The 115104-nt window shown below is 40.9% G+C and overlaps 1 protein-coding gene across 1 annotated transcript; it reads right to left on the bottom strand.

Annotated features, from left to right (window-relative positions):
- Positions 1–15613: 15613 nt before the first annotated feature.
- On the bottom strand, positions 15614–94726 carry SLCO5A1 (solute carrier organic anion transporter family member 5A1). The gene is made up of 5 exons (XM_032869240.1): positions 94529–94726; positions 91449–92850; positions 39351–39483; positions 34049–34266; positions 15614–15831 (listed from the first exon to the last, which is right to left on the bottom strand). Exons 2-5 carry the CDS (start codon positions 92362–92364, stop codon positions 15614–15616), a joined length of 1485 nt encoding a protein of 494 aa, XP_032725131.1. The 5' UTR covers positions 92365–92850; positions 94529–94726.
- Between the last annotated feature and the right edge of the window lie 20378 nt (positions 94727–115104).

The following is a 115104-nucleotide window of genomic DNA, read 5'->3' as shown; positions in this document are numbered from 1 at the left end:
GATATATATTTTGCATATATTTCCCCCATTTTGTGGATCATTTTTTACTTTTTTGATAGTGTCCTTTGATGTACAGAAGTTTTAAATTTTGATGAAATCCAGTTTACCTATTTTTTCCTTTGGTTGTATTGTCTAATCCAAGGTTACAAAGATTTATGCCTATGTTTATTTCTAAGAGTATTATAATTTTATCTTCTACCTTAAGGCCTTTGATCCATTTTGAGTTTATTTTTTATATATGGTTTGAGGTAGGGGTCAAACCTCATTCTTCTGCATGTGACCAGTTATCCCAGCATCATTTTTTGAAAAGACTCTTCTTTCCTCATTGAATGGTCTTGGCATCATTGTCAAAAAATCAGTTGATCATAGATGTATGGGTTTGCTTCTGGACTCTCAAATCTATTCAACTGATATTTATGTTTGCTTTAACTCAGTACCATACTGTCTTGGTTATTACTGCTTTTTATTGAGTTTTGGAATCAAGAAGTCTAGGTACTCCAACCTGTCTTTATCAAAATTGTTTTGGCTATTCTGTGTTGTTTGCATTTCAGGGGTGCCTGGATAGCTCAGAGGGTTAAGCCTCTGCCTTCAGCTCGGGTCATGATCTCAGGGTCCTGGGATTGAGCCCCGCATCGGGCTCTCTGCTCAGCAGGGAGCCTGTTTCCCCCCTCTCTCTCTGCCTGCCTCTCTGCCTACTTGTGATCTCTCTCTCTGTGTCAAATAAATAAATAAAATCTTTAAAAAAAAAAAAGAGGGAAGAAAAACAATCAGTATAATATATTCTGTACTTTTCACCTAAAGATGTTTTGTTTCAAAAGACATGCATAATTCCACCAGGTAATAACACCCACAAAATAAGTTTTATAAATAGAAACATACTCTCATAATCTAATGGTCTGAGCAGCTTTGGAGGACACAAAACCTACTGTCTATTAGAACTCAGCCTCCAGAAATCCATAAATTAATCAACTTTTTTAAAGGAGGCATTGGGTAGAAAGCACCAGAAAACAAACAGATGACATGGTTCTCATGTGCCTTCCTAATGTAACGACAAGCACCACCAACCGATCCATCTTTAAATCTCTCAGCAAAACACCAATAGTCTCTTTCCCTTATTGTCCAGACCTTATCTACTCTTAGTTTTGAATAATAAAATCACACACTTGCAAATAAAATTTCTTTTAGGCAGACACTAATGTATCTTGAAAAGCTAAAAGAGGGGTCCCTGGGTAGCTCCATTGGTTAAGCGTCCAACTCTTGGTTCCGACTCGGGTCATGATCTCAAGGTCATGAGATCAAGCCCTGATACCAGTTCCAGGCTCACTCAGTACAGAGTCTGCCTGAGATTCTTGCCCTCTCCTTCTCCCTCTGCCCCTCCCTCCACTCACACTCTCTCTCTCAAATAAATAAAATAAATAAACTCTTCTAAAAGAAAAAAGAAAAAAAGCTAAAAGAATAAGAAAATGCAATAAATATTTTAAGTTTCACCCCAAATGACATGTGAACCAACAAAAGAAAAAATGACAGTGTAGCAACAGTCAATGCAACATACCTCCCACCTAATTGCTATGGACCCCTCTTACAGTGATGGTCACTCGTTCATTATCAGATCCAGATATTACACTGGGGGGTGGGGGGTTTTCAACAGGATCAAAAGTAGCCCTTTATCTTTTCATATTTTTATTTTCACCAAGATGAAGGCTATGCAAGGTGCCTGCCTAATAAAGTAAATGTTTACTCAAAGCTGGAGAGGAGTAGCCAACATCTTAGACAACTGGGCTGGAAATGAAAGCAACCACTATAAGATGTGGAAGTGAACAGAATAAAAAAGAATACAATTTAACAGGTTTAACTCAAGTTTCAACCTGTTATAGCAAGAAAGAACTTTGTGTTTCAATATTTACTTATATGTTTTAGCAACTAATGTGTTTATTAACATTTTCAAAATTATTCCTATATTATATGAAATTAATTGTTTGGGTTTCCTATTTGTTTATCATAGAATCACAGAATTTGTGAGCTATGACAGAGATTCCTACTTATTCCTCCATGACTACCTTTTCTTCTTCTAGAAACACTAGTAGTCCCCTATTGGTGGCAAGTTTTATTTATTTATCTATTTGTATAAAAGACCAGATCATAAATATTTTCCACTCTATGGGTCAGACAGTGCCTGGGACAATTAATGTTGAGGTGCTAAAGTAGTCACAGTCTTGTGTAAACAAATAAGCACTGCTATGTTTCAATAAAATGTTATTCACAAGCAAACAAACAAAAAAACAGCAGGCTGAATGTGACCCAAGACTCTTATTCTAAAGTAATAGCATGGGTTATGGCTTCTGGAATACAGACTACATTTCCCAGACTCCCTTGCCACTGGATATGGCCATGTGATAAGTTCTGGCCACTGTGAGGAAAACAAAAGTAGTACCTTTCTTCCCCTCTCCTACCACCCCGCTGTTATGAATGTAGAGTTGATAGCTAGAGCTCTCCTTTGGACCAGGAGGACAAGAGTCCAGATGGAGCAGAAATTGGAAATGGTCTCAGTGACTGCAGTCACTACACCAACCCTGAGCTGCCTATGTCCAGATTTTTATGTGAGAGTGAAATAAAAATCTATTTTGCTTAAACTTCTGTTATTTTGAGTCTCTGATATTCTCTGAAAAGTTTAATCCTAACTTAATACAGGAGCTCAGAGATCATCTCTTTCTTCAACTCCCTCATTTTATGGATGACAAAAGAGAGAGAAAGAGAGAAAGAAGAGAAGATACATGACTTGGGTCAATGGCTTGTTAATGCCGAAGCAACGCCTAAGCTTATTTGATTCTAAATCCAATGCCTTTTCGAAATTTATATGAGGCTAACACTCCCATAAATACACATTTAAATTACAGAGGCTTGGGCACCTGGGTGGCTCTGTCAGTTAAGCATCTGCCTTCAGCTCAGGTCATGATCCCAGGGTCCTGGGATCAAATCCCACAATGGGCTCCTTGCTTGGCAGAGAACCTGCTTCTCCCTCTGCCTGCCACTCCCGGGCTTGTGCTCTCTCTCTCTCTCTCTCTGACAAATAATTTATTTTTAAAAAAGTAGTTCCCATATTTTCTAATTACCCGTTGCTCGAAAAATTCCTCTACCAGAGACTCAAAGTTCTCTATAATATGAAACCATTGCATACTATTTCTTCTATTTTATTTCCACTATTAATTATCTTATTTCCTTTTATTCATCTTCATATGCATCATAAAGCCCATCAGAGTAGTTTGCTAAATGGTAGGCACTCAGAACTACTCAGTGACTTCACAGTGACTACTCTCCCCAGGTCATGATCCTAAGACAGGCTGGGAGCATATACCATGAAGCAAAATCCTCCCCAGGCAGATATTTTATCTGAACACAAAATTTCCACTGGCACCTTTTTCTGAGATTCTTGGAAATCCGATCTAAAGACAAACAAGATTTATCTTTTTTACTAGTTGTCAGCACTAAAAATGCACTTGATGCTTCTGTGGTACTTGGGAAAACTTGTAAAGTTGTCTTTCTTTAATATTTTAAACATTCTCCCAAATATTCTTCAATTAACATGCAGAATGTTTTGCTTAGCAAAGTTAAGGCTGATGACTCTGTTCAATATATACACTGAATGCCAATTTGTGTGTGTGTGTGTGTGTGTGTGTGTGGTGTGTGAGTGTCTGTGTGTGTGTAAAATCTTGTAACTATAACCACCAACACATTGATTACATGAGTAACTATATCGGAGAGCAAGGCTGCAGCAGGAACAAAGAAGAACTTGTAATGTCATACAGATGTTCTATTGGAAAATCTATGGATATTTATTTATATAGCTGTCCTACTCTACCTACTTCATTACTGGATAATTCCACCAAGCTCAATTGCATTTCCACAAGAGGTTTATTTATATAGAATATATTTCAAACAAATTGAAGGAAGATGTTACAAAACAATACTGAACAACTCAATATAAAATGATAATACATAAATTATTCCTTGCATAGGTAAGAGAAACATGCACCTATAATGTTTCTAAATATCCACTTTAGTCAAAACACCAACACAAATTACACTCATCTTTATTGTAAATAGAGATATAAAAAAATGTTCAATACAATGACTTGAAAACATTAATTCTTGGTAACAAACCCAAATAACCCCATGTTTTACCTTCTAACCAATGAACAGATGCCACAAGGGGAAGCTGAGCCTGAGAGTGAAGTAAATTTTCTATGGAACATCATGAGATGGTTCAGATTACTAAAGGAAATTACTTCAACTTCTAATAATGTTAAGCTCCTGTTTTGCTGTTTAGTTGAAAAAGGTAAGGTATTTCCTTGTCTGTGTGGTAATAACCATATCCTGGCCATCCTCAAGGGCTAAGATCTTCTTTGACTCTGGATGTGATTTTTATGACAGACAGCATCTCTGAGGAAATGAGAAATGGTGGCATGAGCTGGGAGTCAGAATGGTTCATCTCTAGCCCCAGGATGTCACTACCTGTGGGCCAAGAATCCTTCAGTTAGAGCTCTACCTCTACTTATCTATCTATAAAACTGGGATAATATTATACTCTGTGCCCTCTCTTCCTCATCTCCTTCCATAATAGTCCTGATTCTTCTGTCCTATTATAGAGGATGGAATATTTGATGAGGAGAAAGAGAGAAGCCAAGGTCATTCCATTAATATTGATGTTGTTCTTTACACTTAAGTATTTTTTAAAATTTTTACTTAAGCAGAGTTGACACACAATGAGACATTAGTTTTAAGTGTACAACTTAGTGTTTTGGAAAGTTTATACACTCTGCTATGTTTACCACAAGTGTGGCTACCATCTGTCCCGTTACAATGCTATTACAATATCATTAACTGAATTCCTTAGGCTGTGCCTTTTATATAATAAGTATTTTTTAAACTTTTTAAAACTTCAACAGCCTTACAAAATGGATATGATTATATCATTTCACAACTAGTAAAACCGAGGCCAAAGAAAGTACTTAACTCACTCAAAGTTACACAGCTAATAAGTGGCAGAGGCAGATCTTGAACCCAGACCCTCTGACTCCAAAATCCATATCCTTTCCCTTATAACAATTGGCCCACTACAAAGCATTTGGGGATGATCTCACTTTAGCAAGGTATGGACCTGCCAAAATGGGATCATGCCTGGTAAAAAGTTCCTGAGTTCTCAAAAGGAGAATAATTAATCTTCAAGCTACCTTACTCCTTGATAGTCCTCCCCCAAAAAAGCAAAAAGTGTATCAATTCAACCTCAGTTCCATCACACACAACAAAGGAGAAAAAGAAAAATATAATATTATATGATTTTAACTTTAACTGCTAGGAAATACATCTTACAACACCTTACATATACCAAAGCAAAACAGTAAAACATTGACGAACTTGAATGTCTAGAAAAAGAAGTTGTTTACAAAAATCAGAGGATTTTGCAGGGTTTGCTAGGGGGGTGGATGCGGAGAGATGGTGGGATGTTTTCTAGTTGATCTTTGAAGAAAGGTTGTCTAATTCAATCCTTCACTCAAGGAAAGGACTGAGGGCCAGAGAAATTAATATTTACAGTCATTCATTCATCAAATCTATTGGGTGTAGCAGCAGAAAGGCACTTACATCTGCTCCAGACATTTCACTCTCTCCCATGGGTTTTCAGTCCTTTTCAAAAGCTCCCTAATCTTTCTCTACTTTTGTACATAAATAAATCCTGCTCTGTGAACGAAATATATTATTTTTGATGGCTAAGGCTCTCAAGGGGCTTCTGAGCCATTCTGAACATCAGTGATCATCAAGGGGCAATGAATGTAGACACAAAAATGTGGAGAAAACTGGCCTGAATGTCCTCTGAGCCTAGAAAAGCCCTTGTAAGTGATGTCTGTCTTCATTTTTCTCCGTATATAAACACACAGGTGGGTATGCATGGGAAACAAATCCCAGACATAAGGACCAGTAATCATCAAAAATAAGTGAAATAAACAGTTCATTTAATTGAGAGATTTGGTCATCTGACATTTCCCTGCACTGTGTTCAAATATGACATTAAAACACTTAAAATGTCTTTTCCCTCAGTAAGAGTTGTGAAAAATAGACATATTTGAGGTTGAACAATAAGTGGAGACTAAATCACAGATATCAAGATTTACTGCTAGCTCAACACTGACTCAGCTGAAATCAGTTTCCTGTTCCATGTGTTATACTTGGAAAGCAATTGTACTTTAAGAATTACATTGTGTCTCTAAACTTCCGTCCGTTCAGATGAAATAATCCCTTAGCCGATCACTTTAGTATCAAATCTCTTGCCTTCTCTTTCATCTTCCAGCTATCTGTTATTTTTTGTTAAGATTTTATTTATTTATTTGTCAGAGAAAGAGAGAAGTTGAGAGAGAGAGAGAGACACAAGCTGGGGGAGCAGCAGGCAGAGGGAGAAGCAGGCTTCCTGTGAGCAAGGAGCTGATGTGGGACTCAATCCCAGAAGCGTGGGATCATGACCTGAGCTGGAGGCAGACACTTAACCGACTGAGCCACCCAGGCGTCTCTTCCAGTTACCTGTTAGTCACACTTCGTACCTCTCTTTTTACTCTTTGAATCCATTGCCCCCAGATAACCTCTGCTATTAATGTTTCCTCCTGCCCTAAGTCCTGCCTTCACTCTTGTGCCTTAGATATCCCTCCTGAGAGTATGTCATAAATGGAGTATTCAGTTATCCCTACTGGCTAATTCCCAAACACTGCACCAAGCACACAATCTACATTTCTTCACTTAATCCTCACAATCTCTAACACTCACAGGACTTAATGAACTTGTCCGGGGACATGGGCAGCCTAATACGGTCACTACACTGCAAGATCCTTGAGGGCAGAATACCTCTGTGTTCTCCTCATGGTTTTTCTAGACCTTGCACAGTGCCAAGCCCATAGCAGAAGCTTTATAAATATTTGTGGATGGATGGATAGATGGATGGATGGATGGATGAAAAGGATAAGCAAGAATTTCAACAAGATCTGTCTCCCTCTAAAACTGATCCTCTTAATCACCATACTATATGTCTTACCCAATGCATAAAAAGTTGGAAGAGGGGGACGCCTTGGTGGCTCAGTGGGTTAAGCCTCTGCCTTCGGCTCAGGTCATGATCTCAGGGTCCTGGGATCAGGTCCCGCATCGGGCTCTCTGCTCAGCAAGGGGCCTGCTTCCTCCTCTCTCCCTGCCTCTCTGACTACTTGTAATCTCTATCAAATGAATAAATAAAATCTTTTTTTAAAGAAGTTGGAAGAGAGAGAATTTGTACAATAAAAATTCTAAAATGTGAGCAGCTTCTCTGAGGACCAGCTCAGTCTCTGTATTATGGACCTGTATTATGGCCTGCTGGGTGTACAGCTTACAAAAACTTTTCGATCCACCTGTTTTATCCACTGCAAACTGCACAAAGTAGTATTGCAGCAAGAGCAGCCAACAATGCACCAAAGGGCCCCTTTGTATCGCTGTATCCAGCGAAGAGGGGAAACCCGACAAAAGTCCTGCTTTCACCCTCATAGCAAAGACGCACACTGAAGGAAAGACTCCAATTTCATTTGGAGTCCCAAAAGCTACATGGATTTTTCAAAGAACTTTCAGCAAAATTCTCTCTTTAGATCATTGTAGCAACCCGAGGGAAAATTCTAAGCCTTTTGGGGGGAAGCGGGGATGGGGGGGCGGGGGGTGTGGTGATGAAGACTGACAAATTCACTAGCTCTCTGTTTCCCTCTCCTGTCTAGAATCGGCTTCTCCGCCGGGATAAAGGCTAACTGAAAGATGGACAATTACATTAAATCGTCAAAAAGAAAATAAGTATATGGGACAAATGGGTTATTAGTATGATATTACTTATATAGATCATGATACGTGTCATTATAGCAAAAGAATGGGAAAAAAAACCAATGTCCTCAAATAAGGGACCAAATAGACTATGATACTTCCATACAGTGGGACTCATGCTGCTACACTACAGGATACCTATGCCGGAGGAAGAAAGGGGAGATACTCATACAAAATACTGATGTATGTATTGTGTATATTGCATTATTTAATTATTTAATTTTATTTATTTATTTATTTATTTTCAAAGATTTTATTTATTTATCTGAAAGAGAGAGAGAGAGACAGCACAAGGTTGGGGGGGAGGGGCAGACGGAGAGGGAGAGGGACAAGCAGACTTCTGCCGAGCGTGGAGCCAGACACAGGGCTGGATTCTACAATCCAGAGATCACAACCTCACAGCTGGAGCCAACATCAGACACTTAACCGACTGAGCCACCCTCGCGCCTCCACATACTTACCTACCTATTCAAAAAGAAGCAAGAAGGATGAACTAAGAAAATGTTGCCTATGGAGGGAGAGAGGGAACCGGATGGAAGCAGGGCCTCTTTGAATGTTCTTTGTTTTAGGATTCTGACTTTCAAATCATATAAATGCATTACATGATTTTTTTAATTAACTGAAAAATATAAAAACAAAATAATCCCTAAAAACTGAAAACAAATTAAAGCAAATAAATTCCACTGCTTGTCTGGTGGCTGGCATAACCAGAGAAGAATCATTTCAAATAACTTTAGGTCACAGGATTTTGCATAGCCATAAGAGAAAGCCTGCAGACAAAAGAACCGCTTAGTCTAAAAGTGCATTTCATATTTCATGGTTGGTAATAATACTGATACTTGGTTTGAAACTCTAATACACATACTCATACATACACACTTGGATAAATTATTTTATAGTCATTAGGAAAAAAAATTTACAGAATTAGAACAAAGAGATACAGTATAATATCAAAGAAGTTAATTAATAACCTGCAATCTTAAATTTGAAGCAAAAATATCAGTATAACCTCATAATCTGTTTTTCTCTTTTTATTAAAAGAAAAAAAAAAAGGTCTAGCATCCATGACAACATTGTAGCCATGAAAGACCCTACTATCTGGATGGTGATCTCCAAACACCATTTTCCTCTGAAAGGAAACACAGTTGCTTGCAGAAATGACTAATCCCAAGTCTAGGGCAGGAAACATAAGATAAGTGAGTCATCTTTTGTCCTGTGGGAAACCAAAGACTCCCAAGGTGGGTGCCAAAGGACACAGGTGCTGACTTGAAGGGGCTCCCAGTGACCAGACAGTGGACAACTGCAGCATCAAACAGAATAATGACCGCAAATGACATCAAACATAAGTAGCCATGAGTTCGTGGTAATATATCTTTAAATTTATTGGTGACTCTATAGATTTCATAGAATATAAATTTTTATTCTGAAAATTAGTAAACAAAGGCAAAGAATTAAAAGAAATAATGGGCATTTGGAGAACTGGCCAAACAGGAGGCTGATCACTTGGTGAGTTGATTTAGAGCAACTGAGAGAGAGATTCAGCAAGAGAGACAGAGGTCCATGATGCCTTGTGATATGAACATCCTTTCCAGCACCTTCTGGCTTTCTCTAGCTCCAGAAAGTTTACGCTATTTTACTCTTATGATCAAGACTAAAAAAGTCCCTCCTTATAATTTCATTTGAACATGTTGCTTTTTTTAACAGGTGGAACGTAACAAAACGCCTTTGAGTTACCACTCTAAATTAGACTAATACAAAATTTGTTTTAAATCAGAAAACCTAACGAAACTATTTAACATGAATTTAAATTTAATACTGTTTCACAAAAGATAAATTTTTATTGAGCATCTACCAGATACCAAATTCTTTAAAATAGAATTTTCTCATTTCTTTTTTTTTTTTTTTTTTTCAGTAGCCCTGGGATATGATCACTTACACTTTACAGATGAGAAACAGAGTGGTGAAATGACTTGGCTAAAATCACACATTTAGTTAAATAACAGATCTGGGATTCAAAGAGAGGTCTGTCTGTGGATTACATCAGGACACGCACAGAAAGAAAAACAGATCATGCTGATGCTAGACATGTCCAAAGTTGGTGGTGATGCAACATTACCAAAAATATCATAGAAAATTAATTGGTTAATAACTAATCCTCTTCTAAGAAAATAATACAACTCTATGGGGAATGTAAAAATAAATTTATTTGGTGCATGTGGCTTTAGAAAAAAAAATGACATAATCTAAGATTTTAGAAAAGGAAGAAATCATAGAGTTCCTTCTAGTCCAAATTATTGTTTTCTAGGGAGCCTGGATGGCTCAGTCGGTTAAGTGTCTGCCTTCGGCTCAGATCATGACCCCAGGGTTCTGGAATCAAGTCCATATAGGGCTTCCTGCTCAGCAGGGAGTCTGCTTCTCCCTCTACCCCTCCCCTCTGCTTGTGATTTCTCTTTCCTCAGGGGCGGGAGGGATATATATATATATATATATATGTATATATGTTTGGGCTCTTTGCTCAGCAGGAAACTTGATTCTCCCTCTGCCTCTCCCCCTGCTCATGCTCTCACTCTCTTTCTCTCTCAGATAAATAAAATCTTTAAAAATATATTTTAAAATATAAAAAGTATTACAAAAGTACTTTGTAACACCCACTGAGACTCCACTTTGAGCTCTGCTTCCTGGGTATTCCCAATACCTGTCAGTGGTCCTGGATATAAGAGAGGACATGGGTCCTGCCATGCCCTTCAGAGATGGTCTGTGACTGGAAGTACATTTTCCCTTGAGTGCTGTTGTCATAGAGTACTCATGTGTCAGCATTGTCACTCTGGGGCCTCTGAGCCTTCTTAAGCAATTAAACCCCGTTTAACCATCACCATCAGTGCACTGGCTTAGAACCTGCCACAAGGTAGGCACTCAAACATGCCTTAAATTAGCTAGCTAATCAACAAATACAAAGAATCTGAGTATCTTGACTTAATGTCCACTATAACCTTCTACAAAAGTTCTAATTAGTACCAAAGGAAAACACATGTAATTTAGTGTAATAAATACCTTTCTGCCCAAAAGACAAAGAGCCTATAATTGTCACTCTTAGGTCCTAATAGCCTCTATTTATCTCAAGATTGTTTAAAAGTATAGAAGTGAGAAGATGCTAGCAGCTGCTGCAGGATGTTGGTTTGTAAGGACCTTCCTCTCCTCTACCGAAGCACATCGTGTTCAGTGCCCGCCCACGCCTTGTGGAGTCCAAGGTCACTGCCTGACCTTGGAAGTGGGCAGTGATGCCAAGTGTAGCCATACTTAATATGGTCTATTTGCACTTACAAGTTTAATGTTAATGTTTAAAAAAATCTATGTATACATTTATAAAATTAGTACAAAAATGTATTTTTAAAAACTATTCTTATAAAATTAAAGAATTGGTACAGAAAAGCAGAAGAATAGAGCAAATCAAAGCATGTGCATGTCTCTCTGGCTTCCAAGTATGCAGTGACTCCCAGAGGCTGCAGTCTGAGTTCAGGGGTACTGCTTTGAACCTCATCAAAAACAACCCCCAAATCAGCAGCTGAAGACAGATGGCAAATATTTGGTTAATTAGACAACATTAAAAATGATAGTCATTTTTTTAAAATCACACCCCAACCTAATCCCCTTACCAAAGAAATAAGTATTTTGATAATTCTCCAATGAAAAGCAAAATAGAATTCTCCAAGACAAACTCCAAAGACAAACTATTGTCCAACCCTTTATAATTCCGCACACACAAGGGCGGGACCCCAAGAAAGCAAAGGTGATGTTGAAAGATGCTGGTGCTCTGATAATGAGTGTTCTTGACCATGGTTCAGTGGTGTGTGTGTGTGTGTGTGTGTGTGTGCGCGCGCGCGCGTATGATGGAGGTTGAAACTTAGAATACTGTTTCTCCGAAATAGTAAAAAAAAAATTTAACTGCCTGGAAATGATAAAATAGTACAGACCTATAATAATATTTCAATAAAAATCACATATGGATTTTTATATACTCCAAGATACTAGCCTCCAGGCTCTAACTATTTGCATGTCCCTAGACTTTTGTTTCCTCATCTGGAAAATGGGCATAATCAAGAACATCTAATACATAGCCATTGGTTCATGGATTAAGTCATGTCCATATGAAAGAGCATGGGTAGGGTGTTCTACTTAGTAAACACTCAGTAAAGTCAGCAGCTATTTTATTATCACCATTATTATCATAGAGGTTTCATTCTCAGACCTGTTCAAGCACCATGACTTCAAATGTAAGAGGCTACCAGCAACATCTTCAATGATAATTCCCTTTCCTATAATATATGATCAAACTGTGTTTTTCAGTTTATATTGTTGTGCCCATTTGAAGTTAGGGAAGATTCAAAACAAATCACCACTCACTACTTCACTGGATCCTCACAACGACACTGACACATAAAGACAGGGGAGCTATTGTCCTCATGACACAGGTAAGCTTCAGTTTTAGCTGAAGTGTAAGACGTAAAAGGACTTGCCAAAAGTCACACAGCTAGTAATCAGCAGTGGCAGGATTCAAGGATGTTCAGCCTCCTCCTTCAGGGCTCTTGCGATCATTTCAGCCTTTTCCAAAACATCAACCTTCAAATAGTTCATTTAGGTCAACAAATGTGACCCTAAGTGGGTTAGCAGAAATACCACAAATGGGAAGGTGTAACGTGAACTTGGATTTATGGTTACATAGATACAAACTTGGGCAGATCTGTAAAACAACTTATGGTTCTGGTTTGAGTCTAACACTCACACACATGCACACCCACTCACACACACACAGGGCACAGCTCTGTGAGAGCTGGTGCTCAAGGGCTATGGGAGAGAAAGTGAGCAAAGGCCTGTGTTCTGATACATTTGGAGCTTCCTCCCTATCATATGACACAGTACAAGCAAATGGCTATGGAGGGTCAAAGTATTTATTCAAACAATCCTTTTAAATAAAAAAAAAAAGAACTTTAACTCAAAAATTTTGTCAGATGAGAAATTAAAACTATGTTAAAATTCTAGGGCACCTGGGTGGCTCAGTCGGCTAAGTGTCTGACTCTTGATTTCTTTTCGGCTCAGGTCATGATCTCAGGATCATGGGATCCTGGGATCCAACCAGCGTCAGCGGGAGTCTGCTTGTCTCCCTCTCCCTTTGCCCCTCCCCCTGCTTGTGCTCACTCTCTTAAATAAATAAATCTTTTTTAAAAAACTTTATTAAAATTCTTATTCAGATAAATTTAATTCTCCAAGTCACTTACATGCATAGAAAGAGAACCAAAGACTCAATCAAACTAAGTAAGTCCTTTAAAAATACAAATCTCTGCTCACGGGGTAAGAAGGATTCAATTAGAAAAAAACTTAAAAAATCAAGGCGAACTTTCAAAGAGATTATCATCCTTGTTCATTTTACTGTAATATGACAGGCAATCTTCTACTCTTAATCAATCTGAATATCTTTGACGATTATTATTTATCTATTTGGAAAGAAAGGAAAAGGTATGAGCTGGAAATAAAAAAGCATTTTATCAGAACACAGGAGACTATCAAACATAGTATAAAAATTGCACTGACAGGGTGCCTAGGTGGCTCAGTTGGTTAAGCCACTATCTTCAGCTCAGGTCATGATACTAGAGTCCTGGGATCGAGTCCCACATCAGGCTCCCTGCTCTGCAGGGAGCCTGCTTCTCTCTCTCCCTCTGCCTCTCCCCGTGCTTGTGCTCTCTCTCTCTCTCCATCAAATAAATAAATAAAATCTTTTTTTTTTAATTGCACTGATAATGTTAAAAAAAAAAAAAAAAAAAAAACTACAATGACAAAACCGGAATGGAATTGGCACTGTGTGATGCTGGTTTTTTTAATCCTGATGTTGGAACATAGAATGAACAAATTCCATGAGCTAGTTTTATTCAAACCTGTATCTCCCTTAGCCAAGGGGGCCATATTCAGTGACGACTGCCTTGACCACACCACTGTGGAACTTTGTGGCCAAACACCCCAGTCCAGCTGAACATTTTGCTCTATTTTTCCACAAGGAGTCTATGTATAGCTGCTGCCTCTACCATAATTAAATGATGGCCTTAGTCAATATGATTCAATATGCATCAAGTCCTACCTAGCTCAGTTCTGTACCACAGCCCCAGCAACTGTTGCTTAGTCCAAATGGCGCCTTTGGGGAGGCGGATGGGATGATCCAGACAGCTCTGCTCCCTAGTCTGGCTGGAACAGGGACACACAGGATGGAACAACAGTGTTTCTTGATGTGTGTCCTGAAGAAAATCTCTCCTGAAGAGAGATGCCATTCAAAAGCTGGATTTCACAGTCAAGTCAATTTGGGAAAGACAGTACCTTGAGCCTGTGTCTGGGAACAGCACAATGCACACTGGCATGGTAAGGGTTGTGAAGAGTCCTACAGCAAACACCTCTGTAACACTTCAACTCAGCAAGTCCCAGATTTATTTGACTATGACTCTTCTTGACAATAACACTTACTAATACTGAAACTTAGTTAGGGAAATGCTTGAGACTACATTTACCAGCTGTGTGTCTTCATATCTAGCTACATGACAAGTCTTGGTTTCCCTGACCAAGAATAGTTACTCAAACAAAGGGTTACTGTAAGAATTAAACTAGAAATGTGTCGTTCAGATTTTCTGGCAACAAAACTGTTAAGTAATTTGTAAATTTCACCTTAATATAAGGAAAATATATATTTTTGGAAAACAAATAGAGAAAAACATATATTTGGGTGACCATTACAATGATCCAAAGCAGTATACTCTTTATGAAAATATTTGCCATCATGGGCCCACAACCCCAATGTATGTCTTTTTATGTGCAAAGTGAATTGAGAGAACAAAGTAATTACCCAAATATTTCAACTCAACTTCTTTTTTTATAATAATAATATAACTTTGCCTGTTAATTTTCAGACAATTCAAGCTTCCTAAGTTTGAATGTGAATGTAGAAGATAAAGTAGGAGCCAGAGTCATCAGAAAAGTTATCATCAATCTCCACTTAACTATTTAAGTTATATTTTATTAATAAATTAAGCCTTGGGCAGATACAGGCATTTGACCATCTTTGAAACCACTAAGGATATATCCAAAATATAATGATATAATGCACTGGAAATTCCCCCAATATCTGAGAATTAAGGGTCCCGCATTTCAAAACAGCCAATTTACTATGAAAAAAGATTTGAGTACTACATACAATGGGTACCCGTATCATAGTCTCCAAAAATCATTTTCCCAGACATAAAACACTTTCTAAAACAAAATTCATAGATTTCCTTTATAAGGTCAAGCGTCTTCTCTAATTCAATCAAAATTCTGTTTACATTCATGAAGGGGAAATCCTGATACCATGCACCTGATCTATAGTTCAGATTATCCATTTAAAAATTTTTAATTCTTTTTTAACTTAACTCACGTCACCCATAAAAAGATGTATTCAGATCTAAATTTGAATGCCATTGCCTATTTCCTTCTTTTTAACTGAGTACCATAAAAACATAATTATGCAAAGTTCTTCCTTTCCAAAAGACAGTTGGTAAAAATGTCACACAGTAAAACAACCCAAGTCAACAAGAAAACATTCAAAGACCTTCTCCTCCTAAAATGGGGGCCGGGAGGGGGGTGGTGAGGGGAAGCAGGTAGCTGTTAATGAATTTATTTAACACTTTGATGTTAGAAGGAACTTTCTCTTCACTCATTGCATTTTAGTTTAGTGGTCAAAAATGATCATGTTTTCAAGGAGCTCTAATGGCAGTGCCTTACCAGTGTAGATGCTGGCATTGGAAGCTGGGATACCAAACTGTGACTCGATGAACTTGGGAATGAAGGTAATGAAAGCAGTTACAATGGCACTCTCAGCTGTGTATGACAAACTCACAAAAAGGAATGTCATGTTGCTTAAGATCCTGACAGCTGCTCTTGGTAGGTCTACAAAATGACAAAAATGACAAATGAATGTTATAAATAAGGGATGGAAAATAAAATAAAATTGAATTGTTTTTGAAATGAACTGGAAATAGCCATTCAGCAATATTCAAGACTATTGAACAGAGAATAAAACCAGAACAACCTGATGACTGATTAGAAATCATCCTTTTTATTAAACAGATTTGGGGTTGTTAAAAATTTTTTAACTAGGAGGAGGAAATTTTAAAAAGTAGTAAAAAACCATATCCATACACAAATAACCTTACAAAAATAATCCAATCTATGATTCCTGTTCTAAAAACTGCTTAAGATAAATTATTCACATTTTTTATTGATTAAAACAATGTTATTCTTTGTTAAAACCCAAGAGTCTACTAAATGGGCAAAGAACTTGCAGTACAGTCCTACATTATAGTTCCCACGTCGTTCAACTAGCATTTCTCTAGGAAAATGCACTTCTGAAGTGTCATATCCCTGACCCCACAATGAAGACAGCCACAGCAGGGGAACTGGTACATGATTCTGATCATTTGATCTTCCAGCCTCAGTACGAGACAGGAAATGATGCAGCTAAAAGGGTTTAAGGGTCAGGTCACCAGCTCAGATACTCCCAGGGACTTTGGACTGGGGAAGGAAGAGAAATGCTCTCCAAAAGGAGGAGACCCCAGAGGTGGGGGCTCAGGACTGTCCCAGCTGCCTCTCAAGGAACAGAGAAAAATGTCTCATCTTCAAGTCTTTGCATTTATTTTACAGAAGTTGCCATATAGATATGTTTCAAGATGTATGCCTAGGTATCTTCTTTTCAACATTATTTACAATGGCAAAAATTTAAGGAAAAAGACTAGATGTCCATCACTGGAAAATGTTTAAATAAATTATGGCACAGCCCCATAATGAAATACTATGCAGTAGCTAAAAACAATACAGAGCTCTATGTGCTGGCATAAAAGGAACTCTAAGAAATATTTTTATAAATGAACAAAGCAAGCTGCTGCAGAAATATACATATACATGAGTATGTAAATATATATACATATACATATATGTAATATCAAAGTAAAAATCAAACCAAAACAACATATTTATATGTGGTTGAATATATACTTCCCAATATATACAACACCAAGAAATTCTGTAAGTGGAAATAAGATTGGGAAAGAGGAATAAAAGGAGATTCTTATGCATTTTTGCATGTTTATAATGTGAATTAACTCACATTGATGAAGTTTTAGAATATGTGAGGTTCAGTGGGATGAAGTCCAGAGCCAATGACCAAGAAAGGATTCTTGAGATGTCTTTGGTGCAAAATGGTGGTTTATTAAAGCACGGGGACAGGACCTGTGGGCAGAAAGAGCTGCTGTCCCAGGATTGTGAGGTGTGGCTGATTATATACTATGGGGCTGGGGGAGATAAGGAAAAGGGAGAGTTTGAAAGAACTTTCATGTATTAAAGAAGACACACAGGATACCAGAGGCTTTGCTATTTCTCAAGTTAAGGTTGCTTTTCCTTTTAGTAAGGCATTCACAGTAAGACCGTTGGGAGCTCCCTGAAGGAATGTCACACTCCTCCTATCACATGTCCTTGCCAATGAGCTTTATGGGTTTAAAAGAAATTCAACTTTATTTACATTTCTCTCTGCCTCAGCCTCTCTCGGTTTTATTGAGGGGAAGGTGATGTTAGTTCTTCAGGAACAGAGTTGTATCTGGAAGTTAGGCTATTGGTAAGAAAGCTTCTTCCTTGTAAATCACTAGGACATTTATAAACTGAGGGAGTCTCGGGTCTTGCAGGATTGTGATCTCTACAAGTTAACTGTTTTTCCTTTAGGGCAGCCAGGAGTGCCTGAGGAATGTCACATATATCCCATGGTTGGGGGTGTGGTTCGCGGGGTATCGGCTTCCGCTTTACCCTCAGCTTGCCTTCTGTTCCCTCATCAACATTTATGTGATCTTTACATATCTTGGAATGTATCATGGAAAAAGATAAGCTGCATTATTTCTGTACAGTCATCGCAGTTATCAAAATGGTTATTCTCTAGGGTGTCTGCGTGGTTCAGTCAGTCAAGCATTCCCCTCTTGATTTTTGACTTAGGTCATGACCTCGGGATCGTGAGACTGAGCCCCACGTTGAGCTCCAGGCTCAGCGGGGACTCTGCTTAAGATTCTCCTTCTCCTAGGGCGCCTGGGTGGCTCAGTGGGTTAAAGCCTATGCCTTTGGCTCGGGTCACGATCTCAGGGTCCTGGGATCTGGCCCCATGTAGGGCTCTCTGCTTGGTGGGGAGCCTGCTTCCCCCTCTCTCTCTGCCTGCCTCTCTGCCTACTTGTGATTTCTGTCTGTAAAATAAATAAATAAAATCCTTTAAAAAATTTTTTAAAAAGATTCTCCTTCTCCCTCTCCCTTTGCCCCTCCCCCTGCTTGAGTGTGTACTCTTTCTCTCCCTCTCTAAAATAAATAAATCTTAAAAAAAGAGAACACCTATCACCTTATGCTACAACATAGTAAAGTCAATTCATAAAAATTAAAACTTGTTACTAAACTAGTAACAAGCAAAACTTGTTACTAAAGCTATAATTTATAGCCTATTCACCAGAATTTAAAACTTAGGAAGTCAAGACTATTTGCTAATCATTTTAAAATGTAAATTAACGTTAATGTTCTATATCTTAATTTAATCATTAAAGCTTAAATGAACATTTAAAATAAAAATTAAGATGCATACTTCATTTTTTAACATGGAAAAACACACCAGAAAAAAATATATAATTCAAGTACTTCATAAAATTACCCAATATTCTCTTGTAAATATGCAAATCAGAAGGTCATATCTAAGATTTAAAAATGAGAGCAGTGCCTGGCTGGCTCTGTTGATAGAGCATGGAACTCTTAATCTTGCGGTCAAGAGTTCAAGCTCCACAGTGTGGAGCCTACTTAAAAAAAATAAAATAAAATATTAAATAAATAAATAAATAAGATCTAAAAATTAGAAAATTAGAAGATTTTTTATCAACATTTGGAGACTCAAATTAAGTCTATTTGGTATATTAAATCTAAATATTGTTGAATCTAAAACATCTGGTGAAATTACACAACAAATTTTTTTAATCCAAGAAGATAACATATGTATCAAATAAACATTTTAAAAGATACTAGTTATAGGGGCACCTGGATAGCTCAGTCAGAAGAGTGGGTTATGAGTTCAGGGTTATGAGTTCCAGTCCCACATTGGGTGTAGAGATTACTTAAATAAATAAACTTAAAAAAAAAAAAAAAGATACTTGTTACAGAAAACTGATTTTTCTCTTATACCAATTTCATGTGCTAAAATAGGCCTCTAATTTCAATGCTAACTAAAAATATATGTCATATTTGTTCTTCTCTTTCATAAATAAATAAAACAAAACCCAAAAAAACCCCTGGTGTTATTTAAGAAGAATTTAGCAAAAGTTGAAATTCAACTTTAAGTTAGCTTCCTCCTTTCTTCCACCTCCCTCCTTCCCTTTGTTGGAGCTAAATCTTCAGCATACATGCCCTGCAGGAACAAAGGGCCAGATATACAGACTTGGGTCTTTAGTTGGTGGGGCTGGGAGTTTGTTTAAATACAAGAACAGTGGGATGCCTGGGTGGCTCTGTTGGTTAAGCCGCTGCCTTCGGCTCAGGTCATGATCCCAGGGTCCTGGGATCGAGTCCCGCATCGGGCTCCTTGCTCAGTGGGGAGCCTGCTTCTTTCTCTGCCTCTGCCTGCTTGTGTTCTCCCATGTGCTCACTCGCGCTCTCTCTCTCTGACAAATAAATAAATAAATAAAATCTTAAAAAAAAGACTTTATTTTAAAAATAAATAAATAAATAAATAAATACAAGAAGAGTGAGTAAGTAAGTCCATTAAGGTTAATGGCAGTCAGTCTTCTAATGGCCAGAGAAGGGAGTTTACAAATATGGACAAGGGATAGCTAGATATCAGATTGGAACTGACGGTAATGGTATATGAAGTCATGGGATAGATGGACAGATAGACCAATGGGTAGATAGAAGATGATTGATAGATATAATGATAGACAATAGATAGATAAAGATGACAGATGATAGATACATGTGTGTGAATATGTGTACACACACATATTTCCTTATTCTGTCTACTACATGGCTTAGAAGTTGTAACACCCTAGGAGCAAAGAGTACGCCTAACACCCAGTGTGTGGTTTCTAAGGGCCATTTTCCACTCAATGGATTGCTCCTTGGAGAAATGTCTAACTTCAGAGCTGAGACAGAAAATACAAGACGAGCCTGGAAAATCTTGTTTAACAAGAAAGTAAAGTGCTCAGAGAATGACAGGGACATGTCAGAAGGACACCAAAGAGAGTTCGAAGGATCCCAAATATGAAGCAATTTAAGGTCAATAGATGCTAAAAGTGGTAAGTGAAAGTTTAACAGAAACAAGATACAGTCAATCTTCATTATTTACAGATCTAGTATTTTCAAATTTGTCCACTCACTACAATTTATGTGTAACCCCCAAATCAAGATTCTCGGGGGTGGCCATTCAAGGACATGCACCAGGTGGCAAAAAAAAAAAATTTGAGTTGTAGGACACACACTTTCTTGGCAAAGACTGCGTGAGGCCTCTCCCTCTGTCTTCCTGGGTCAGCTCTCATGCTGCAAGCAAGTGTTCTTTTCATAAGATATTGTCAAATTTTTAGCATTTTTGTGTTTTTGGTGATTTCCCTGTTTCAAATGCCCCCAGACATAGTGCTGAAATGCTGTCTAGCATTCCTAAGAGGCTGTGATGTGCCATGTAGAGAAAATGCATGTGTTAGATACGCTCCCTTCAGGCATGAGTCATACTGCTGTTGGTGGTGGATTCAATGTTAATGAATCAGCAATATATGTTGAGTAAGGTATCTTTGAAGAGAAACATACATGAAACAAGGTTATGTATTGATTGGTTGATGATTATATTGTGACAGGAATCCAGCCCTGTGTTTCTCCTAGAGCAATGCCTCCGTGTTCCCCAACTCAATGTTCACATGACTTTATAGAACACAACTACCACGAATGAGAATCAATGGGATTTGGATAGCTTCAAAGTACTTCCCCACAGAATACCTACAAATTACTTATTGATTTAGAACTGCAAAATATTTATTAACTTTAGAGTACAGAAACCTGGTAGATACAATCTTCTTTAAGAGATAAAAGTTCACAGGGACAGTAGCGTTACATAGCTTCTGGTACAAGGCACTGGAGCAGAGCATGGCTTCAGTGGTATGCCCATCAAGGGCATCCATCAGGAGGTGACATTATCAAACCCAAACTGAGGGACATTCTATAATGTTATCAGCTTATACTTTTTAAAAAGATCAAGGTCATAAAAATAAGGAAATAATGAGAAACTAATTCGGATTGAAGAAGACTAAAATACACCCACAAAGAAACACAATATGTGATCTGTGAATTGAATTTGGACATAAAGGGCATTGTTGAAATCACTGATGAAGTTTGAATAGGGCTTGTGGTCTAGGTGGTAGCACTGGATCAATGTTAATTTCCGGGTTTTGATGGCTGCCCTGTGGTCACGTAGGACAATGTCCTTGTACTTATGAAACACACACTGAAGAAGACAGGGCAGTAGAGCACCACATCTGCAACTTCTCAGATGGGTCAGAAACGTTAACAACTGGAGAACTGAGTACAGGACACACATAGCTCTGTGTACTCTTTTTGTGGCCTTTATGTAAATTCAAAATAATTTCAAAAACACAAGAAAAATCACACACACAAAAAAATCTAAGCTGAATCCATACATTTGCAGTCCAATACCTAATGTTTATGCTGCAGAATATATTTTAGATAAATTTCTTCATGCCATTTATAACTGTCATTGTAAAATCAAAAATACAGGAAAAAGCCTCATGAAGGAGAGCTAAAATAATGGTAACTAACATCATTTTTTTCTCATTTAATGCTATGAAATCTTACAAATTCAATGATAAGGGCAAATTGACATTAAAACCAGAAATGCCTTAAACATTAGTAAAGTGGGAATAGAATTCAATGCAAAGTACCAAATTTCAATAGAATGTAATATAAGAGATAGGCTACACATAGAAATCACTTTTAAAAGAGGTATTACTTAAGGAGTGCACTTGTGATGAGCAAGTTGTGTGTTGTACATATGTGTTGTATGTAAGTGGTGTACATAAGTATTGTATGTAAGTGTTGCATCACTGGTTTGTACGCGTGAAACTAATAATGCACTGTATGTTGGCTAGCTGGAATGTAAAAGCTTTAAAAAAAAAAGTGTTGCTGTCACTGGCAGATCCCTTACTCTTTCCCACGTGCACAACTATGGCAGGGCTGGTGACCCAAGACAGCTAGCACTGCCACCAGACCAGATGGTGAGTTGCCCACCCATCATAACGGGGCTACGGTACAATAAATTTGATGTCATCCCCCTGCCTCCTCCACTTGGCCTTGCAAACCTTGAGTCAAAGTTTCAGAAAATCTGAGATGTGCGGTATGACTAGCTTCCCGTGGAAGCTGATTAAGGACAGTCTCAGCAAGGGCAGAGACCAGAGTTTCTCATTCTCCAAAGCCTTGTAGCTGACAGCCTAAGAGGAGGCAGCAGGTATGGGTATGGGGGTAAGTTTCTGCCCATCAGGTAAGCGTGCTCCAGTATATGTGAGTGTTTTATGCTCATTCTTAAAAAAACTCTACAACTTGAAGGATCTATTTAGAATAAAGTTTCTGTTTGGAAGAGTAAAGCTTTAAGTAAGCTTGGGTCTCATAGAACCTGAAAGGCGGCAGTCATCTTTGAGAATAGGGCAAAGGGAGAAGCACATTGGTAATACATTTAGTCTGGCATATAATGGATCCCCTTCTGAAGAAAGGTCTGCGTGGCCCTGCCACACTGAAAGTCCCCTTTTCAGTGGCTCCTTATACCGACGTAGTAAGGTTTAGACCATATGACCTAATACCTCGAAACGAGCTGATTATAGCAGGAAAGGAGGCTGGACTCAAAGGTGCTTCCAGAAGGCAGCCCTGCAGCCCTAAGAGGCCTGGGACACCATGCTGAACACAGACTGGCCAAGCCCTTTACTTCGTGCCCTATACCACTGGCACCTGCCACACAGTGAATTAGGCTGTGCGTATGAAGATCTGAGTGAGAACATAAGTAAGGAAAAGGAACTGAGCATCGGCCTGAAGTTGAATAGCCAGAGTGGCTGTGGGTCCAAAGCAAGGAACGCATTCCCAAAGCTGCTGGGGGCCCTGCAAGAGAGCCTTATGCTAGAACCCCAGTATCTCAGGGGGCTTCAACTTGCTTCTGTCCTTTACAAACTGAAAGCTCCTGTTATGCTTTTTTGTTGTCTTAAACTACTGAAACAGACTTTTTTACATAATGATATGCTTGAAAAAGATATGCCAGCAGAGTGAATGAGCAAGAAAATGGGAAAGCCCAGCTGCCCAGAACTTGGCCTCACTTGGAAGGCTTTCCGGGCAGGGTTGCTGTCCACCCTTTCAGTTCTGAAGTCCTGTGATTCCCACCAGAAGCTCCCTACATGGCCATGGTCTTTCTTCTCTCTACTATTTACTATATTCCCCTGCAAGTCTGCTCAGCAAATGTCAAGCTCATCCATTGGCTCTGTAAAAGACAGCTCCTTCAGACAGACAGGTGCTTCTCCTCTGTGCTCCCACAGCATGCTGTTCATACTGCTACTCATCAAGCCTTCAATAGCTGCATGTGTTTGTTTACCTGTTTGTTTCTTTCAAGAGAGTGTAAATGCTATGAAAGCAGGACTTGGTAAATCTGTATAACTTCAGCTCCCCGCATACATCTGGCATTTTGCAGGCACTCAAAAAGTATATCTGGGGGCACCCGGGTGGCTCAGTGGGTTAAGCCTCTGCCTTCGGGTCAGGTCATGATCTCAGGGTCCTGGGATTGAGCCCCACATTGGGCTTTCTGCTCAGTAGGGAGCCTGCTTCTCTCTCTCTCTCTCTCTCTCTCTCTGCCTGCCTCTCTGCCTACTTGTGATCTCTCTCTCTGTCAAATAAATAAAAATTTTTAAAAATCTTTAAAAAATCTTTAAATATATATATATATATCTGGAATGTGTTTATTAACATTCACTATAACATCAAAGCAACAATTCATACTAAAACAATATCCATGTACATGTGAGAAAATGAAATCTATTCCAAAGATGCCTAATTTCCTCCTGGGTAGTTAGTTATTTATTAAGAAAGTGTAAGTCATAAGATAAAGGGCAGTGCATATAGTGGTGGGCTTAACAAGACCACAGAAAAATGTGAAGGACCAAATAGATAATCCTTTTTAAAATATGGCTTTCTGGAGCTAAAGAATCCTAAAAAAATTTAGATCAGATTATAAACCAAAAATTCCATTAAAGAAATAATAAAATACTAACCAGAGAAGGAGGAAATATACAATATTTCCAGCATATCTGGGGAAAAGAGGTGTTTGGAATGCTTGAATTTTTCAGATAACTGGGCAATTGCCTCTTAAAGCAACAAAACTTCAAGCATTTTGTTTGTGTTAACTGGTATTACTAGAAAATCCATAGCATAATTTGACATTCTCTTCAAGATTCAAAGTCGCAATTATGAATGATAATATCTATCTATGGGTTTTTTTAGTATATTTTTAAGCCTTCTATTTATTTTCTGATTTTTTTTTAAAGATTTTACTTATTTATTTGACAGACAGAGAGAGATCACAAGTAGGCAGAGAGGCAGGCAGAGAGAGAGAGGGGGAAGCAGGCTCCCTGCTGAGCAGAGAGTCCAATGCAGGGCTCGATCCCAGGACCCTGAGATCATGACCTGACCCAAAGACAGAGGCTTAACCCACTGAGCCATCCAGGTGCCCCTATTTTCTGATCTTTTTTGGTTGCAGGGACATGCCTTCTCTGTGATGTGTTGTGGTGTTTGTTTTTGCCTGCTGACATTCTACTTCTACACCAGCTTTTTTCCGTTATGTTCTTTTAAAGGGCCTCTATGAAGTAGACATAGATTTCAATTTTGTTCTTTTGGACATCAATTTTTTAAATTTAAATTGGGGGTGGGATGAGGAGTGGTGGTTTTATTATTATAAAAAATAGATGAATTATTCTTACTATCGAGTTGTTGACTAAATTTTATTACCTGGAAACTAACATTATTTCCAGATATACATGATAAAAATTAAATGCCAAATAAGGGGGTGCCTGGGTGGCTCAGTGGATTAAAGCCTCTGCCTTCAGTTCAGGTCATGATCTCAGGGTCCTGGGATCAAGCCCCGCCTTGGGTTCTCTGCTCAGCAGGGAGCCTGCCTCCTCCTCTCTCTCTGCCTGCCTCTCTGCCTACTTGTGATCTCTGGCAAATAAATAAATAAAATCTTTAAAAAAAAAAAAAAGCCAAATAAACATACTGACCGCTCTTAATACCTTTCATAATTTTTCTGATGTAGAAATTTTTGAACATAATATTTCTTCTTGTGGAAAAAAAAGATTTATCTGAAGATTATAGCCTATTCATTTTATTTTCCTTATGTCTAAACTCAAGCAAAGTAGATATCTTTTCCCAAAAACAATTTGCTGAGGTCAAATTTACACAACATAAAATTATTTTAAGATGAACAATTCAGGGACATTCAGAACCTTCACAATGGTGTGCAACCACAATGGTGCACAACATCTATCTAGTTTCAAAACATACTTTCTGTTATAAAAATAATGTAAGCTTCTGTGTTCAGAAATGCTGTTGGAATGCACTTTTATTTTATTCTTTACATCCTTATGTACTTTCTAAATTTTCTACAACAAACATTTATTATTTTTATATTCTAAAAAAAACTGAGACACTCTGTAATTTTTAAAAGAATGCAACAATATGTCATCTTCCAAGATAAGTCTCCCTGACTCAGTCAGCTAACGTAGGAATTCCTTCCTCCTCTTCCTTCAATCTTCCTTAGAATGTACATACCTCCATTTAAAGACATATTTTATTATGTCAATTTTCCTTTCTACCTCCCAGTTCTCTGTCCCATAGGTGTTGCTCAATAAAGATATTTGTGAAAGAGAAAAACAAAGAAAGAGAGACATTTTCTTAAGATAGATACTGTCAGCCATCTATGAATAATTAGAAGGACTTGGGAGGGTAATTGAGAGGGGGGCACAGTCAGTTAAGCATCAGACTCTTGGTTTCTCTTCAGGTCATGATCTCAGGATCGTGAGATCGAGCTCACATCTGGCTCCACACTTAGCGTGGAGTCTGCTTAAGGACTTTCTGTCTCCCTTTCTCTCTACCCTCCTCCCTCTCTCATATAAATAAATAAATAAAGCTTTGAGGGTTAAAAAAAAAAAAAAAAAGGAAGGACTTGGGGAGAACAGTCTAATCCTTTCCCAAACATCTTAGATGACACAGATTTCCTAAATGAAAGTAAAATTTGAGGAAAGTATCAACTGAAGAAGCAGATCTAGACAGCTTAAACAGACTAAGTCAAACAAGACACAGAATTCACCCTAAGCACAAACAAAGTGATCAAGAGTAAAAATGGGAACTCCAGAGTGGGGGGTCATTGTTATATAAAAGGTTGGGATTATAAAATAATAAGATATGTGCCAAAATACAGAGTGCTTTTCAAAGTACATGGGCGGGACCCAAAGCCTCAGCCTCGAGAGCTCCAGAAAGGTCCCCGGAAGGTGGGGAGAAGGAACATGGCATAAAGAAAGGTGGAGAAAACACTATATGATAATAGTAGTGGAGTCAGGCCAGGTGAGTGTACACTTTGGCTGTAACATATAAGCTTTTATATTAATCATACTTTTTCATTTTTCAGTATTTTATAATGTTTTGACTCTTAAAAATCTTGCTGGCTGGGAAGAGACTAGACTACCAAGTTTTAGAGATAGCTTGGGTCAGCTGGGAGCTCATCTTTTACACATGGACTATATACCTATTGGTATATAGTCCCAACCCACCCACCAGTGTTGTCCCCATCCTACATCACCCAGGGCCAGGTACCACACAACCAGACCACCCCCACAGCCCACAGCCCACCGAAATGACACAGACAAGCCAGGTGTAAACTGTTGACTCTGCCTTTTCTTTCCTATGGAAACCCCCACAGGGGTCTGGCCTTGGCTTTACCCTCACTCTTGTCTTTTGTTTCCTGATCAAAACCTGGTGTTTCCCTTGCAGCCCTGTGTGCCCCCTTTTCTTGGGAAATGCAAGTAATAAATCCTCCTTTCATGTCATGATTCCATCATGATTCCATCACCCCCACAAATTAAAATGCTGTGGGTATAAATTACAGAGCCACTTCTTTTAACTCCTCTACATAAAACTCCTTGATTCCCTTCTTCTGGAACTACTTTCTAAAAGCATTTAATTTGTCCTTCCACCCCTAATATTTTTTATCTTATTTGTACACAGCCCAAGTGTCCCCATTATCTGCTCATTCCCTTTGAAACTAATGACCACCCCCTGTACTTCCTACTCACAATTCTCCATAAAAGTGTTGCAATTTTCCTCTCCCCTCCAGGACACACTGGCAAATGGCCTTCCCTGCTTGCCAATAAAAGAACAAAAGGAGCCAGATGGTCTTGCACACCACAGTCACCTCTGCCCCTGCACATGAAGCCCCTGAGCCACTTACCTACAGGCAGGGGACAGAAACAGCAGCTGTTGAGGCCCCAAATACATCATTTATAGTTGCTGGCCAAGTGCTATTCGCTTGCTGAAATCTAGCACGAGTGAATATTTTCATATATAACTTTCTAAGTAGATACTACTCTGATGAGTTGATGAGTAACCTCACAGTTTGCACTGAATATAAAGAAACTGCTTTCTTTTTCAGGAATTCTCTGCCAGGCATGGTGGCATTTCCCTCCTAAGCTGGAGGTCCAAATCTAAAGGTTCAGCTTCCCACAAGGTAACATATGCACAACAAAATCAGTGTAATAGGAGAATGAAACAAAGAACCAGAGCCAGAGAAGATGTAAACACAGCACAACGTCAAAACCAGAAAAAAAAGAATGAAGTACGTCTATAAGAATCCTTGCTGGGCTTCAGATTTGGCTCAGGTTCCTGGCCACCAAAGCAAAAAGTTGTATAATCATCATTAGCAGAAACAATCAAATTGTTTTTCCTCTCTATGTTACAGAGTAACGGTTCTCACAGTGTGGTCCCTGACTTACCAGCATCAGTATCACCTGAGAAGCTGTTAAAGGTGCAATTACCAAAAAATAAATAAATAAATAAATAAATAAATAAATAAATAAAAACAAAAATAAAAATAAATTAAATTAAATTAATTAATTTAAATTTAAATTTAAAAAGGACACCTGGGAACTCCTGGGTGACTCAGTGGGTTAAAGCCTCTGCCTTTGGCTCAGGTCATGATCCCAGGGTCCTGGGATCAAGCCCCACATCAGGCTCTCTGCTCAGTGGTGAGCCTGCTTCCTCCTCTCTCTCTCTGCCTGCCTCTCTGCCTACTTGTGATCTCTGTCCAAAAAAATAATTAATTAATTTAAAAAAAAAGGGGGGGTGCACCAGGGTGGCTCAGTCAGTTAAGCATCCAACTCTTGATTTCATCCTGGGCCTGGAGCCTGCTTAGGATTCTCTCTTGGCCTCTGTTCCTCCCCCTGTCCTCTCTAAAATTTAATTAATTAACTAATTTTTTTAAAAATGCAAATACTCAGGCCACTCAAGGCTTTCGGACTTGAACACTGTGGGCCAGGGCCCAGCACTCTGGGTTTTGAGAAGCCCTTGTGGTGCTTCCTAGGTAGCCGAAGTTTGAGAACCACTGTTCTCACAAAATAGGGTTTTATATAAAGGGCAGTGAGCATGCTCCTATGGCAAATACAGGGAGTTCAAGCAAGAGGTCAATAAAAGCTGCAAACATAAAACTAAACTGTAGTTCAGCAAGGGAGCAAAGGCAATGTGCAGTGGAACTAAGACAGCATGGACCAAGCACCTGGCCTTGGCGATCCCTCTTTGCTGAGTCAAGGATTGACCCCAACACATTCCACACTATACCAGTTTTAAAATACCCAACAAAGGGCCCCATGCAATAGTTCAGGATATTCCCGGGCAACTCAAATCTGGAATTTATTCCTTCTGTCCTTCTCAGCTAGCTCTTTCCGCATTACCTGAGGTTGAAATCCTGAAACCACCTTTGATACCTACCTCCCCATTATCCCATCAGTGGCCATATCCTACAGACACAAGTTTTCCTTCCTCAATAATTCATGCATCAAATATTGACTACCTATAAGGTGGTATAAATTCATCAGGGAACATGGTGGACATGGGACACTTGCCTCCATGGGGTTTACCTTCTCACTGTGGAGACAACAATAAGATAAAGAAAATATATGGTATGTTAGATAACGATATACTAAGGAGAAAAATAGAGAAGGGCAGGAGATATGGTACTTTGGAGAGGGGCACCTGGGTGGTTCAGTGTCTGCCTTCGGCTCAGGTTATGATCCCAGGGTCCTGGGATCGAGCCCCCTGTCGGGCTCCCTGTTTAGCGGGGAGTCTGCTTCTCCCTCTCCCTCTGCCCTTCCCCCTGCTCGTATTCTCTCTCTCTCTCTCTCTCTCTCTCTGTCTCTCTGAAATAAATAAAATCTTAAAAAAAAAAAAAAAAAGCTTTGGAGGAAGTTGGAGATTTTTTAATACGGCAGCCAAGCAAGGCCTCCCTGAAAAGGGACTCTGAGTAATATCCTGCAGGAAGTGAGAGGATCTGGGGAACCACATTCCCAGCAGAGGAATAGCGAATGCCAAGGCCATGAGATGAGAGTACGCCTGGCAGGTTTGAGGACCAGCAATAAGCCCAATGTGGCTGAAGTGGAATAAACCAAAGGAGCTGCAAGAGGGAGATGGGTTTGAACAGATAAGCAGGGACCAGATGCTACCCCTAGGAGGTTATACAGGAAAGAGACTTTTCTCTGAGTGAGACAAGAGACCATAAAAGCTGTGAGCAGAGGAGTGGCATTTTAATAGGATCCTTCTGGCTGCAGAGTTGAAAACAACCCAGAGGGACACCGATAGAAGTAGGGAGCCTAGTTTCACAGACTACTGTCCTCTCCTTGTTTGCCAGTCAAAACCATCATTGCCTCTCAATGGGACTCTGCACAGCTTTCTAACTGGGCCCCCTCCTCCCTTCCTACCCCTCTCCAAAAGGAGTGTGACCAAATGCCTGCTCAAACCTCCCCACTGCCTTCTAGGCACAGAGTCAGTTAAAAGCTCCTAGAACTCAAGCTCTCTATGCACAATGTGGCCCTGCTTTAACTGTCCAACCTCATCTCCTAGGCCTCTCCACACCAACCGCAATACACCCGCTCAGCGTTCTCAAATACATCTACACAGCCTGACCTTGCCTTTGCTCTCTAACTGGAACTGTCCCTCCTCCACCTACTGAAACTTTCCAAGTCTGCCAAGGTTCTCCACAAATCCCACCTCCTCCATAAAACCTCTTTTGACCCCTAAACTCGATGTGCCCTTGACTGCCATTGAACGTCACACCGTTGCGTCTGTCCTTGCTTATGGTCTTTCCATCTGTGGTCGTCCTGTCTCCCTCCATGGACTACAAGCTCCCTGAGGGCAAACCATGGCTCACTCATCTTCATCTCCACCAGAGTATAAAGTAGCTCTTCTACAGAGTGACCAGTCATCAAATTAAATGATGACAACACAAACACAATCCAAAATTCCATAACTTCAAGTGGCCTATTTAAATCAGTTCATCCTCTCTGAGTAACTATTTTGTTCAGTTAGGATTATAAACATATTGCAGTCTAACACAGACAAAAGTCTAGCAGAGAAAAATCTGTTACATTTTATGCTAACTAGTCACGCTAAGCAGCTAAAAGATTAAAAGTGGACACAAAAATAAAATGTTTCTTATGATTAACTGCCACCAAAAGTTTTCTATTTAGGAAAATACCCAGCTAAATTTGGAAGACTTTAAAATGCTGGACCTCAAACCTCAGGAAAATTGATCCAGTTAAATATTTTAAAGGTTTATTTTTATTGGTAAGATTTGATGCAATCAATGCTAATCTCTTTATGGAAAAGTGATTCAGACCCACTAAAAATTCTACTTTCTCCTTTGTGGTGTTTTAAAACAGTCTTATTCCTGCATAATTTATAATAAGAATCTAGAAACACTGAGTCAGATTTTCCCAATGTCTATCATTAAAATGTGGAGGCAGAGAGTGGATTTGTATGGCCCAAATCATTTTTTCAAGGAAGTATGACTTATTAACTTAGATATTCTGCCACCTCCTCTCTGAAGAAGCTAATTTCAAATATGAAATAAAGACTTAGAAGAGCCCTCCTCCAGAAAGCAGGACAAGGGAAAAAACGATCTGAGAATCAAACTCCACTTTATTTCAAAATGAAATCTTAGCAACCATTCTTTAATTCAAGGCCTTACTGGTGAATCTCAATTTTGTAATAAAAAGTTATGTCAACAGTTGAATAACTCCCAGAGATTTAATGTATCCTTTTGAAAACCAGATTAAATACTAGACTGTCATTTCCTATAGGTGATAGGTATTATATATTCTGGGGGAAATCAATAAGTATAAGATAAATATGAATTAATTTTAAACATTCTAATTGAATATTGTTTCTACATCATCAACATCATTTGAATCATTTCCAACAAAACATTTGCACTATATACTCCGATTAAAACAGGATTCCTTTCTAACAGGAGAAAGTGGTTCTTGAAATTCCAGACTAGATGCAATTAGAGAATTCAGTGCAAGTGAAAGTAAAAAATGAACCAGCTCTGTGTCCTAATCAGGAGATTTAGAGGCAGAAGTGAGATCAGTCATCACAATGAAGGCATAGGATGAAAAAATTGAGAATATATCAGAAACACTGACAGGAAAATCAGAAAGGAAACCAACTACCCACCACTGCTAAAAGATTCCTCTTATTCTTTCCTTTAAAAGAAAACATCCTAATCTATTATAATGAGCATTAAAAAAAAGATGGAGAAGAGCAATCCCTAGCAGTACAAGATGATATACAATCAAATAGTATGTAGCTTCAATTTGGAAAAACAATCTTAAAATTCCATGACGGCTTTTGAATCCACGTGTCTAAGTGTGCTTCCTCCCACAAGTAGGTCCTGAGTCAAAGATTCAAGTCCACACAGTTTATCAGGGAGGCTCAGCAAACACTGCTTAGGGCGTGCAATACAGGGGATGTAGAAATAGACCTCAGAACTGTCTCACCCATCAAGTGGGGAAGCTGTGTTCATCAGCCAGTGGTTAAGACTGTTGTATGTTAGGGTGAGAGAGTGTTAATTCCTTGGCACTTGATGGCAGCCTCGAGCAGAAGCCAAGAGGTTTCCCAGCCCAGAAAGAAAACTGGACAAAAGGAGACCTTCAGGCAAGGAAGACCTACAGACCTTCAGGCAGGTACCAGTGGTCAGCAGCCTCCACCCCAAGACAGTAAGATCTCAGATGGAGACAGGGCATTAACATCATTGTCTACACTTTATCCTCCAAAGGAACGCCATTCCCATTTATACTCATATCTGTGGTTGGTGTCTGATATCAGTCTTCTCTTCCTTTTCTCAACTATCCAACAGAGCATATATTTCACATTCAAGCCATCTACCCCTAAGCTATAAAGTATACAATTTTAGCTTACCTAGTCTGTATTTCTCCCCTTGAGTCTACTTTATATTCTTCATAAATTAAGACTCTAAGTTTACTCCTGTGTGGTAAATTCTTTAATATCAATCTATTCTTAATCGACTTGTAAAAAAAAAATTACTCCTTTGGTAATAGACTTTATGATCCAAAAGACATGCAAGAAAAATAGTGGTCCATGTGTTAAGAGCTCAGGTCACACTAGCATCCAAGGAATCCTTGATGGTATTAGAGCAGAAGTAACTTTTGTAGTTCCAAAAGTACACATTGTCACAAAATAATGGGTGGGGGAGGACAAGTGCAGGAGGCAGATCTAAAACTTAACTGGGAAGGAGTATTTTCAAAGAAAAGTGACTTCGCTTGCTTTGAACAAATATAGTCTTAAAAATAGTCCAATCTAACCATTATTTTTCTTTGGTTGCAGGGACAGTTCCATAATACATTAGTAACTTCCTTCTAGGCCTGAAAGATTCCTCTTTGGCTTCAGTGTTTAATATAGTCAAAGTGAGATGATAATGTGCCTAGGTTACCTAAAACAACCCTGACTGATGTAAGCAGTTGGTAAATATTATGCTTCAGAATTTAAAAAAAAAAAAAAAAATCAATTCAGGGAATTTAGGAAATAGGTTGAAATTAATGGGAGCATAGCATTATAGGCTTCTTGCATTAGACAGACTTACTGTCACTCAACAGGTATATTGAACACAGAACAAATATTGCCTGGTTATAATTGAATTGCTTAGGTTTGAGATTGCCTAACCTAGTTTTAATAAAGTCCTTGTTTTTTGTTTGTTTTTCATTTTATTTTATTTTATTTCTTTTCAGTGTTCCAGAATTCATTGTTTATGAGACAAATAAAAATGAAAAAGTAGACAACTACACATTACTGAAACTTTCTAAATGTTTAGAGGCCCATTCCTTGGCTACTCTTCTCTAGGGCCACTGACAAGCCTTTGGCAGAGCCACTGCTAGATGAGACTGCTGTCTAGTGGTAGACTTTTTATTTAGGCAAGGTTCTGGCCACACTACCAAACCCACCATGCCCCTGAAACAAATCATTCATCACAGAATGCAGTATTTTAGAAATCAGACATCTCTCATTACAGTAAATGACGTACATAAAAATCTGTATCTTTAGGATCTCAATCAGTACTTCTCAAACAATTTGTAATGAAGAACCATTTTTAAATTAAGATTTCCAGGTTATCATGTACTGATATTTTTGTAAAATATATTAAAAGTGAATTGTAAGAAAACAAGTATTTTAAATATACAAAATGGAAGTCCAGTTTTATTATTATTATTATTAGATTCAGTAGGCATAAAATTACTGTAAATTTCTTGAAAAGATTCTCAATGTTTACTCAAATTCTCAGTACTTATCCTGTCATACACAGGTCAGTAACATTTGGTGGGGAAGCACTGACCAGGGTCCACACTTTGAGTAGCTCTGATCTAAAATACTGTGCACACAAAAAAAATAAAAACAATATAAAATAAAATAAAATAAAATAAAATACTGTGCACATATTCACTCAAAAGATATACGTTACCTCTGACATTCTTTCCAAATCCCATAGAAGAAACTTTTTTGTCCACTTGTTCACTATTGTTTGATTTCTCCTTCATAACGTCATCGTCACTAACAACATCAGCAGAAAATTTTTTCTTTTTCTTTTTCTTGTGTCGAGGAGGAAGCTTTTTTGGAAAAGTAAACATTGGGAATATCACAAGAAACATTGCAATGGCGCAAAGGAGGAATCCACTCCACCTAAAAAATCGGGAAACGTGAGCAGCATTTATGGCTTTTGCATTAGGTATGTGAACAAATTTGCAAAGTAGAAGCTCATGGTAATAAAATTCTCCAGGGAAAACTTTTGTAAAGCAAGGCAATGGTAAAGCAGTAGGACATTGGACAAACTAAGAAAACATAGGACTCCTCCCTATGTTATAAATGAGATCCCGCCCGAAAATTATACCAGTACCATAGTGAACATTGTAATTAGCAACCTGACTAGAATTTTACTGAAATATTTGTTAGCTCTGCTATAATGTGCATTTCATAATAAATAAAAAAATAAACAACTCATAACTATACAACCGAAAAATAATATAGACCCGATAGCATGCTTTGCAGACCAAAATAAACATATTTTTCTTAGAAGCAAACAATTCATATCTCATGTGAAATGTATTTTAAATTGTTAACAGCATTCAAATATTTTTCTGCAAGCACTTAAGAATATTTTGACCCTCTTAGCTAGCTAGTCCTTACAACACTTAACCATGAGGGCCACCAAAGACGTTTATATTTGATTGTTGCCTTCCGGAACTTACAACCTACTTGTAAGGGAGCTAAAAATACAAGAAACAATCCAAGAAACACAAGCATGTATACAATTAAGTGTCAGATCATGTGGTACAGACTGTGAATGCTATAAAAGTTCAGGTAAAGGAAATGTGTGTCAGAAAACTTCCTGGGAGAAGCAGACCGTGAGCTGTGTTGAACTGAGAGTCTGTCTTTGAACCCATCTGTGGTTGCCAAGCTGCAGAGACTAAGAAGCAAATACAGAGAGTAGTACTCAAATTCTAGTCCTGCGTTAGAGCCATGTGTTAAGGTCTTGGGCTTCTTGCCTGTGTAATTCCTCAAGGGCAATCTCTCAGTCCCCTTTCAATCCTCTCTTAGCAAGGAGAGGCCCCTGATCCCACAGAACAGCATTGCCACTTTCTTCCTAGGACTCCTCAGCTCTCATCTCTGTCCTTCAAGCTTGCAAGTTCTTGATGTTCAGACTCTGTCCTCTGTCTCAGCACATTCTCATCAGTTGTAACCTGAACGCAAGCAGCATTCTAAGCATCAATGTCAAATTCAACCCATTAGGAATACAGATCAATTGCAAAGTGAAAATTCATTTTTTAAAAAATAGTGATCCTATTAAAGTACCATTATCAGCTGTTAAAGGTCACAGTTTCACTGACAGAAGAATTTCATGAGCCAGTCATTAATAATCCAGTGTGCTATTTTCAAAGATACTTAGAGTTATATCAAATAAAGATTTTTAAACAACTGGAGGAAAAGGACTTTATTTTGAGAAGATTGCTAGGGGCAGACTTCTAGCAATTTTAATTATTCAGTATATAATCAAGAACCCAGTGACTGAATAAATAAACTGAATGAGATAGATTTAAAAAAAAAAAATTCTTTAAATGTCTGCAGAGAACATAGCCATGACCATATCTGACCCCTGTAGTACTTGGCTGCTTATGAGGCCTTTACTAATAAATTGCCCCTGCTAGTCTACCACCTTTGAATCCCTTTTTATAATTCTGCATTCAAGGCCCTTGGACTCTCTCAGTTCCCAAAGCAGAACAGGACAAACAGCACAATATACGGGACAGTTCTTGAGCTGTGGCTTCAGACAAATGTGGGCTTTTTTGTCTTGTCTTCATGACTTACTGGCTGTAAGATCCTGGGGAAATTATTATTTCACTTTCCCAAACCAATCTTCTCATCGGAAAGGGGAATAATGTGAACTGTTTTTTGGAATCATCAAAATTAATAAGACAATGTATATAACAGACCTCAAAAAATACCTGCCCCCAAATCAACAATCACTTCATGGTAGCTAGTTTTGGGTTTGTTTTTTTTGTGGATCTGTACTCAGCACCCCCCACCCCCGCACCTCCACTCAGAGCCATTGACTTAAAATTAGATGCAAACATTAAAGATACACTCATATAGGCCAGAATATGAGTAAATAACAGAAGGAGGGGAGGAATTATAGAAAATAAACAAAAATAATATAAAAATAGTATAAAAGTTTGGGGGTTTTTCAAAGCCGAGCAAACTGGCCCACATTCTTCAATGGTCTTCAGCAGCATTGACGATGATAACAATGATGAGGCCAAAAAGACCGTGAGAGAAGCTGAGGAAGACAGGAAGAGTCTGAGTGGCTCATTGGGTTAAGTGTCTGCCTTCTGCCTAGGTCCTGGTCCCAGGGTCCCGGGATCAAGTCCTGAGTCAGGCTAGGCTCCCCACTCAGCAGGGCGTCTGCTTCTCCCTCTGCCTCACCCCTCCCCACTCTTGTGCATGTACTCTCAAATAAATAAATAAAAATCTTTAAAAAAGAAAGAAAGAAAGAAAGAAAGAAAGAAAGAAAGAAAGAAAGAAAGAGAGAGAAAAGAAAGTGTGAGTTATATGTTAGGAAAAGACCCGTCAGTAAGAGCTAAAATTGAAAAACCAGGGTCCCTAAGTCCCTTTTACAAACCACCCCTCAGAGTCTATGCACAAAGTAGGGCCAGTTAAGTATACTGACTAAGAGCTTCGCCTGTACTCGGTTTCTTATCCCAGCTCTCACTGCCTCTGAGGCTTTGGGCAAGTTATTCAAATCACAGGGCATCAATTTCCTCATCTGTAAAATGGAATATTATTGAGTATATATCGTTGTTACATACGCAGGCTTAAGCATATGAAGCTGAAATAAAAATGTTTGTGAAGCTCTTAGTAGAGTGCTTGACACATAGTAAGTACCCAATAAACGTTAGCATTATTCATTCTTTCCTTCAATCTTTCAGCACATGTTTATGAAAAAATCCATCATTACTGCTAGGCATTGGATTAAATAGCATTGCATCAAATAACTCTGTGTTTGGTCAAGGTAGAAGTCTGTTACAAACAGACCTGCTCAATAAATAAAATTCAATTTTTAATATTAGAACATTAAAATAAATATGAATTCCTGAACATGGATTAAATTCAAAGGACTTAAAAATAGCTAACACATACTAGGTAGCTAGAACTATTTAAAGCCCCACCTATATAGACTCATTTATTCCTCACAACAACCCTATGAAGTAGATACTGTAATTACTTCCATTTTATGGATTCTTTTCAAACCAACAACTGAGGCACAGAGAGGTTAAGTAACTTACCTCAGGGTCACACAGCTATTAGGTGGCAGACAGAGACTTAAACCCTGGACGGTATGGTTTTGGGGTCTGTACTCTTAACACTCTACTTTGTTACCAATTAGATCGATGTCTAGAAAATTTTTAAAAGTCAGCATAAAATACTTGTAAGCCTAAAGCTCCTTTCTCCTTCCTTCTCCCTGCCCCCAATCTGGTCCTCCTCCGCCTTTCTCCCTCCCTCTAGATGTTCCCTTATTGCCATGTTCTTTTCATGGACTCCTATATAGAACACAAAATGTACACCGAATGTTCATATACATACTGTCTTTTCTATTGTCTTGTCTAATATCCTTTTTGAGAATTAAAAAAAAATCCTTACTCTGATTTATTTCAGAACTGCAAAGAAAACAGTAGTTGAGGCCAAAAATTTCACTATTAGTCAAGAACTTAAAACTCCTGTGTTATTCCCCTAACGCTGACAAGGGAACTTCCTTCTGTACGATTGGAAAATTCTACAAGCCCAGGTTCATCTAGATCTCAGCACATCCATCCTCAAAGAGTATGACTTATAAAAATAAGGAGCATTATGTAATTTAATTAACATTTCTTAACTGCTTTGAAAACAGACAGCCTTAAGCATTATTCCCACGTATTTCCGAGTTATAAGGCTATTTTATAATAAAATGCAGAGATAACACAAGTGCTCTAAGAAACTCCTTTGAGGGTGATCAGTTGACACCAATTTCTACTACTGAACTATTCTCTTTGCTATAAGACGAACACGTCTTATCAATGTATACCTATCACTAATCCGTGTTAAATGAATTCAGGAAGCCAATACTTGTCAGTTAGTACTTGCTATCATGAAGAAATAATTCACTTTCAAGTCGAGGATTATGAGGAACTGAAACACAGTCCTGGCTATGAGGATAAATAACATAACCTCCAAAGTTGGAGTTCTCATTCTAAGTCCCCAAAATTACTTATTTAGCAAGACAATTAAGGGCTAGCAAGTGAGAGAACAGCTAAATCTCCAGCACTCTGTTGGAAAAACAATTACCAAGTGAAAAGATTCACTAAGAGTGTGACAGCGGAAAAGGGCGGGGGGGGGGGGGGGGGGGGTTGCCGGAGTTTTGGGCCTTCGGGGAGGGCTGACAAAGTAGAAATGCAGATATAATAAGGAAGTGGGAGAAAATACTTTTTTAAAGGCACAGAAAAGATAACGAAAGCTAGGACTCAAGTTCACAGGAAAGCCCCAACGCAGCCACCTTCTACTCCTCCACTCTGCTATTTATAGCAAAAAGCGCCTCAACCCTAAAGAAGGCTGGTTAAGCTGATGTTCCCAAGCCCTTGGCATTAGTTTTTCCATTGCTGCTATAACAAACTACCCCACATTTAGTGGCTTCAAACAACACAAATGTGTTATCTTCCAGCGCTGGAGGTCAGAAGTCTCATGTGGGTTGGCAAGACCGCATTCCTTCTAGCCTATTTTTCTAGGGCTTCCTAGATCCTAGAGTCCCGAGTGTGTTTCTTGGTTCATGATACCTTCCCCCATATACAAAGAATGTCGCTTCAACCTCTGCTTCAATCACCATATCTCTTTCTTACTCTGACCCTCCTATCTCCCTGTTTCCCTAATAGGGACTCTTGTGATTATACAGGGCCCATTCCCCTCTGACATCAGGAAAACCTTCCTATCTCGAGATCCCTAGCTTAATCACATCTGCAAAGTCTCCTTTGCCATGTAAGCCAACACATTCATAGGTTCTGGGATTAGGACAGATAGATACCTCTGGAAGATTACTATTCTGCCCTCCACTCCCTTCTAGGCGACTTTTAGCTGGTTTTCATATTCCCATGGGGGAAATTTTTATTTTAACTATAGGGATACTATGACTTGAACTATCATTAATAACAAATGAAATGAAGAATTTAGTAAACAATTCTTACCAGTTTCCAATGAAACGAGGGTCATTCTGGTCAAGGTTAACAGGATTTCTGGGATCGACATAAAAACCAATAAGAAGTCCACCTAGTAAATATCCCACTGCAGGACCAAGTGCTCCCATGACATACATGATGGCTGAGAAGACAGAAGGGGAAGCATGAAATGCAGAAATGTTACTTAAGTCTCAAGAGTTGTCTAATTTCAGTCATACCACATATATATGTCACAGTTAAACCCAGGTAACAGCATCCAAAACCAGAGAACTTCAGCGATGTGTTTATATTTATATTTGGGTTTCAGATCATGCCCTTTATTTAGCCGCTACCTGTTGTCCTTTTAGAACGTCAGAATTATCTTTGGACAGCTTTTCAGTTGCTTTTGTTTTTGTTTTTTAATGTAAGTGCTCAGACCCTACTCCAGACCCACTAAATTTGAATTTTTGAAATTTGAATAAATTTGAATAAATTTGAATTTTTGAAAGTGCCAGTCAATGAGCAGTCACTGGATAACCCAGAGAAGATAAAAGGCCATCTCAAGATTGAAAAATCAATAATTTGGCTCAGTGGGTGAAAGCCTCTCCCTTCGGCTCAGGTCATGATCTCAGGGTCCTGGGATTGAGCCTTCGGGCTCTCTGCTCAGTGGGGAGCCTGCTTCCCTTCCTCTCTTTCTACCTGCCTCTCTGCCTACTTGTGATCTCTGTCAAATAAATAAAATCTTTAAAAAAAAAAAAAAAAAAAGGTCATCTCAAGATAAGAAAAAGAGAAAAAGTAGATGTAACCTGTCACAGTTGGAAGATTCCAACAGCATGAAGGAACTCAAGGCCAGATTCTGCCATGGATTTAACTGAGTTGGCAAAGATGCTTAAGCACCTCAAATCATGAATATTTTTCAAGTCACCACTTCAGTATCAAAGAAGAGCTCACAATGCATTTGGTGTATTGCTAATTGAGGAATCTTACTTAAAGATTAATAGATCTCCTTAAATGGCATCAATGAAAAGATCCAAACAGCACCAACCCACAGCTGAATTAGAAGATAATTTTTTTATGACCAAAGCAGGAGAGGAAGGGGTTGGTTGTGTCAGTAGATCAGAAAGTGTGTCATTCTACTAAAAAAAAAAAAAGAAAAAAAAATTGGCCATCCAAAATGGGCATATGGCAAAAAATAACAATAAATTCACTGTCATTCCTTTATACTGTTTTCACTGCTGTGATTTCAAATGAAAGAATAATTTTGTCAAATTTTAAATTTTGAGGTAGGATATGAAATTCCTTGGAAGGCAGAGAAAAATCTGGAGTGTGGCTAACACTCCAAACTTACTTTTTTTTCCCCCTGTTAAAACTTACTTATTTGGAGAGAAATCTATAAACACTGTTAAGATGTTCCTGTGTTTAAGGCAGGCTGAACTCCCGTGTAACTTCTCATTTCTACTGCCATCATGCATTTAAACCACTGAACAAGTAACTGGTTTGCCATACCCTTTAAACAGTACTATATTTACCAAAAAGCAAAGTGAACTAGTCAGACTAGCTTCACCTTATTTTATCTTCTGCACCTCAATAAACTTTGAATAAACTTGTACCTCGTTACTTATAACTACAGACAGTAATTTAACACCTGCTCTCACTTTTCACACTATTTCAAAAGAGAAAACACAGTGTTTATTTATCTTACAGAATCATCTGCTTGTGACAATAAGACATTAGGTGCTTCGACTTCTCCATCTGTGTTCAGAAATGGAGAGCGGAAGGAAGCAGGGCCACATGTAATCAGTATTCTTTCAGAAGCACGATTTTTGCCGTTCTTTTGGCAGCGTGCTCTCAATAAAATAAAAAGAGAATTTTGATAAACATCATGTTAACCTCTCTGTTTGTAGCCTGAAACAGAACTCAAGAAGAAAAAGTGATTTTTCAGTCCCAGGTTTTCCATATGCATATGGAGATAAAATTTATGTTTACACCTCCAGGCAAACCAGCACCATTTACAACTTAAAACTGTAATGAGGCCAAAATGTGACATGAATCATCTTCCCAAAATAGTTCTTCTGGCATGAAAGAGACTGTCTTACAAACACAGACAGGGAAAAGGGTATTTCCACCATACTGTTTTTGCCTGGGGCACTTGGGTGCAGCATCTTGAAACGCCGATCAGCAATGTGCGGGATGGGTGCTGGCAAGACCTCGCGATGACACAGTGCATGGAAAACCAATTAAGTAACATTCACCTGAAAACCTTAACTACTTTGTAAAGTACAGAGAAAGCTTTCTAAAATGCAGCTACATGATCAGAAGAAAAGTATTTGTAATGTGTAGCACAAACTGAGGCCAACTGAGTCATTCTCATAAATAAGTATATACATAGATCTATATAATTGTACTGTGTATTATACTATATAGTGTGTCCTAACTATACTACATGTGCTATATCTGTGAATCAGCAAATATGGAACACTACAGAGAGAGATAGAGAATAACTTGTTGACATAGTCCCATCTCTATATAAATCATTCTGGCCACTGAGCTAACATTTATTAATTGATTAACCAATGGCACTCACTCAGAGCTTATTAGAGGAGCAAATTGTTCATGCAGATTCGTATCACTCACTCTCCCCACTCTCCCAGGCCGAAATTCCCAATCTCTCTCTCTCTCTCTCTCTCTCTCTCTCACACACACACACACACACATACACAAGCACACACACACACGCACTGCCTAAAGAAAGACTAAACTCCTCCATCTGGAGTTCAAGGGTAGGCCAGGTTGGCCTCCTGCTTCCACTTCAATATTAAAACCTACTGCCTGCACTCAGGGCTCCACACAGACTAACTCTCAAACAGGCCTGGACAGAGCCACCTCCCTTTCCTTGAGGACCCACAGTGCCCCCAGGTCTTCCTGTATGTGTGTGAATGCTGCCCCTTCTTCAAGGCCCAACCAAGTCCAGCACTGCCCACCCTCCCCTGAGTGGTCTCTGTCTCCTCAGAATCCCTGATCATCTACTCCAGTGGCCTCCACCCCTTTTCATCATGCATCCCTATCAGAAAAATGTTTTAAATATTTACCCACAGTGTCCTTTTCTATATGAATCATGTGTATTTACCACCAGCCTCATTCTCACAGCTCACACCTAATATATCAGTAAACCCTGCTGCTTCTACCATCAAATCATATCCAATACTCAGCTCCTTCTCCATGACTCTATCTTGACCCAAGCCACCAAGGTTGCTCATCTGGAAGACTGCTCCAGGCCTTCCAACCCATATCCCTGCTTATGCCCTTCCTTCCCTACAACCCATTTTCTAACACGGCAGCTCTAACAATCCTCTAGAAACTTGAGCCACGTCATGTCACTTCTTGGATCACACCTTCCAGTGGCTTCCCACCTCACGCACAATAAAAGCCCAAATCCTTTTATGTGGCTACAAGGACCTGCCCTCAGACTGGCCTCACCCACTAGCATCTCTCTGCTCCTCCTCCTATCCTTTTCCTTGTTCACTCAGCTCCAGTCAAACTGACCTTCTCCCTCTTCTTCACCCTGCCAGGCACCTTCGCACCTGAGGGTGTTAGCACTTGTTCGGTGTGGGTGTGGGTGTGAGCGTGTAAAGCTCTCCCCTCGGGTAGCCTCATGGTGCACTCCCTTACTTCCTCCAGGTAGTTATTCAAACTGTCCCTTCTCACTGCAGCCTTGTTGTCCCTCCTACCTAAAAATTCGAAACTTTGGCCCCAACTCTTCCCACTCTTTCTCTGCTTTCTTTTTCTCCTTAGTGCATGTTGGCACCCAACACACTCTACATTTCCTTTGTTCCTCTTGTGTACCGTCTGTCCTCCTCAACAAGAACGTAAGCTCCAGGAGGACAGGGATCTTGCCAGTGGTGTTCACTGACAAAGTAGTGTAGGAGGCACTAGACCCGGTTTGCTCCCGTTATCATTACCCTCATCACTCCCAGTCAGTCCGTGAACGTGCTGCCATTAGGAACAACAGACGTCAGTGACAAAGGTCGTCTTCAGTGTGTATCAGCTCTGGAGATATTAGATAATCACTATCAAGTGGATAGTTTCATGTTTTTTTGACTATGTGCCATCAGATCTGAGTACAACTGTCACTGGTTTTCTCTCATGATGAGGAGCTTATACTGGGAGCCCAGGCTATGCAAAGCACTAGCTACAGAAACAGAACTAGAAGTTCCAACATTCAAGAGCGGTCAAATTTCAGTCATATTACGTATATACGTCACAGGTAAACCCAGTGAACAGCGTCCAAAAACAAAGAACTTTAGAGATTGTGTCTGTGTTTATATTTGGGATTCGAATTGTGCCCTTTATTTAGCTGTGGCTGTTGTCTTTTAGAACATCAGATGCATCTGGAGAATTTTCTCTTGTGCCCCAAAGGACTGTCCTACATCCCCCCTGGATTGTACACAATTCAGCTTCATACCCCTTTCAGAGAACGCTAGACCTTTCCATTCATTTGAAACTGAGTGTGCCCTGCTCTTCACTTCTACTCTTTCTTCAAATGTTTATATCTTACCTTTTGAAGTAGCTCTTTACCTTCGACAGCAGGAGCCATTTTGTATACAGGTCTATGCAGTGGTTAAATCCCAGACTACAAACTCCTGGGTTTGAATCCCTGCTTCCATCACACATATAAAGTGCTTAGCATATAACAAACATGAAGAAATACTAAGCGGCATTTTTATATGTTGAATGCTCACCTATTCATTCTCTAACAAGTATTATTAAATATTAACTTTATATAGGCCAAATACATGCATTATTTAACAGAAGACATACTTATCTTTATATTACCTTAATAAATTATCTTTTCTGGAGTCACTATTTTTGATCCAGGAATTAGTTTTGATAGAGGCCTGGGCAGGTGGGAGTGGGAAAGAGAATATCCAGACCTTTTTTCTTCACACAAAGGCCCGTATAGACTCCTCCCAAAGCTAAGAATGTGCCTGTGGCTATTATTCCTTTTTTTGACCTTCAGGTTTTTTTCTGATGATTACAAAATACAATATGAATTATTTGTAGAGAAAACTCTCAAGAGCACAAAAACTTAAAAAAAATAATCACCAACAATCCTTACCATCCAGATAATGATGGTAATAATAGTAATAAATATTTTTTACTATTCATACACTGTGTAAGTTTTTTAAGTAGGTGGAATTATACAGTAGTTATTGTTCTGTATTATGTTTCCCCATAATACCTCAAACATTTCTTCTGTCAATAAATTTTTCTGGAACATTTGTTATGGCTAAATGATGTGTCATCATGTGGCTATGACGTACTCCCTTTAATAATACCTTACTGGTACCAGCTATCCTATCACCAATATCTGATTGGGCCTATTCTTCTGAAGATTACATCAACCCTTTGTTATTACACATGATGCATGGAACTAGACCCCAACCAGAGAATTATAACCTCCCACCCCAAACCAACCTTGGCTGGGTGAGCTTTTGTAGAGCTAAGAAGTCACTATTAAATGAAGGGGGCTGAGGGGCATGTGAGTGGTTCAGTCAGGTAAGCGTCTGCCTTCGGCTCAGGTCATGATCCAAGGGTCCTGGGATGGAGCCCTCATTGGGCTCAGAGGGGAGTCTGCTTCTTTCCCTCTGTCCTCCCCCCCACACCATACATACTCTCCCAGATAAATAAGTGAAATCTTTAAAAAAAAAAAAAATAAATAAACGAAGAGGGCCTACATGGCCCCTTCACCAGGACGGGACCAGTTCTTGGCCTTCATCTTGGATGACGAAGAAACAACCTCTGAGGAAGGCTGACCCACCAACAACTTCGTCACTGTCTCTACATCTGCTTCCAGCATCTAAACCTCCACCTTCCTTTCCCAAGTCATTTTACCTTTAGATTTTCCATTTCAATTTTCTTCTTAAATTATTTTTCACCCTGTTTTGTGATCATTTATGCTTCTTTACATTAAAGCACACTAACTTCTATTTTTAATCCCATTTACCTTCACATTTTTAACTTTTCTCCTGTAGATTTAACCTTTATTCTAATCTAATACCTCTTTTTACTTTTACATCACGAACTCTTTTAGTCACTGCTCTCTTACTTTACTTTGTAATGCATTTTATCTTTTTAAAAATTACTTTTCAGGGGTGCCTGGGTGGCTCAATCCTTAAGTATCTGACTTCGGCTCAGGTCATGATCCCAGGGTCCTGGGATTGAGCCCCACCTCGGGCTCTCTGCTCCTCGGGAAGCCTGCTTCTCCTTCCCCCGCTCCCTCTGCTTGTATTCCCTCTCTCGCTGTGTCTCTCTCTGTCGGATAAATAAATAAAATCTTTTAAAAGAATTAAAAATAAATAAAATAAATAAATAAATAAAAATAAAAACCCTTTTCATAAGAATTTCGATCTAAAATTAACTATCAAGTTTTCTTTCAAATTATTTGTTACCTATTATTTCTCATAACTTAAGTAAGTTTGCTTACATTTTTAGCCCTAATTATATTAGGTTAATTTTTTGAAGATTTTATTTATTTATTTGAGAGAGAGAGAGAGAGAGTGAGGGAAGAGAGCAAACATGCACATGCACGTTCACATCCACTAGCAGGGGGAGGGGCAGAGGGAGTGGGAGAAACGGACTCCAGAGTGAGTAGGAAGCCCCGATCAGGGCTCAAACCCAAGGACCCTGGGATCATGACCTGAGGCGAAGGCAGACGCTTACCTGACTGAGCCACCCAGGGGCCCCTAGGCTAATATTTTATTTTTATAAACTCTCTTGATTTTAAACTTTGAATCTTTGTTATACTCCTGAATTTTTGGTAATTTTTCATATTCAGGGCTTTCTCTTTCCTTTCGTATCCTTCAGACAACAGCTTCTTTTAACAGCCTTTATCTTAGTCTTCTCTTATATTTTGCTTGATTTGTGATCGGTTTTGGTCCCAGCTCACTAGAAGCTGTGCCTGGCCTCGTAGCTCCGCCAGGCCCACCTCCTCCACCATCTCTGCAGTCCTGCTCAGCTGCCCTGAGTGGCTTTTCCAGTCAGTTAAGGATGGTAGTTTGAAAAACTGAGGGTTAATTCTCCCCTGGGCTCAAGGCTCACATTGCACATAGCATATCTGATCAGCCGGATGCCTTAACGGCTGTCTCACATGAGCCAATCATGAGAAAATGTGAGTCCTAAACCCCGGTCTCTGATGAGTAAGCACTGACTCTAAAACAAGTCAGGCCCACAGAGTGAAACAAACATGCCAGAGAGTTCTTCCTCATCCCAGCTGCAGATTGGCCTGGGGAAGGTCCTAGAGGTTGACCTTTCCAATGGCTACCCGAGAGAGGAGGCATAAAAGCACCCTGCAGAGCTCGCCTGCACCTGCTTCACCCCTTCTTGAAGCTGTTACCTCCACTTCTGGCAGAGTTAAAAGACACTCCTCTCCCCTTATCACAAAACCCCAACTTGACTCCACTGGTATTATCTCAAATAGGGTTGTTCTGTGGTTCAGCAGCAACCAGGGGGACAGCTCTCTGAACTCTACCGAGTCCATGTTGAGTAACTCAACCTGCTCCTGAACCATAACAAATGATTCCAGAGCTCCTAATAGGGACCAGCCTGCCACGAGCCTTGCTGAACTTGGGAAACCAGGGGCCCAATCAAAATCTGCCAAGATCTTCATGTCACAGATCACTGGAGTCACCTCCTTCCTTGCCTCAACCCCAAATGGTGACTAGGGCTCCACATTCCCAGATCAGAGGTCACTCACTCATCCCAGGTGCTGTGTGACACCAGGCCCTGGGACAAGGAGGGCACCTTGCAAAGATCCGTAAGATGGATGCACAGTCGTCTAGAAGAGGAACAGGTAAAACCAACTATGATTCAAAACTCCATGAAGAAGTGCAACAAGCATAGCTATACGCCATGGACCATGGGAGAAGAATGACTCATAATAACTAGCTGAGGAGGTAGGACAGAGAAGCCTTCATGGAAAAGATGACTTCTGACATAAGCCTGCAAAAGTAGGGAATAGGGGCGCCTGGATGGCTCAGTGGGTTAAGCCTCTGCCTTCGGTTCAGGTCATGATCTCGGGGTCCTAGGATTGAGCCCCGTATCGGGCTCTCTCCTTGGTGGGGATCCTGCTTCCCCCCCTCTCTCTCTGCCTGCCTCTCTGCCTACTTGTAATCTCTCTCTGTCTGTCAAATAAATAAATAAATAAATCTTAAAAAAAAAAAAATGTGTGGAATAAAGGGCACTAGAGGCTAAAGGGCCCATGTGGGCAAAAGTGTGCAAGTTTGGAAGACCATGGCCTGTTCAGGGAACTGCAAGTGCCCCAGAGAAGAGTGACCACCACTGACTCTACCCTAGTCCGGTACAGGGGTCTAGGGACCCAGCCTTGTGCAGGCTGCCCAGTTGTTCCTCTCTGAGGACAGTGAGGATGGATGGCAGCATTGCACCAGCCTCTCCTACCATTCAGTGGCATTTAGAAATGCTTTTGTTGTTGTTTTTCACATGGCACTAGAGGTACAAGTCACTTCCACTGTGCGATCGAGGGTAGGCCCTGACATTGAGAACAGGAAGTCAGAGCACTGGTACTTGGGCTCACCTGAGCACTTGATTGCCTCCCCCACTCTCCTTTCCTCCCTCCCTCCTTCTGTATCAGTCCCTGGAATGTAGTCAGAAGTCCCAGCTACCATGCTACTGCCAAAGGCCTCTCCTTCCACCTCATTCCTGCTCTCCCTAGCTCTTGGGAGAATAATTCATTTCTCTTCATTTATGGGCAGAATTCAACTGGGTGGACATTTTTTTCTTTCTAGCTGTTCAGTTTCTATGTTCAATTTCTATGCCCCCTTCTCTTGGCAAAAACAATGCCATTTTCTTTTTTTTTTTTTTTTAAGATTTTTATTTATTTCACAGAGAGAGATCACAAGTAGGCAGAGAGGCAGGCAAAGAGAGAGATAGACGGGGAAGCACCCACCCTTCACTGCACAGCCTCAATGGCCTGTCATCCATGGGCCCTGCCCTCCATGATTCATTGGCAGACACGTGGCCAAAGTAGGCCAATCGGATGTTCTTCTCCCACGTACCATTTGTCTCACTCCCTTATATCTTCAGATCTATATTCAAATATCATTCTTCAGAGAAGCCATAGCTCAGCACATATCTAAACAGGGCACCCCCCACCTCCCTCACCCCATCACTCTTTGTCACATTACCCTGCTGGGGTTTTCATTACGGCAAATACCACCAAATATCAACAATTACATTTGTTTGTTTGCTGATTCGCTGTCTCTCCCACTGTAATGTCAGTTCCATGAGAACAAGAGCCTTTTTTCCACTAATGCCTTATCAATGCCTGAACAGTGCTGACCATAAGCACTAATGAATCTTGTTGAACAGAGAAGGGATGAAGACATGGACTTCCAATTTGAGTGAAGTAACAAAAGCAATCGAACGAAGTGGATTCGTCCTTGCAACATGACCTTGAAGAATCATCCATTGGTTCCTATTCCCTAGACCCCTGGTACTGTGCTATGCTTGCAAGCCATTCCTACCCACCTTCCCCATAATGTCCTTGGTTTGACAGAGCTGCCCTCCGTAATTTACAGCCACAGAGCCCTGATTCTTGATCGTAAAACACTTCCAGGCCTGACCCTTACTTCTGCCAGGCTTTCCAAGTTTAACACCCGCCCCTGCTGGGTTTCCCCAGTTCTCAGAGCCTTATTGCAATTGGCCTGGATTTGCTGTGCCCTCATTTGAACTTGGTGTCTAATTAATCAGTCTCAGCTCCATGTTGCTCCCCACTTCCCAGTTTTCACCATTTGCTGTCCACCACTTCCCCCACATGCCCTCTGGCACAGGACCCACTCTCTCAGCTGCCTTACATGGCCAGTAGATGTTTCTGAGAACTGATGATGACCGGGTTTTGGGTTACAAGCACAATTTAGGCTCAGTCCCAAGATCTTAGATTCACCCAGGATGGTCCCATGGAGAAACATATCGCATGTGTGCCCATTAAACCCAGTCTCACCTGGACAGTCTAGGACATAGTGATAGGAAGTGATAGGAAGTCACCCTTTTGAATACAGTTTGATGGCACAGCTGCTACAGATAAGAGAGGACATGAAAAGCAATCCACACTTTACTGTGGTATCACAGCAATGACACCAACTCCTGTTCGACTTGCACAATGTCTTGAAAATTAGCCCAAGTACTTCACAGCACCAGAGCACCCTATTTAAAGAGAGCATTCCCTCGCTCGTTTCTTCCACTCACAAGCACAGGCAGATAAGAGACCTCTGCTCTCGGGTATTTGGAACAGCAACTTTTTTTTTTCTTTTAAGTGATTCAGTTATTTTGACTCAGGCCTGACCGTCAAAAACAGCTGCCACAGCAGTCAGGGAATAGTCTATCACTTTGCTAGAACATCCAGAGAGCATCTTAGGTCACAAATGAGAAGGGAAAAGGGTTCAGGTGTGGTTTTTCCTCACTACCCTAGCAACCAATAGTTGGTTTAAATTCCCTGTCTTCCTTTAGAAATATTTTCAAAGTAGTTCATTTCTAAAAGGAAACGCACAAGAACATATAGAAGCAGGTGTTTACACTGAATTAATACCTGGGGCATTGGAGGGGGATTCATGAGCTATAGCTTTAAAACATCAAATTAGCCACCTGTGAGTGGCCACCATCTATCAACTCAATCCAGTCCTTAGAAAGGACCGCAAGGACAGCTGCCTTGAAAAGTCAATTTTTTTTAAGTTATATTTTGGGGCAAAAAAAAAAAAAAATTATTATAAGTTAAGAATGGATTCCCTTACAACACAAGCAGATAAGGTATACCAGAACAGTTAAATATTCACGAACCCATGAGAAACTAATTTGACTAATTATCAAAGAAATAGAAGGTCCAAACAATGAAAGGCCATTCTACTAGAATAAACTAGCAAAGAGTACATTGTAGGAGGACTCAGTGCAGATATGAGTCCGTGAATTAGCTCTTCTCACCCATTTCTGGTACAGAGTAACAACTAGTAGAAGCTTCTTGATAGGAATTCACCATATACTTCACAATGACATCTATCACTGCATATAGAAAAATAGAAATAACATTAAAAATAGTAACTAATTGGGGCACCTGGGTGGCTCAGTTGGTTAAGCCTCTGCTTCTTGATTTCAAGTGATCTCAGGGTTGTGAGATCGAGCCCCAAGTCAGGCTCTGTGCTGAGCATGGAGCCTCCTTAAGATTCTCTCTCTTCCTCTCCCTCTGCCCCTCCCCATCTCTCTCTCTAAAAAAATAAAAATAGTAACTAAGTACATTTTGATTCACAACCCAACTATTAATTTTAATGTTTACAGAGAGTTTTTATACCTTGAGGAAGTATGTATTTTTAAAATTTAACTGAAAATGAAGAATACAAAATTCTGTGGACAGTGTGATCGTGTCAAAAAACATACCCTTTATTTTTTAAAGATTATTTATTTATTTATGTGAGAGAGAGAGAGTGAGAGAGAATACGAGCGAGATAAGGCACAGAAGGAGAAGCAGACTTCCTGCTCAGCCACCCAGTTGCCCCAAAAGACATACACTAAAAAAAAAAGACTGTCTACAGAAAAGCTACTAGAACCAATAAGTGGATTTAACAAGCAATGTTGCATGATACAAAATCAATATTTTAAAATTTATATTTCTATATGCAAGTAACAGAAATAAATACCATTTATAATAAAATCATAAAATGTAAAATACTTAGAAATAAATCTGACAACATACAGGAAACACCTATACGCTTAAAATTACAAAACACTGCTAAAAGAAATTAAAGACAATCTAAATTAATGGAGAGATAAGCCTCGTTTGTGGGTCAAAGACCCAATATTGTTATGATATCAATTCTCCCGGGGAACCTGGGTGGCTCAGCTGGTTAAGTGACTGCCCTCGGCTTAGGTCATGGTTCTGGTGTCCCAGAATCCAGTCCCACATTGGGCTCCCTCCTGTCTACTTCTCCCTCTGACTCTCCCGCCCTCATGCTCTCTCTCTCTCACTCTCTCATTCTCTCTCTGAAATAAATAAATAAAATCTTTTTTTTAAAAAGATATCAATTCTTCCAAAATGGATTGATAAATTCAACCCAATTCCAGTCAAAATGCCTGCAGACTTTTTTCTAGAATTAACAAACTGATTCTAAAACTCAAAGAACATATGGAAATGCAAAGGACCTAGATTAGTTAAACTAATTTTGAAAAAGAGCAAAGTTAGAATTCTACTAAAACTACCCAATTTCAAGAATTATAAAGATACTGTAATCAAGGGGTACCTAAGTGGCTCAGTCGTTAAGCGTCTGCCTTCAGCTCAGGTCATGATCCCAGGATCCAGGGATCAAGCCCCACATCCAGCTCCCTGCTCCTCGGGAAGCCTGCCCCCCGCCCCCACTTGTATTCCCTCTCTCACGCTCTCTGTCTAATAAATAAATAAAATCTTAAAAAAAAAAGATACTGTAATCAAGACAATGTAGTACTGGCTTAAAGATAGATAAGTAGATAAGTGAAATAAAAAAGGAAGTCCAAAAACTAATTAGTTGATTGATTAATTGGTTAATTTAGTAAAAATAAAAAGGAAAATCCAGAAACAAACCCACACAGGTATAAGGACAAGTGACTTATGACAAAGGTATAAAGATAATTCAGGGCAAAAAGTAATCTTTTCAGCAAATGGTGCTGAAATCCATTAGATGCCCACGTAGAAATTAACTCAAAATGAAGCATAGACCTAAATGTAAAACCTAAACCTATAAAATTCCTATGGGGAACACAACTGAGAAAAATATTCTTCAACGGAGAGTTTACCAAGGAAGATATATGAATAGCAAATAAGCCCATGAAACATGGTTAGTATCATGAGTCACTGGGGAAGTGCAAATTAAAACCACAAGGAGATACCACTAAAACCCCTGTTCAGATGGTTAAAGTTACAAAGACAAATTATACCAGGTATTGGTAAGGTTGTAAAGCAGCTAGAACTCCCCTACACTGCTGATGTGGTAAGCAGTGTGATAGTGTCTGAAGGAGATAAACGTATGCCTATCATACAACCATTTCGCTCCAAGTACTTTCACAGGAGACATGGGAGTATATGTCCATACAAAGGGTTATGTACAAATATTCCTAGCAGCTTTATTTGTCATAGCAAAAAAAAAAAAAAGACAAAAAACCTGGAGACAACCAAAATGTCCATCAAGAGGTGAATGTTAGAGAGAGAGAGAAAGGTGAGTGGATGAACAAATCGTGGTATAGTAGTGCAAGGAATGCTATTTAGCATCACGAAGGAACGAACTATGGTCACATGCTACAACATGGGTAAAGCTCAAAACAGTTAGGCCAAGTAAGAAAAGACAAACATAAAACAGGATATACTGTGGGGTTCCATTTATAAAATTCAAAAAACTGCAAACTATTCTAAAACAATTAAAAAAGCAGTTGCGGTGACCTGGGGGTGGGAGGAGTCTCCGGAGAAGGGAGAGGTTACAAAGAGGCTCAAGGAAGATTTGGCAATGTTGGATATGTTCATAGTCTCGATTGTGATGACAATTTCTGGGTGTGTGTGTCTGTCAAACCTTATCAAATCATATACTTTAATTATGTGCAGTTTGTTTTCTGTCCATTTTACCTCAGGATAAAAAAAGGACAATTGTTCTTAAAGTAGGTTCTGGGGATGCGTGGGTGGCTCTGTCCGTTAAGCATCTACCTTCAGTTCAGGTCATAATCTCAGCACCCGGGGATCCAGTCCCGCATCTGGCTCCTTGCCTGCCGCTCGCCCTGCTTGTGCTGGCTCGCTCTCTCTCTCTTTTTCTCTCTGACAAGTAAATAAATAAAATCTTTAAAAAAAAAAAAAAAGTGGGTTCTGGTGATGGTTGCATAATTCTGTAAAATTACTAAAAATCATTGAATTATACATTTTAAGTGGGTGAATTTTATGGCATGTTAATTATGCATCAAAGAGCCATAAAAAAGACTAGACAGCAACATATCCTGTATTGAAAGTTGTTAACTTGGGGTAGTGAAATTACAATGGGTTTTTGGGTGTTTTCCTTATAACTTTCCAAAAGTGCTGTCAGCAAAAAAAAAAAAAAAAAAGTATCTTCTGGAATTAGTACTCTTATCTCTTTCAGCTACTAATATTCAACCATCAAATATATCATCTCTTTGTCAATTTATGATGAATATATTTTTAAAACTTGGAGGAAGTCTTGCCAGGGTAAGGGGCTTCTTTTATTTGTTCTTATATCTACAGTACTTCCTGCGGAGGCAGCAAACACATTGTGGGCTCCCAGCAAACTTCCTTCCAGTGAGTCAGGACACAGTATTTGTACAGCAGTACTCCAATTTTTCTTAAGGTTTTTCTGCCAAAGGTGCCTGGGTGGCTCAGTTGTTAAGCGTCTGCCTTCAGCTCAGGTCATGATCTCAGGGTCCTGGGATCGAGTCCCGCATCGGGCTCCCTGCTCAGCGGGGAGTCTGCTTCTCCCTCTGCCCCCTCAACACTCATTCTCCCAATATCTCTCTCTCTCTCTCTCTCTCTCACTCTTTCTCAAATAAGTAAATAAAATTAAAAAAAAAAAAAAAAAAGATTGGTCTGCCCAATATTCCATGATGACTCTTCCCAGCCTAAATTTAAATTAGGGGTAGACAAACAGCTTGCCAAACTCCATAAAATTGTATTGGAACACAGCGACATGCCTTCGTGGACATATTTGTGTGACTACTTACATCACAGCACCAGAGCTGAGTAGTTGCTACAAAGACAGAATGGTCCTCAAACTAAAATATTTACCAAAGCAAGTCCCTTATGTAAGAACAAGTGTGTCAACCCTTGTAATAAATAATGACAGTTATTTTCTGCATATTTACTGTTTCAAGTATCAGCTAAATGTTTGCACACATTGTTTTTTTAATTTTCGCCTCTTTTAGGTAGTTATAATTACATAAGTTATGGCTAGAACTCACAGAGTTATGGGTGGGTTTTGTTTAAATGAATATCTGGAAAAGCCGCTCTTTTATAAATGTTTTATTTCTAACAACTTAGGTAGATTAAAAATGTTTAAGGTAGAAGTAAGAAACATTTGTATAAAAAATTCATTTGTGAAGTTAATTTTTCCAGAATCAGCAGTTTTTCAAAGATTCCATTTATAAGAGTGGATTTCCAAGTAATATTTCAGTTGAACTATAATCCACTGTGACTGTGAAGTAAAATGACATCATAATTATTGTTTATTGACAAACTTCTGTAAACGACACTAGATACTCTATAACTTTTGTAAATCTTGTTTGCTATTCAACACTAACAGCTTTCTGGGGAAAGAATATTGCCATTCCCAATTTACAGATGAGAAAGCTGAGTCCCTGAGAAGTTAAGAAGATCAGCGATTAGTAAGTGGTAGAGCCAAAATTAGAACTTGGCTCTATCTAAAACCAAAGCCTATCCTTTTTCCATTTATGGGCATGTGTCTCTGAAAAAAATTAATCCCTTAAGAACTGAAAATCCCAAAGTATTTTTGGAACTGTTGGTAGCAGGAGTCTTAAAAGCATTCTAAAGGAATGAGAAGTTCACTAGTTAAATTTCCATCTCTAGTCTCATTGGCTAATTGGCTGCCGTAAGGATGGCAGAGAAATGTACATTATATGAAAAATACATTCCAAATATGTTGTATGACATTTACTTCAATAATTACAGTGAAGACTTAGAAGACGGTACCAGCTGTTAAGAGCAGATTGAATTTACCTCCTGGGAAGAGTAAGTCTCTGCCAGGAAGCACTTTCCAGGTAAACAGACATAGGTATGACACGCCTCCAGGTGGCTTTCCAGGCACTTGAAGAAGCAGGATTCCCACAGGAAAACCTAAAGTAATGCTCAGGCACAGGTGGAAAATGTCATGTGCAAATGTTCTTCTAGTCACTGGTATCACCATGGCCATCTATTGGATTTTACAGGCATTTAAGTGGTATAAATGTTTTAGGACACCTTTAATATTATCTCCCTTTTCCCTCATCAATACACAGGAATTAGTTCTAGTCGGTAAGACCGCTTCCACTAGGGCTCATTGCAAAGCTTATTCCTGTATTTGAAGAAGTGTTAGCAGTCAAAGTCTACAGCCACTGACAGCAGAACTATTACTAAAAGGTAACCCTGAGCATTTATTACATATGAGATACTGTGTTAAATGCCTTTATATGTATCTTGTACTTCATATTCACAGCAATCTTATGAGGTAGCTACTAGTGTTGCCCTAATTTAGGGCATTTTCCTTTGTAGTCACCTCACTGATGAAATAGTACAATCAATTCATCTGAATTAAAAATAGATAATCCCTGCTCTTTGTTATCTAACAATCACTGAAATAATCTCTAAATACAAGCAGATTTACCAAATTAATATGCTTAAACATTTTATGTTTCTTCTATCACACAATATTTAGAGTAGCAGAATAAATTCTCATTTGGAAAGCTAGTCCATAGTCTACTTTTGTAGGAAAGAAATACGGCAGGGGCATCTGGGTGGCTCAATCTATTAAACGCCTTATTCTTGACTTTAGCTCAGGTTATGATCTCAGGGTCATGAGATCAAGCCTCGCCTTCGGCTCTGAGCTGAGCATGGAGCCTGTTTAAGATTCTTTCTCCGTCTCCCTCTACCCCTCTCCCCCCACCCAACTCCCCACTCACTCTCGCTCTCTAAGAAGAAAAGAAAGGGAAGAAGGGAGAAAGGGAGGGAGGGAGGACGGAAGGAAGGAAGGAAGGAAGGAAGGAAGGAAGGAAGGAAGGAAGATGGAAAATGACTGACCTAATATCAGGTGTTTTGTTTTAAAATAAACAGTATTGCTCAATGTCCTGGGGGCGATTATGATTCAACTCAATATTTGAGAATATAAGAATATAAGAGCACTAGCTTTAGGAACAGATGTCTGTGTAGGTCTCAACTGGGGACTGGCTCCATGAACTTAGACAAGATAGCTAATCATGCTAGACATGCTTCCTCATCTATAAATAGGGGATCATAATTTATCTACTTCTCAGAGTTATTGAGGGGATAAATGAGATAATGCACATAAAACCCTTAACACTTACTAAGTGCTCTGTCAATGTCAGCTATAACAATTATCATTATTACTGCTATTATTATATCTAACTTCATAGTTAAAATTGTGATTCTGAGACAATACAGGATTTTAAAGTATCTTCAGAGCCACCAAAGGACGATGATGTTCTGCTATTATTTTAGTGTTAAGTGTATTTTATTGTTTCCAAAGCCTTCCCATATAGAATTCACAAATCTAGTAATCAGATCATCAGAATATTCAATTACTCGAACACCTTACTCCCTAATCATTAATCAATAGTTACTAGGTGAAAAAAAAAAAATAGTTACTAGGTGAAATTATATTGTATGAAATAACTGGTGCTAAAATTATGAGTGATAAAAGTGCCATGCCCCTTCCTTCAAGAGTATATGTGGAACTCTTTCTTGATGAACAAAACAAGAAAAGATAATTGCCAACATAAGACATTCTAGGACAATGCTAAATTGTGGTTCCAACAAGGATGATGAGAGAAGAGAAATGCAAGAAGGAAACTAATACTTTTAAGTGCCTCCTCTGTGCTTTTTAAGCACAATAGCTAATTTTTCCCAAGAAAATACCTGAAAGATTAATTTATTTACTTATTTATTTATTTTAAATATTTTATTTATTTATTTGACAGAGATCACAAGCAGGCAGAGAGGCAGGTAGAGAGAGAGGAGAGAGGAGGAAGGAGGCTCCCCGCCAAGCAGAGAGCTCCACGTGGGGCTCAATCCCAGGACCCTGTGATCATGACCTGAGCCAAAGGCAGAGGCTTTAACCCACTGAGCCACCCAGGCGCCCCTGAAAAATTAATTTAATTAGTTCCCACTTCACAGAAGGATTCTGACCTTGGGAATGTTAAGGAATATAACCAAGCCATGAAACTAGTAAAGAGAAGATTCAAGCCCAAGTCTGTCTGACTCCAGAATCCAAAACTTTACCCTCTAGCACGTGGCTTCCCATGTCATTTAAATGAGGCAAAAAATTAAATCTTACTCAAAACCCAACAAATATCAAAATCAAACCATTTTTTAAAAAATCAAATTGTCATTAGTGTTCTCCCAGAAAAGAATATTTATACATCAGCCAAATAATACCAACAGTAAGTCCTAATCTCTAACAAGAAAATCCTGAATTGTCATTGGAGCAATTGTAATTTTCAGAGCAAAGTTACCTTAGAGATGCTTTCATGAATTTACTATGTTAAATTTTTAAATTTACTCTCACACTTTGTCAAGCTCTCAAGGACATTTCTAAAGTAATCTCATCACTTATAGAGCCTCAATCCTGAGACCTGACTAGAGATAATATAGCTATTATGCAATATTTAATAGTTCAAAATGAGAAGTTAATATACTTCTAAAAATACCAAAGAAACTAGTATATAAAAATGCCAACTGTGATCATTAAAAATTGCTTTGAGTTCTAATTCTCTCATACTCTTTTTAAAACTTCTGCATTTTTTACCAGGGATGGTCTGAATAAATAACATCATTTGATATGTGGCAACTCTTTTTTATATTTTAGCCCATTCTCAATGATACTCATTTATCACAATCTTTTAAACCCTATTAACCCGTCCAATCTGTCGACTTTCAACTACCTTCAGGAAATTCCAATGATAGGTAAATACGGTGAAGGAAAAAACAGATATTTCCTAAAAGCATTTTTTAAAAATAAGATTTCTAAGTTGTACCTAGTTAGCTTCAGTGCTTAAAGTACATTTAATTAATATTATATACCAAGTTTTCATAAGTATCATGCATCTTTGCCGCTTAACTAATGGAGTTTTGGCAATGCTATTGATTAGTAAGGGAATTCAGAGACAATCGATTATTGATTCCCCTCAAGACAGTAAACTTTTCATGATTTAGCAAATGTACACACATGCATGCAAAACAAAGAAATGGAGAGCTAAGCCACATATCAGGCCATCTGGAACCTCTCGAAGAATCAACTTACCCAGAAGTATCTAGATAATTGAGGAAAAATGATGTCTATGTCAAATATATAGGGAAAGTTAAGAATCCATTTCCTTGGCTGTATATGATTTTGGAAGTAAGAGTAAACATTCGTTTAAAAATGTTAATGGAGGGGCGCCTGAGTGGCTCAGTGGGTTAAAGCCTCTGCCTTTCGCTCAGGTCATGATCTCAGGATCCTGGGATCGAGCCCCACATCGGGCTCTCTGCTCAGCAGGGAGCCTGCTTCCCACCCCCATCTCTCTGCCTGCCTCTCTGCCTACTTGTGATCTCTGTCAAATAAATAAATAAATTCTTTAAAAATAAAAAAATAAAAATAAAAATGTTAGTGGAGGTGTGCCTGGATGGCTTGGTCAGGTAACTGTACGACCTATGACTTTGGCTCAGGTGGTGATTTCATCCTCATGAGATTGAACCCCACTTTGGGCTCTAAGCTCAGTGGAGAATCTGCATGAGATTCTCTCTCTCTCTCCCTCTCTGCTACCCTTTTTCTCATGTGCTCTTGCTCTCTCTCTCTAAAATATATAAATCTTGGGGCACCTGGGTGACTCAGTGGGTTAAAGCCTCTGCCTTTGGCTCGGGTCATGATCCCAGGGTCCTGGGATCGAGCCCCAAATTGGGCTCTATGCTCAGCAGGGAGCCTGCTTCCTCCTCTCTCTCTGCCTGCTTCTCTGCCTACTTGTGATCTCCATCTGTCAAATAAACAAATAAAATCTTAAAATAAGTAAATAAATAAATAAAATAAAATACATAAATCTTTAAAATGTTAGCAGACTGGGGAGAGTCTGGCTGGCTCAGTTGGTAGAACATGCAAATCCTAATCTCAGGGTAGTGAGTTCAAGCCCCACATCAAGTGCAGAGCTTTAAAAAAAGTTAGTAGATCAAATTGGCAAAGCTGCCTCCATGGGAGGACGCATGGGAACTCCTTCATGACCCAGGGCTGAGCAGTTCTCCACTACAGACATGCCCTCATCTCTTCCCTACTAATATGGCCAACACCCACAAACAACACCCAAAGAATGAAATCAAAGAGCCTTATGTCATTTCAGTTTATGGCATCTAGCACTAGACACATCCACCTCTTCTATGAAAAGGAACTAATATTATCCTTTTAATTTCTAATACAATGCTGGGGCGCCTGGGTGGCTCAGTGAGTTAAAGCCTCTGCCTTCAGCTCAGGTCATGATTCCAGGGTCCTGGGATAGAGCTCAGCAGGGAGCCTGCTTCCCTCTCTCTCTCTCTGCCTGCCTCTCTGCCTCCTTGTGATCTCTCTCTGTGTCAAATAAATAAATAAAATCTTAAAAAAAAATTTTAAAAAAAATTTTAAAAAAGGTTTAATTTCTAATACAATGCTGATAAATCAAATTTCAGACCTATACATGCCCTAAACTGACTTATCATTTCCCCCACTGGAAGTTGCTATGATTAGTTTTATGTGTCAATTTAACTAGGCAAAGGGATGCCCAGAGAGCTGATAAAACATTATTTCTGGGTGTGTCTGTGGTGAAGGCGTTTTCACAATATTAACATTTGAGTCAGTAGACCGAGTAAATAGGTCTACCCCCACTGGAAGGGCAGGCATCATCCAATCCTATGAGGGCAAAAATAGAATGAAAAGGTGCAGGGAGGTCAAAGTCTCTTTCTCTCTCTTCTTAAGCTGGACTATCTTTCCCTACCCTTACACATCAGAACTCCTGGATCTTAGGTCTTCGGACTTCAGGAGTTACACCAGCAGCCCCCAACATGCCAGGCTCTGAGACTTGAACTACATTATACCACAGCTTGCCTGGCTTCTAGCTTGCAGACAGCAGACTGCGGGACTTCTCGGCCCCCATAAACCTGTGCGCTAATTCCTATAATAAATCTATCCACCTGCCTACTAGCTACCTAGCTACCTACCTGTCTGTCTATCTATCTATCCCCTAATGGTTCTGTTTCTCTGAGGAACACTAACACAGATTTGCTTCAAATCTCTCTTCCTTTGTCTCATGGTTACTGTGATTGAATCATATCCAGTCACTGACCTGAAAGCGTCTGTTAACTTCACAGACAGCCCTCGTCATCGGCTTCTGCATCTGCTTATGCACCACCATAATTATTCAAGAGTGTCTGTGTCAGGTAATAACATCAGCTCAGGCCCACAATCCCTCAGCCAAACCCTTGAGGCTAGGTGCAATGTGGAATTAAGAATTTTTCCATTTTTCAAAAGTAAAAAGGTGAGCGATGCTATCTATCAGGTAACTCCTCCCTGCGGAGTCCAGATTGGTGCTCCAAAATCAAACACACTGATGTTCTGGCAACAAAATGAATGAATACGTGCAATTTATTTTTTTTTAAGATTTTATTTATTTAACAGAGAGAGAGAGAGATCACAAGTAGGCAGAGAGGCAGGCAGAGGGGGAGTGGGAAGCAGGCTCCCTGCTGAGCAGGGAGCCCGATGCGGGGCTCGATTCCAGGACCCCAAGATCATGACCTGAGCCAAAGACAGAGGCTTAACCCACTGAGCCACCCAGGTGCCCTAAATAAGTGCAATATAAAAACTGGTCCCTTGGGCACCTGGGTGGCTCAGTGGGTTAAAGCCTCTGCCTTCAGCTCAGGTCATGATCCCGAGACCTTGGGATCGAGTCCCGCATTGGGCTCTCTGCTCAGCAGGGAGCCTGCTTCCTCCTCTCTCTGCCTGCCTCTCTGCCTGCTTGTGATCTCTCTGTCAAATAAATAAATATGGGGCGCCTGGGTGGCTCAGTGGGTTAAGGCTTCTGCCTTTGGCTCAGGTCATGATCCTGGGGTCCTGGGATCGAGCCCCACATCAGGCTCTCTGCTTGGCAGAAAGCCTGCTTCCTCCTCTCTCTCTGCCTGCCTCTCTGCCTACTTGTGATCTCTGCCTGTCAGATAAAAAATAAATAAAATCTTTAAAAATAAATAAATAAATAAATAAATAAAATCTTTTAAAAAATAATAATAAAGTAAAATAAATTTAAAAAAATAAAAACCGGTCCCTGCTCGGGCCTGCTTTTGCCATGAAATGGGTTGCAGAACTAACTTTTGGATTTCAATGTGTGTAACAGAATGAAGTAATGGTAGAGTAGTAGCAGCAATAGAAAATGTTTGCAACTGTTTTTCTAAGAACTGGCGTATGAGAACAGACGTCAGGTAACAACTACACTTCCTCTCACCTAATCTCCCCAACAAATTCTATTATCTATTATCCGAACTATTATCAAGAGGGTAGTTTACACAAACTGATTCTCCTAAATCCTATATTAAGGCCAATATAGTTATTAGCCCTTTATTTGACTGGCCTTTTCTCTTTGAACATTACTTCTACCTCTCTTTGATTATAGGATTTTAATATCAATAGAGGTGTACAAAGAAAGTCCAGAGGTAGCTTTTTTTTTTTTAATCACATAATTTCAAATCATTTCAGTGCCTTCAGATAGCCACAGGACAAACCCTTAGGTTATTCACTAGTTCTCCTCCTTTGACCAGAATTACATGGTTAACCATCATCCCTTTAAGGCAGCTTCGCTTCCTTCAGTGAATTTCTGTATGCTCATCTCATAATTCTGAAATTTGTGTTTATTCTGACTACCCTACAAGGAAACACTTGATTGAAAAAATAATAATAATAGAAGGTTATGAAAGGGCTCCGAGTATTCCTATTTAATTGGACAGTAATTTGCTGAGTCCAAAACTAGCATACAGGAACCTGTGCAAATCTCATTACCTGTCCTCAGCCATAGTCACCCCAAGCAGCTTAAGTGATCCAGTCTTCCTTTCTGTTCACTCCATATTTACCCTAGTAATTTGGATTAGTTCTCATCCAGACCCCATCAGCTCAGCCGAGAACTGCTGGCCTACATTATATCTTACAGGACTATCATAAACAAGAGACTCCAAGAGTCAGAAACCTTGTACTATCTAAGACCAGAGTGACAGTGCTGATAATCCCTTATACCTCCGGCAAGCAGTTCATCTAATAAGCCTGGTATAAACTGATTACACATGTAATTATCATTTTTAATATTCATTTAGCTCAAACAATGAATCAGATACTACAACAATATAATGGATGATCATTTTATTCTTTAAATTAGATGCTTCCCTACCTTGCTTCTTAATTACAGAACAAGGAAGGCATTCTAACAAAAATCACAGTCTTTGTATAATCTAAAATTTACTCCTCATAAATATGAAAGTCTTTGCTGTAGCAAGAGGCTTAGTTTGGGCTCCCCCAGAGGCAGACCTTAAAACAAGGATTTGAGTGCAAGTAGTTTAGTATGATTCTGGAATATATACATACAGTTTAGGGATCACATGCCGAGTGCTGACCCATCTAAATATTCTGAAATATTCTCAAATCTATATATTTATTTGCACACATATAAGAAGCTATTTCAGTTCTGTGTGTGTGTCCATCCCCCCAGAAATATGTTTTGTTTTTCAGCAGTAGAAATTGTTACGGAAAATAACACTGCCTCTTGCCCAATGGGCCTTACACACCATATAGCACAATCACCCTATCTGCACAGTTGTTGGCTTCTCTTCTGTCCATTTATTTTGCATTCCGTCCACAATTTTGACTCTTACTGTCCAAAAAAGAGTATGCAAGAACAAGTACTGGACATGTGACCCCCCCAAAAAAAAATTCTAGAATGAGAATCAGCCTAGATGTTATAAGGCAAGTAAGTTTCTCTCTCTCTCTCTCTAAGTTTTATGTCTCTTGAGGGTCATCAAGTAAATAGTTAAGGACAATGAGAGTGAAGTCAGCGGGCACTCAGGATGGGTGAAGGATGCCCATTGATATTCTCAGGGTGTCACAGACATAACTGCGGCTCAGGAAGACATCAATGACTAGGAGAGTGGAACCAGAGAGAACTAAGGCCCAAGGCAGTCATGACTTTAGGGAATTTGAAGGGAACAGAAAGCCTTTGCCAAAACTGCCATTATATGACAGTGTGTGCTGTTCAGATGTCACTATCATTAAACAAAAAAAAAAGGAAAAAAAAAAGAAAAAGAGCACAGGGCTGGATTTTCCTGCTCTGCAGGCCATCGAATGGTCCAGAGCTGAGGCTCCCTATCCCTGCTCTTCAACTCCCACTCCCCAGAGATTCTCCAATCACGCCCACTTGCTCTTTCATTCCTTGCTTGCTGGGTCTCCATCACCACCGACCCCCTGGGAAGTTCAGGGGTGTTTGAGGGTAAGTTTCAAAGAGGCGGAAATTAGAGGTGAAGACATGCATTATCCAGCCAGCATTATCACTCTGTAGAAAGGGAGAAATGGAATTTCAAAATCTCTTGCAAAACCAGGACATCAGCAGTCACAGTAAACTGAGAAAGTGCTATCAATCCAATACACGAACGCACTGAGTCAGGGGCATGTTAGCTCAGGCTGCCGTAACAGAATGCCACGGACTGGCCAACTTAAACAACACACATGAATTTTCCCACAGTTCTGTGGACTAGAAGTCCAAGATCAAGGTGCTAGCAGGACTGGATTCTGGTAAGACCTCTGTCTCTGGCTTTTTATTGTGTCTTCACGTGGCCTTTCCTCTATGCCCACGTGGGGAGAGAGAGAAACCTCTGGTGTCGCTTCCTCTTATAAGCTCACCAGTCCTATTGGATTAGGGCTTTACTCTTTTGACCTCCCTTAGCCCTAATTATCTCCACTAAGGGCCTATCTCCAGATATAATTACATTGGAGGTTAGAGCTTCAACATAATGGGGGGGCGGGCAGCAGACCCAATATAGTTCATAACAGAAAGTGACAGCTTTTTTTTTTTAATTTTTTTAATTTCTTTTCAGCGTAACAGTATTCATTGTTTTCGCACCACACCCAGTGCTCCATGCAATCCGTGCCCTCTCCAATACCCACCACCTGGTTCCCCCAACCTCCCTCCCCCCCGCCCCTTCAAAACCCTCAGATTGTTTTTCAGAGTCCATAGTCTCTCATGGTTCACCTCCCCTTCCAATTTCCCTCAACTCCCTTCTCCTCTCTAACTCCCCTTGTCCTCCATGCTATTTGTTATGCTCCACAAATAAGTGAAACCATATGATAACTGACTCTCTCTGCTTGACTTATTTCACTCAGCATAATCTCTTCCAGTCCTGTCCATGTTGCTACAAAAGTTGGGTATTCATCCTTTCTGATGGAGGCATAATACTCCATAGTGTATATGGACCACATCTTCCTTATCCATTCAGAAAGTGACAGCTTTTATTTTTTTTGTTGTTTTTTTGTTTTTTTAAGATTTTATTTATTTATTTGTCGGAGATCAAGACAGCACAAGTAAAGAGAGCAACAGGCAGAGGGAGAGGGAGACGCAGGCTCCCCATTAAGCAGGGAGCCTGATATAGGGCTCTATCACAGGACCCCGGGATCATGACCTGAGCTGAAAGCAGATGTTTAACGACTAAGCCACCCAGGAATCCCCAGTGAGAGCTTTTTAAAAATCATTATATTACTAAGTTATGGTCACTAAAAATTGTGCTTTGTTCATTTGGAGAAAAATAAACATTCATGATAAATATTTAGTATGCTAAAAAAAAAAATACCTGAGATGGAGGTACCTGTGTGACTCAGTTGGCTATGTCTACCTTTGGCTCAGGTCATGATCCCAGGGTCCTGGGATCTAGTCCTGCATCAGGCCCCCTGCTCAGTGGGGAGGCTGCTTCTCCCTCTCCCTCTGCCCCCTCCTTCTAGTGTTCACTTGCTGTCTCTTGTTCTCTCTCTCTCACTCACTGTCTTTCTCTCAAATAAATAAATAAAATCTTTAAAAAAAAAATACCTGAAATGTAATTTTTCCCTCCTTGTAAACCTGCAGTGCTGCTCTGTGGTTTCATCGCTTGACACACAGCACTCCCGTGGAGCCAGACACTGTGTCAGGTACTTCGGATCATGCTGATGACTGAAAAGTAGTAACTCCCCTCCAGGAGCTCACCGTTCAGTGTAACAGCATCCAGGTCATAAACGACAGGGGAATTTGCTCCCTATCCCTGAGATTTTACCAGCTGGACTTCACTGCATTTTAAAAAATCCTACACTCAACAGTGTAATGGCTTTCTCTAATAACTGAATTACAAAAGGCTTGCTTTGGGAGATATCCAAGCAAATATTGATCGGACCATTAAAAGCAGCTCAGACTCTCAGGATAAACAGTATAAACAGTAAAAATCAAAAACAAAGTTAATGAAGAAACAAAGCTGAAATTCTGTCTTTTTTTTTCAAAAAAAAAAAAAAGAAGCTTTCTATTCCAGCATCTATTTTTATCAAATATTAAAGATATATGAATTCATCAATCAATATCCCATATATTACCCATCTTCTGCAGAACACTGGGTGTTAGAAATGTAGGCACCCTCAGAAACATTTCAATTTAGTTGGAGAGAGGAGATAAGCACATGAAATGCTAAAAGACACAAAGATTAATACCATTTTCAATACAAGAAAATCACAAGCCAGTATGTGATTCACTGACAAATAAACCAAGCAACACTACCGCAACTTACAAAGGCAAAAATGTGAACATTTTGGGTAAAGATGTATTTAAGCAAGATCTTCCAGGATGAGTAGAATTTGGACACAAAGAGGGCAAGAGGGCAAAGGTACTCATATACAGAAATATGAAAGGAAACGACCATAAATAGGGGAAAGAAAAGAATAGATTTGGAGAGAACGAGTGAATGTGGAGATCCTTCAATGTCAGCCAAAGAAATTGGATTTTATCCTTAATCATGGAAGTGTTTGAGCAAAGGAATGATAATAAGAAAAGCGGAATTTTAAGACATTACTCTGGCATCACTATGTAAAGATTCAAAGAAACCAATGGACAAGAAAACCCGATAATCCAGGTATGAAGTAGTAAAGAACTAAAGTAGGTTGGGGCAATGAACAGTGGTGTGAGAAATTTAGGAGGAAGAATTTCTAAGACTTGGTAAATTATAAGAGACTAAGAGGTTCACTGGTCTCAACAACGTGCGGCCAAGAAAAGGAAAGAATCACTAACAAAATGTAAAAGGTCAAGGAGGAAAGCTGGCTTCAGCGCAGAAGGAAATTCAAAGGAAACAGGCTCACAAAATGCGGAGGTGGAAACAGCAATCATAGGATTTGGTGTGGATACTGCCATATATTTTCTTGGAAAATAGTCACGTAAATATGTTATTTTTAAGTAGCTTTTTTCCCTAATTATAAAGCAATCAAGTTCAGGGCAAACAAATTCGGAACCAAAAACAGAACCAAGAAAATGAAAAAGCACTCCAAATCGAAAATGAAAAAGCACTCCAAATCCTGCTACCCAGAGATGACTACTTTAACACTGTGTCAATCCTTTCAGTATTTTTTCTATGTCAGTACTAACGAGGGGAAAGGGAGAGAAGGGTGCGGGGAGAATGACGAAGATTTGTTGACTGCCTAGTAACATTCCACACACATAGTCTAAGCTCTTGGTATGCCCTGACAGTTGAATACCCTTCACAACAGTATACATTCTTCACAATAATTGTATGAGATAGATACTATATTATCGCTTCCTACAGATGAAGAAACTAGAGCCCAGAGAGCTTAAGAAACCTGTCCAAAGTAAACAGTTAGGCTCTGAACCCAGGCAATGCAGCCTGACCTGGGATCTTAACCATCATGTATACCGCCCCGTTATATATGTTTATATAAGGTATATCAAGTTGAACACATATAATGGAACCTGTATTCATTCATTCATTCTTTAGCCAAGTCTGTAAGCTTTGCTGTTCATAAGAACACCAGAATTCCTTAGGAAAAGTCCATTAAAGGAGTGGTTGCTAACTGACATATGCTCTTTAAATTATTTTCCAAAAGAGGGGTGCCTGGGTGGCTCAGTCAGTTAAGCATTTGTTTTTGGCTCCTGTCATGATCCTGGAGTCCCGGGATCTGGGATTGAGCCCCCTCTTGGACTCCCTGCTCAGTGGGGAGTCTGCTTCTCCTCTCCCTCTGCCTCTCCCCCTGCCCATGCTCACTCTTTCTTACTCACTTTCAAATAAATAAATAAAATCTGAAAGGAAGGAAGGAAGGAAAGGGAAGGGAAGAAAGGAAGAAGGAGGAGGAGGGAGGGAAGAAAGGAAGAAGGAGGAGGAGGGAGGGAGGGAAGGAAGGAAGGAAGGAAATAAGGAAGGAAGGAAGGAAGGAAGGGAGGAAGGAAAGTCATTTCTTGTTGAGACCAGTGTTTCCCAAAATGACTTGGTAACATTTCTGCCTGTGACTCTCATTAGCATCCTCCCCTGCTCTCAGATGGCTCTCCCCTTCTTTTGCTCCTTCTACTCCCAAAAGACCAGCTTCAAACACCCCAATACCTTATGGCCTCGGACCATTGGACCTGCTGTAGCCTTTGCCTGGAAGCCTCAGTTCCCCAGTGAGATCTTCCCTGACACCAGTCTCCTACAGTGTCCTTCCTGGTGCTCTCTGCCTTCAAAGCCCTTATCCCTGACCAAAACGACATGATGTACCATAGACCTCTGACACCAGGACTCTGTGTCTCACTGTAACCCCAGCACCTGAAACACTGTGTAAGGAGAGAGGGCCGGCAGTACATAGTTCCTGAACGGATAAACTAGTGAACCAACTAACAAAGCCTACAAAACTGGTTCTAATAAATACAGGAAATTGTTGCCAGACTGGTGGCATCAGCAATCACCTAGACACTTGATAGAAATGCAATTTCTCAGCCCCCCTGCCCCCCTCCCCCCGCATTTACTGACCCCGATCCACTAAGGTGGGGGGACCAGCAATTCGGGTTTGAACAAGCCGTCCAGGCGATTCTGATGCTGGCTAAAGTTTGAGAACCAGAGGTCTAGATTATCTTTAAGATAAAATCATCCCATGAAATTCTGGAACTCTCTTACCTGTAAGCAATTCTCTTAAGGTGCTTTGGCCGTTTTACGGGGGAATGGATTAAATTCTCAAGTATCCTTAGGGTCTTAGAATTAGTATACATATGGCAACATACTGTTTTTCCCTCCAATAGAACGAAAGCCCTAATTAACAGGAAATGTCCCACAGAGAATTAATCAGTTTAAGAGCTACCCCAGCACACTTGAGGGCAATTTTACTGTCTGTTATAACTTAGAAAAATAAGTTACCCCAGAACAATTAAAGCTCTCTCCAATAAAGGTTAAGTTCCTCCAAAACACACACACACACACACACACACACACACACTTTCTCATCATGAATTAATCCTCAGTGATAATACAGAAAACCCAATTAATTTTAATATTGAGAAACATTCCAAAGGATAATTTATGTGCTCTCATTTTTATCTATTTCCACTTTCTGTTAAGTGAAAATGGACAATGGGGTAATTTTTAATAAAACTTTTTTCTAGAAGATGCCAAGTCAAGCAAGCCTTATAAAATGCAAAAAACCTGGGGTAGAAATATCATTTACAAATCACAACACGTCGAGGCCATCCACAATCTGGCCCAAATACACTGTCATGCTCACCTAGGAAGACTCTCTATTCTGCCAGACTGAGGACTTGAAGCCTCCACATTGTGCTTTTCACACTTCTCCGTCTTCCCTGTTTCTATTATAATGCTCTTCGGTTATAAAATATATATTATAATAATATATGTAATAAATAATAATATTGCCTTATAATATATAAATGTATAATATAATACAATATATAATATATAATGATATATAATAATATATATAACATATAATATAAATAATATAACCTTGGCCCAGCCAGAACTTGTACCTCAGTTAAGCTGACTCCTGGTCAAACCGTGCCTACCATCCCAGGGCAAAAAGCACCTCCCCTCTTGGGAGCTTGACAGCATCTAATGACTGGACAGGCCACCAGTTCCAGAATCACATGAACCGCACTATTGTCTTCTGATGCGTGTGAGCTTCATCTTCCCCTACGATTAGCTTCAGTGAAAGCCGAGAGTGGTACTAACACATTCTGCACCCTCCCTCACCAGTTCCCCTTCGGAACCCACCCTCTCAAATCTTTGGCTCATCCCTCAGTTTCAGCCACACCCAAAGCTCTAGCTAAAAGACCTTCCCATGGGGCACCTGGAGGGCACAGTCGGTTAAGCATCTCACTCTTGGTATCCGCTCAGGGCCTGGGATACAGCCCGCCCAGGGTGGAGTCTGCTTGGGATACTCTCTCCCAGCTCCCCTTACCCCTCCCCACCGACTCTAAAATTAAATAAATAAATAAATAGCCTTCCCCATGGCTCTCAAGAGATTCCACTGACAAGTGAGTCCCACCCTCACCTCCCCATCTCCCTGTCAGTGAAAGAGATAAGAGAAGGAGAAATCTGAGTGATTAGCCAGGAAGAAATCCTGTCATCTAGGAATCTTGTCTACAGGAAAAGGTGACAGCACCTTCCTTGTAAGACTGGTCAGAGACCAGGAGAGATATTACATCTGATCAGGTGTATGTGAGTTTTTCACTGTCCTCTGGAAGTAAATATTAGAATTCCCAAGAGAAGGTGTAGGATAAAACCAGGCCTGGCACTAAAGCATTTTTGTTAGGATCTAAAATCTGTAACTTAAAAACTCAATGAGACTTTAGGCTTCTTACAGTTTCTGACTTTATTTCCCTATTGTTCTCAGTATTTGTGGATGCCTTTTTTGAGCTGCTATTTCCAAAGCCCAAAGAAAACCAAAGGAAGGGGATCATCTGTTCTCTAGTTAGAACATCAAACTAGAGGCTACCTGCCCCACCCCGACACCTGAGGGTGAGTGTAGAAATGATGTAAAAACAGAGGCACCTGGGTGGCTCAATCGTTAAGCATCTGCCTCTGGCTCAGGTCATGATCTCAGGGTCCTAGGATCGAGCCTTGCATCAGGCTCCCTGCTTGGCGGGAAGCCTATTCTCCCTCTCCCACTCCCCCTGCTTGTGTTCCCTCTCTCGCTGTCTCTCTCTGTGTGTCAAATAAATAAACAAAATCTTTTTAAAAAAATGATGTAAAAACAAAAGGGAGACAAACCCAGGGGAAGATGAGCAGGCGTGTCAGAGTTCTACTTTATCTGAAGGTACTCCTGCCAGAGAAGCCTAGAGGTTCTGTCTGTGCTCTCCTTCACTAAAGGAGAGGGTAAGCCCTCAATCACAGGCTGCTTTATAAAGATAAATCTGTTCAGAGATCACATGTTAACTCCTCACCAGAGAAGGACCTTCTGAATGACCATAATTCAGACCTTCATGGTCCTAAAGACAGCAATCACTGGCCATGAAAGATGACCTTGAGTTCATACCCTGAGACTACAGAGAATCACTCTTCACAATATTCTACACTTAAGGACAAGTTGTATTCCAAAAGATTGTCACTAGCCACCTCCTACCAGCCACAGGACTTTACTGATCAGCTAGCAATTGATCTTTTTAAAAATATAGCTTGGAGCACAGGAAGATTTCTAAAATAAACAATTTTTGGAAAAGCCTTTCACTGGTAAGTCCCAGTGGCTACTCTATGTTCTCAAATATACTGCTACTGGCTTCCCTGAAAACCCCTAGGAAGGAGAGAGAAAAGAGGAAGAGGATCCTGTTTCCTTTGCCCCAAGACACAAATTGAGTTGTGTCTGTCCTTAGGATCCCAACATAAGAGTAATTCTTAGTTTCCTATTTAAAATCACTAGTTATATGAAATATATAGAGAGATATATTAAAGTTATACTCAAACTAGGCAGAGGGATAAGTACAATGAATCCTGCTGTGAGGTATCTCCATGCTTACCTTCATAGAATTCCAAATGTTTCCTATGTGCATAAAGTTGTGAAAATTCAGATTTCCAAAACAATACACAGCCATCTATTAAACATAAAATATTACACACCAGAATTCCAATATATGTACTAGAAACAGACCTCCCTCCCCCCACTTAAATAGCATCCAGAAGCTCCCCCATTAAACACACCTGCTGGAAATGGGGACTAGCTCCACAACAGATAGAAAGCAAGATACGAAAAGACTAAGCCACATACATTCCTTTGAAAGGCAACTGTTGTTTCTGACTAGGATTCCTCTAGGACAAGTTTCCAAATCTGAGAGATCAATAGGATCATCCGGGAAGTTCTTCAGAAGTACAGACTCTAAGGTCTGACTACAGTCTGACTAAATTAGGCACCCTCGGAGACAGGTCCAGAGTTTGCATTTTTAAGGGAACTCCCTGGGTAATTACGAGGTTCAGATATGTTTAAGAATTCCCTCCTAGGGTTTTTGATGTCAGACTTGTGGACTGAGATTACATTTTACATGTCATGGTTCTTAAATATCCTTTAAGCCCCAGCTTACACGTGGCTTCCTCTTAAAGATCTTACTGGCTGAGTACCTCCTCCCCAAATGTCATGCCATGCGATTTCTTGTGTTTATAACACTTGTCATGATTTGTAATTACTCATCGTTTACTTCTTTGTTGTCTCCCTTACTAAACTAAATTCCACAAAAGCAGTCCTGTTCTGCGTCATACCCCAGCCCATGGCACAGAGTAGGTGTCTATAAACCTTTGATGAATGAAAGGACATTGTACTCATCTCATTTCATCTTATTGACACCTGGGGGATGCAGGTGCTGTCCAAGTTAATATTCCCAAGTTAATGAGATGAACCAGAAGAGCTGGGTGGTCAAGATCACCAGGTGATTAAGTGGTGAGACCACATCTAACCCCCAGGCTCAGTTTTCAGGTTTCCCCTCCACTCTTTCCATCCTCCCACGCTGCCTCCCTTCAGTGACTATCAAAATGTGGTTCTAATTTATTAATATCAAACTTATTAAAGAGGTGGGGCCTGTGTCTCAAAGTCTTTATTTTAGGGATGACAAGCCATTGTGCAACTCAGAAACCTTGAACACATTCTGTTCACTTAACAGAGAAACAGGTACATGAAGTAGTGGGAAAATGTAAGTTCCTTGGAAAACACTGGCATAATAAATTCTAGTTTTAGTCAAAAGAAAAATGCATGTTACAAAAGGAAAATGATTCAGCTATAAAAAAAAAACTTCAAAAAACTGATAGTATCCTTGACCAGAAAAGAATCCTTTACCAGAAAGAAAGGAAAGCACATTTAATGGAAACTTAGAATATAGAGGAGAGGTTAATGAATTATATATAATTAGTTTATTCTAACCCAAGTAATTTGCAGGAAACTAAAAGGAGCGTATAAAAAGACGAAATTCTGGAAATTAAGTGCATAAAAGCATAATAATAATGTTCAAATGACTAAACTGGCCATTAAAAGTCTGATTTAACAATAATGAAATTAGAACCTGGTCCATTAGGGACTAGTAATATTTTGTTAAGACAGACTGTGGCATATTTGTACTGTTCGTGGAGAACTGGTATTTAATCACAGCAGGTTTAGACTGTACAAAGTCACAAGGGGAATCAGTTACTCACTCTATTATCACACTGGCAATTAAAAAAAAAAAGAAAAGAAACGAAACCAGTGAATTTGTCAAATTATGTTGACACAAAGTCTACCTCAAAAAAATCTCTGAGGAAAGAATAATACAAAAGAGAGAATGAATCATAACAAATTAGGTAATAAAATCAGCAATAAAATGTCTAGCCATTTTAGAAAAAAACAGGGTTTTTACTGAGTAAGTAAATGAGCAGACACAGTAACCTTAGTAAGCATTTGACTGCAGGCCTCCTAGGGTCTTCTCTGAAACATTAATTCAAATTGACTCACATTAGAGCAGTCATAAGACTTTAAATCAGTAGGAGTAAATTAAAGCAAAGGGTAATAATCAACCAATAATGTTTTAAGAGTAAGGGAATATCCCAGTAGGAAGCCACAGGCTTGGTAGTAAGTTCGAATTGTGACATCAACGAATGGGTTAATAGCTCTCAAATTAAAATCCCAGATGATGCCAAATAAAAAGGGAGAAGAAGACTCAAAAGGGAGAGAACCACTTATTAGCCAGATTCTGCGACCAGTGAGAAATAAATTTCTGGAATTAGAACCCACGTGTGTGGGATTTTCATGCATGAATATGCTCCTAAGAGCTACAAAATACATTTTTGATCATCTTAGCTAAAGGATTCATAAGAAAGCGAAAGCTTTATTATAATATAAGAAATTCATCTTCCCACCTAGTAAAAAATATGTATTCTAAGTTTGTATTTTTGCATAGCACTGTTTCTTAAAGCAAGACAAACTACAGGTTTGAAACTGAGCCAGCATTAAAAAAAAAAAAAAAATGAGCAGGATAGTATGAAATCAAGTCGTTAAAGAAAATGTACAGGGGCGCCTGGGTGGCTCAGTGGGTTAGAGTCTCTGCCTTCGGCTCAGGTCATGATCCCAGGGTTCTGGGATTAAGCCCCATCGGGCTCTCTGCTCAGCAGGGAGCCTGCTTTCCCCTCTCTCTCTGCTTGCCTCTGCCTACTTGTGATCTCTGTCTGTCAAATTAAAAGAAAAAAAAAAAAAGAAAACAAAATGTACAATAATCAACATGTGGTTTCCTGGGTGGCTCAGTTGGTTAAGCGACTGCCTTCGGCTCGGGTCATGATCCTGGAGTCCTGGGATCAAGTCCTGCATCGGGCTCCAAGCTCCATGGGGAGTCTGCTTCTCCCTCTGACCTTCTCCCCTCTTGTGCTCTCTCACTGTCTCTCTCTCTCAAATAAATAAATAAACTCTTAAAAAAAAAAATCAACATGTACTTTTTAACCAAATAACTCAGCTAGAGTTATTTATCTTTTAAGCATCAAAAGGATATCAACACTAAAAAGGAAAGGGAATATTTCTTTTTTAACCTAAATACAGTTGCCAGTGAAATGTGTAAATATTTTGTTTGGCATCTATGTTTTCTTAAAAAATTTACAACCAGGGGCGCCTGGGTGGCTCAGTGGGTTAAGCCTCTGCCTTCAGCTTAGGTCATGATCTCAGGGTCCTGGGATCGAGCCCCACATCGGGCTCTCTGCTCAGCAGGGAGCCTGCTTCCTCCTCTCTCTCTGCCTGCCTCTCTGCCTACTTGTGATCTCTGTCTGTCAAATAAATAAATAAAAATCTTAAAAAAAAAAAAATTTACAACCAATCTATTAGAAACACAAATATGCCAGAAGAAAATTTGCAAAGACCTAAAAATCATTTGAGTCATTTAAAACCAGCTTGGTCAGAACATTTAAACACCCTGCCTCCCAGGCCTACTTATAAGATGATGATTATAATTACTATGTCATCATTATTATGCTGAGTTTAATCATCATTATTATTATACATTTTCCATGTATTGAAATACAGTACACAGGTTTTGTTTTTTGTTTTTGCTCTTGCAATAAAGGTGGGTGAGCACTGCTCTTCCCTTGTCCTGTCAACTTGCAAATGAGGTTACTTACTGACCTCCAGGGAACAAGGAATAGGAGCAGTGCATTACGGGACAGAGCAATAGCGACTGTCTCACAGTAACTCATGATCACAGGCCTCGTCAGCATTGGGCTCTTTCTAACCTGGTGAGTTCACAAGCTACAGACACAAAATAACCCCTACTGAGAATTATAGCTGTATACAGCAAAGCACCTGTGTGTGGTTTCAATGTTAGAATTCCAGGCCAGAACAGGCCATTGCCCCCAGAGACCCAAACAGAGGTTCTGAGAGCTTAAGTAGGCACTCTGTATGCAGTGAAATGGGCCAAACCGCAGGAAAGAGCCCACAGAGAGCAAAGCTCAGCATCCTGGAAAAGTCATAATTAAGATCCAAACAGACAGTCCACTAGAATCCACAGGGAGTAAGAAGGGAGAAAGTCCCGGCTGTGAGCATGAATGGGAGCTACTAGGGCAAAGGCAAATAGGTTGAGAATTTAGGGTAGAAAGTGGAGTCTGTGGAGATTTTCTAAGACACTTGACTGGTTATTTTAAGTAACCAAAGCCTTAAAAGGGGTTTGGGAGGGAGTTGGTACTCTGAAGACAAAAGAAAGCCAAATAATAACACTGATAACCCAACCATTATCTGTGATAGCATGGCCCAAATCACATGGTTCATTGATATGAATCCAAACTTTATTTTAGATATCACTTTCCACATTTTAAGCAAAAAATGTTTATAAGAGTAATTAAGTATAGAACAAAAATCAATTAATTCAGCCTTTACTTCCTTTCTTTGCCAATGCAAACACTGAATGGAGCACAGACAGATAATAAACTCACTAAAGGGGCGCCTGGGTGGCTCAGTGGGTTAAAGCCTCTGCCTTCAGCTCAGGTCATGATCTCTCTGCTCCGCAGGGAGCCTGCTTCCTCCACTCTCTCTGCCTGCCTCTCTGCCTACTTGTGATCTCTGTCAAATAAATAAATAAAATATTTTTAAAAAATAAAATAAAATAAAATCACTACAGTCACAGAGGGAAGGAAAAACAAAAGGCTTTGATAATAATCTATGAACTATCATTGACCCTGGAAAAATAAGAATTAGAAGAAATGTAAAAATTCCTACTCCAGCAATAGCAAGGTAAAGTCCTATTTCCAGGATACAGTATAAGCAACTTCTGAAAATGTACCCATTTCTTCCACTTATTTTTTTTTCTCCTACACCCCCAACTCTTTCCCCCTCTCTCTTTCTTCCTCTCTCTCTCTCTTTCTCTGACACACACACACACACACACACACACACACACATACATACATAGACTATGTGCCCTCTATAAAAGATGATAAGCAAGAAGGCCCATTTCTGTATTTCTGGGCACTGGCTTTCTTATATAATCCACCCAAACTTCCCATCCATAATAAACCCCATGAGCCATGATATCAGTAAGTGGGCCCAGGAAAGTGACAGGCCCACTCCAAGAACCACAAAAGGCTCTGGAGTTACACTCATACACAAGAACTTGCTGGTTGGAGAGCTGATCCGAGATTTTTAAGTCTTGAAAAGGACAGAAAAAACATAACGATAGCCCATGAGCATATGTGTTTAGGGCTACCTCCCCATGCTTCTCAGCAATTAAACTTGATTATAGCCAACAGCTCCCATTATAATTATCACAAGCCCATAGCAAGAGCATCTCATCAGGAAGCTATTTATAATCTGGAAGCTTTGTCTTCTTTCTCCCCATGGTCGCTCTTCACTTTATAGGGCGGATAACAGACGCTTCAGACCCAAGGAAGCACAGAGTCCACATATCATTGTGGAGGGGAGGGAGATGAAGTGGATACCTCCAGAAAAGGTGCTGGCCAGTCAGGAACAGCAGTGGACTGATAGAACCCTCATGTCTCATCCCACCCGGCTCAGGGCTAGCCTAACACAGCATGCCCCGAGTAGGCGTGCTCAATGCAGACACACTAAACATAGCTTGTGAGGCAGGCAACCTGTTCAGAAAAGCCACAAGAGGTCTGTACCCTGCCAGGAACAATGAAAGCTAACACCACTCTCTTCCCGAACAGGATTAATTCTTTTAAAAAATAATAACAGCCCTTTTTTTTTTTTGAGTGTTTAACCATATACCAGGCCAGGTCCTGTATTAAGTGCATCCCACACATTAATTCATAACTAGCCCACAATAATCTCAGTGTTAACAGAGTTGGGATCGGGCACAGAAAGGCCACAGAACCTGCCACAGGTTCTCTACTGGCCCTGGCAGAGCTGGAATTCAAACCCTGCTCCAGCAGCCACTCTCTTAACCAGAATGAACTGCCTTGAATATGCTAGCATCTGGACCTATGGCACAGTAGGTCCGGAAGAAATCATAGAGGACAGACACTCTCTGTATCAGACACACATCTCTATGTACCTCTAATCAGAGAGTAATAGAGACGCTCTAATTCCAACCCATCAATTGACAAACCTGAAAAATGAAAACGTTGAGATGTTGAGGGACTTGCCAGAGGTCACACAGCTCACAGATCATCTTAAACCACCCAGAACAGATGGTGATAAATAAATAGTCAAACTAGATTATAAGTTCTCGGGGGATCAGGACCCACTTCGTAGGATTAACTTTAGAAATACATTATACAGTATATCGCCGGTCCCCTATCCCACTGCTCCCATCCGTAATCAAGCTTTCAAAAATCACCACAGATTAGAAGTTTTCTGGTGTGATCACTACTAGATCATTTTACAAAGTGGGGAGCAGAGGTCCTGAAAGGTTACATGATTTTGTCAACGTCATGTATTAATTACAGTGGAAGTTTGTGTCAAATTACAAATTAGCCATCTGTATATGATTTAGCATTCCTACAAAACAGGATGACCCAGAAGGTCCAAGTCCTACATTAGTCATCCCCAAAGTGGTATGAAATGTCACATAAGTGAATAAATAAATGTCCCATGAGACTCCAAATAAGGTTCTCTCCCTGACAACAATGGCTCTAGAAACTAAAAGGAAAGAAAGGGTGAATAAAAAAGAACAATGAACACCCAAAAACCTGAACTCAGAGATTAGGAGAACTTCCCCATCACTCTTCCTTTCTTGCATTAGCCACCAATGCCCTCCACTAATCCTAATTAAAGAAATTAAAACTAATTTCTTTGAAAGCTTCATAAGACTGAAATACCTAGAGATACTTTTTTTAAATTAATTCTTTTTTTTTAAAGATATTTATTTATTTATTTGACAGAGAGAGATCACAAGTAGACAGAGGGGCAGGCAGAGGAAGAGGGGGAAGCAGACTTCCTGCCGAGCAGAGAACCCGATGTGGGGCTCGATCCCAGGACCCTGAGACCATGACCTGAGCTGAAGGCAAAGGCTTAACCCACTGAGCCACCCAGGCACCCCCCCTAGAGATACTTTTAAGACCAGCAAAACGAAATTTCAGAATAACTATTCTAAGATTTGTATTTGTATTTTTTTTTTTTAAATACAATGGGTGGCTCAGTGGAAGCGTCTGCCTTCGGCTCAGGTCATAATCGCAGGGTCCTGGGACCAAGGGCCACATCGGGCTCCCACTCACCCAGAAGCCTTCTTCTCCCTCTTCCTCTGCCTACCACTCCCCCTGCTTGTGCTCTCTCTCTCTCTCAAGTAAATATTATTTATAATAATAAGTAAACAAATAATATTTACTTGAGAGAGAGAATGCACACAAGTCAGGGAAGGACAAAGGGAGAAAATCCTTAAGCAGACTGCCCACGAGCACAGAGTCCCACGCGGGGCTCGATCCCATAACCCATGAGATCATAACCTGAGCCAAAACCAAGAGTCAGATGCCTAACCAATTGAGCCATCCCAGTGCCCCTAAGATTTATATTTGTATTTTTAAGTAAGTCTTTTCCATGGGAAATTTTTCAGATTTACCTCAGGAAAATGTTTGCATCTGTTAAAAGTTGCTGCTGCCCTTCATCTAAAAGGAAAGCCACAAAATTCAATTCAAATCAGGAAAGTTTCCCTTTCCAGTTGAACTCCAACAGCATATTTCTAGACAAAATACTGGCAAATAGCTTTCACCCAATAATACAAAGACACTTTGCAAATGAGGATTATTGATCTATCTTTATACATTGATCAGGAGTAGATTTATTCAGATTTATATACATATGAAATCTATGGCCAGAAAGCCTAAGGTCTCAAATTCACTACACACAGTCTTGCTCACTTAAATTTCTCCCCCCTTTTTACAAAAAAAGAAAAGAAAAGAAGAAGCGAAAAAGAAAGGAAAAAAAAAAAACTTAAAACTTCTATTTCCTTCATAAGAATTCGAGACCAAAAAAATAAGAAAACATCTGACAAAACCAAATCCCATTACTATTACTAGTAAAGTATTATAGCCAAGAATTCCCACATGCTAGACAGTCAGGAACTGTACAATTCAATTTCGAACGGTTGCAAATTATGTAGTTTCATCCTGCTGAAAATATTAATTACATAAATAAGCTCTTTTAACCAAGAGTAACCTGCACCTGCCTTTCTAGGTTATATTAGGTAACAAGGATTAGCATTTTTGCAGGGTGACAGTTTCACAAGCAATCATAAATCCCAGGAGGGGAAGTAGACTCTGAATTTACCATCAGGTAATACATAGCTGTCTGAAAAGGAGCAAAAGGAGTGTCTGACTCTGGCTCAGTCAGTGGAGCATGTGACTCTTGATCTCGGGGTCCTGAGTTCAAACACCACTTTGTGGGTTGAGTTTGCTCTAAAAAAAATTTTTTTTAGGGTTGCCTGGGTGGCTCAATCAGTTGAGTGTCCAACTCTCGGTTTTGGCTCAGGTTGTGATCTCAGGTCCTGGATGGGGCTCCCCGCTCATCAGGAAGTCTGTTTCCCCTCTCTCTCCCCCTCTGCCCCTCTCCCGGGCTTGTATGCTCACGTGTGCTCTCCCTCTCTCTCCCTCTCTCTCTCTCTCTCTCTCTCAAATAAAGTAATAAAATCTAAAAACTAAAAATAAATAAATATTTTTTTTAAAAAAATGCCTGGTTTCCCACAGGATAGCTGTCACATGAGATATCAGTCAAGCCACAGAGGGTAGATGAAGGGCTCAAGAGACTAGCTTCTAATGGCTCAAGGAAAAACAGAACAAACTACAGCTTCTCTCCAGATCTAAGTACAATATTCCAGAACAAGACCATATGAAGACAGGCTGAGAAGAAACAGAACTAGAGAACTCAAGAGATGATAAGAATCTATGACACTGGGCACCTGAGTGGCTCAGTCAGTTAAGCATCTGCCTTAGGTCATGATCTCAGAGCCCTGGGATCTCAGAGTTGTGGGATCAAGTCCCACACTGGGCTCCCTACTCAGGTGGAATCTGCTTCTCCTTCTCCCTCTGTGTGCTCTCTCTTGGGTACATAAATAAAATCTTTAAAGAAAAAAGAACCTAAGAAACCATTAGCCTTACCTCCTCACCTCCTTTATAGATAATAAAAATAAGAAACTCAGCCAAAATCACACCAGAAGTTTATAAACTTTTCTGTCCTCTCCTCTCTCCATAACGTTGATGCTTTAAGTTCAAGCTTTGGATGATGACCTTTGGTGCTAGTTTTGCCACTTTTGAGATGACCTTGAGTGTACTTTTTAATCTGGATTTCCTCATCTATAAAATGTATATAGGGCACCTGGGTGGCTCACTTGGTTAAGTGACTGCCTTCAGCTCAGGTCATGATCCTGGAGTCTTGGGATCAAGTCCCACATTGCGCTCCCTGCTTAGGCAGGGAATCTGCTTCTCCTGCTGACCTCTCTCCTCTCATTCTCTCTCCCTCTCAAATAAATAAATAAAATCCTTGTTTAAAATGTATGTAAATAAAAAATATATAAATACATAAAATATAAAAGCATATAAAACATAAAAGTAGCTGCCGATTTTTGACAAGGGAACCAAGACTACGCAATAGGTAAAGGAGACCATGTTCAACAATGATACTGGGAAACTAGATGTCCACATGCAAAAGAAGGAAGATAGATCCTGACTTTACACCATATGCAAAATAACCGAAATCAAAGACCTACTCATAAGACCAAAAACTATTAAACACCTAAAAGAAAACATAAGCCCCGAAACTAATAACACACTATATATTAACTAAATTGAATTTAAATTAGAAATTTTTAAAAAGAGGGGAGCCTGGGTGGCTCAGTGGGTTAAGCCTCTGCGTTTGGCTCAGGTCATGATCTCAGGGTCCTGGGATCGAGCCCCGCATCAGGCTTTCTGCCCAGCGGGGAGCCTGCTTCCCCCCTCTCTCTGTCTGCCTCTCTGACTACTTGTGATCTCTCTCTCTGTCAAATAAATAAATAAAATCTTTTTTAAAAAAATTTTTTTAAAGAAAAAAGAAGAAAATATAGGGAGAAAGATTCCAACACTGGATTTGGTAATGATTTCTTGGATATGACACCAAAAGCACAGGCAATAAAAAATAGACAAATGAAACTATACCAAACCTTAAAACTTTTGCACATGAAAGGAAACAATCAGCAGAGTGAAAAACTAACCCATAGAATGTATAAAATAATTGTAGATCATATATCTGATAAGGGGTAATATCCAGAATATTTAATAAAATTCTACAAGTCAACAACAATACAAAATAATCCAATTAAAAATGGCAAAATAGGGGCTCCTGCGTGACTCAGTAGGTTAAAGCCTCTGCCTTCGGCTCAGGTCATGATCCCAGGGTCCTGGGATCAAGCCCCACATCAGGCTCTCTGCTCAGCAGGGAGCTTGCTTCCTCCTCTCTCTCTGCCTACTTGTGATCTCTGTCTGTCAAATAAATAAATAAAATCTTTAAAAAAATAATAAATAAAAATGACAAAATATTTAGACATTTCTCCAAAGAAGGTATAAACATATCAAACATATAAAAGGTATAAACATATAAAACATATATGTTCCAAAGAACATATAAAAAGATGTTCAGTATCACTAACCATTAAGGCAATGCAAACCAAAACTACAATGCAATATCAACTCACAACCATCAAAATGGCCACTGGTCAAAAGAACAGAATATAAGAAGTGATGGTGAGTATATAGAGAAGTTGAAACCCCCATGCACTGTTGGTGGGAGTGTCACATGGTGCAGTCATTATGGAAAACGGTGTGAAGGATCCTCAAAAAATGAAAAACAGAGTTATCATATGATCCAACAATTTCATTTGTGGGTATATATCCAAAAGAATTAAAAGCAGAATCTCAAAGAGGTATATTCACAGCAGCATTACTCACAATAGCCAAGAAGTGGAAGAAACCCAAGTGTCCATCAACAGATGAGTGGATTTTTAAAAATGGTATAGGGATACAATGGAATATTAGCCATAAAAAATAATGGGAACTTACCATTTGCAACAATCTGAATGGATCTCAAGGCCATCACACTAAGCAAAACAAGCAAGTCACAAAAGAAAAAATGCTGTGTGATTCTACCCATATGAAGTATCTAAAGTAGTCAAAACATTGGAAACAGAAAGTAGAAAGGTAGTTGCCAAGAATTAGGGGAGGGAGAATTACTGCTTTATGGTTACAGAGCTGCAGTGTTGCAAGGTGAGAAAGATAGAGATCTACTGTGCAACAATGTGAAGATACTGAACACTACTAACTTGTGCACTTAGAAATGGTTGATGGTGAGGGCACCTGGGTGGCTCAGTTACTTAAGCATCTGCCTCTGGCTCAGGTCATGATCCCTCAGTCCTGGGATTAAGCTCCGTGTCAGGCTCCCTACTCAGCAGAGGAGTATGCTTCTTCCTCTCCTTCTGCCCCTCCCCCTGCTTGTTCTCTCTCTCTTTCTCAAATAAATAAACAAAATCTCGAAAAAGAAAATAAAATAAAAAATAAAATGTTGACAGTAAATTTAGTCTTATGTGTCTTTTACCACAATAGTAAAGAAGAAACGTAGCTGCTCCATAAAGTTGTTCTGAGAATAAAATAAGATGATAAAGAATTTAGCACAATGCCTGGTGTACGTCAAACACTCACGTTTCACTTGGCACAAGATTCATCCATGTTGTAGATGAACATGTCAGGATTTCCCTTCCTTTTCAGGCCAAATAATATCCCACAGTATGCATACACCACTTTTTGTTTAGCCACTCATGTGTGGAGACACTTGGATTGCTTCCTCTTCTTGGCTATAGTGAATGATGCTGTTATGAACTTGGGTGTGCAAATATCTATTTGAGAGCCAGCTTCAATTCTTTTGGATATAGATATATATATACCTGGATATGGGATTGTTGGCTCATATAGTAATTCTATTTTTAATTTCTAGAGGAGCTACCGTATTGCTTCATATAGAACAGATCCTTTAATCCTAGAGCCCAGGCTTCCTCACCTGCCAAATGATTATCTTTCCAAATGGGGCTAAATGAAATGATCTCTGGGACTCATTTGGACTTGACTCTAGAGAGAACTCTGCCAGCCAGTCCAGCTCATGCCCTTTTCTGTCTGATCACCCTTTGCAATGGAAAAACTTCTGATCCTCCCTTTTCAGAATCATTTCCAATATAGTCAGATCTTACATTTATGTACAGTCAAACCCCCAAACCACCACTAAGTCTTCTATATTGTTTAGAGAGAAAAAAGCAGAGCCAAGTATGTTTGCTTTTCCCCCACCAAAGGGGCCTCGTAAGGCGAGCTCACCTGAAGTTGCACAGCTCACAGACATACCTCTGACACGCTGGGTTCCACCAACACAGACGAACCCAACAGCACAGAGCCTCCGGGATGCAGAGAACAGTAAAGAAGGTGGTGCTCCCTTTGGTTAATGTCAAAATGAATACCATTTGTCTAAGGTCACTTTCTCTTACCAAACTGAGCAGTGATCACCATGCCATAAGACTGTGGAATTCCAGGGCGCCTGGGTGGTTCAGAGGGTTAAGCCTCTGCCTTCAGCTCAGGTCATGATCCCAGGGTCCTGGGATCAAGCCCCACATCGGGCTCTCTGCTCAGTGGGGAGCCTGCTTCCCCCTCTCTCTCTGCCTGCCTCTCTGCCTACTTGTGATCTCTTTCCCCCTGTCAAATAAATAAATAAAATCTTAAAAAAAAAAAAAAAAAAAGACTGTGGAATTCCAAACAGCCACCACAGCTTATGAAATAGCCCAAACTGACATCTTGCTTTCACAAATGAGTAAGAGATGGTAGGGTTTTTCATGATGAAGTAGAACTTCAGCCAGCAGCTGGTCTGGACAGCAGGGGCTCCACCCGCAAGCCCAGTCAGCAATTTCCCACCTGGGAAAAGCACCAAAGATGTACAGCCTGTTGACCCCTGCTGCACATGGTCGGCAGACCAGCAGCACTGACCTCACCCGGGAGCGGATTAGAAATGCAGAATCGCAAGCCCCACTCCACACTTAAAGAAGCAGCATCTGCATTTTGAAAAAACACCCCAGGGAGTCCCACGGTATTAAAGTTTCAGAAGGGCTGTTTCAGACTGCATACTTAAGAGACTTCAGAGCACTGGGAGGGGAGAGATCAATAAAATCGTGCTTCAAAACTGTAGCACAAATACTACTAAAAAGGCTGTTCTCCTTGCAGGTGGGCTGAATCAATCAAGTTGCACTCAACTGTCTTTTCCACGGCGAGGCACTAAACCCTTCTGCTTGCCAGAACGAATCTGAAGTTTTTTCTCAACGTCTGAAACTGACTGGTTTGTCTTAGGGGCCACAAGTGACAACCACACAGCTGGTACAAATTCAGGAATCGCTGAGGGTACGACACAGATTAACTGCCCCAGGTATATGTGAGAGGTACTGACATCCCAACAAGACACTGTTGCGGGCCACAGATGCCACGTGGTTCTCAGTCCCTGCCCTGCATCCATCCTCGTTATTCCTCCAGGTGTCTTGGATCACTTCCTCAAATCCCTCCATCATCATTCTCCTTCCTATTAGCTTTCAGGGCAGATTTTTTTTATTTATTCGTTATTTGTACAGAGTCTACTTCCCAGAAAGATTTTATGAGGCTTACAAAGATGAACACATTACAAACAAGACAAGCAAAATTAAAGCAAAATAAAAAATGAGTTAAAAGTCTTAGAAGAGGGGCACCTGGGTGGTTCAGTGGGTTAAAGCCTCTGCCTTCGGCTCAGGTCATGATCCCAGGGTCCTGGGATCGAGCCCCACATCGGGCTCTCTGCTCAGCAGGGAGCCTGCTTCCTCTTCTCTCTCTCTCTCTCTCTGCCTCCCTCTCTGCCTACTTGTGATCTCTGTCTGTCAAATAAATAAATAAAACCTTTAAAAAAAAAAGTCTTAGAAGAGAATATATACTACACATGATGTTCTTTTCTTGGCTCCCCACCCCCATGCCCCAGGACTGTTCCTCCCCAGGAAAGCAGAGGAAGATTAATGTGATGGATGAATTTTACAATAAACTGTGATGTTCAGCTCAACTCCTCCTTTTTGTCTCTTAGGAGTGAGTATGCACACATGGAATAAAAATTCTGCCTTGCTCCCTCTTGGCATAAGTCTTAACCAGGGCTGCCTCCAGACCTGGCCCCACCTGACATGGGGAGACCCAGGGCTGCTGCTACACTGTTGAGGTCCAGCATTGTCTGTGGCTGGACGAGTAGGTCTGTTCAGTGGTGAGACACTTACAATGTTTCTAAGGAGTGATTTCCTATACAATCCATCTGCACAAAGATATGAGCTTTCATTCCTCAATCTCCCTTCTATCAGTTTAAAAAAGTGATATTTTGGCCCCCACTTTATGTCTTTGACTAATTTCTCAAGGAACTCAGAGCTCAAGGGAGGGAAAGGGTACTATTTATTGGGCCCTTTCCAAATCCCAACCAAAAGGTCAGGCAAATTAATGCTATAAGCCACTGATGGTAGGTTACTAATACTGGTCAGGGAAAAAAAAAAAAAAGTTCTGGGTTTTCCGGCTACTGAGACAAAAAGAAAAACACAACTGGTGTGGCTGACTCCTACAGCCAGAAGTCACTCAGCACTCACACCACCTTCATCTTCCTTGCCTTCCTCTTCCATGTAGATGAGAAAACCTAACACTTGCCTTTCCCAAAATCATGTTAGCTAGAAGAGGCCAGGGGACTCCACCTGGCCAAGGGGACATCCCGGAGAGTAATAGGGGTTGCCTCCTCCACTTCCTCCCTGTAAGGAATAGGATGCAGTGTTTCGGGTACAGGAGTCATCGCTAAGAAGAGCCCGGCATGAAGAGAGGAAGCTGGCTGGTTGCTGAAGATAAATGAACCCCTAACTTGTCAAAACCACCTTGATATGTGGTTACACAGTTTGGGGAATGCTGAACTGAAAGATATGTGTATGTATCTTTCGTTGTTTTTATTACTATAAATATAGATACAAATGTAATTTGTTCTATAATTTACAAACGTAGATTGTTCTATAGAACGCTGCTAAAAACTGATCGAGATTTTTCTATACAACAAAAAAAAGGTATGTTGAGGGAGATAGGTACTCATGTCCATGTGGAAACAGAGGCTGGGAGGCGTTAAGGGATTTGTCTAAAGTCTCACCCCTGGCCACTGGTAGAGCCAGACAAGATATGTTGAAGGGTTTTCATACCCAAAATAGCAATATATCTCCAAAAGAGCACTATAGGTAGATAGATAGATAGATAGATAGACAGATATTTGCACACATATATGTTTATACTACGAAATCTTGATGAAATAGAACTCAACTGATTTCAACCTCACTGTACTTTGAAAAGACTGAGGAAATGTCAAAAAAAAAAAAAAAAAAAGAGGCCACCAGCTATTTATCTTAAGATAATAAAATTACTTCTGAGGATGTCCTTGGACCAGTCTTCGTTCACCAAACCCCCTGGCAGTCTGTGTAGGCAAATGAAGACCCACAGTGGTTTAAGTTGGGACAACATAGAGCCCCCTCAAACTTCAAAAGAGCTCTTGCTATGTTACAGTAGGTACAAATATACATTGCATAAGCGTTCACACACTAAAGAAAGATAGCCATCAAAGGCTGATGCACAGAAAGCACCGGCTATGAAATCTTGGGTTCTCAGAAAACTCAATTAGTCAAAATATAACATTGCTGAAACGCTGAGCCAATTTACCCGTACAATGTTTCTAAGGAGTGATTTCCTATACAATGTCTTCATTTCCCACACACTGTTTCTTTACTTTTTCCAACTATAAAAAGATCTGGCTAGGGCTTTTCATACGCAGAAAGAGTAAAATATCTCCCTCCTCACTCTGCCCACTCTGTAGGAGAAGTCTGATTTCCACTTGAACAGAGCAGAGTGCTGCCTCTTACAGTTGGCAGAATGCTTGCACACATGTAATCCCATTTGGTCCTCAAAATATTACAGTGAGGGAAACAAATGTACTAATCTCCATGTGGAAACAGAGGCTGGGAGACGTGAAGGGATTTGTCTAAAGGCTCACCCCCAATCATTGGTAGAGCCAGACTAAAATACAGATCTTCTGCCTCTCAGGGAATGCTCTTTCTGAAGCACTGTGCCAATCCCACCCCCTCTCTGTGGTGTGAAGTCGGGGCTCACACACTGGGGAGGTAGAAGGGCTGCACCCACACTGCTTGGCCCGTGGCCAGCAAATGGGCAATTATTACTTATCCTGAATATCCCTCAACCGGAGTTGTGGCTTTCTATTCTAGAAATGCATCCTTTTCTTCCCTTTTCCCACCTGCTTAGCCATTCTCTCTCATTTCACTGTTGGTTCATTAATTTCTTGCCCTCAAAGGACCACATTTTCTCTCTCTCCTTGAGGTACAATGACAAATCATGGTCTAGTTACTAACCTTGCTTCTCAATAGCTACAAAGCTTTCTCTACCCTCCAGGTCAACACTAAACCTCTCTCTTTGCGGAAGGAGTTAGGGCATTTTACAGCTAAAGCTGCCAGAATGTTAACATCAAACATTCAAAAGATCAAGACATACATTTGCATTCCATTTCAATGGTTTTAATGCTAATTCAGATTATTTGGTCGTGCCCACCATTACGAACCTGGTACCTGCTTTTGTCTTTTTTCTACGGTGATAATGTGAAGCTAGAAAGACTGACAGATTAAGAAAGGAGTGGATAGTGAAAAAAGTAACATAGAAAACTTTTGTGGAAAACAACAAAGATATTAAACCGGTTATTTATTAGGAAGAAATTCCCCACCATAGTAGGTTAACATCTGTCATGTTCTAAGAATCACTTAGTAGTCTCTCACTTGAATTTATACAGAGGCTACCTATAAAACCCGCTTGAAAGGTTTAAGAAGGATATTGTTTTGATCGTGTTTGATAACTGAAGGCCAGTTCTGCAACCTTCTGCAGCATTCTCAGAGCTCTGCTGAACACGGCACAGCCCCGGGGGTTTCGGTTGTCTCTCAGAGCCTCCTGGCAAAAAGACAGGCAGCGAGGAGGGAAGCTCCAGGGCTCTAGGGTCAGAGATGCATGGGTTTGAAGCCCTTAAGCAAGTCACTCAAACTCTCTGAGCTTCAGTTTCCTCATCCTTGAAATAGGGAAAACAATCCTAACTCATGAGGTCATTGAAAGCACATTAAATAAAATAGTACAAGTAAGATTCCTGGTACTCAAACCACTGTGGCTTTTACTGAGTTCCATTTAATGTGAAGGAGAATTCTCCTGAGTTTCCCAAAGAATGTGTCCTAAGGCATTCATCAAAGTTTTTTCGAAAAAAAAAGAGGAGGAGGAAGGGGAAGAGGAATAGAAGAAGGAAAAAACAAATACCCTTTGCGTAAATTTCTTCCCCTTGCATGCGTTTCACTTCACACGCCTCCCTAAAATTGCCAATATTTCTTTATGACACTGAAAGCTCTTCAGGCGCTGGGACGATGTCTCCTTTCGGTCTTCCCAAAAGTAGCACAGTGCCCAGCACTTGCTGTTTTTCTTCTCAGTGGGCAACCCCGACTAGAAAAATTAATTCTCAAGGCTCTTCCTAGCGGACGTTCTCCCTTTGTGTATGGCTCTACTCTGGTTTTGAGGAAGCAAATTTGGGTGAATGGTTTCCAAGGAGTGGGGTGGGAGATCTAAGTTTTCAAAGTCAATGGAGGCAAAGATCAGCAAAAATAAGAATAACAATTAGGATATTTGCAGAGTCAAGTTACCATTCTAAAGATCACTTTGGATTTTCAAAGGGAGAAATGCATGTTTACAATGGGAAGACCTAGCAATCACCCACTCAACCAAGTGATTAAATTTTTTTAAGATTATTTATTTATTTATTTATTTGACAGAGAGAGGCTCAGTGAGAGAGGGAACACAAGCAGGGCAAGTGGGAGAGGGAGAAACAGGCTCCCTGCAGAGCAGGAAGCCATATGCGGGTTCGATCCCAGGACCCTGGGATAGTGACCTGACCTGAGCTGAAGGCAGATGCTTGACAACTGAGCCACCCAGGTACCCCTGCCAAAGTGACCACCCAGGTACCCCCGCCAAAGTGATTAAATTTTTTTTTTAAGATTTTATTTATTTATTGACAGAGACAGAGATCACAAATAGGCAGAGAGGCAGTCAGAGAGAGAGGGGGAAGCAGGCTCCCTGCTGAGCAGAGAGCCCGATGCGGGGCTCGATTCCAGGACCCTGGGATCATGACCTGAGCCGAAGGCAGAGGCTTAACCCACTGAGCCAGGTGCCCCCCCAAGTGATTAAATTTAACATCACTAATGAATGGCCAGATACATGTAACATAAAACACACCACATTACCTTGAAGCAGTCTGACCAAAAATGTCTTGTCTGAATCTATTCAAACCTTTAGGCTGAACTGTCAGTACACAAGAAATAGGGGGGATGGAGGACAAGGTAAGGGACACCACAAGGAAATAATCAGATAAATCTAGAATGTAGAACATTCTACATATCGACTAGACTTGTCCCTTCAAAAAGTCTATATCATGAGAAAAGAAAAAAGCTAAGGCACTTTTCTAGATGATAAAACTACTAAAAAGTTTAGGGACCAAATGCAATGTATGAGAATCTTGGTTGCCTCCTGGCTGGAAAAATATATAGTTATCAAAGACATTGAGGGGACCATTGAAGAAATTTGAATATGGACTGGATGTTTGATGATATTAAGGAATGATTATGAACTTAGCAAGTTAAAGTACCTGTTTGTATGTAAAAGAAAGTCCTTGTTCTTATAAGATACATGCTGGAAACTAGGGATGTCTATAATTACTTTCAAAGGGCTTAGCCCCCCAACCAAAACAAAATATTATGTACATACATACATACTCACAGGTTGATAAAGTAAATATGAGAAAATGGGCAATTACTGAGTCTAGGTGTGGAAATATTGGTGTTCATGGACTGTTTCAAATTTTCTAGATGTTTGAAATTTTTTGTAATAAATGTTAGAAAACAAGGAGGCAAAAGTAACAAGCAAGCTAGTGCTCTCTGCCCTGAATGAAATTTTCTTTCTCTTGTATTTAATAATAAAAATAAATTATAAAACTCTTGTCCTAATGTATTTGGGCCAGTTTCTGGGGACTACACATGGTTCAGACACCCTCTACAATGGATTCTGGGAATGGCGTTGTGCTGAGGAAAGAGCAGAGCCCTCTTAAAGGGGTGTCATTTTCACTATCCTTTGAAACCTCGTTAGTCTCACACCAAAGATCCTATCAGCACATGGCTAGTAAGATGATAAGTATAACTGGTATTTGCTTCTTTACCATTTTTTTTATAAAGTACAATCCTTTCTCTTCTTTTAGCTGGACTCCAGTATAGAAATATAGAAGAACAAAGATCTCATCTAGCATGACTGCTCTTTACCCTTTTCAAGGGTTCAAATCCATCCCTTTAAACGCTCAATTTTGAAGGGGCAGCTAGTACAGGGAGATGCTGACAACCACACAGATTTCCAGAAACTACATTTTCCAACCTACCACAACAGCTGTCTGGCCTCATATCAGCACCTCTATTTAACCCAAACACCCCCTCACAGGAGCGGCTTCATGCAAGTCAAATCACCAAATCCAAGAGCCACTTGCTACCAAGTTCATGTACTTAAGGGCCTTCAACAAGCAATAGAAATAGCTTTGAATTAACTTTACAACTTGTGATCTTGCTTCTGAATAAAGATAACCTAGTCATCACTCAAGGGTTTTTGTTGTTGTTGTTGCTGTTGTTTTTAAATGGTGAGGCAGGTGATTTGTAAGAAATACAGCTATGGAGGCAGCAAAGCATCTTTTACGCTGTCTAGGTACTCCATTAGACTTGCTGTGGGGGACAAGAATGAGGAGCAGCAGGGCATGAAAGCAGTAAATAATCCAAGACTTCACTCCACACACCAGGTACTTCTATTTCTTCCTGAACTTTCTAGAAGAACAGCCATTTGAAGATAAACTTGATAAAGGAGAGTTTTTACAAAGGCAGGCAGCAAGAGAAAGAAGCATGACCCCATAGTTAAAAGTTTGTATTACTTGGGAAAAGAGCGTGTAGTGTAGTCTGATGATTAGCCCACAGGGCTCTCTACTATTTTGATTCTCTTCCAAACTAAAACATACCACACTGAAGCTAAAACATAAAAACATAAAATAAACTGAAGCTTAATGCTTAAAATATACATGCAATATATATGACATTATATATACTATATATAGTGAGATATATATGATGAGATCCTATGTATATGTACCTATTTTACATATATATGTATATACATATAATATATATATCATATATATATTACAATCTCCTGGGAAATGTAGAAGTGTTTCCTTTTCACTGTTGAGTTTAAGCTTATTTGAGAAGACAGGAAAGTCTTACCTAGGTACAAGGATGCGTTTTCTTTCTTGACATTGTCATCTAAGTAGGTTGGTCCCAAGGTATAAATAGGTGTGGAACCCATCCCAATGAGAATCTGTGCACAAATGAATAAAGCCACATAGACCCAATGATTATTTCCTCCTGAGTCCTTCAGGCAGGCGGGAGGGTCCGAAGGCGCGGTGGAGTTGCCATTCTGACACAGGCCATCGTTTGAAGCAGAGGCATTCAACTCTTGGATCTGGTAGGGAGGCGAGATGAAGTGAGGTAAAGCAAAGAGGGCAGCCCCCACGGCAATAAAAAGTCCACCCACGGCCAGCCACAGGGGCCTCCGACCCCGGCCGCCAAAGTAGCTGACGAACACCACCACCACCAGGCTCCCAATGTCAAAGCAGCTGACCAGCAGCCCCGACTCGGAACTCTTCAGACTGTAGCGCCTTTCGATGGTGGTGATGACACTGCTCAGGTACCCAGACACCATTAACGCCTGGATGAAGGTCAGAAAGCACATGCAAACCAGGAAGCAACGGGAATCAGTGAGGACCACATAGAGGCACCTTCTCCCCTGGAGCGTGGCCAAAGTGGAGGACACCGACACAGCTTTGCTGACTTCCACCCTGTGGTTACATTCCATGAGCCCTGCCATCTCTGCGGAAGTGGAAGGAGCAGAGGGACTGGGGGCCAGCCGTCTTGGGCCTTGCTTCAACACCTGATGGCCCAAAGAATCTGTACAGCCCATGGCTGGCTTGGCTCCTGCACTCGCAGGACTGAGGTCTGGCCGGCAGGAGGCGCTGTTCAGGACCGGTAAACTCTTGGACCTAAAGGTCTCTGGGTCGCATTTCTCGTGGACAGCTCCTACTGTGGCTTGTGCTTCCAGCTGCTCTCCCGCCGGGGGCTGCAGCCCAGTGCCTTCGTCCATGGCTCTTAAAATTCAGGTTCGATCGCTGATCGTACTCAGGGACTCCGGCGCTTTTCATTCACCAGCACGAGGGGCCGAAGTCGGGCCCACTCAGTCGTGCCCACCAGGGACCGGGGCTGGGGATGCAGAGCCGCGCAGCAGGGCATCCTCACCAGCAGAGAGGCACCCAGGGCATCCTGACCGCAGATGCGGCCCCGAGGCTCCGCAGCCGCGTGCCCCGGGTGGCAGGGGTCCGCGCAGTCCTGCGATGAGCCCTGCTTGGGGTCCACCTCGGGGCGGTAGCTCGCGGCAGGAGCGTTGCGCGTCCCGGGCGCATGCCCTCCGCGGCCGCGGCTCGGCCCGCGGCCAGGAGCGAGTACGCCCGGTGCCCAGAGTGGGGGCGCTTAGCGCTGTTGCCTGCGCCGCATACCGCCCTGCAGGCTGGGCCAGAGGCGCCCTGTCCTCGCCGCCTCGGCTTGCGACACCCTCGGGCGCAAAGATGCCAACCTGCAAAGCAGAGAGAAGGCGGTCAGCGAAGGGCAGCTGCGGCTGGGGCTGGCGTCCCGGCGCCCCGGGGGCCAGCGCTGGGTGACTCCGACAGTCCCAGATGGGACCGAGGGGCGAGCGAGGAGAGAAGCCCGGGAGGAGGAGGCAGCAGCAGGCTTGCAGCCTCTAGTGCCCGAACAATAAGCAGCAGGCGGTCGGCAGAGACCCTCCCTCATTGTCTACCGTGGACCTGCCCCCGCCCCGCCCCTTTTGCCTTAAACAGAGCATCTGCTTTTATATGTTAGTAATTATCAACCTGGCAGCACTGACTCAGAAGCAGTGTCTTTTATTCCAGTGAACTAATTGCAACCTTTTGCTACTCCTACTCCATTACTCAAAATAGAAAATACCCAAAAGAACAAAGGAAAGTTTTTTTGTTTTGGGTTTTCGGGTTTTGGGGTGTTTTGTGTTGTTTTTTTACAAACACAGTACATTCCTAGTACCGATTTTTTAAAAAGAAAAGAAGGGGGTAACGCTACGTGTATAGAAATGTGTATACACACTTGTGCGCAAGCACGTGTGCGCGACTGTATGCGAATCCGTCTGCTTCATCAATTAGAGACACGTATGCAAAGCCCAAAGCAGCCGCAAAAAGGTCAACGCGCCAGCCTCTTTATTCCCAACACTAAAAATAACCCCCCAGCCCGAAAGAACTATTCAGTTTCAAATACCAGGGGCATTTGAGGCTGCGGCCCACACCAAGTCCCAGCGCTCAGTATCACGCGAAACCGAAAATCAGTTTGCTTTGCGGAGGGGTGGGGAAGCAACAACCAAACAAAGAGATGCCGGCACGTTGTCACAGAGCTCGCTAGGAGCCCACCGAGCAGTCTTGGCACGGGGGGGGCTCACGAAAGAGGTGTGCTGTTTACATCGAGCGCACCCCGCGAGTGGGGGCCCGGGGTGCGTGCGCGCGAGCGCGCGCGCGCACACACACACGCACGCACACACACACCGGCGAGTATGTGTCAGAACCCCTCGCGCGATCCTGCATCCAGATCGAATTCAGCAAGAGGCGAAAAGAGGTGTGTCCCCGGAGTAAACCCCCGCCCCTAATCTTGGGGACTCCCACTCCCGTCCTGCGGCTTGGGGTGATGTGCACCAGGTGGGAGACAAGAGCCGGACTTCGCCGCACTGGGTTTCATTTCGCGCTTTTGTGATGATGCTGAGAAGAAAGGAAGAAGGGTAAGGGAGAAAGGCGGAGAGCCCGGGTGGCCAGGGCGGCCGCTCCGGCGGCTCCCTCGGCTCCCTCGGCTCTGAGGGGCCAGACCTGCTCCCGGATTCCCGGCCTGCCAGCCGCTCACACCCCGGGCTTCCCCGCCGCCTCCTTGCCCAGGCGCCTTCCCGGGGAACCCCACCGGCGGCCGCGCGCCGAGCGGGGGAATCCCAGCAAACTCTCTCGGCGCTCCGCGGGCGACGGAACCGCTGCCTGCGCGGGCACCCACACCACAGCGCCGGCTCGGAGGGACACACGGTTCCTGGCAGGGAGCTCTCCGAGCCTGCGTGGAATCCCAGGGACACCCCTGCGCGCGCGCGCGCACACACACGCACACGCACACACACACACACACACACACGCACGCACAACACGCGGGAGGACACCTCGCCGCGCTGCCCAGGCGCACAAGCCGCCGCTACTCACTCGCTAGTCTGTCGGTCAGAACGTCTGGCTGAGAGTGGAGCGGAGCGAAGTGGGGACTGTGGAGGTGCTGGAGTAGTTGGGAGCCGTCTGGGGAGGCAGCTTCGGTCCAGCGGCGGCGAAATCCGTGAATGAGACTGTGAGTCAGGCTGAACTCTTACCCCCACCCCTCGCCTGTCACCCAAGCCTCTCCTCTCCAGACACACGCGCACAGAGACGCGCCCGGAGCGGAGCAGCAGAGGGCGCAGGCGCGCGGGCGACCGCCCAGCCCGGCCCGAAGGGTGCCCTTCACCTGCGCGGTGGGGGAGACGCGGGAGCATTGAGCATTGAGGCTCCGAGGGAACAGTCTCCCAAAAAGTCAGCTGCTGAGCCAGAGAGCCCACTCGGAATAAAGAAATTATTTCTGTTCGTTTTTCCGTGCCGTGGGCATCCACAATGTCTAGGGACCAGAGTAGGATCTGGGGAGCAAAGATGAACAGCACAGGATCCCTGGACTGAGGAAACCTCTGTCTCCTGGAAGAAATACCCGCTAAGTAGCCTAAAACAACAAAGTAAGTTCTATACTGGATGCCACCGAAGAACCTAATATCCACTAGCCTCTTCCATATTCATTTCCAAGGCTGAAGGAAAGCCAAGCGCAAGAGCACGAGGTATGGTGCTCCAAGTGAGTAGGTAGAAGAGCCGCAGGGAGGTCGCAGGGATGCAGCAGAGGACTGAACGGCAAGGGTGGCAGAGTGGAAAAGGTCAGCAAGGGCTTCATAGGTTGTGTGCTGTCTGCACCGAAGGGCCGGTGACATTCTGCCTTGCTTCCCACACTTGCTCTCCGACTGTGCTGGCAGTCGTGGGTGAATGGAGGCCCCGCTGTGGGGACCGAGGCGAGTTAGGAAGCATGGTCTTGGGAGAAAGATGGTTCTCCTCTCAAGAGGGCGTTGGTTTTGACAGCCAAGTATACATGTCCCATAAATTTTTTTTAAGATTTTTATTTATGTATTTGACAGAGAGAGAGAGATCACAAGTAGAAAGGCAGGCAGAAGGGGAGGGGGGAAGCAGGCTCCCTGCTGAGCAGAGAGCCCGATATGGGGCTCGATCCCAGAACCCTGAGATCATGACCTGAGCCAAAGGCAGAGGCTTTAACCCACTGAGCCACCCAGGCGCCCCGCCAAAAACCTTTTTTAAAAAGATTTTTATTTATTTATTTGAGAGAGAGAGAGAACACAGAGGGCGAGTGAAAGGGAGAAGCAGACTCCCTGCTGAGCAGAGAACCCTCTGTGGAGCTTGATCCTAAGACCCTGGGATCATGACCTGAGCCAAAAGCAGATGCTTAACTGACTGAGCCACCCAGGGTCCCCCAACTATTTTGATAGATGACACACAGGAAGTCTGGACAAGGGATATGAATTAAGAATTAGCAGCCGATGGGGCACCTGAGTGGCTCAGTGGGTTAAGTCTCTGCCTTCAGCTCAGGTCATGGTCTCAGGGTCCTTGGGTCGAGCCCCGCATCAGGCTCCCTGCTCAGTGGGGAGCCTGCTTTCCCCCTCTCTCTGCCTGCCTCTCTGCCTACTTATGATCTCTCTGTGTCAAATAAATAAATAAAATATTTTTTTTAAAAAAAGAATTAGCAGCCGAAAGGTGGCTTTAGGTGAGTAAGGAAAATCAGGCGGACTAAGCAGAGGAAGGACAGGACCAGGGGTCACCACAAAGAAAAGGAGAGGGGGAAAAGCTAAGGACAGCGATTAGAAGCAGTGGCCAGAGAGGTATGTGATCAGAGAAGTCAGACACCATAGCGGCAGAAAACTTTAAGGAGTTATCAGACGAGGGAAAGGCTGCAGAGAAATAAGAAAGGATAACTGAAAAGAAACCATTAGCTGTAGCAGATGGGAGGACTCTGTTGAATTTGGAGACAAGGAAGAGGTGACCTAATGAAGGAAGGGAATTGCCTTCTACAACTGCCATACCTATGCAGGCCACTGCCGTCATGACAAAGCCACTTCACTGACCCTTGGCCTTATCCAATGAGCGCACTGTCTCCACTTTACAGACACGATGAGTAGAGTGTAGAGAGATTACGCTGGGGAGGCACACAGCTAGTCTATGGAACCCATGTGTTCCTAAAGCCCATTCTCTTGACTCTGACTCTATATTCTCTCTTATAATCATATAGCAGCTTGACTTTCCAGTACACCTTGTATCTGTTAATTATCCCACTTTGGTCCAACAACTACCATTCACAGTCAATCCTTAGAGAACAAAATAGGCCACCTGACACCAAAGAATGGTTAGGGTGTGTTTGACATTCATGTTGAGATAGCACTGATCTCCCGGCAGCTTCCAGACTGACCAAACAGGGTAAATATATTCCTTTCTTCATCCCCTACCACCATCCCCTCCTCCTGAGATCTCCATTAAACCCACTGTTAATTTTCCACAAACAGGCCAGATAACTCCAGCTGCCAGGCCTGCCCAGATTTTAGTCCCCTACTGTTGGGAAGGTGGGCAAAAATATGAGTTCCTTCTTGAACCTAAATACTCCTCTGAGCTTATTCTGGATCCAAACAGATTCGATCTGCCTCCTATGACATCCTTCTAAGCTCTTTGGCCCATTCTCTCATTTTGGCCCCAGCCCCAAACATGCGTTGTTCTTCAGCAAATTCAGTCTGTTGCATTTGGTGTTAGCAGAGGGTTTCCCTGCTGGAAAGTCAAATAATCATGTCCCTGGAACATGCTGTGTTTCTTCCTGGTCAATTACCATAGTTAAACTAAAAACAACTCTAAGAACCTATAGATATTTTTTTATTTCCCCTAACAGAAAGATAATGATTCATAGACAGAATTTAAAAGGTCCAATTAGCTCTCCATACAGGAAACAAGAAAAAAACATTCAGCAAGAGACATCTCTTTCGCTTTCCCTTCCATAGTTAAGTATGACTTCAGAAAAGGCCAGTTGTGTCTCCATCAGCCCTCATCTTCAGATTCATAAAAGAAATGGATTCAGATCATAGGATTCTGCTATACCCATGGCTCTTTCACATAATATGAATGAGTACAATTGCCTGAACGGGGACGCCTATCTTGTTAGGTATATGGGGATAAACTCTCTTCACATTTCCGGTTTGCTAATGCTTCTTCTAAGTTATTAATCAGTCGAACTTACACCTAAGTTTCTCCTTTCCAAACCTTCACATATTGAAGTTAGTCTTTGGAATTACCTATGGCATTCCATGGGCTTAAAAATCTGGCTACTCTGGAGAATGGAACAGGGAAAGCAGAAGGAGCCAACTCTTGGTTCCCACTCAGGTTGCGGGCTCATGTTTTGATCTCTTGGCCATGGGATCAAGCCCTGAGTTGGCCTCAGCACTCAATGGGGAGTCTGCTTAAGATTCTTGCATTTTACCTCTGCCTCTCCCACTTGTGCACACGAACACTCTCTCTTTCTCTTTCTCTCTCACAAAAATAAATAAATAAAGCAGAAGTCTCTTTAGGACCTATATGAGGGATGACCTTGAACTATCAGTAAACTTCTCAAAGTCTAGATCCAGAGAGCAATGCCAAGAAAAAACTTGAATTCCTCTCTCCTTCCTCCCTTCTTGATTTTCATTCCCCATCCATGGACATTTTTCTCCCCAGGATGATTGGAAAGATCCATATTTCAGGGTTGACCTGAAGGAGGTGACTTTATCCCAGAGCCCAGAAGAATAATTAACACAAGATAATAAAAGCCAACATACTCACTGCAATGACACACCGAGGGTCCCCTTCAAAGCAGGTAGGATGGCAGCCAGGTTCTCATTTCTTTACATTTATCTAAAAGACCTGGAGATCTGTTGTACAACATTGTACCTGCAGTCAATAAAAATGTATTGTGCACTTAAATTTTTGTTGAGGATAAAAAAAATTTTTTTTTTGAGGGTAGGTCTCACTGTAAAAGTGTTCTTACCACAATAAAATAAAATCAAAGAAAAAGAAACGAAAGACCTGAAACACTGACAGTTATAAATTACCTGTGGTGTAGTTCTGTGGGTAGCAAAAGGCAAGCTAGCCTCTGGACAGCAGCATCCTTCTCCCCCTCCCCCACCCCTCTTCAGAAGGTCTGTGTCATCGGTGGCAAATGAACACTGTTTCATCTTTGTGGTGAATGCACGGGTGTCACTTACCATGTTTCATCATGAGAAGATGCCCTAATTCTAAGAGGCACCATCATTTTATGTGCTACTAAGAAGAAAAAAATGCTTCCAATTAGACTATGACACATGCCTTCATGATGAAAGAGAGGAAAAGAGGGCTCTGTTGCCACACTGCCTAAATTTAATTGTGGCTCTGCCATTTAGGGAAGTCTGGCCTTGGACAATTTCCCAAGCCTCTCTGCCTCAGTTTTCAAGCTGGGGTTCATCACAGTATCTGTCTCACAGGGTTGTTGTAAGCCGTAAATTAGAGAACATCGGCAAAATGCTTACAAAGGGGCCGGGACCAAGGCTGGTGCTCTTAATGTCAGCCTTTGCTATAGATCTGCATTATTGTCTTTTCATTCATCTTATGCACAGTTTTTCCTCTCTGGCTGTCAGAAGGCAGGGGACCAAGAATCTTTCATTTCATGCGGGCCACATACTTCTCTAGAATTTGTTAACATTCATTCCTATCTGGGAAATTATGGCCAGACTGATAAAACATCATATACCCTGTAGGATCCACTATTTGGTTGTTTCTGTTTGCTTTGTTTCATTTTTCATCTTTTAACCACTGGAATTCCTTCCATACTGGTACCCCCCATCATTACTCAAATATGTATGAAAACTAAACAGTAATGATGCCCTTCATTTATCATAGTAGGACTCACTACCTATTTTACATACATTGTTTCACCTTCACTCCTCAGTATATAGCATCAATTCTGTTGATAGAACAGAGAGCTGAGATTCAAAGTGATCATCAACTTGCCCTAAATCATTCGGCAGAGAAAGTGTGGAGATCCAAATCTAATCACCCACGTTCCAAGACCTGTGCTTCTGGCAACCTACCTGTATTTTCTTGCAATTATGCTTTACATAATTTTTAGGACACCATCCACTGATTAAGATAAGCATGTCTCTATCGTGAAATATTTAAGTGAACTAAAGGATGAAGCAGTCTAAACAGAAACACTGCATTCCACCACTTTTAAGTAAAAACAGAAAACAAACTACCCAAAGAGCCGTGGTCTCTGTACTGACTAGGATTCACGTTTTTTACAGGGCTGCCCAATTGTCTCGTCACTAGCTGTGGTTTCATTCCCAGCTCATGACTCCTCCCAGCCTTCTCTGCATTCCTCCCCTTTGACTAGGGAGCATCAAGGAACGAGTTTACCATAAAGCCCACCCCCCTCACCCCCACTATATTCTGTTTTAAGGCTGAAAAATAACTGGACAGTAGTCTTCTTCTCTCACAGCCAGTCTTGCAAAAGAGAGGTTAAATCAAACCTGGCTTCCTGAGATTCCCAAATCACAAATGCCCATAATAGAATTTTTTTTTAATTATTTATTCATTTGACAGAGAGAGAGACACAACAAGACAGGGAATACAAGCAGGGGGAATGGGAGAGGGAGAAGCAGGCTTCCCACCGACCAGAGAACTGGATATGGGGCTCAATCCCAGGACACTAGGATCATGACCTGAGCCGAAAGCAGACGCTTAACTGACTGAGCCACCCAGGTGCCCCAATAGAATTCTTTTAATAGAAACACCAAAAGGTAGGTGCTATGTGTGGGATGATTGGTTGCTCAGAGCTCAAACATCCTTTCCTTAATGGGAAGACTCTTTAGAAGAGCTTTTCGTAGAGTTCACTCAAATTGCCTTCTCCCTTCTCTACCTTTTTTTGTTGTTGTTGCTGTGAGTGACATTTCTGATAATTATCTGACTGCCAAAAAAACCTCCAAAGGTCCAGGTTGAAGTGCTATACTATTTTTAATTATTACCAGTATTGGCTTTGGCATGTGTTGCGGCGGAGCTCGGTTTTGGCCGACTTTAAGTCTCCGTTGTCTTTGGCTGTCTGTGATACACTGACAATTGCTCCATTTGTCCTGTTGTAACTAATGAATACAAAATGACCCAATACAAATATAACGTACCACTCGGGCCACCAGGAAAGTGACTTTGAAGGATTTAGTGTTCCATTTGGGGGCTACAAAACCTGACATCAAGGAATTGGATTTAAATGAATTGTCTTCTAGCTTTCCCTTTGAGAAAATTAGAGCTATTAGAGTCTTAGTTTGCCTAAAGTGGGGAACGACCTGACAGATGCACATGGGTACAGGGGAAATATAACATCTAAACATGGCGATCCGTCTTCCTTCTTCCAGTTGCTTGTTTGTGAAATTTCACACCACAGGAAAATGTGATTTTTCAAGCAGAAAAGAATTATTGTAAGAGTTAGCTCATTTTGGACCCAAGATGGATTTTAACAACCAGGGAAGAAACTGGAACATGCTCTAAAGAGAAGTAAGAGATTTATAGGTAAGCGAAAATACTCATTTTTCTCTCCATACTATGGCCATCTTTCTTCAGTCTTCCCTAAAGAAGAACAGTCTGGGAGTCGAGGAGAAGTCTAGGAAGAAAGTCTGAAGCCCAGAAACAACTTCTACTAGTCTTAGAAAATGTATTTTTATTAATATCTTTCACACATAACAAAAAAGCAAAGCTGAGAATAAGCAAAGTAATCCAAGCTATCAAAAAACTAACAAAACGGGGCACCTTGTGGTTCAGTCATTTAAGCATCCAACTCTTGAACTCAGCTGATCTCAGGGTTGTCAATTTAAGCCCCACGTTGGGCTCCATGCTCAGCACGGAGCCTATTTAAAAAAAAGAAAAATCTAACAGAATTAGCTCCCTTATATGCCACCAGGACAGGATCGTATTAGTCTCCTGCAATTTATTTATTTATTTTTAAGATTTTATTTATTTATTTGACAGACAGAGAGAGATCACAAGTAGGCAGAGAGGCAGGAAGAGAGGGGGGGGAGCAGGCTCCCCGCCGAGCAGAGAGCCCGATGCGGGGCTCGATCCCAGGACCCTGAGATCATGACCTGAGCCGAAGGCAGAGGCTTAACCCACTGAGCCACCCAGGTGCCCCAGTCTCCTGCAATTTAAAGACCAATCCTGGGGTGCCTGTGTGGCTCGGTCAGTTAAGTGAGTGACTCTGGATTTTGGTCAGGTCATGATCTCAGGGTAGTAGGATTGAGCTCCCTGTCAGGCTCAGCACTCATCACAGAATCTACTTATCCCTTTCCCTCTGCTCCTCTCCCCCCACCCACGCTCTCCCCCCACCCACGCTCTTGTTCTCCATCTCTGTCTAAACTAAATAAATAAAATCTTTTAAAAAAAAAAGGGGGGGGTGGCGCCTGGGTGGCTCAGTGGGTTAAAGTCTCTGCCTTTGGCTCAGGTCATGATCCCAGGGTCCTGGGATCGAGCCCCGCATCGGGCTCTCTGCTCAGCAGGGAGCCTGCTTCCCTCTCTCTGCCTGCCTCTCTGCCTATTTCTGATCTCTGTCTGTCAAATAAGTAAATAAAATCTTAAGAAAAAAAAAAAACAGAGAGAGATATGAAAAGAAACACTTTGGGTGGGGCAGGACATCTCAGGCTGGTGGAATTGTTGAGGAACCAGTGGAAGGTTTCTAAGCAAAGCAGGAACAGGATTAAGCAGAACTTCATGAAGATTAATTTCTCCGGAAGAGGTGGGTGTGATTGGAGTGGAGAGAGACCTAGAGGTAGAAAGACCACTCCCCAAACAATTAGGATAGTACAGACAAAACCATGACCTCAGGCTCTAATAAGTAAGGACTAGATCCTAAACCACTGTTGTTTTATGACATGGAATTGATGATTTTATTTTTTTATTTTTTTTTAAAGATTGTATTTATTTATTTGACAGACAGTGATCACAAGTAGGCAGAAAGGCAGGCAGAGAGAGGAGGAAGCAGGCTCCCCGCTGAGCAGAGAGCCCGAAGCGGGGCTCGATCCCAGGACCCTGGGATCATGACCTGAGCCAAAGGCAGAGGCTTTAACCCACTGAGCCACCCAGGCGCCCCAATTGATGATTTTCAACTGGAAGGATGTTAGAGATTTTGTAGCCAAAAATTTACAAACCTATGGCCACACTGGGCTGATGATAAAGTGTACTTATCTATACATATTTTCAGTTTTCAGATTTCACTTGAGAGATTTCAGATGAAAGATCCAGATTTCTGCATTCTTGATATTTGGTATTTGCTACATTGGGTTCCAGGCCCTCGGTTACCTGTCTGGCCCCTATAAGCCTCTTAGTTTAAGATCTCTTGATTTAGGCCAAATTTTGTCCTGCCGTCCCTAACCCAATCTTGAAGATGAAGGAACTGAAATGCAAGAAAGGTGATTTTCTTAAAGTTTCACCAGCAGTCAACAAGGAATGACATGGTACAAGGATAATTATATTTTGTACAGCAGCTTGAAATATATTGTCTCTTCCTCACAGCTCTAAAAGATAAACATCGCTACACCCAAAACTAATGTAACATTGCGTGTCAACTACACATCAATAAAAAAACAAACGTAGACATCATTGTTCCCTTTTCATAGAGGAGGGAGAGAGTTGAGAGAGAAAGAAACTAGGTAACTTGACCAAAATCACACAGCTGATCAGCAGTGGAGACAATGTTTAATTAAACCCACATCCATCCTAGTCCTTTTATCACACAATAATATAAGATCCTGTAAGACAAACCCACAGAAAATTTGGGCTGGCCATCGACTGGCTATGTGATAGCAGGGATGTTACTCCACCTATCTTGAGTTCAGCTTTTTGGTCTCTAAACTGAACCAGAGGTGGGGGGGGGGGCGAGGGGGTGGGGACGCCTGGGTGGCACAGTCAGTTAAGCATCTGCCTTCTACTCAGGTCATGATCTCAGGGTCCTGGGATAGAGTCCCACATGGGGCACCCTGCTCAGCAGGGAGTCTGCTTTTCCCTCACCCTCTGCCCCTCCTCACCCCCCACCTTTGCTCTTGTTCTCTCTCTCAAATAAGTAAATAAAACATTTAAAAATAAATAAATAAAAATAAAAAATAATAAACTGACATGAACGTGTATCCAACAGCAGTTAACACACAGTAGGAATTACAGTTCCTCAGTATTGGACGCTCACTTGTGCAGATGTGCTAAGCTCCGCCCTCCATCATAAAATGGGTGCTGTTATCCACGTTTTGATGAGATTTACAAAAAATGCAACACCACTGAGTAGTGAAGAACAGTCTCGATTTGCCGCGCAGTCCAGTTTCTTTGTGTGTCTCAACCACACCCTCCACTAATCTTCTGATGGGGCACAGCATATCCAGTAGGTGCTTTTCTCCTCTGATCTCAGTAATTTAGATTTTTTTTTAACTTAGAATGTTCTTAGAATCAAAACTGTTACATAAGCCAACAAATACACTATGGTTCTTAGACATCTATCTAAATCCTATTATGGGCTGAATTATGTCCCCTTCAAAATTTATATGTTGAAGTCCTAACTCCCAGTACCTCAGACTGTGACTGTATTTGGTAATAGGATCTATAAAGTTAAAGTGGTAATTAAGCTGAATTGAGGTCTTTATGGTGGGCTCTCACCCAATATGACTGGTATCCTTATAAGAAGAAGAAATTTGAACACAGACATGTACCAAGGGAAAACATTGTGAAGACTCAGGGAGAACACGGTTGGCCACCTACAAGCTAAAGAGAGAGGCCTCAGAAGAAACCAGCCCTCTGACTGACAACTTTGATCTCTGACTTCCAGCCTCCAGAACTATGAGAAAATAAATTCCTGTTGTTTAAGTCATACAGTCTGTCCTACTTTGTATGGTAGCCCTAGAAAATTTATACAAGTATTGATTTTTTTAAAGTCAAATATTTTTAAATTATAATAGCTAATAACTTCTTAAAAAGTTAATTCTTAAAGAAATTTCAGGATTTTAAATACTTCTGACAATAAGGAAAAGTAGTTAAAAACTTTCTCGTGATTCACTTCTTCGAATAAATTAGAAGGAAATGATTTGAGAGAAAATCTTATGACACATGTCAATCAGAGGATAGGGTCTCATAGAGCATGGGTTTTTTGTTGTTGTTGTTTTTTAGATTTTGTGTATTTATTTAAGAGAGGAAGAGGGAGAGCACAGAGGGAGAGGGAGAAGTAGACTCCCCACTGAGCATAGACCTGGACATGTGGCTGCATCCCAGAACCCTAGGATCATGACCTGAGCTGAAGGCAGACACTCAACCAACTGAGCCATCCAGGCACCCCTAGGGTGTGTTTTAATATGTGATAAATGTTACAACGATTGGTAGGAAAAAAGTAGTGTTTAGGATATATTAAAAAATAAAAGCAATTTATATCAAAGTAATATAATCCATAAGTAAACAATTTAAAAGAAGAAAGAAAGTCAAACAGATGTGCCCAGTTGAAGAAGAAATGAAATATAGTATACCTGTGTCTAAAATAGAAATACTTATCACAAATCTTAGAACCTCCCTAGGAATGTCCAAAATAGCCAAACTATGGAAAGAGACTAGATGTCCATCAACAGATGAATAGATAAAGAAGTTATGGTGTATATATACAATGGAATACTATGCAGCCAGCAAAAAAATGAAATCTTACCTTTTACAACACTGTAGATTGAACTAGAGGGTATTATGCTAAATGAAATAAGTCAATCAGAGAAAGACATATGCTCATATGATCTCTCTGATATGTGAAATTTAAGAAACAAGTTAGAGAATCATAGGGAAAGAGGCAAAAAAATGAAACAAGAAGAAACCAGAGAAGGAGACAAACCATAAGAGACTCTTAATCTGAAACAAACTGAGGGTTGCTGGAGGGAATTGGGGTGGGGGGAGGGTAACTGGGTGATGGACATTGGGGGGGCATGTGTGGTAATGAACACTGTGTATTATATAAGACTGATGGATCACAGACCTGTACCCCTGAAACAAATAAAATATTATATGTTAATTAATTGAATTTAAATTAAAAAAATAAAATAAAATAAAATTACAATCATGACACAGATTTAAAAAAAAAAAAAAAAGAAGAACTTCCCTAAGATCTGAAAGTATTTAAGAAAATATAGATCTGGGGAAAAGTGACAAACCCCCGATAATCAAATGGTAACATTATCAATGTATCTGGGTTCTCCCACTTCAGGCTTCTCAAACTGGGGTTATGTGTCCCCAACAGCACTGGGCTGCCTGCCTATAATAAAGCCAAATGAAGGGAGCCTGGGTGGCTCAGTTGGTTAAGTGACTGCCTTCAGCTCGGGTCATGATCCTGGAGTCCTGGATCCATGCTTGGAGTCTGCTTCTCCCTCTGACCTGCCCCCTTCTCATGCTCTTTCTCTCCCAAATAAATAAATAAAATCTTTTAAAAATAAATAAAATTTAAAAATAAATCAAAATGAAAAACATCCATCTTCTTAGAAACTCATCTTTATTAAACTTTGGAAGTAATATGATAACCAGAGATATATTATGGTATAGAAAGAAGAACTCATGTTATTTAAATAAAACAGAACCTTTGGAATAAATGTGATGCTTGCTTAAGGTTACTTAGGGCTACTGGCATCCTAGACTCCCCAGGGTATGTGGCCGCCTCCCTTCAGCCAGGCCAGCTTTGTTGAAAAGTTTAAGAAGTACCTTTATCTGATGCCAGGTTTATCTTTAGGAGGTGTGCCTTTGATTTAGAGAGCTCCAGGAAAAAAAAAAAAAAAAAAAACCTTCACTCATACAGTTTGAAATTCTCTTAATTTTGTCTACACAACAATTATTTCAAACAAAATACGCCAGAGGAATTATGCTTACATTAAGCATTCATACTTTAAAATGGCTTATTTCATTCATATATTTTCTTGATACCTGAAACTAACTGCATTTAGAAATTGGAGGCAGAGAGGAAGACATCTAACAGTCAGGGTTCCTGGGGAAAAGAAGTTGCCAACTTCATGGTCTGGTTTTTTGTTTGTTTGTTTGTTTGTTGTTTTTTAGAGAAAGAGAGAGCATGAGGGGGAGAAGGTCAGAGGGAGAAACAGACTGCCTGCTGAGCAGGGAGCCCATATGGGACTCGATCCTGGGACTCCAAGATCATGACCTGAGCTGAAGGCAGTTGCTTAACCAACTAAGCCACCCAGGTGCCCCCTATGGTCTGGTTTGATGGGACTATTTACCAAAATTTGGCAAAGTACGGGGAAACCATAAGGGGAGGTAATAACAGTGGAATGCCACACTATTCCCATACTAGGCCCAAAGGAGCGGGGAACAGAGCGGCTTTCAAAAATTGGGAGTATGGAGGTTCCTCAAAAAATTAAAAAAAATATAGTTACCCTATGATCCAATAACTCTGCTACTGAGTATTTACCAAAAAAAAAAAAACCACTAATTCAAAATTACATATATATATACACATATATATTGTAAATAATGCTGCAATAAACATAGGGATACACACACACACACACACCCACACCCATATATATGTATCCCTATGTTTATTGCAACATTATTTACAATAGCCAAGATATAAAAGCAGCCCAAATGTCCATCAGTAGAAGAGTGGATAAAGATGTAGTGTACAGGGGTGCCTGGGTGGCTCAGAGGGTTAAAGCCTCTGCCTTCTGCTCGGGTCATGATCCCAGGGTCCTGGGATCGAGCCCCACATCCGGCTCCCTGCTCAAGTGGGGAGCCTGCTTCCCCCTCTCTCTCTGTCTGCCTCTCTGCCTACTTGTGATCTCTGTTTCTCAAATCAATAAATAAAATCTTTAAAAAAAAAAAAAGATGTAGTGTACATATATATAATGGAACATTACTCAGTCATAAAAAAAAAAGAGATTGTGCCATTTGTGACAACATAGATGGATCTAGAGGGTATAATGCTAAGTGAAATAAGTCAGTCAAACGGGCACCTGGGTGGCTCAGTTGGTTAACCTTCTGACTCTTGATTTCCATTCAGGTCATGAGCTCAGGGTTGTGAGATCAAGCCCCACCCTGGGTTCTATGCTCAGCGCAGAGTCTGCTTGGGATTCTCTCCCTCCCTCTGCCCCTCCACCCGCTTGCACTATAAATAAATAAATAAATAATAAGATCTTTTTAAAAAGTCAGTCAGAGAAAGACAAATGCTATATTTCACTCATTGTGGAATTAAGGAAACAAAACAGGGGGGAAAAAAAGACTCTTAAATACAGAGAACAAGCTGGAGGTTACCAGAGAGAAGGTGGCTGGGGGGAATGAGTGAAATAGATAAAGGGGATTAAGAGTACATTTATCATGATGAGCACTGAATAATGTATAGAACTGCTGAATCATTACATTTTTTTAAAGATTTTATTTATTTATTTGACAGACACATCACAAGTAGGCAGAGAGGCAGGTAGAGAGAGAGAGGAAGGGAAGCAGGCTCCCCGCTGAGCAGAGAGCCCGATGCGGGGCTCCATCCCAGGACACTGGGATCATGACCTGAGCCGAAGGCAGAGGCTTTAACCCACTGAGCCACCCAGGCGCCCCTGAATCATTACATTTTCTATATACAATACACACACACACACACACACATACACATATGACCTGAAACTAAATAACACAGTACTGGAAACTATTAATTATACTTCAAAAAAAGAATATGTATATTCTTTTTTTAATTTTTTTTAAGATTTTATTTATTTATTTATTTAAGAGAGAGAGCGTGAGAGAGTGAGAGAGCACAAGCAGAGGGAGTGGGAGAGGCAGAGGGAGAAGCAGATGCCCCACTGAGCAGGGAGCCCAATGCGGGGCTCAATCCCAGAATCCCCCAACCATGACCTGAGCAGAAGGCAGATGCTTAACTGACTAACCAACTGAGCCACCCGGGTGCCCGCCTCTATATTCTTATTTGAAATTGAAATAAATAAATAAATAAATAAATATGAATATATATATGAAGTATAAATATATTTTTGGTATAAATATTTGATATGTATATTTGGTATATATATTTGATATATATATGTATATTTTAAAAAGGGTTAGAGGAAACAATACAAAGAAAGCCACAAAGATGGGATCTATTGCCTTCAATAGAGGGAAAAGGTCAGTCCACAGGGACCCTGCAGAGAAAAAACTGGGGGAATATACCCGGTCTCAGGTCCTCTCTCCCCTGCCAGTTTCTGATCTCCACCTGGTTGGAAGCTATTGGAAGCAGAAGGCCAAGGAGCTCGTGGAAGTTAATCGTACAAGTCAGCCTGCAGGGCACAGAGCAGACTGCAGGGAAGTGGAGAGTTGATCTGGAAGGAGAAACAGAAGGTGTCCAGTGTTCGAGGACTAAAGGGGGGAGGATTAAATGGGCCAGGAGGCGCTGGCAGCAGGGTGGAAGGGATAAACATTAAAAAGACTGAAAATGTTTAAACAATGAAAGAACTTGGGTTCTGTTTTCAAAAACTTAAAGCTTTGAGGCACCTGGGTGTCTCAGTCAGTTGAGCACTTGACTTGTGATTTCAGCTCAGGTCATGATCTCAAGGTCGTAAGATGGAGCCCAGCGTCAGGCTCCATGCTCCCTGCAGAGTCTGCTTGAGATTCCATCTCTCCCTCTCCCCTCTGACCCTCCCCCCTCTCATTCTCTCTCTCTCTTTCTCTCTCTCTCTCAAAATAAATAAATCTTTTTTTAAAAACCTTAAAGCTTCAATATTAAAAAAAGATTTAGAAAATATGGATGGTAGGGTTCCTGGGTGGCTCAGTGGGTTAAGCCTCTGCCTTCAGCTCAGGTCATGATCTTGGGGTCCTGGGGTCCTAGTGTCGAGCCCCACATCAAGCTCTCTGCTCAGCAGGAAGCCTCTTTCCCCCTCTCTCTGCCTACTTGTGATCTCTCTCTGTCTGTCAAATAAATAAATAAAATCTTAAAAAAAAAAAAGGAAAGAAAATATGGATGGTAGGTCTCTGTGGAAAGTACAAAAGAACGCTACAGATGCTAGAGGTGACTAAAATGGAAACATGCGGGATGACAAGAAACAGTCACATGTGATGAGTAATGAGTCTCCTGGATGCAGTGACTGCTCCAAGCACAGGCATGGGACCATCAGGGCAACAAGAATCCTTCCCTGGGCTTGTAAAAACTGAGGCTGAGGAGAAAACCATCTTTCCTTTTGCATCACCAAGATGGAATGCTGAAAGTCTGGCACTGCCTAAAGCCATGCCCCATGCCCCATGGAAAATTCCAACCTGCAGTGGCAGAGAATGAGGCCACGCACAGTGCAGGGTAATGAAGAAGGAGAAAAAGTCCCCATGGTAGAAACTGCATTATCTCTGAGGTTACTGCAGTCTGTCCTTCCCTTTTGTATGAAGCAGTAAATTGTCCCCTTTACTAGACTGGTTTGAAGTAGGCTTCTGTTACTTGCCAGAAGAATCCTAATGTAGTCCCTATATTATGGGTTGCATTGTGCCTCCCCTCCAAAAAAGATATGTTGAAGTCCTAGCGCCCAGTATCCCCAAATATGACCTCATGTGGATATAGGGTCTTTACAGAGGTAATCAAGTTAAAATGAGGTCATTAAGGTGGGCCCAATCCAATACGATTGTCATTCTTATAGAAAGGTGAAATCTGGAGACAGATTTATACAGAAAAACACCATGTGAAAAATAGAATCAGGCTGCCACGAGCCAAGAACCACCAGAAGCAAGGAGAGGGGCCTCAAAAGAGACTTCCTTCCCAGCCCTCAGAAGGAAGGAACAGTGTCAAAGTCTTAATTCAGACTTCTAGACAACATAATTCTGCTGTTGGGTCACCTGGGTGGCTCAGTCAGTTAAGCATCAGCCTTTGGCTCAGGTCATGATCTCAGGCTCCTGAGATCAAGCCCCGAATTGGGCTTCCTGCTCAGCGGGGTGTCTGCTCTCCTGCTTCATCTCCCACTCACTCATGCTCACTCTCTCAAATAAATAAATCAAACCTTTTAAAAAAATTATGTGTGTGTGTGTGTATACGTATGTGTGTATACATACATATATATATATACACACACATACATATACACACACACACACATATATTTCTACTGTTTAAGCCACTCAATTTGAGATACTTCGTTCACAATGACCCTAGCAAAACTAAGACTCCCCATAACCAGGATGTAGCAGAAAGGCTTTGTATATAGAATTGAACAAGATGATTTCCAAAGTCTCCCAGCTCAGAGATGTGATCCCTTCAGATGTGGGTAATTAGCCCACAGGAACCGAAAGTTGAGTCTCTTTCCCTGTGAATGGCATAGTTCGGATACAGCCTCACAGCCCTCCACAAGGCCCTACATCTAACACTGTCCCCCAGCCACGTGGCCTTACTGAAGGTTTGTTATTCATATTCATTAAGTACAAACACTAAAGAAGAAAACAAAGATAGTAGAAAGCTTCAGGGGTCCTTGTGAATTATATGGACAAAATATAATAGATAGGCATAAAGCAACTTAGACAAACCAATCTTATCAAAGGATACAAACTAATATCCATGATTCATCATTTCTAGTGAAGCATCATTAGAGACTCCCTCTGCCCTCGCGCACTCCGGGGCGCCTGGGTTGCTCAGTCATTAAGCCTCTGCCTTCGGCACAGGGCATGATCTCAGGGTCCTGGGATGGAACCCCAAATTGGGCTCCCTGCTCAGTGGGGAGACTGCTTCTGCCTCGCTCTCTCTGCCTGCCACTCCCCCTGCTTGTTGTCTCTTTCTCTTTATCTTAAAAAGATATCTCTTAAAAAAAAAAAAGAAGCCCCAGGCAAAATCTTTGTTTAAATTGTTCCTGAGACTTACATAGTTCCCCAAATATGAAATCTACCTATAAAAAAATGGGAAAATAAAATCAATACTAAACTTATTTTTTCAAATGAGGTGTTGTTTTTTTTTTTTTTAATTTTCAAGTTGCTGACCTGCGAGACTCCACACTTATTCCAATGATGCATTTACCACTCATTTGGAAATTGTATTAGTCCAACAACCAAATCCACTGTTGCTAGTTTAAGGAGTAAGGAATTTTTATTAGAGAGTATTAGCCACCTTATGGAATCTCTAGGAGAGTCAAGGAAGCAAACCTAGGCATTACACAGCCAGAAACAATATCTGGAAGTAGGCTGCAGGAATGTTCTGGCCAGAATTCCAGGGGTGCCATCTCAAGTTACTTTGCACCACAGACTTTGTGGATCAGAACCTTGAACCTCCACCAGAATAGGCCCAGAAGAACCAAATGCTTCCACTTGGATCCCTTGTAAGAAGAACTCACAGCTCTGCCTGACCACTGCCCCCAGTGGCTCTCTTTTCCTTCCACAGCCCTTGTTCAGTGGCCCTGTTTGGCAAAACCAACCACATGTGGGCCCCCAAATCCAAAATGTCCAAGAAATGTATCTCATAGCTCCCTAGCCCTTTCCCTATGGGCAAGCATACATGAAGAGTGAACCAATCCATTCCATCTGCCACAAAATTACTTCAGAATTAGTTTGTCATCACAGGAGAAAACTATGTATCGTATTGTATAGTCAGATACAGCTTTCTCACACACACACACACACACACACACACACACACACTTTAGTGGCTTTGATTGGACACTTTATTTTCATTATAGGCTCTGAAAACCTTTTTCATCTCCGAAGAATATAATCCAATGCCAAAAAGGATTAGTTTCCACCACTGATGGCATTCAAAATCTTGTGCCGTAAGAATGAAACTTTTGAGTCACCTGGGTGGCTCAATCAGTTAAGTATCTGCCTTTGGCTCAAGTCATGATCCCAGGGTCCTGGGATGGAGTCCCTCATCGGGCTCCCTGATCAGTGGGGAGTCTGCTCCCTTTCCCTCTGCCCCTCCACCTGCTTGTGCTCTGTCTCTCTCTCTCTCAAATAAATAAGCAAAATCTTAAAAAAAAAAAAAAAAAGGGGGGGGGGGGGGCTAAACTTTTTTCCAAAAGATTCCACAAAAAGTTTGCACAATAGTGTCATTATTGGAAGCCATGTTTAGCATCCCAGAGCTCCTACTTTGCAAGGGATGGCACTCATCCAGAGAGAGACATTCTGAAATTTTGCTTTTTTAATCAACCATATTTAGTGATAGACACTCCTCATTAGAGCTACTCTCCAGCATCCTCCCAGGTCGACTGCCAGAACACCTGATGGTGAGCAAATCCCATCGCCATCTGGCTTCCTGCCAGAATCCTTACAACTGTCAGCTTTGCAAAAGAAGCTTCTGGTTAATTGGCCTTCTGAGAAACAGCTCTGCAAGGACTCAGTACTTAGATGGAAGGTCTCTCCTAAAACAAGCATAGATCAAAAAATCACATTGCTGTTTCCCCCTTCAGTTTGGTTTGGTTTGGCCTCTTTTTAAGATTCTAATGACCTGGGGCCCTGGGGAACTCAGTTGTTATGCGGCTGCCTTCGCTCAGGTCAGGATCCCACGAGCCCCACCTTGGGCTCCCTGCTTGGTGGGAAGCCTGCTTCTCTCTCTCCCGCTCCCCCTGCTTGTGTTCCCTCTCTTGCTGTGTCTCTCTCTGTCAAATAAAAAAATAATATCTTAAAAAAAAATTCTAATGACCTAAAATCAATTTCATTCACATATTTCACTGTATATTCTTAGACAGTATTTAGAGACTGGGCACTTTGCTCTGCCAATACGAAATTCTGGGCCAGATCCAAAACTTTACTCAGAGTTCAGACTCTGTTCTCCTTTTAGGCAAGGAAACTCTCTTCACAGATGCATTAGTAAGTGTTATTAGTTTTATTTTTAGTGTGCACATTTTCATTTTTGTAGGTACCCCTAAGATTTATATTTGGGAGAAAATGAGAAGAAATTAAGATTATTTAAATCATACCAATTTAAATTATTTGCTGATGTGATTTTACTTGTAAATGACATTACATGACCACCACCAGGACCAAGATGGAGGCAAATCAAGGAGCTACAAGTCGAGACTACCTACTGTATAAACTCATCCCAGCCATTCCACTCACTTCCCAGTAACACAATGCCATTTCGTCTTATAAACTTTTCAGACTCTACTTAGCACATCATGGCAGTGTTACTTGGTACACATAATGCCCCAACCCACTGTAGATTCCCAGTAAGCACCAGCACACAAGAACGCTAAAGAAATGACAGGCCTCACGGTCAAGTGAACTATGAATCTAATGAAGATAACCGTCAGAGGCCTCTCACCTACATGACTCCTAATGATATCCTGGAGGGTGTCTAGACATGTGTCCACATGTTCATAGATTTTTATAAAATTTACAAAGGTAAGATGTTTTCACTGTAATCCATGAAGACCCTGGTCTCCTTCCAATCTAACTTCCTCTTTTACCTGTTGGCATTGGCATTTTTGGGATCAAAGTAAGGGGAAACGGGACTGGGGAATCATTTATTTTGCACAGTTTTCTGGTTCAGTTTTCTGGTTCATTTATTTTGCATAGTTTTCTGGTTCTATTTCATAGTTTTCTGGTTATATCCATGCACACTTACGTTGTAAACAGCTACTGCAGAACAGGGATGGCATCCAGGAATATATAGAGAGCACACTATTACCACTCACTCAAAATCAAGACCCAAAGGCTATAGTGCCAGAAGTCATGTGATATCATGCCCACCAGCTTACAGGGAGTGGGTAAGAAATAAGGTCTGAAATATTCTATATTTGTTGGGGTTTTCCAGAAAAAAAATAAAAGAATAGATAGATAGGTAGATAGATGGATAGATGATAGATGATAGATAGATAGATACGGAGATATAAAGAGAAAGAGAGATTTATTAAACAGAATTGGCTCATGCAACTATGGAGACTGAGAGTTCCATAATCAGCAAGCTGGAGACCCAGGAGAGCCAAAATGGAGAAATTCCAGTCTGAAAGCCAGCAGGCTCAAGGCCCAAGAAGAGACTATTTTTCAGTTCAGTCCAAAGGCAAAAACAACAAACAAACAAACAAACAAACCCATGTCTCAGCTCAAACAGCCAAGTGGAAAGACATCCCTCAGGTCTTCAATTGATTAGGTAAAGCCCACCCACATTGAAGAAAGCAACCTGCATTACTCAGTCTATCGATACAAATCTTAATCTCACCCAGAAACACCCTCACAGACGCACCCAGAATAATGTTTGGCCAAATGTCGGGTGCCCAACAGCCCAGTCAAGTTGACACATAAAATTAAACATCACATATACCAAGCCAGAATATCCTGCCAAACCTTACAAACAGCTCAGATACGATGGAATCTTAGCAGAGATTTCCCCAAATTTGACAACAATCCTAAAACTTAAATAACATTACCCATAATGAATTTTGAAACTGAAACAAACTTTTCAAACTATCCATAAGCAAAGAAAGTATCAAAGATGTATGTCTGGTAATTAATAAAAATATTATCTTATTTTTCTGGATTAACATTAGTCTGTGATGTTTGTCAGCTTTTCAAAACTTACAATTTGTTGTGATTTCTTTCTTCACCCTAAATAAATATCCTTTTTCATATCTAATTTTGTGTTTGTAATTTGGGGTTCTAGTAACAATGGTCTCATTGCTTAAAACTCACAAAGCCTGGGGTGCGTGGGCGGCTCAGTGGGTTAA

This window comes from Lontra canadensis, unplaced genomic scaffold (genome assembly GCF_010015895.1).
Source record: "Lontra canadensis isolate GAN:19392208 unplaced genomic scaffold, GSC_riverotter_1.0 scaffold37, whole genome shotgun sequence".
In the NCBI taxonomy this organism is placed as follows: domain Eukaryota; kingdom Metazoa; phylum Chordata; class Mammalia; order Carnivora; family Mustelidae; genus Lontra; species Lontra canadensis.
Note: the sequence above shows the minus strand (reverse complement) of the source record. Positions and strands in the feature narration are given on the sequence as shown.

Excerpts from the sequence above, each read along its gene's own strand:
- SLCO5A1 (XM_032869240.1), bottom strand. The coding sequence starts at position 92,364 with ATGGACGAAGGCACTGGGCTGCAGCCCCCGGCGGGAGAGCAGCTGGAA. Across the intron at positions 39,484-91,448 it reads AAACGCATCCTTGTACCTAG|CCATCATGTATGTCATGGGA; the intron begins GTAAGACTTTCC and ends CTGTCTTCTCAG. Across the intron at positions 15,832-34,048 it reads ATTTGGAAAGAATGTCAGAG|ACCTACCAAGAGCAGCTGTC; the intron begins GTAACGTATATC and ends GTCATTTTGTAG.